The following is a 133668-nucleotide window of genomic DNA, read 5'->3' as shown; positions in this document are numbered from 1 at the left end:
GAATGTTCATTATTGACACATTATTGAATGTGTAGCCAGATGTATTTTTTATTTATTTCATCTCTCCACTACTTTCATGTCATTCTCAGCGACCGCTATAGTCTATCAAAGACGTCTCATCTTTGTCCTCAGCTAAGAGTACAACTCCTCACAACATCAAAGAAAGCTGGAGAGAAGGAGTGCAGGAAGGAGGGGTCTGCCTTGTATCTGGGTTCTGATGAAGACAGCGGAAGAGAGGGGGAGGGGCAAAAGCAATAGAGAGAGAGAGAGAGAGAGAGAAAGGCAGGTATGGAGGAGGGAAACAAGAGGATGAGAGAGGAATGAAGCCAACCAACCAGCTGAAAGAGAACGAGCGATTGAGGCTGTTTGAACGTGGCAGGGAGAAAAGGAGGGAGGAGGGAGAGAGAGAGAGAGAGAGAGAGAGGGTGAGATCGATTGTCAGAATCGAGGAAATAGAAGTGTTACTATTGCACGGCCACTGGAGCGGTGTCTGCCCGCTGAGGATATGCATTGGCTCCCAGCGCTCACCGGCTCGCAGGACACACTCTAAAATGTAATTTCCAAAGGCCTAATTGTTGCCACGGTGATTTATTTTCCTCCATTTCATTTTTCTTTCTTTTTTTTGTTGCTTTATCTGCCTTCTCTATCTCCTCTCCTTCGCTTTTTGTCGTTGTTGTATCCCCCCCCCCCCCCTTTCTTTACCAGCTGCTGGATTTTTCCCTTCGTTTATAACTGCTGTCATTCTCTCCATTTACAAAGGAGGGATCTACAAATACAGGCAACCACAGTAAGACAGTAAGTGGGGCTTATTTCTATTCACGCCTGTGCCGGGGTGATGCATGGAACGGGAGACTGGTTAAAATGTGCAGAGGATGAGAGCTGAATGGATCCTGAAGAGGGTTTTAAGAGTAGCCATTCAAAGTTGAACCATTCAGATCTGGAAATATGAGCTTTTGGGAAACAGAGGCGACTTATGCATGTGCTGTATCTGCTGTAGGCAGTGAATGATGGGAGGACATCAAGCTGGGTTGGTGTTGCTCATTATCTGTGTTTTGGCTGCAACGGCGTGCGTTTTCGTATAGGGGAATCTGATTCTCTATTAAAGAGACATATGCTGAGGATTAAAACAGGCGGTGCATCATAATGCATCAGTAGTAAGTTTTTCTATATATATGTGTGTTGGTGTGGGAGAAAGAGCTTGGCACAGAAAGTGATCATCATAATGATAGAATTACAAGTGAATATAAATCAGTTCCTTGTGCAGAGTGTAATATGTTTGTTCTCTGTATTTTAAAGGGAAAGACTGATATGCAGTATGTCACTCCCTGAAACACACCCACCCACATACATTGGCATGCATGCAGACTTACTCACCCAGCAGGGCTAACGGACTGATCTGCAAGCATGGCAGCTCTCATGCCATTGCTGCTCTTAAATGCCACGTTAGTTTTCTTTTCCGTTCACTGCTTTTTGTCGTTCTTTCTTGTAAGCATATGCAATGCATGCAGAATTTGCTATTAAGGGGATAGTTAACCCAAAATGAAATTCCGATAACACTTTACTTAAAGCCTTTATGTATAAAGTATTAAGGTATTCATAATGCATTAAATATTTTCATAAATAATTGAAACCAAAGTTAAGATGTATTATAATGTTTGGAGATTCCTGGTAACATCTATAATTGGTTGTATGTCATGATTTTAAATCATGATGCTTTCTAAAGGTGTAACATATTGTAATCTGTGGTTACATGTGACCATACAACACTTTATAAGTTGCATTACAAAGCATAATTAATACATTAAAATACTTTTATAATGCATTATATAGGCTTTAAGAAATTTCAATAGTCAATTATTCACTATCGTGTCGTTTCATTTTCTTCCTGTCTTTTCATTCTGTGAAGCATAAAAGGTGGAATATTGAATATTATGCCAGGCACTCTTTTCCATGCAGTTACACTGAACTGTAGCTCCAGAAAAGCCCCATAAGATATCATTAATGTGGTCCACACGACTATAACCCATGTCTTATGATATATGAGCCATACAATAGCTTTCTGTGTTAGAACAGACCAACATTTAGATCAGTGTTCACTTTGTTATTCACATTCAGCCAGGGTTTTCTGATGCGCTTCAATGATTCATTAAAACTGATCTGACTCAACTTGTTCATGAATCCACAAACATGGCAAGGAGAGAGCAAATCTTCAGTGAATAACGGCTTACATATCTGTGTTTTCATCGCTAAGAGATAATGGTACAGAATATTGCAGTCACATGGACCACTTCTATGATGCTTTGAAACATTTTTTAAAGCTTAAAAGCTTCTGTGTTTATTACATGTAAGTGCATGAAAATGGAAAACAGGTTATATGGAAAAACCTGTTTGAAACACTGTGAGATTTTGAGTGAACTTTCTTTTTTCTTTTTTTTCATTCATTGTTTGTTTGGTACATGCCATTTATCCAAGATTAATATTTAATATAAAAAGTTGTGAATATACAGTAGTGGTCCAGGTACGTTCAGGCGATTTTCTTAATCACAGTTTCTGCTGTTCTCCGCCCACAGACATAAACTGGTGGTCAGTAGATAGAATGCCCCTCAAGTAGATAGCAAACTCCTCATCTCTCAGGCTAGAAGTGGCACACAAGTAAACATTCGATCCTCTGCACAGATGTGAAGCGATCTTGAGGCAGCAGCAGTGTGTCTACGTGTGTCATTACACATGGAGTGTGTGTGGATTTGGTTTGGGACTCTCCCCTGCCATTATCTGCTGAATCTATTATTAGAAGCTTTTATTTCTTGTGTTTATCCTCCTCTGATACACTGTCTGCACAGAAGAGGGAAATTGTTGCAGGTCTTTGCGGTCACCCGTAATTACATGATGTATGTATTTCTAGTTATTGAGAGAGAGAGAGAGAGAAAGAGAGAGAACATGGGGGAGGGAAAAATAATATGTAATGAAGCCAAAGACAAAAGAACCTGTTTAATTAGCTCTACCAGCTGATAAAAATGAAGAACATGAGTTTAAAGGAAATATTGAGAAAAATTACACCCCCAATTAAAATTAAGTCTTATTCTCCAGTAAAATAATAAAATATTCTTAAACCTAATAAGCCTTGTTTTTTAGAGTGTATTTTAGAGTGATTTATGCTTAAACCTAGAAATCATTTTCCAATGATTTAGAAAAAAATTAAGAGAATTATAAAAAAAATTGCAGTGGAGAAAATGGAGGGGAAATGATGTATCATAAAGACTGCACAGTATTATTTTATTTCCTCACAAATATAATAAATCTCAAAAAATGTTTAATTGATGCGTAACAGCATAAAACAACTATTAATTAGCAAATGGGCTGAGAAACGAAAGCTTTTAAATATGTTTTCCTGGCACAGATATTGGGGCAGAATGGTGTTGCCAACATAGCTTGTAATAAAACATCTCTTCCTCAGTCACACGTTATCACAACTGTCACACGCTCTCTTTTCCCACACACTCTCTCTCTCTCTCTCTCTCTCCGTCTTCCCCAAACACACACGTACACGTACACACAGTCTCTCCGGTGTAGTGTGAGTGTGTTCGCTTCGGGGGGGATATGAGATAGGATGACAGAGTGGATAATCAGACAAAGGCACACAAAGGGAGTTAAAATTAGCCACATTGAACGGGCCATTGATAAATTGGGAAACTAGAACGGCACTGACACCCTTCTGCTCAATGCTCCGGAAAACCCAGCCTCTCCCTTCATCTGCATTGCCCTCTCCATCTCATGCATACACATGAACGTGTCCAGAGAGTATATATATACACACACACATACACACAAAAAAGACAACTCCTATGCTCACCAAGGCTACATTTATTTGATTAACGATACAGTAAAAATTGTAATATTATTACAATTTAAAATAACTATTTTCTGTTTTTAATTTTTTTTTATTGTATTCCCTTCATGGCAAAGCTGAATTTTCAGCATCATTACTCTAGTCTTCAGTGTCACATGATCTTTCAGAAATCTCTCTAATATGGTGATATGCTGCTTAATATTTCAGTGGGAGCTGTGATACTTATTTTACAGGATTCTTTGATGAATAGAGTTTAAACAACATTTATTTAAAGTCACCATGAAATCAAAATCGACATTTCCGTTTTTTATGGAATATTGCAGTATTTATTATAAACGATTTATCCATGCTCATCATTATTTTCGTTTATTCCTGTGCCCTCATAATCTTTCATCAAAATAACTTCCTCTCCTTCTTGCAGAGACATATCTTTTCTTTTCTGATGATATGATGTTTGGCGCGAAAGCAAGCAGGCGCTCACATGAGATCACATCAATAGCAAACCACGATCCAATTAAAAACGCCCTACGTTTTTTCTTGTTCGAGAATCTCACTCAGATGTGCGTCACAATAGGGAAGAAAAGACGGTCGGAAACTTCTATTTCATGCTGACTTTAAAATATAAATGAATTGTAACAGTGTAAAAGTTTTTCTGTCACTTTTGAACAATTTAAATAAAGTATTGTTGAATAAAAGGGATACTACTACTCCGCCGCAAGTATAGTCGACCCTCCTAAATCATCCCTAATGTGTAGAGTGAAAGTATTTATTTCCAATTACTTCATGTTTGTGTGTATTGCCTCGTCTTCATTTAGTGACGTGCTGTAGTGAGAGAACCACCGCTCTCTTTGTAGTTCAAACACTTCTCTCTCATTATGCTTAGCACAAAGATCTCCTGCCATGCATCCTCACACTTTAGACCGTGAATGAGGAGAAATGTTCGCATCTTAACATAGTGGCTGCTAAAACCATTTTAACAGGCTTAGATAAATGATCACACACTCGCATAAAATATACTGAAGGTGTGGACAACCTGACGACAACACAGGACAACTGTGATGAATGTCTGATGGTCTTCTCACGCTGTCCTATAAAATGAGTAGATAAAAACATGCAATCGTTTAATGTCCTTCTAAAAACATCTCCACCCTGTCTAAGCTGATGAGTCTCGGCAGCGGGCGCTACCTTGCCAGCTTGAATCGATACCAAAGGATCAGTTTGAATTAATAGAGACTTGATATGGTGTTTAATGTTTTCTTTCCTGTTTATTTTACAACTACTGTCAGGCTATGTTTGTTCTCGCTTTTCCTGACCTCTCCTCCTCCTAGTCCTCTCTTTGTGCACTTTAATTCTCTGTCCCCTGTACAGTGAGTGAGTTTTTCTTGCCCTTTCGTCCTCTTCTCCCTCCCTGTGGGTTTGCCCATCAGTTGAAGATGGTGAAATATCTCCCTCCTCTAATATTTGCTGTAGGCTCTTAGGGGGAGGGGATAGTTCAAGCTTTCAGGACTTAGCCCAGTCTTTTTACGCACTTCCGCTCACGTTTTTCCTCCCTCTCTCATTCTGCTCGCGGTAAAGGACTGATCTGGGACAGACAGTCTCCCTTGCGCTCTGGCCTACTTCAGCTCTGTCCTTTCTCTCTCACCTGCCCAAACTCTTTCCTCTTTCTTTCTTTCCATCTGTTTCTCCCTCTTTTGCCCTGAGTGTGTCTCTCTTAGGCATACGGGCTGATGACTAGTGTTTTGGGAAGTTACTTGTAAAACTTATTTGCCAATATCACATTGCTCTTAAGTTGTTGCATTATTATACTTTTGTGTAACTTTCTATCACTGACAGCTGACTTAAACTCTTCCTTCACTAAAGTGCTTTACAGATGGTGTGTGTGTGTGTGTGTGTGTGAGTGTGTGTGTGTGTGTGTGTGTGTGTGTGTGTGTGTGTGTGTGTGTGTGTGTGTGTGTGTGTGTGTGTGTGTGTGTGTGTGTGTGTGTGTGTGTGTGTGTGTGTGTGTGTGTGTGTGTGTGTGTGTGTGTGTGTGTGTGTGTCCTGACCATTTTTGCGTCACATACAGGCTATATTGCGAAAAGTGCACACTGATTGACACGAAAAAGGCAAGTTTTTTTGCTGGTCCAACCTGTGGGCTCAAGTACAAGATTTGACTAAAGCACTCAGCTTTATTTTCAAGCAGCGTTTTTAAGTTTTTAAAACAAATCTCACTGTGGACTGAAAGTGTGCACCTTAAATTGATTTACCTTCATGTCATTTTAAACCTCTATGTGTTTTTATTTATTCTGTGTGTTTTTTATATGGGGTCCAATATTGTTTGGAACTTAAAAAAAAAAAAATCATCTTTTGTGTTCTTCAGAATAAAAAAAGCCATACAGTAAGAATTCCACAGGAGGCAAGTTGTAGAAAGAACCCAAGTGCAGTTTATTACGAACAAGATCAAACATGAAACAAAAACATGGCGTGGCATGGCATTGGCAAGACAAAAAAAACGAGGACATAAACATGAACATAAACTCACACAACAGTGGTCACAGGAAACAATACTTGACAAAACACATGGCAAACAAGAGGGCTTAAATATCAACACAATCTCATGAAAGTGCGTATACCACAAATGTTATTTCTCGTACCATTTATACTGAACAATGAAACAATCAACCAATGACAACATGACACAGACAAGGGAACACATGGCAGGATCACATGACTGACAGGGAAATCACATGACAAGACACAGAAACTTGACAATGACATGAAATATGACCAAAACAAGACAAGATGTTACACATACAGGTTTGAAACCACACAAGGGGGAATTTTACATTTTTGTAAACTATACCTTTTAAGTAAAGATGATAAAACGGAAGGTTTTCAATTGTATGTGTGAGTAAATTAAATATTTGCAAAAGTAACACATTTATTTGAAATATAGTAACTCTGTGTTAATTTAAGTATCATGTCTCATATCACTTTACTCTTTACACTACCTGGAAAAGGTGACCTAATTATGCATTTGTTATGGTTCATCAGAATATGATGCTGTTTTGTTATTGTACCCACCAGGCTTTTTGTCTTTTTTTCTTTTTCTTTTTTTCTATCTTAACCAACAAACTTCCTGGGTCAAACATCTTTACCACAGAAAAAAAAAAAAAAACGACCGCTAGTCATTGACCAGCACGACTTGCAGGTAAATAGCATAACAGTTCTGGTCCATCAGCTTATCAGCACCATACCAGGACTATACTGGTCTAAGCGTGCATGGTCTTTTCATTAACGGAGTTTGATTTTGTTCAGATGGTCTAGTTTTATAATTGCTGGAGCATTATATAGAGACAGGTGTCATGCACTCTGGTCTTATCTGGCTATGAACTGGAGTGGTCTGCCAAAGCCCCCTTGCCCTGACAGAGCTGTTCCCCCTTGTGACCCAAACACAAGTCCTGCTGCTGAGATTGGTCTAGCACTTTGGAAACTCGGGCACAGCCAGCATGTGATTGTGTCTGTATCAGTGTGAGCACAGGGCATTGGGGTGTTTCTCGCAGCAGTGGTGAGGCGTGTGTATGCACATAAGTGGAACAGAATCCTTTTGTTGAATCTCAGAGGACAGCATTAATCTCTGTTCCCCTCTCTCTTTCTCTTCCTGACGCTCCCTCTCTGTTCTCCCGTTGCTTCGCTGCAAATGCAAGAGATATATTGTTGCAGCAATGCAGCCGCATGCTGCCGTACCCCTTCCTTCCTTCCCGCTCGCTGCATGAGGATGAGCTCATTCATGCCAATTGATCTGAATGATTGGCCGTAGTCTCCTGCTCTTCTGTGGACCAGATCCCAGTGTATTAGAGCTAATTGCACCATTGAGAGGGAAAGAGGGATGCAGCAAAAGAGGGGGAGTGGGGCATGAATTTTCCCAGCAGTCACCAGTGCATCATCAAAGTACAGCTATTTTTAGACTCACAAGCAGTGGTGGTGAGCCAGTTGGCCCAGAACAGCAGTTTCTGCCGTGGCAGTGCATTACGCCCCATATTGACTTTTCTATGGACGGTTTTGCTGCTTATGCACATTTATCAAGTGTTCAGGTTCGGTAAGATGACTCTTAGGAGTATTTAATGCCCCATTCCAGGAGAATTCAAACTGAGGTCAGCAAGGGGGTTGCTAGGGAATCTAAATTTCAGCGGGGAAAAAAGTGAACCAGGGTTCCCACTGTCATATGATGTAGCCTAATTTTAAAAGTGTCATTTCTAGACTTAGAAAACCCCTGTAAATGAATAAAATCTTAAAACGTAACTTTAAAAAAAATATATAATTACTATACATTTTTCTAGTTGTGACAAGCTCTAAAATATTTTATCAAGCAGAAATTGTGAGTAAAAAATATTTTTAAATAAACCTTATCCCTAATTCTTATCAAGTAAATCATGATCACTGGAAAATTCATTAAAATGAGCCTTGAAATACATTCAGCTGTTAAAACTTTACAGAAACTATGAGTGTTGGGCCTTCTAACATAGCCTAGTTGTGGACAATGGGGAGCCTTGGAGTCAAAAAGGTTGAGAACCACTGCTGAATAAATGTATCATCGCTGACTGACTTTATAATGCAGCATCCCGTACTTTTATTCACACAACTGATGTCAGCAGCCTTCAAAGCTTTAAAGGGTGCAAATATTTTACCAAATGCCCTAACTATTGTGCATAGGCTAATACTATTCAGTCTCATCAGTAAACCATGTCAGGCAAATGGGCAAACATGTTTTTTGTTACCTGCAATGGAGAATGAGCTATGAAAGTGTGTGTGGCTAAGAAGTGCTCATTTTCATTCAGAGGGATTATGCTACTGAGACGTGCCTAATGAAGACAGGAAACAATCCATTACTCATGAATACTTCAGCATAAAATTGCATTGTTGGTAAAATCATACAGTTGCACACAAAACCTGTATTAATCCTCCAACGATTGCTCTTCTTCAGTAGTATAACACAGCTCACACTTCTGATGAGAATACCAGTTAGCTGAAATGGCTATGGCTCACCCATGCAGATCCTCGAGACAGAATGCCATTAAGGCAAATGACGCCAACCGGTTTGTTTATAAAGGGAGCGTGTTTTAGAGTTGCGCTGAACAGATTAACTCGGTGTGTGATCCACTGCATTAGCTTGTTGAAGGCTAGGGATGCATGCCTGCTATCTTCAGTTTCTGCTCATCTACTGCAGGTCTAATGGCCACATACTTCAGCTCACAGCTCTAGATCTCTATCGCAGCAGCTATGCTAAACTTTCTAATGTACCTCTCCATATGCTGACGGGTTTGGCTCAGTTTATCAGTGTCAGCTGCACACAGACCATCAAACAACCTTCAGCTTAGCTGCGCTGGCGGTGTCAGCTCAAGTCAACAACTAGATCAATAGGCTTTTAGAGCCACCCAACTCGTCAGTCATGTCCCTTTCTAGACTAATGTTGAACTGGGTTGACGTGGTTATTGTGGAGTCGCAGGTTATCTTGTGTAATTAGTTACGTTTCTGAATGTTTATCTGTTATTTTAACCTGCATGTGATGTTGTTTTTTGTGCATTTTCTAGCCACTTAAAGTGATAGCTCACTAATTTTGTCACTCATTTTTGTTTTACTCAACCTTACTCATACAGGTATGCAGAACTTTCTCCTGTGGAGCACAAAATAATATATTTTAAACATATAATTACATATTTATAAGTATATATTTATTATACAATATTTTTTATTTTTGTTGGGGATAGTTCACCCAAAAAGAAAGGTATCAAAATATCGTCTTCCATGTTTATCATAAGAAAGAAAGTCATACAGGTTTGGAAAAACATTAGGCTTTGTAAAAGATGACAGAATTTTCATTTTTGGGCGAACTATTCTTTAAAATGTACAACAAATATGCATGTACGTGCTCAGCACTATGTATATTTGTTATCACCATAGCTTAATTAGCCAAGTTTTGGATAAGTGTTTTTCCAGGACAATGGAAACCTTTTTTGTGTGTTTTAAAGCAACGAATACAAGGATAGACTTCTTGTGTTGGCATTTGTGGGGGTTTTGTTTTTGAGAAATGGAAGAGGAGAGAATGACAAAAACAGATTCACAACAGTTCTTCTTTCACCGAAACAGGTGCGTGTTCAAGCCTAAAGCTATTAGCCTGAAGAGATGAGCAATGTGGCAGCATAAATTATAAGAAAACAAGCATCCATCTGTGCACTTGCATCAAGTTTTTAACAATCACTGTTGGTTTGAGTTATATTTTACACATCTTTTTAAGAACAAGTGGCGGTGACCTACCTGTTATCTGCGGATTTATTACATATGGCACAAATGTCAACCATCAGTTGTAATAATGACTATAATAGACGTTGTCTGTCAGGATATGTGTCTCTCTGGAATACTTGATTCTAACTGGTCACAACAAACAGCTGTTAGGTATTTCAAATTATTCACCATATATTCACCGCTCATCCGACTAAAACCAGCTCTACTTTGATGTTTCACACTGTGGACTCGCTCTTTCTCGTTTCATACAAATGCAACCACCGCCATCTTGCATCTCCGTTATCGATTGTAGTGAAAATTACTTCAGTATTAGTAATATTGCTCAGCGTCAGGTTACTGATCACTTTTTACATTTCAAAAGATTCTGAAATTTCAGTGCCTTTAAATTGTTTCGGGTTCAAGATATTTTAAGCAGTCATTTATGTAGTTAGTCATATTTATTTTCACATCATCCTTTGTTTTTGTTGTTCATATTGTTGTCATGAGTTGTGCCTCCATCGAAAACAGAGATTTTAATCTCAAGAGATTAACCAGAAACAAAACGTATTTCACAAAAAGAGGCCAAAAAGATATATTAATGTAATACTCTCTCATAGTGTAGCATTGGGACAGTGTGTCCTCAGGTGTGTCAGAGCAGTTATATTGCCCTCAATATGTGCTCGGTCATCCGTTCATCCCATTTATAAGAGATTATGGTGAATGAGCCAGACCCTTATCCACATCAGGATCCCGGTGTTGATCCTCTTCTAAAGCCTGTGCTGAGCTGAAGGCCTTATTCGGAAAGCTGTGGGTGGGTCAACCAGGCAGTCAGGCATCTGGAGGTGTATTCAGGATAGATTGGTGTGATTGGCTGGAGTGGCTGTGCACATTAATAATGGAGGCACTGCTGGTTGTATTTATAGTAACAGTGGAGGGTGGCGGCGCTGTGAATGTGGAATGATATATGACAGAACCTCCCTAACCCCTCATCCACCCTCCTGCTTGCTTGCGAGGCCGGTTTGGGAGTGGACGCCAATTGCCATGACTAACAGCTGTAGAAATAGCGGGCGATATGGGTACTGGAGACGTGCATGTACACTGGCAGACTTTGATGCACACAAACAAACAAACTTGCTGCTTTCAGTGCTCCATTTACCTGAAAACATACTTTCCTTTCTCTCGTCTAAACCTCTCCAAACAGTTAAAGGAATATTTTGGGGTTCAATACAAGTTCAATTAACAACACTTGGCATAATGTTGATATACCAAATTAATTTAAACTTGAAAATTCTCGGGCCAGCAGCATGTGTCCAAATTTCAATCTTAACCGTTCTATTTCATCAGAAACGATCTGAAAACAGGGCTTTAAGTGTAAAATACCGAACTTGTCCTTTAAGACTTACTTCTGGCTTCCTTTCAGCAGAAGGTCAAGGTTGTTAGCTCTTCATACTCCATCCAGTTGGGTGATCTTATGTCATTCAGGGCGCAGATTCTCCAGAGCTTCGGTAATTATGAAAGAGGACTGCATAATGATGGCTGTAATGATCACATTAACATTTGAATGCAGAAAGCCATCACACTAGACAGGATTGATTTCGTTCACATCCCTCAAAGCATTATTGCCAGATTACTGCTTTATTTTCAAATCAGCCATGGGCCTTTGAATGCTTAATTGATCACAGTCTTAGAGATTAAAGCGAAGAATGAGCATCACTTAAATTGTGTCTCCATCAAAAGAGTTTATTGGAAAGTGATTTTATAGAATCAATAACATGAATTATAAAGTTAGACTAAATATGTTCAAAATAATATTAAGAAGATTATACCGTGTAATTTTTTTTCGTACTGTGCATATGCACCTCCTCAAAATCCCATGCCTGCTCACATCGTAATTTAGTGAAAAATCCTCCCGTTCTTGTGAAATTTGACAAAGAATGCAGATGTTTCTTTAAGCATTACTCTTGATGTAATCAAATACCGCTGTCATGAAATCACTTTATCATTTCAGTCATACACATCGTTTCCTCAAGCATAATGCGCGACTTTGCGTGACTGCCGTATATTTGGAGTCAAGTGGAAGCTGGAGGAATGCTAAGTGTCTTTTCTGTTCTTTTTATTGCTTTGAATAATTTAAAATGCAAACACAATTAGGAGGTGATGCGCGTACATGTATTGTTGAAGCCGAGGGGCCTGGAGGAGAGGGAGGGGGAGAGAAGTGCTGTTTGAAGTGTTGCTATATTGATTGGCCTATATAGAATAGATTAGAACGATATAATCTTCATGTTGGTTTTAACCTTTCATCCACAGTTTGAACGCACAAAGTCAAATTTAATCTTCGGCTTCTTGACGCTCTTCTCTCTGTTTTCCATCTAACTCTCTCCTCTAAAATTAATTACAAAATCAAGGCTTCTGTCGTTAACTATCAGAGGCAGAAGCTTTTAGAGGCAGTAGTAGTGTATGTTAATGAATAATGCAATTAATGCACATAAAACAACATGTAGTTGAGATAAAAGCCACTCTCATCTATCTTTATGTTTTCATAGATGCTAAGCTAATTACTTTGAATGCATGGAGCATTTGTGGAATGAAGGGTTTGAAATACAGTATCTCTTAAAAATAAAGGTTCAAAAGGTCCAGAATGGGGTTTTCACAGTGATGCCATGGATTTTTTCTTAGTGATAAGAACATTCAAAAAAATTTAAGAACCCTTTTTTTTTTAACCATGAATAAACTGTTGTGAAATGCAAAGGTTCAATGGATGTTAAAAGTTCTTCATGGAACCATAAATGCAGATAAAGAAACTTATTTAAGGCCACATTTACACATAGCCGGGTATTTAGAGAAACGAATATTTCCCCCCCTCCGTTTTCAATAATAACATCGTGCACACAACCCGCATAAATACGCCGTCGAGCGCCATCATAACTATGCCAAACCTATGGGCGGCAGTGTAGGGAGAAGGATAAAGCCATGCAAGCCAACCAGAATCCTCAGAATCGACCAGAGATAACCTAAAACCCCGTTTCTCCCAGTTGACACGACAACATATAACCGGCGTTTTCAGAAATCTCCACTTTGGCCAGAGTTTTTAGAAATAATCGTTTTCTGGGATAAAAACGGCGTTTTCGTGTAAATGACAGGCCAAAACGCAGAGAAATATCTGCGTTTTTCCATCGTGTAAACGGAGCCTAAGAGTGTGGAACTTTACAGTCCTTTACTCAGATTATTCAGATTAATAAAATGTTCTTCGCACTAAGAAATGGTTCTTTTTAACAACTGTTCACTAAAAGGTTCTTTGGTGAACCCAAAATGGTTCTTCTATGCCAGTGGTTCCCAAACCTGTCCTGAAGCACCCCCAACACAGCACGTTTTCTTTGTCTCCCTAATCAAACACACCTGATTCAACTCATCAGCTAAATAACCCATGTGATAATGAGCTGATGAGTTGAATCAGGTGTGTTTGATTAGGGAGACAAAGAAAATGTGCAGTGTTGGGGGTGCGTCAGGACAGGTTTGGGAACCACTGTTCTATGCCATCATTGTGAATTTAAAAAAAAGTTTTATTAACTACTAAATGTGCTGACATTCACAGTATATATATAACACAGCGGGAAATCTAACCGTGAGAGCATGCCATCTGTCAGATTATGTTTTTAACGTGCCATTGATGTTTTATGGTGGTCATGTCACTCTAAGGGCTGGCAGGAATATTTATTATTGATTATGTTGAAGGCGGTTAGAGAGCTGCCCACAGAACTGAGCACACTCCATTAAATACCAAGCAACTTCATTTTCTCAGGAAGAGTGCTGTGATATCCGTGACATCAGCACCACGTGTTGCAATAGCCTATTGACATTGCTAAAAGGAGATTTCTAAATGTCAGGCCGCTATCATTTACACAAGTAGGCTAAATTACACTTCTTGCCAGTAGTTTATGCTCAGATGGTGCTAAAAGAAAAGTGACAAATGACAAAATGCACAATATTACAAAATAATATTGAATTGAATAGTAGAAGAACAAGCGTTGGAGGGTGCAATACACTGCACAGAGCACAGCTCATATAATAGCTGACATGTCCTTTCTGTCACTCATATTGTCAGTTTCCGAAATGGGGTGGATTTAAATTGAAGGTTAAGATTTTGATACTGCAACTCAAATCCCAGTGATAAAGCAACACTATCTCACGACCAATTCAAACGAATTCGTACAACCTCACTCTTTTTTGTTTAAACCCATGTGATGGGTAGGTTTAGGGGCGGGGTCAGGGGTAGGTCATTCGTACGAATTCAAACGAATTTGGCAACTCGTAAAATTTGTAGGCCTAAAAAATCTTACAAATTCGTACGAGTGAGGTTGCATGAATTGGTACGAATTGACCGTTCGCAAAACCCCGCCCTCGAACGGTTCTCGTCCAATCCTAGCTCAGCAACTGTAACTAAGGAGAAGGACCTCCGTCAAACATTCCGATTTCAGCAAGATAGTGCAATGATGCGCCTATGGCAGTGAGGTCTGCACGGGCTTAAAACTTGCTGTATTTTATGATTGCTTGCAACTATTATTAAAAAATAGGCTCATGTACAAACACAGTTTCACTACGGCACTGCGGCCCCTCATCAGTCAGCAAACAAGAGAAAAAAAAAAGAGGAAGAGCACAGACTTCCTACTAATTACGAAACTTTGATGAGGTTTAACAGGTGCACAGTCACAAATTCCTCTGGAACTCAAACATTAAACTTCAAAACAAAGTTTGCGCAGTTGCACAACTATTCACACAGATATATCCTTCTCAGTCGGCTACGAGTTATGAATGAAGAGAACAGAGAGTTGATGGTTTCAGCACGTCCATGCAGTGTTGTGACTGAAATAGCGCGCGCGGGAGCACATGCGCAAAACAGTTTTGTAAAATGATATATGATCAAATTAAAATTATTGATATATAATTTTACAAAACTGTTTTGTGCATGTGCTCCCGTGCGCTATTCTGTCTATACTTTCTGTCGTGCCCTGGAGGATATGTCTGCTGCATTACTCCAAAACCAATCACTTAATGTATGGAGCTCAACCCAGCCATGGCTATGTGTCTCAATTGTTTGACAGGCGTAGTAACAATAACTAAGGGGCGTGGCTTTTGCGAACGGTCAATTAGCCACCTTGTAAAATTGTATGAATTGCCGTGAGACTGGGTTGGATAAAGATGATGAAATGGTTGATTTGGAGCCTTTGACTTAAAGCAACAGCTGCTGATGGAACGGCAACGGGCACCGGAAGTAAACCGTTAACTGCTGTAGCCAAAGAACGCAGAAATCGCAGAAGGACTGAGTAATGAATCATTTAATAATTTAACAAAATACAAAAAGAAAATTTAAAACCCAAGAAAAGGGTTGCTTTTTGCATTAAATACAGATACAATTAAAATGCCACATAACCATAAAATATTACATTTACTAATCTAATCTGTCACGTTTTAACGCCTACAGCAAATCAGCTGTTCTCCCGTAGAAGACGGTTTACAAAACGTCACGAGGTAGCAGTTAAAGTCGCGCATGTGCAATAGAACGCCAGAACTCCATTGCCGTTCCATCCACAGCTGATGCTTAGTCACTATTATTAGAAGGGGACAGCAGGTTGTATAGATCTGTTTGATGGATGAACTGCTCAAATCATTACTGTGTGTGTGTGTGTGTGTGTGTGTTGAAGCACTTTCAAAAAACAACGAAATATTGCCCTTTTCAACAAATTTAAAAAAAAGTTCAGTGAAAAGTGTTCTGGCGCAATATGGCTGCCGTTGCATCATCCAAGTGGATGGTGCACATTGGTGGTGGTTGAGGAGATTCCCCCCTTCTATGTGAAGCGCTTGGAGGTCTCAGAAAAAGTGCTATATAAATGTAACTAATTATTACATTTGTAAAACCATCCCCTGGTCTAAAATATAAACACTTATAATAGGCTTAACGTCAATCATGGTAAGACAAAAACACGTTTTGGAACAAGGATTGATGATGTATTGACTCGTTAATTTTGAATTTAAAAAAGTTACATTGTGTACCTTTAAATTATTATTTTAATAATATATGTATTAAATTAAATTAAAATCAGTTAGGCTAATTTAAATCATACAGTGTATGCATTCAACACTACAATTTGTGTAAAATTTGAGAAAATAAAATATTTACATCTCTTACAATCATGCTGTAGAAACGGTTAAAATGTTAAATGTATATAAATTATCGAGTGTCACAATTTTAAGGAATGGGGTTTTTTTATGTGGGAAAATGATGTGCTTACATTGTTGCATGCCAATACTGTGTAATATTATGTATTTGGAAATTAAAATTAATAAATATATATTTTTTACTACAAGGAATGGAATATTAAGTTGATTAATGTCAAAATTATGAAAATATATGATTTGTTGTATTAGTCATCAATTTCATTATTGCAAAGGTGGTACGGGCCAAAATAGTAGTTTAAAACTACTTTTCATCATATTGGACAATAGTTTATCTAACATATCATAGTTCTCACAACAACAAACATGGTTTGTGCACAACTGTTTTAAAAAAAAGTTACCAAACCCCAAAAAGAAGTGTTTTAATGTGAAGTGTCATAATCGTTCCCATTTTCCATGACCGTTTGGCCTATGTTTGTGGAATTGAATTTTGACATCTGTGAATTGCCCTTTTGCGGAGGAAGAGAGAAGCGTGTACTTGTTTGAGTGCGAGCTCCACTGATCCAGCTTCTTCCCGCCCTCCCTCGCAGCCATCTCTCTGAAACACACACAGATTGATTTTAATCCAGTGTTTGCCCATTCAAATCCCTCTGACGGCTGAATCATTGCAAAATATGTCCATCACAAAACGCCAAGTCAGCTTGCTTGCACCTGAGGGGGCCGTGGCAAAACAGCAGTGTGGCCTGTCAGGAAACTCTGTCAAACACCATCAGTTGGAGGAAGCCCTCTCAGGCCACACCGTACTGTCTCAACCAGCTTTATTTGACATGTTAATACAGCTATGATTTACCCAAGAACGTCATCATATTTTTATGGAGGATTAGTTTTTGGCAAAATCTGTTTGGACTCTTGGACATTTATTCGGAATGGTGTGAGTTGCGTTTTCCTTACAAACCAATTGCAGTCATTTTCAGTTTCATTTTTTATACTTTCAAACTCATTTATTTGTAAATTAAATACTCCACCTCCAAGATGAAATAACAAGGGATTTGTTTAAAGAGCTACTGTAGAGGGAGTCAGAAAAATGCACAACCACATCTTCAGCTTATAGTGTTGAAGGGATTTATGGGAAGCACCTTAATATTGCAGCAGCTTTGGTGAGTGAAGGATTTTGGTCTTGATTCCACTTGTTTTTTTGTCTATCCTGAGATTTATCTTCCTCTTGGATTTACTTCAGACTACATTCAATTATCTTTTTTTTCTGTACCTGTCTGAGCTTTAATTTGTAATATCCAAAACTATCCCTTCACTAGAAAACATTTTTCTTCACTTCGCAATGTTGATTTTTTTGTGGGCATATTATGTGTCTGATCCTTTTGTTAGCTTTTATGATAGCTTACACAGGATTTATTAAGTTCTTCCTAGTTGTATTATATAATCCGTGTCCATTAGTTCTGTTTTTAACACAAACCTCAGTGCATTAGCTCAGAAAACCTACACACTGACCACAACGGCTGAGTCAGTGAAGCTTTTGTGGACTGCACAGATCCAAAGCGTCCCGTTCTGTTAAAGTTCACTTGAGGGTGTCTTTTCAGACATGCAGGCAAGGAAAAAGAAAGGCCAGGAGAGTGTATTGGAAAATAAGAAGTGGTAGTTTGATTGCGTAACACAGTCGTGTCATTTAACAAGTAAGCTGTAATACAGTTATTTTGTCTCTGCTTCACAAACCTAATTTATTTATGTATGGCACTCTCCACACATATTTAATTAGATTGGTTGTACTAGAGTGTGTCAACTGTGTGTTCCATACAATAACAATATTGGAACCCATTGACTTTTATTATATATAGTTAATACAGTAATATTTTGAATTAGCTTTTTCATATATTCTAATTTTATTTTGATGTGCTTTTGTCATTTTTCGTTTTTTAAATTCTATAGCTTTAATTTTTGTTAAAATTCCCATCTAATATTTATTTAATTTTATTTCAGATTCATTTTAAATACTGAAAACACTGGAAACTGGAGTTTTAGGCGAACTGTCCCTTAAAGACTTAACTTCTTGACTACATCTACATCTATCTTCTGCAGTATTATAAAAGACCAGACTAAAAGCATGGCATTAATGTCTTCGTACTTCGTAGTGGGATGATCCGTCCTGCATTGATGCCATCATGCATGGTGTCTCCAATCATTTTTAAGCATGAAGCACCCAAGCTTCGAGCCCACACACTCTCTCCCCCTGCAGCGTTTCGCTCTAATGTGTGTAACATCTTTATGTGCTTCCATTCAGGAATGTTTCAGGCAAGCTCTTTTCCCATTGAGATGTCTGTGCTCTTATCAGTCTAGCCAGAAAATGCAGGCTAGCGAGACATTGTTCGGCCTCTCTGAGGTGGTCTGTTTTCTTGTTATGACATTATCACTGTGCCCGTTGAGCCAGGTTTGTGCCCTGGGGAAATACGACGCTGTCATGTGCCCAATGGCTGGCTGATGAACAGGCCATGATGTGACATTACTGTCACAAGCAAGTAAAAGAAAGGTGGAAGTCGCTTGCCATTACTTTTGTTATTTGCAAGACATTGTGACCTCTCCCCTCTCCTTCTATTTCATACTTGCTCGCTTATTCTCTCACTCGGTCTCTTTGAAACATGCTCATAAATACTCTGTATGTGGGCCGCTGCTCTGTGTAAGAATCTCACGCTCGCTCTCCTTATAGAACCACAGGTCACTGGTGATTGATGTTGTGTGAAAAGAATATGAAATCACTCAACTGTAATGTAGGCATGATGCTGAGCTGTTTCAAGAGACTAGTGGCCCTTGAAATGTTTTCTTTTCAAGCTCTTTTTTTCTATCTGCTTGACACGCCGCAATTTCATACGCGAGAATGTTTTTACGGGTGTGAGCTTATTCAAAACTGTGAGCAGATTCTGACTCGGAATAGTGTGCTTACAGTACAGATCAGTACAGCATGCAAATGTCTCGGTTTCAGTTCATAAGTTGGAATTTGAATTGATTTGGATATGAATCACAGGAAGTTGAATTGGAATTTGATTTGGAATGTCCATCCATCCATATTAGAAATGTCAGACGGAGATAGCGATGTTATGGTCGAGCGAGTAATATCCTGAAAATATTTAACAAATCTTGTAATATTTTCTAAACGTCTTTTGAAATTGCAGCCATTTTGGAGAAGCCAGTCTGAGAGAGCGGGATCTGAGATCTTAATTAGCCCCATGGTGGAGAGTTGTCGACTCAGAGGGGGAGTTTGATCGCAGCATCCCCTAAGGTGCGTCTATGTGGAAGTACAGCTGTTTTCAGCTCTCTAATGTGATTTCTGTTATATAACCAGACCAGAATCTGACAGAGTACACAGTAGAGATTTGAGATTTCGGCATCTTTTGCTGTGGGAATATATTTCTGATAGTTTCTATACAAATGTGACCTTGTATGGTGTCTTTTGTTTGCCTGTTTAACGGCGAAGAGATTATTTGATTTAATTACATAATTGGAAATTCCCAAATAGGAGAAAATGTCCTACTTCAAAATAGGAGAAAATGTGCGGGAAAAGAGCATCAGAAGTAGGTCAATGTTATTACCAACGTCATGAAATATGGTGCGGCGGTTATTGTTTTATGAGCTCCTGTGTAAAGATGGCTGATGGAGAGAGGGAATTAAAATGACTTGCTTCCATTTTGCGGAGGAGATTGCAGAATAACTCTCTGAGGACTGAAACTCTCTGAGGGGCCGAGCTTGTGTCTTAGTTGGTTGATTGGTATATGCTCTAGTCTAACACACAAAATCGTGAGGTCGTGAGAGACAATTGAATAATGGTGCGCACACGTCATTTCCTGTATGGTCTCTCACACGAATAGAGCATTACCTATGGAAGGGCGTGTATGTATGTATGTGTGTGTAATGTATGCGTTTGTGTGTATGTATCAGAGAGAAATTGGCCGCTCCAGTTTCATGGTGTAAAAGTGGGGCGGTCTGTTCCTTGGAAGTTTCCCAGTGTAATGTCCTGGGGGCTGAGATACTGAAAATATCTATCTATATAGATGCTTTGTCCTACATTAAAGAGAGGGTGAAAGAGAGAGAGCGTGAGAGAGTGAGGGCAGAACACCTGAGAGTGTTCAGCGATACGCGATAAAAGCCATTTTAGGGATGGCGGAAGGCAGATTTTCCAGCTGAAAACTCACAGGAGGTTTTGACGGTGAGAGATGACCAGTTAGTTGTCCTGTACATCTGAATATTGGAGTTGGTAAATAAAAATAAACTTCAAGAGCTGATGACTGACAGGTGCGTCCAGGGGCGTAACAATCCCTATAAGCTATTTCAAGCCGGTTTAAGCATGGTCTCCCAGCCTGATCAGCTGAAAAGTTCACAAAAGTTCTCCTAAAACAACTCAAACAGACTGAAATCTCTTTATGTTTGGGGAAATAACTGCTATTTCTCAGTCTTAATACTATATATTATATATATATATAAACATGTTGCATTGAAATTTGAAATTAAAATAACAATAATATTACTTACAGTAAATGCAAAATGTCTCATTCAGTCAATACATTTTTATCAAGACAAATATAGATAGCTTGTTCAGCAAATCATCACTTAAAATACTCAAATGAATGGTTTTATATAATTCTTAAAGGGATTGTTCACCTAAAAATGAAAATGATGCCATCATTTACTCACTCTTATGTTGTTTCAAAACTGTATCACTTTCTTTCTTCTGTAGAAAAGAAGATAGTTTGAGAAATATCTCAAAATATGTTTGTTTTTGTCTACAAAATGTAAATTGTAAACAAAACAGCTTGGTTACAAAAAAAAAAAAATATGAAAGAAAGTCATACAGGTTTGAAATGACATCTACTTGCGGGGCAACAATTAGGGGGATATTGTCAATCTATGTAGATTCAAAAGTAATTCACATTTTCTTTGAATCTGTGGTTTAAATATTCCTGTATGCTGATTTTTCCACATGTGTTAATGCATTTCATCATTCACAACTCTGATTTGATCCTATTTGGTGATCAAAACTGAAGAGAAAACAAACAAAAAATAGGAAAGGCAAGATTTGTCTTTGCTACGTCAAACTTTAGAAACAAGGACACTGTGTAAACGCACAACAGGCACCATAACCTTGAAGCCTATTAAAATTGTGCAGAAATACAAAGTGGAAGTTCACTTGGACAGAGTAAATGAGAGAAGGGACCCATGGGAGGAGAACGAAAAAGAAAGATACTGTAGAGGAAGAGATACTGTTATCTTGCACTTGTTATCGCTCTGTACAGTATTTCGTTCTTGCCCCATAGAGGGCATCAATCACTTCCTTTGTCTTCATTTATCTCTCCTCCTTTGCTGATGATTAATTGAGATATGCTCAGTTCATTGTGTGCTCTGACATCTTTCATGTCCTTTCCAACTCTGTCCTTAAAGAAAAAGTTCACTCCAAAATTAGAAATCTATCTGCTTACTCACCTCCATGTCGCTCCAAACTCATGTGTGGCATATTTTATGCAAAGAAGATTAAAGTTGGCATGAAATTAAAATTCAATGTGTGTTATAGATTTTATTGTAAGTGATTCACGCATACGTTTTTTTTTTTTTAACTTGTTTTGACCTCGTAATTTTTTATTTAAAATGTCTTGCTGTGAAATGACAGACTTCAGTCTGGTGACGTGTACCAAACATCTTCCAATCATTTGTTCAACTTAAATCCCATCCATCCACAATCAACTTCACATTAATTTTTGAGTGCAACACCCACATCTCAAAATAAACAGCTGAAATAACCAACATTTTTAATTTCACTCGGCTGTACATCACGATACAGAAGAAATAATCTGTCGTTACTTCAGTTTAATCGAGACCTTACAGGAAAAGTTCTTAAATTTTTTTTTCATTAACAGTTTTTGTTATACTGGTTGAAACACTCTTCACATACTGATAGCAATCAGAAGTGGTCTAAATATATATATTTATAATGTATATAAATATTTTTATAATATATATATATATATATTTTTTTTACATACATCTTCTGTGGAAGTCTCAGGAGGACCAAAAAAATGTTCTTCCAATCATTACATTCGGTCCAAATGCAATAATATGATGTCTATGCCTATGTTTTTCCATACCTTTCCGTACATTTCACCGACATCACACATTAGAGCGTTACATTTGGCTATGCAGAGTTGTAGACAACAGCCTATAGTTCCTCCTGAACCAAAACAACAAGCTTATGCTGCGTTCATGCCGTGTCATATCCGTAGCTATGAGATGACAACCCGTGACGTTCTAATGTGATGTGCCTTGAGGTAATTTATCACCATCTCTTGTGATGATTTGCAGACTCTGCTGTGTGCGTTCACGTGTTTTAAAGGAGGCGTGGCTTTGGATACGCTCTGAAGGGAGGGTGGGATCTAATGCTTTCAAAGCTAGCTTGCTATTGCTAGCCTCTCTGAAATTGCCTACTCTACTTACCTCCATGTTACTACAAACCCATATATGAGGCTGTTGAATGCTTGAATCTGATTGGTTGACGACCGTTCTAAAGTGTGCAATTATTTTCAGGGAAACGCACAGCAAATAGTTCCAGGCAGGTCTTGACAGCATTACAGTTCCATTTTACTTCGCCAAAATGATTTCAATTATTTCAAAGCTCCTTACAATTTACAACAGCAAAAGAACCAAAACCCACACTCTAAAATATGCTGGGTTGTTTCAACCCAATTTTGGGTCAAATATGGACAAACCCAAACGTTGGGTTAAAAATTTAATTAAAAAATTTAACCCAACGGCTGGGTTGGTCCATATTTGACCCAAAATTGGGTTGAAACAACCCAGCATTTTTTAGAGTGCACAACGACACTGAACAAACAAATAAATATGGTAAACAATAGGATATAAAAACTCTGCTTCACGTCTAGGCCGCATTACCACCTCGGGTGTGCTTTATATGCATGGCCCATCGTAAATTATTCCTTACATAACGTTTAGTAACTGGGGTTGTCAAGCACTGAAAAAAAAAAAAATCAAAAATTATAGTATTTATTATGTTTTATTGTGTTTCATTTGAACATGTAATGGAGGGTAAATGCAGGCATGAAAATTATCATTGAATAATTAATTTTGCTCTGTTCTGCCTAGACTCCTTTTGAAGAAAGTCATACAGGTTTGATGGTGACGAGTAAATTATGACAGAATTTAGATTCCTTAAATTTCCATTTAGCTCTTTTATTCCTAATTTCCTCTATTTTAACTCTCTCTCACATACGTCCCTGCATGCCATTATACACCTTTACCCACATGTGAGTTTAGCTCCTCAGTGTTCTGCTTTTTAATCTATCTGTTCAATTCACATTTCTCTCCTCATGCTGTGCCAGTTCCTCTTCCCTGAATCCAAAACCTGCCGAGACTAATCCCTCTCTATCACCATCCTGGCCTTCCACTCTTTCTATCTTTTGTTCAGTTTCTCACCCCAGCTCTCTCCGTCCTTCTCCTTTTGCCCTCTATCTCAGCTCCCTCTCGCTTCCCCTCCCCTCATTTCCAACCCCCCTCATCTGTGATTAGTCGGCAGGAAAAAATATATATACTTTGTTCTTTTGCCATCCCACTCCCCCCACTCTTTCATTTTGTCCTTATCCATATGCTTTTTCAGATTCTGCCAGCTGCTGTATACCTCTGAACGCTACTGTTTTTTATCTTTCTTTTTCCAACCTCTATTTTACTCTCTGTACTGTCATTACTCCCTTTATCATGTTTTTTGGGGGTCTGTTTCATTGCTCTGTTGAACAGGGATTTTCTGGGTGGCCAGTATCATGAATATGGTCAGTGTGTCTGGCCAAATCGCACACCATTTGTGGTTCTGTTTCTTGGTTTTAGGGCACCAGTAATGATAAAGGAGGATTGCACAACGGCACAATTTCACAGAGCTTGCCAAAGGGGCATTAGTTTGATCATTGGTTGTAAATAAGAGGGCTTTGCGTTTCATTTATTGTATTTCTTTCATATTACCCTCTCTTCCCACTCCACTTCTCTCTGCCATTGCCATTTATTTTCTCTGACAGTCGTATTATTTCTTTTACAACCCTTTAATGTTCCCATCCCATATTTTCTGTCAGTATTTTACCCTTTTTCATCCCTCTTGTGCATCCATATCTTCTCCATTATGTATCGCCGTTCCTCCTCTTTCGGTCCCTCACTCATTGTTAGATCAGGTCAGGCCTGTCATAATGCATCAAACATATCCCTTTATTTTAAAATATATTAAAATAGAAAACAGTTATTTTAAATAATAATTCACCGTAAATATGTTCCTTGTTGAGCATAAGAGACATTACAAATCCTAATGATGCCAACCTTTCGCAATGTTCAGCACAGCACAGGCATATTCTTCCATTGAGTTCTATGCAAAAAGCATGTTGAATCGCATTCGCTACGCCAATAGGTGGCGACAAGTAATGCATTTTGACTATTATGAGCGAATCGATTCATTTACTCTATCTATTCAGTTGGGAATCAATCAAACACGTGCGTTGTAATGGAGACCCGCTGCGACTTCCTTTGGATATATTTTCGTTTGTGGAGCAAAAATAGACCAAGTAACTGTCACTATAAAATGTAAGTCATACAATATTTACTTCTTATTTATCATAAAATAATTTCACGAAATCGTGTTATTCGGCTAAATAGTAAACTAACACAGGTGCACTTCCTCTGCCACTTTGCATTGCAAGTAGGCCTAATAGGCTACATAAATAGCATAAAACTCATTCACGCACATAAATTGAATGCTCATACATAAACGCATATGAACCTCTGAGAAAATAAAAGGCAATCTGTGTTGTAATCGCATTAGCCTACCCACGCACACACAATCGACTTCTCTTTTCATAAACATATTCGAGCTTTATCTGATGGTCAACAATCTAAACCGTAGTGTCAGAAGAATATTGCTTTGAACTCGAAGGAAAGTCCTTAGTTGCAACGTGAAAGTATTAAGATACTCCGTCAGGAAGCTTTTCACTGACTGTGGGCACTTCACAACAAATCCACAGGCTCACAGCTGTTATGATTTGTGTGCTTTGTTGCAGATGCAAATTGGGTGTAATTGTATTTGGCATATTGTCATATTTGATAGCGCCGCTCGCTGTAGGCTATCTTTTACATTTTTTTTCTCTCAATTGAATGACTGAAATTCTTCATGCGACTAAGCTGTTCTAAGGCTATTTTCCTTTCTTTTTAAATAGTTTGCTTTGTGCTGAGAATATGGGCATGATGTGAGACAAACAAATTATATTACAGTAGCCTACCTCCTCCAGGTAGGGATGGCTGACGCGAAACTGACGTTCCGAAGCTTTTCGAGATCCCGAAGTGCAGAGGTTTCAAAAACACACATGTCACGTGACTACGGCTAAATGACGCTTCGGAGTGTTTCACCGCTATGTGTTTCACAAGTGTTTCGACAGGTGGCATCGGTCCGCCGAATCAGCGTTTGATTGACAGGGTCGGGAACAGACCACACAATCGCACACCTGTATAAAAGTGAATTCAATCTTGACCTCGTGGGTTTTTGTGAGAGGAGTTTGATTTTGAGATAGCGGATTTTTGGTGATATAGTGACATTTATAGTGCGATTTGTTTAGATATATTTAGGCTTACATTATTTAAGCCTAAATATCTAAACAAATCGCACTATAAATGATTTACTCATTGACTGATAGGCTAGAGACAGACAGAGACAGAGTAGCCTATGCATAATAGTAGTGACACATTAATGACGCATATAAATATTGACAGATAGATTAATAGATATATATATAGATTAATAGATAGATATAGATAGATAGATAGATAGATAGATAGATAGATAGATAGATAGATAGATAGATAGATAGATAGATAGATAGATAAAAAATAACATTATGTACAGTGAGGAGCCTACAGGTAAGCTTCACATATTAGAAAAATACAATAATAAAAAAACAACACATTTCTGAATGGCTGGTTGTCAAGGTTGTTTCAGATCAACACTGTAAGTGACCACTAGGTGTCACCGTTGAGACGGGTGTCGGATTGTTTCGAAGCCTCGACACAATATGGCACATTTGCTTCAACTGTTTCATTGTTTCACGAAGCCTCGATCTGCCCACCACTACCTCCAGGAACAGCTTCTGAATTAAAGGTGAACTATACAGGTTTTTTACCTTAACCAAACAGCTTCGGAGTCATTAGGATTGGTTATATTACCTTTTTCGGGTTGAATGGTGGTGGTAGTTTCGTACCCCCCTATCGCATGTAAGCGGAAAAAACACACTTGCAACTTTGAGCCGGCAGGCCGCCGGGCACAGCATCAGGAAGTATCACGTGATATCAGGTCTCGCCATGTAAAGAACTGCTTTACGGCAAAAAAAAAATCTGCAAAAATTCTATCATTATTGCGCTCCCTCACGCTGTTCGAACCCGAATGAAGACGACGTTGTAAAAAATGTCCCATCTGCTTTGATGACGTTGATCTATAGCCTCTGGTATCTGAGAGTCGACAACAAGTTTTTCGACAGTGTTGTCAAATATCTATTCCGAAGCTGTAGGGGGACCATATAGAGAAACCTGCAAGCAAAAAGTGAGAATAAAGCGAAGAAATTCCCGAATTCGCTTTAAAGCAGGGCTATGCAGTTTCGGGAATTTCTTCGCTGTTTTCTCGCTTTTTGCTCACATTCTTTTTGACATTCTTTTTTTTGCTCGCATTTTAGGACATTCTTTACAACGTTTTCTTCATTCGGGTTCGAACAGTGTGAGGGAGCACAATAATGACATAATTTTAGCAGATTTTTTTTCCCGTAAAACAATTCGTTACAACGCAAGACTTGATATCACGCAATACTTTCTGACGCGGCCCAAAGTTGGTGTTTTTTTCCGCTCACATGCGATAGGGGGATGCGAGATGACAACCATTCAACCTGAAAAAAGTAATATAACCATTCCAATGACTCCGAAGCTGTTTGCTGTCTCCCAGGGAGCGATTGGGGTTCGGTGCCTTGTTCAAAGGCAGCTCAGTCATTTTCTTGCCAGTGTTTAGACTTGAACCCACAACCTTCGGGTTAGCAGTCTGGCTCGCTAACCATTAGGCCACAACTAATGGAAGAGTAAATGGAAGCTTGTATGCGTCTCTGTACTGAATACAGAAGGATCCCAGCGTCAGAAACAAGTAGATTGTTTATTTTTAATGACATCCTTCAGAGAATTTGACAGCAGATTTTGTTGATGAGGGACAGTGTAATGAGTTTGCAAAGAAACTTTTGTTGATAGATTTTTTTTTTTTTGGATAATATTTCAAAACACGCACTCGCGTGCAAAAAAAAAAAGAGAATATATTGTTTTTTTTTGTGTGCTTTAACATTATAAGTGAAAAGAGCATATAAAAATAAAAATCCATGACATGACCCCTGTAATGTGCTAAATGTAATGATTTTGTACTTTTACATTTACATTCTCAAAATTATCAAATTGCTATTGTATTATGCTTTCTGAAGACTGACGTCATAAGATAGTTGCAATTATGTTATTGGAATAGCAATGCTAGTTTTTAAACCGTAAGAAATCCAAAACAAAAATCTGCATATAGTTTTGGGGAAAACAGTTAATTTAAACTTTGTAAAGACTTTAAATAATATCTGGAAAAATGTTTACATTTAATTATGTTTTTAAAAAGTAATTGGGAAATTGGCATATAGTTTTGTGAAAAGAATCAGTAAGCTTTGTAAAAAATATTAAAAGTACGCTATATATTTTTTTTCTAGATAATATTTTAATAAATTGCTTTAGTACAATTATTTACTGTTGTATATTGACTGTTGTTGTCTTTATAATATAATACTTCATATTTTTTCACAGTATAAATACAGCTCCTTACATTATATGATTTACTATTTTTGGAAAGTGCATCATCACATCACATCATATCAGGGATCATCATATTAGAGGGTCATTGGCATCAAAATATTTGAAAACCTTTATTTTATGGATAATAGTGAACAAGACACGTTGTCATATGATATCCTCCTCATCTAAAGTGTGGGTACAGAATCTGAGCCCTTACAGCAGCTGGGTGTGAGTGGCACTACAGAGGAGTATTTTGTTCCCTCAGCTAAACTCAGTAATTCTATTTTGAAGAGGTCTGTTTGAAGGAGAGACACTCTCAGTGCCTGAGAGTCCTGGACTACTGTGGTTTTGTTGCTGATCTGGGACATATGAGGAGTTACAACACTGTGCTGAGTTGTGTGTGTGTGTGTGTGTGGTGTGTGGTGGGTGGGGGGGGGTGGGGGGTGGGGGGGGGGTTTGGAGGCAAGAGTCCCGTCTGTGCTGTAATACGAGAGGTGCAAGAGTGCATGCTTGTAGGGAGACAGAGCCGGTGGAAGCCAAACGTCCTCTCTCTGTTGTAAAACAAGCAGTGCTTGAGTGTCTGTACATGGACAGTTCACTCTCGTCATTGTAAGGAGTGTGTTTGTTTTGCATAAGGGCAAGTGGGACATTAGGGGTTGTGGTCTGTGAATGAGAATTGGCTTCTTGCCGAGGGGCCGTTCCCACGGAGACTGTTCTTGCGTTCATTACCAGCTAGACGACGTTTGATGGAACGGAACAGAATGTAGGTGTATTCAGAATTTGAAATGTTCTTAAAGGTACTGTTCACCAAAAAATACAAAATCTTAAACAAATGTTTTTTTTTTAAACTTAAAACACAAAAGAATATCTGGTTGTTAATTCAATACAATGGCAGTACATCGTGAGTAACTTTAATGCTTAAGGCACCCAAGAACGTCAGCAAACGACCACATGCGGCTCACTGCTCAGTCAGGTAAAAAACAACCCAATATTAAAGTCAAGAAATATTTTACACCAATTTATGGCATGGTAAAAACCTAATAAAAAGTCAAACAAAACAAAATCCAGATAATATTTTAAGAAATCTGCATAACAGAAAGTTACAGCAGTGTTACAGTTTTAATTTTTTTTGAGTACAAGAAAGTTAAAAAAGTTTGGTGTGCAGCTGCACATTTTTTGCCACATACTTGCACTGAATTGTGAAGCTGGTGCACAGGATGATGATGATGACTTAATTTTTGTGAGAATATATGAACAAAGAAAATTTTGGGGAGTAGGCTACAGTTACTTTCAGGGACTGTTCAAACTAGATGCATTCGTGCATCTGCCTGGCTGTTGTTCATTGTTTTTCTTTGTAAACATGCACTAAGCGGACGTCTGTAACCATTGCAATGGATCTCACTCTTTTTTTTAAAGTCCTGCAGTGAGCGCCACGTTTTAAGAAGTTAAAAGAAGTTCGCCTTGATTCTGTTCCATTCCACTGAGTCTCGAAATATAATGCTTGTGGCACAAGACGCTTAAAAAACAGAGACATTGTGACAGTCAAAGATGTCACTCTAGTGCATGTTTTAAAATGCCGAAAAGCAAGAATACGTCTGGCATGAATGGCTTGTTGCAACTTGGTGGGAGCCACTGAGTGATGGAGTGATGTGGGATTGTTTGTTCTTTTATATTCTCTCGAACTCCTACTGTCTGCTCTCTCCTCCTCTCATCATCCACCTCTTGCTTTTTCTCATGCCTGCACTCCTCCTCTCTTTTCACAGTGTGTCTCTGGGGATGATGCCATTGCCGCTGGTGCCACTCTCCCTGTCGCCATGACGATGCCGCTCAGCCCCCTCTCCAGCGACGAGGAGCAGCAAAGGATGCTGGGAAACAGTCAACACCTTTATCCAGGGGCGGAAGAGGAAGAGGAGGAAGAGGAAATGGACGATGACGGCGTGGACGAGGAAGGCGAGGAGGAGAATGGAGAGCTGGAGTTGGATGACGAAGAGGAGGTGGATGAGGAAGATGACATCAGGCGTGGAACAGGGCATTTGAGAGGAGGCAGGGAAGAGGGGCACAGGCAAAAAGGCACAATGGCTGGACGACTCCCAGGAGACAGACCGCTACGACCTGGCAACCCGGGCCATGCGGCCAACCCTTATTCGTCCAACCCTGGACCCACCCACCAAACGCCGGCGAATCAGCAGCCGCAACAGCAGCGGAAGCTACGAGAGCGGAGCTCGAGCAACACACCTGACGACACACACATAGCTATGATGGTCTTTCGGATTGGCATTCCTGATATCAAACAGACGGTTAGTCACACACACACACACACACACACACACACACACACACACACACACACACACACACACACACACACACACACACACACACACACACACACACACACACACACCTACACCTGTTTCCCAATTACCCACTCATACTCTGTGCAATATCCATCTTTTGCAAACCATGCGTGGTTGAGCCCACAGCATACATATTAACCAGGCAGTCAGAGCGCCGCCAAACACTGTTCAAAAAAATCAATTAGGCGAATACCGGGAGTGAAATAAGTATACAAATCTGAAAAAAGGGGCAGGAATAAATTACACAGACTTGGAAAAGCTGTTCTCAAGTGTTCAGTGCCAGTGTGAACATCTGAAACAGTCTGGAGCGTGTGTTCTGCTATGGCAGGTCGGACCTCGCTCTCCCCTCAATAGAGCCAGACGTTTTCTTGGTCAATACACATGACCTCTGCTGCACAAAAGACCTGCTACCTTATACATGTATAAAATGTGAATAGACTTTGAAATGGATCCCAGAGCGCACCAGCTGGTGGGCCACACACTCAACAAACACGTATTTAATGCTGTTTCTATCACCACAAAGCAGAAGTGTCATTAGCACTTTCAATAAGTTTGTTTACATGCACTTTATATGTTGGATTTCTGTCAGACTAAAGCAAATAATTCATCTTTTTTACATGCTTAAACACCATTCCAGATTTCTCAGAAGTCAAAGTAAGAGACCTTGATGTGATTGTAGTTCGGCTTTATAAACACATCAGACTACAGTTGGTCTCAGGATTGTTCACATTCTCCGAAAACAGGGGTTATGTGCAATGTGTATTTAGTCCTTCAAATCATCAATTAAGCATTGTAACTGACAGATATATAGATGAAGACTGCATCTTGACTTTACACAGACCCTCTGCAGCACGATTATAAACTGCATATGTACACGTCAGTTCAAAAGTTTGGGGTTTGTATGAATTTTTTTATTTTTTGGGAAAGAAAGCATTATGAGCATATCATTTTTAAAAAAGCATATAATTTGACAAAAGATTTATGTTTCAAATAAATGCTGTCATTTTGAAGTTTCATAAAAGAATCCTGAAATAATTTATCTAAGTTTCCATAAAATAATTAAGCAAAATTCTGAAAATTCAGCTTTGCCATCACAGGAATAAATGACACTTTAAAACATATTAAAACAAAAACAGTTATTTTACATTGTAGTAAAGTACATTGTAGCGTAGGCAATTTCAGAGAGGCTCGCAATAGCAAGCTAGCTTTGAAAGCATTAGATCCCACCCTCCCTTCAGAGCGTATCCAAAGCCACGCCTCCTTTAAAACACGTGAACGCACACAGCAAAGCGAGAGTCGGCAAAGCGATAAATTACCTCATGTCTTAAAGCACATAACATTACAATAATAATGAATGTAAACAACTTACAGAGCTCTTACTTTGAGCTACTTTGGTGTTGATAGTGTTGCCATAGAAAAGCATAAATCTGTGGATGTGAACAGCTCCTGGTGGAACTTCACAAGGTTGTTATCTCGTAATTACGGTTATGACATGGCATGGACGCAGCATAAGCTCAATTTTTTGGTTCAGGAGGAACTGTTAAAGATGGCTGCTGTCCAAAACTCTGCATAGCCTTGCGTAACACGCTGATGATGTGTTGTATGTGTGAACAGGGTGTGCCGAGGTATGGAAATACATGCGTTGACAGGCAGGTAGGATATCGTATCAGTGATTGGATGAAATTTTTTGGTGCTGAGACTTCCACAGAAGATATAGCAGTATGTAAAAAATGTTTATATTTCGACCACTTCTATTACTGATTGCTATCATGATGTGAAGAGTTTCAACCAACACAAAGTGTTAATAAAAAAATTGCCTACCCTGCCTTTAAAATAAATCAAATAAATGCTGCCTGGGTGAGAGAGACTTCTGTCAAAAACATCTTACCCATCAGCAGAAACTTTTGAACAGCAGTGGCTCACTGATCCAACTGAACTCAGATCAGTTACATTCATCAGAACTCAGTCCACTGGTTCACCACTGACAGTTTGATCAGAACTGGTCACTTTAATTATTCAGGACTCATTAATGTCTGGACGAGTTTCAAATAAATCACTGACTTGTCCAATTACTTTGAACTCTTAAACTATATTATATTTCATACATCTCTTTATATGGTATATGGTTTTACGATATTCTGATAGCTCAGGAATTTATATTTAAATATGGGCTGACGCTGACTGGATCTGCTGAAATTCCCCCCCAGTGTACACTTGTACGGCATGTGTGTGTTGAGTGTGTGTCTGTGAGAGAGTAGATTTTATCCAAACGTGTCCTCCATGCAGAAGTGCAAATGTCAGCAAAATTCTGTTTTTCCCAGATGAGAGAGAGAGGGAGGGAGTGAGGGAGGGAGGGAGTGAGGGAGGGAGGGAGTGAGGGAGGGAGGGAGGGAGGGAGTGAGGGAGGGAGGGAGGGAGGGAGGGAGGGAGGGAGGGAGGGAGGGAGGGAGGGGGGGGGGACAAGGGGAAAAGAACAAGGGAAAGTAGGCAAAGGGACTCTAGTCAAACATCAAATAATAAAAACCCTGCCCAATAAAAATCCTGTTGTGTCTTTCAAACGGAAAGAGACTCAAGGTGACCTCAACTGTTTTAGATGGAGAGAAAGAGAGAGAGGAAAAAGATCTGGGTTTAAAGTATCTCAATGAAAAGGTTCAAGTGAAGCTCTTCTTTTACAAGACTGATTAAGAGGTTCAGTGATTTTAGGAATGATATCACCACTGCTGTAAACCGCTTATTGTATTTTACAAATTGAAGCAGGCACTTTTAATTAAAGTCACTGTGGACCCATTTGCACACGACGACTCTGCTCCCTCCCAGACCAGAAATACATGACAGCATCTAGGATGTGTTTATAGTTGTGCTTCACTTCTTCGAATGCCAATAATGAGGTTTACTGTTCTATCATGCTCCACAGCCCACCCTATAACTGTGGGAAGTTGCAAAAGATTAATGACTCATGAATAATATGATTATGCTTGATAATTTAATTAAAATGGTTGGTAGACCTGGACCCAGAGTGTTCTTTCAATGGAAGTCAAACTGAAGGCAGAACTGCTTTGCCTCTTCACAGCCCAGTCGACCAATGACTCGGATAGCGTTCTTATTACTTGCTATTTGGCACTAATATAATTTGGCACCATAATATAACCAGTGTTATTTTAGAATTATTTATGTACTAACATAGTTTTTATTATTTTGAATGAGATTATTTTTAGTAATTTTGTTATGCACTTTTGCCATTTTATCGTTTTTATTAGATTTTTTTAACGTTTCTATAGTTTTCATTTAGATTTATTTCTTTTTTAGTTTGTTTTATTTCGTGTAGTAATGTTATTACTTCAGCTTAAATTTATTTCAATTGTTTTTTTGTCATTTTATAATTTTTTTATTCGTTTTTGTTTAAAAAAATATATTTCTCTATACAGTAGTTTTAATTAATTTTATATCAGTTTTAATATCTAATGTTTGTTTAATTTTATTTCAGCTTGATTTCAATTAACAAAAATGTTTTTTTTTATAGTTTTAGTTAATGATAACAACACTAATGATGCATCGTAGAATTAATGATTGTGAGCTTTAGACAAAACCAAGCAAATATTTAGAGACTTTATTGGTAGATTAATAATTTAAGTAATGCTTTTTCTAGAAAAATAAAAACAGTCTGGCCAAATTTGTTTGTTTAAATCACTCATTCGGACAGGATTTTAATCTTGCAACTAACTGCCAAACCACAAGCACAGGATTGTGGGATATCTGCATTTAAATATTGACCAGATGGAGGCATTTTAGTAGACTAGATGTTAGATTTGGACGTAAGACGGCATATTTAAGGTTTCTGACAGCCTTTATCTTTCTGTCTTTCCCTTTTTATTTAGTTTTTGGAGCTTTTCTTTTCCCCTCTCTCCTATTGTGGGATTGTAGAATTAATGTAGGTGTGTGTATTTGTGTGTTTGTGAGTGGGAAGTTTGTGTATGTTTGTGTGCAAGTGGAAGAGCGAGACAATGAGTGGTTATCCGAAGCTGCCTATTTAGTCCAACAAGCCACTAGCAAATTGTAGTTAATATAAGATTGGTAGATAGATGAAACAGGATGAGTGAAACACCTGGAGGTGATCTGAGCTGGATCGAAACACTCTACCAAACATGTTTCTTGTGATTTTTAGCCCATCTGCAACACCTGCCTGTGCAGAAATGACGTATGACTCAAATGCTGCAATGTAGAAATCATGCATTCATGATGCTTTAGGTTATAGTATTAAAAACAGCTTTTAACATAATTTAATTTAATGTATAAATTCTCCCTTTCCATTTTCTGTATGCATGTTATTGATGTTATTCTGAACAATTCAGCCATGCATAATGTTTATTTTTTTTATTTTACCTATTAATTATTAATCAAATTGGATCGTCCAGTGGAACGAAAGACTTCTGGCGTATGCCAGACTTCTCCAATAATGTAGTCCTCTTAAACCCTGCCCCTTTCTTACAATCGACCGCAAGCTCGCAATCAGAACTGCCTTCATCCAATCAACAACCAACAATAGAACCAAGTTACCACTCTACTTTTTTATTTTCTTTTTTTTTTATTATTCGTTTCACTCGTATGCGTCACATATGGAAGAAAATATCTGTTGCTACTTCCGTTATTTTGTGACTTTAAATAATTTGTTATTGATTCTCTGTATACATTAAAGAAGGAAATCTTTCAGATTCTGTTTCATGTCTTTCTCTCCTATGTCTTCCTGATTTCTGTTTTGCCTCAAACCATGTTCTTTGAGTCTCTCTCTCTCTCTCTCTCTCTCTCTCTCTCTCTCTCTGTTTCCTCTGTGTGGAGTAATATGTCCGCATAATCCCAGTACATTAGGCCTGCTCTACATACCAGCTAATTCACCCTCAATAAACTGCAATTGCTCGTTAATTGTGGTTTAATGAGTTCAGGGAGAGACAGGAGGTGCACAAACACAACCGAGCAAATGTAGGGCCGCGGGAATGCCCACTCACCCTGTAATGCACTAAACGCTTTTGGACACAGATTTTACATCGGACATCAAAACAGTTTATCGTGCAAAATGTCCTTGAAATCAAATATTGAAATGTATTAATATTACCACAAACTGCACAGGAGCTGCAAGCAAAATGATTAACATGACTGAATAGGAAAGCTGATCATTTTCTAAGTGTATGTGACTTTATTTAGTGGAACAGCTGTGTTGGCAGTGTGGGGCGCTGAACCCTGAGGGGCATCGGGGCAGTAACAGAGCAACCCTGCTGCATCTCACACTCATTAACCACACAGAGTCTGCCTGAAGGTCTGTGAACTAGTGATCGCTGAGAGCTGGGAGCAACAGCAAAGAAACGGAGTTAGCGGGATGGAAAGAGGATAGGACGAGTCAGGAAGGGAAAATATTACTAAACTGCAATATAAATCTTTATCAGTATTTTGTCTGTCATAACATCTTTAAAACAAAATATATCTACTGCACTTGATAACCAAACTTCCATAAAAAAAAAAAACGACTTCACTGCTGTTCCAAAATTTGAGGTCACTCAGATTTCTTGATATTTTTTAAAGAGGTCTCCTATACTGACTATAAGACTGCATTTATAACAGTAAAAATAAAATATATTTTAAAATATAATTTATTCCTTTGATGGCAAAGCTGAATTTTCAGCATCATTACTCCAGTCTACAGTGTCACATGATCCTTCAGAAAACATTAAAATATGATGATTTAATGCTCAATAACATTTCTTATTATTAATGTTCAAAACCGTGATAATTTTTTTTGCCAGGATTCTTTGATGAATAGAAATAGATTTTTTTAAAAAAAAAATCTTACTGACATTATAGGCAATAATGTATATCTTAAATTAAATTTGTTTGTATTACTCCATTGGCTTTACTTTAAAGGGTTAGTTCACCCAAAAAATGTAATTCCTGTCATTAATTTCATCAAAAAATATCTTAATATATGTTCCAAAGATGAATGAATGTCTTAAGGGTTCAGAACGACATGAGGGTGACTAATTTATGACAGAAATTACATTTTGGGGTGAACTAACCCTTTAAGCATAAACCTCATTTAATTTGGTTAGTTATTTAAAAATATATATAATAATAATAATAACAAAAAAAATTTTTTTTATTCCAATGGAAGAGGAAAATGGTGAAATTAAAGTTTGTGGAACTGTGATGACTAGATGTGAGTGGTCATTAAGATGGCAATGAAAGAGAGATAGAGGAGGAGGAGGCGGCAGTGAAGGTTATTTCCCTATAGGTCTCATTAAAGACTACTAATTCCCCCTGCTCTTGCCCTGCAGAAATGGGCTTGAGGGAGCCGACGAAATGAGAGCGAGAGAGAGACACACACACGGAGGGTTACATCAAACAATACCTGACAAACATGAGTAAACACTTTAGTAATAGGGTCATTCCGTGTCAAATCAACCAAACTTCGGAAACTTCACCAGCTCAAATTTTTGATTTTGTTAATATTTTTTCTGTAGAAAGACAAACATAAATAGTGTTGAAAGCCAAAATATGGGTGTATATTTACAGAGTAATCAATTATTTTGTAGAGGGGAGTCAAACTGACAATTTCACCAAATTTGGAGATTGGGAGCCAATTTACAGGGGGGGGGGGGGAATTATTTTATAAACATGGCAGCATCATTCTTTTATTTTTACACAGATTGGTAGGCATATTAGTAAATCTGTTGACTTTAGCATTCTTTCTTTCATTATATGGCAACGGTGACAGTTCAAAAATGTAGCTCAAAAAATATTAAAGATATCTTAATATCCTTTTAGATTCTGGTTCTCAACAAACTTTTATTTTGGTATCTTCATTTTAAAGGCCCTTGATGGTTCAATATCAGAGATATGGAGATCTTAATGCGGCTCCGCAAGTACTTTTTGAGTTGCAGGCAATCAAACTTTGGAAAAACTAATATTTATGGTACTCAAAAAGGTATGTTCTATGATACAAAAAAATCTTTCTTTGATTCAAAAATTCTACAAAATGATTTAAAAAAAGATACATTTCAGGTTTCAACCTTATTTGTTTTTTCAGATATTCCTCTTTAAAAGAAAAAGTATCAGCTGTATGCAAAGTGACCCACATTTGGTTTTTGACCACTGAAAATGTGTACAATTGACCAATTTACTCACAGAGCCACATTAAAATCACATTAAGATTGAACCATCGAGGGCCTTCACATATGCTTTTTGCCATTTTTGAACTATCACTGTTGGCATATAATGAAACAAAGATTGCTAAAGTCAACATATTTTACTAATACCGCTATACCTACCGATCTGTGTTAAAATAAAATTATGATGCTGCCATCTTTCTAAAGTAATTTTTACCCCCCTGTAATTTGGCTCAATCTTAGGTGAAAATTGTCATTTTGATCCCCCTCTACAAAATAGTGGATTTCTCAGAAAATATACATCTGAGACATTTAATATTTTGGCTTTAATCACTATTTATGTTTGTCTTTCTACAGAAAAAATATAAACAAAATCAAAAAATTGAGCCGGGAGCCGATTTGACACGGAATGACCCAATAACATCATGTAACATTTACATACATGAGACCCGTTTTCATGCTAATATTGAAATGGTGGTCTCCATGATTTGCTAAGTTACTCGTATCATAGTTGCAACAACAACAAAAGTCACAAAAATGATAAGTTTCCAATCCATATATCGTTACTGATTGTCATGTAATTATTCGCTGATTTTGAGATGGCTACACAGCCTTTTTTGAGTTTTCAGAAGTTGGTTGTTGCAACAAGACGGCAACCTAAAGCACAGGAGTATATCAACAACAGAATGACTTCAAGAGGCTCAGTCCTGACCTCAACTCAACCGAGATGCTTTGAAATGACGATAGGAGTGTGATTCACTCACGACATACCAAGATTATTGCAGAGCTGAAACACTTTTGTAAAGCAGAATAGTGCAGAATTCCTCTTGACCTCCTGCGAGTCTGATCCGCAATTACAGGAAATGTTCGGTGGAGGTTATTGCTGGCAAAGGATTCAACCGAAATTGTTATTATTAAATCTATTATTACTTTTAGAAATCAGACTCTGAAGCAAAATTGTCCTAACATGAGCATATTCTTGGCTGATTGTTATTTGAAAAAGACTCATTTGTCGCTCTGACAGTCAAAATTGAAAAATGTATGTATATGCACAATTTCTTTCCTCCTGTGCTGGACATACAGTAATGGAGATGCTGTTAAAAAGAGGCATGTTAAAAATAATTGTACAGTATTGTACATGAAATCTCAAAGATTTGTTCCCATTAACTTGGTACATTTAAATGGAATATGAGGACCAGTCTCATAAAGTCATGGGAGCAGAACAGTTTTCTATATTAAACAAACTATTAAGCATTTTTGATATTTTAACTTTTACTGAATGTTGTACCTCTTGAAACCAATTAAGCTTAATAAGATAAAGTATAGATGGAAAGAATAGGAATCAAAGTAATGGATTCAAAACAGAATACTAGTGAAAGAACAGAGAAAAACAAGTATGAAAAAGGCAAAAGAGGGAGAGATGTAAAACTCTTAAACAGAATCTTTATCAACAAACCCTTTAGACCAAGCAAGGACATTTAGGTACATTTTGTTTAATTAAATAATCCATTTAATAATCCATTTATCTATAAATTGTTCCTCAACACAGGATGTGTTACGCTTATTGTCAGTGGAAAAAAAGAGGACAGTATTATAAAGAAGGCTGTGGTTTGGATCTGAAAATAATAGCTCTTAGATTAACGCTAAATTACTATAATTAGATATCATTATAATAAATCATTTTCTGGGTTGATTATCCTCATTTCAACAAAATTATTCATAAGGGTACAAATGAACTCACATCTGCATCTGTGTTGTGTGCCTTTTAAAAACAAATCATATGCATTGTGTGCGTAGTGTTAAAAGGATAGTTTACTCAAAAATTAAAATTCTGTCATTATTTACTAACCCTAATTTTGTTTCATTCATGTACGGCTTTTATTCTTCCATGGAAAACGCAAGATGTTGTGAAGATTGAAGAATGTTCACACTGCTTTTTTCCACTCAGTGAAAGTGGAACTAGGGGGTGTCCAAATAAATAAATCAATCAAGCACCATAAAAAGTAGTCCAAAGGACTTGTGCGCTATATTCTATGTCTGAAGCCATAAGATAGTTTTGCACATGACAATATATAGTAGGTGAAAAACAGTATGTGACAGTACTCACAGTACTCAAAAAAAGAGTGGGCAAAAAGTACCCGGATGACCTACTACTTCCGGCGAGATTCTGAAGTGTGCATTTGATGGACACTTCACTGTCCCATGAGGCTATGGGAGAGGATTTGTGAATGGAAGTGAAGTAACTGACGCTGGTAGGTCACATGATAATGACAACATGGCGAATGTAGTATGTCCAGATTACATTCATACTACACACAATCATACTATATAGAACGCACTTTTTTGTGGTCGCTCGTGAAGTAATTACTTATTTAAAATACGTACCTACTCAAGAGAGTATTCGATTTCGGACGCAGCCATCATCTTTTGCCTTACACAGAAAGAAAGTCGTATGGGTTTCAAAAGGCATGAGGGTGTAGAAATGATAACGACATTTTCATTTTTAGGCAAACTATTCCTTTACGCATATCCTTCATGCAAGATGTTTCACTTGTATGCAATGACATTTAAGTGATCTTGACATGTCTTGATACTCCAAATTGTTTGTGAAGTCATCCACTACACCTATGACCTCTCTCGAGTAGAACCCCCCACCCCAACAGTGCACATACACTCAGATCACACTGAAACATGCACACCATACCATAGCGCACCAAGGGACTGCTGAGATGTTTCCATGGCAACCTGCAGCTTGCTCCACTAATGAACTGGTTGCCATGGTGATGGGGATTGGCTGTGCGCAAAGTGAGAGACTGAATAACAGGGAGGAAGAAATGTCACACTTCTCTGTGCTACTGAATGTACACACACACACAAAACTGACTGTTTCAGACTTAAACCCTAAACACATGCATGGACCAATCACAGCAACTCCTCAAGGTCAGAGGATGGGATTTGATTCAAGCACCCCGCTGCAGGGCTGTTCCATTTTCACAGTTCCTGGAACAGTGCTGCTGTCCTAAAATCCAGCCTGAGCAGCTTGAAGCTAACATGTCCCTTAGCCTGGAGCTAGTGCTCAAGCTAGGAGGCTGCAAGGAGTTTTAGGCAATGCCATAGCAAGAACCATGCGGAATTCCTGACGTTCCTAATAATCAGCTATTACGGCACCTGAGCCGGCTGTGAATTATAGCTATTACTTCAGGCGAATTAATCAATTAGCATTGCTATTTAGCACTACCAGTGTGACCAAAGGCTCAATTGAGATGTTAATGAAGCTGATGGCCAGTTGCTGGTCAGGGGTCGTCTAATCCGACAAGCAGTGATGTTTCATCTGAGTGAATCACAATGTCTCCCTCTAGTGCACACTGGACATAACTCTTTTTCCCCCTCTTTAGGGTCAATAGGGATAAATAGGGTCCAATTTTTGTAGTATTATTAATAAATTGTAAAATAAGTATATTTATTAATATGTAATAAAATGTGAAATATATCAAAATAAAAACGTAATTATAATTTAAAAAACACAATACATTTGTTCAAATGTTTGGTGTCATTTTTTGAAAGAAATTAAAATTTGTATTGTTAAAGGATGCATTAAATTGACCAAAAGTGACAGTAAAGATATTAGTAAAGTTACAAAATATTTCACATAAATGCTGTTCTTTTGAACTTTGTTCATAAAGGATTTTCTGTATTTTCATGGTTTCAACAAAAATATTAAGCAGCACAACTGTTTTCAAGAAAGATAATAATTAGAATTTTTTTCTTAAACAGCAAATCATCAATATTGGAATGATTTCTGAAGGATCACGCGACACTGAAGTCTGAATGCTGAAAATTCAGCTTTGACATCACAGGAACAAATGTAATTTTAAAATATATTACAATAGTAAACCGTTAAATTGTAAATAATCAAATAATCATAGAGACATCTGTCAAAAACAATAAAAAATTTGAATCAACCCCAAATCTTTGAACGGTAGTGTCTATATATATTACAGTCTAACAGTTTTTTTTCCCCGTCTGTCTCTGTAGAAGTGTCTGAGGTTCAACCCTGATGCAACCGTATGGAAGGCGAAGCAGCAGGTGTTGTGTAGTCTAACCGAATCCCTGAGGGATGTTTTAAACTATGGCCTTTTCCAACCTGCTACTGATGGGCACGATGCCAAGTTCCTGGAGGAAGAGAGGCTGCTCCGCGAGTACCCACAATCCTTTGAGAAAGGAGTACCCTACCTGGAGGTACCCTTCCTTTTATTCTCCACTTCATTTTAGGCATTTTTTGTTTACTTTAATTTTTATTTTTACTTTCGTTCCATAATTGAATGTTAATGTTGGTGCTAGGAAACTGCTGCTTCAAATTGTTTGTTGCCTAGGTGATGATAATTCTTTAAGCGGCTTCTCTGGTAACTGTGAATCCTAATAACCCTGATATGGTTTACTGGAGATTTGTCTTGCAATGAAACAGATTACAAATAAAATATATATATATATATATATTAGAGCACAGGGTAATTACTATTATACAACAATAGTCAACTCAAAGTCTAATTAATTCACAAGAAGCCAAGCCCTTTTCATTTGGATTTGATATTTTCTTTTCAATCAATCTGATACCAAATGCTACTACCAGGGCCTATAAATAATGACACCTCTTCAATAAATCTATTTAAAAGCCATACTTTTTAACAGTTACTATGGAAAATGTATAGCAAATTAATGCTTCAGTTTTTTTCATTTATTAACAACAATTCATTACAGAATATGATTAACAACTTAATCTCGTTTTTTCAACGTTTCTGCTTGTTCAGTTGCAATGCTTGATACTTTTGATACCTTGAGGTTGATGCAAAATAAGTTATTTTTGTTTTATTTATTGTTACGATTATGGATTCATATTTTGATATTCTGTTCTGTTTCCTTCAGTTCCTGTTTCCCTACTTTAGTTTCGGTTTCCTTGGTTTCTGATCATGTCCCTGTTTGTTTCTGTGATTAATTATCATCAGCTGTAGTTCCTGATTATCCCCTGCATATGTACTCTCTGTTCAGTTTAGTCCTTTGTTGATTATTTGTTGAGTGTTTGTGTTTAACTCTTTCCCCGCCATTGGACATTTCTGACTTGTTCAGAATGTTTGTTCCATGTTTTCACTGTTATAAGGTAGGGTGTGCTATTATGCATCTTCTGAAAGAGGGCTGAATCTGCAGATCAAAAGACATGTAAAGAAGAAGAAGAAAAAAGTGATAGCATATGTTAGCAGATGCCTATGTAAAATAATGTGATCATCAACATTAAATGGCATATAATCAAAACGTTACTAAATGAAATATCGATCCAGGACGAGCTATAGGACTGTGAAGCTTTTGGGGTGTTGATGGACTCGATCTACTCCATCTATATTTTGATTATCGTACCCATCTGCTCAGCTGTGAGCCAGAGCCAGCTATCGAGTCCGTTCCCTGAGCCAGAGCCGGCTAGTCCTGGAGTCCTGGAGTCTATGCGCGCTACTCATTTCATCCCAGAGCCAGGAGCGGACCTCTGTCTTACAGATCTGTAGTCCTCGGATCCAGTTTCCTCCTGAGTCCCCACCCTCAAATTTGCGCCTTCTCTGCCGGTCCAGTCCGGGTATCTGGATGCTCCGGACCTGTCCAGAAATATTCCTCCTCTGATGTTCCCGCCCGTCTTCCTGGTCCCATCTCCTCCGCTGGTTACGTCCCCTGGATCCGTCGGCTCCACTCGTGTTGTCCTGCTCCTCTACTCCTAACTCTGTGCAGCTCATCGGATTCAGCTCGGGCTTCCCGATCACCAGCTCGGCAAGAGGATGCGGATTCCCTGGCTTCTCCTCATGCCTCCAGGACCATGTCTCCACCTCGGCCTGTCAGCCCATCGGCTTCGCCACGGCTCTGCGCTCCCTAGACTCCACTGTAATCCATCAGCCCAAAGACTCCTCCGGGTTCCCTCATTCCTCCGGCTCAGCCTCAGTCACTTGTCGCTCTGCCTCCACCACGGAATTCCGGGTCTCTGGCTGCGCCTCGACCCTCCACCCCTTTGGCTCCACCAGGCTTCTCCTTCCCTCTGTCTCTGCCTCCACCTTGGGCTTCCGGTCTGTGGATGTCGCCCTGGTCCGTCGGTTTCTCCATGCACCCTGGCTCCACCTCAAGCCGTCAGTCTCAGGGTTCCGCCTGGGGATTCAGCCAAAGCTCCACCCTGGCTCCTCCTGCCGTCAGCTCCACCGTGGTATTTGTCGCTTCCTCCTGCTCCTCATCCCTGTCCACCACCAGCTCCACACCCTCCTCCAAAGCCCCCTCCCTCCACACTTAAACTATCAGTTACAGCATGAGGACGCACCTTCCAGGAGGGGGGAGTACTGTCACGATTATGGACTGTTTCCCTACTCTGTTTAGTTTTTGGTTTCCTTGGTTTCTGATTATGCCCCTGTTTGTTTCTGTGATAAACTGTCATAAGCGTTATCTTATTCAATTCCCAATTATCTCCTGCATATATACTCTCTGTTTAGTTTATGATTTTTTTTTCATCAAAGATTGATCTAGTTCTAGTCTTCACAGTATTTTTTTTAATTAGCTTTTATTTTTTTATTTTCAGTTTTAATTTTTGTTTTAGTAACATTTGTTTAAATTAGTTGCCAAGGCAACATTTATAGATGTACAGTTTTTACAAAAGTTTTTCATGTAATACTGTATTTATATTTTATTTCAGCTTTATTTCAATCACCTACAACTTTTTTTTAATAGGTTTAGTTAAAGTTACTGTTATCTGATATACACAACCATACTACAGTATGAAAGGTAGTGTCCATAAATTAATTGTGTCATTTTCTGAAAAATTTGTAAAAAAAAAAAAAGGAAAACTGCTTTTTAACCCTCCTTATTATACATTACTATAAACATGTAACTGATGAAAGGCATTGACGTTTTTTTGATTGTGAAGTTGATTTTGATTTACTTTCACACAGTTCCGCTACAAGACCAGGGTGTACAAACAGACAAATCTAGATGAGAAACAGCTGGCCAAACTACACACTAAGGTAGGCATCGCCACAGAAATCATCTTATTCTTGGTTGATACAGAAATATTAGGCTGTGAAACGGTTAATCGCATCCAAAATAAAAGTTTGTGTTTACATAATAAATGTGCGTGTACTGTGTATAATTATTTTGTATATATAAATACACACACGTGCATGTATGTATTTAAGAAAAATTTGTTATTTATTTATACAATATTTATATTTATATAAATTATATATCAATTTATATACAGTATATACATGCAAATATTTCTTAAATATATACAAGCATGTGTGTGTATTTATATATACAAAATAATGAGTTGTGAGCCATGAGTTGTATGTGTCTCCCTCTACAGGCCAGTCTGAAGAAGTTAATGGACTACATACAGACCGGCGCTGCGGATAAGGTAGCCAAACTTATAGACAAAGGACTTGACCCCAACTACCACGACCCTGATACAGGAGGTGAGGTGTCAGGCACTGCGCTGTTACTTCCTGTGAGAGTTAATGAACTTCCCATTAGTGCAGCTGCCTGAATAATCAATTACTGCCAACAGAACTGGCCCACACATGCTATATGCTTATGGAAATAGGGCTGCATGAATATTCAATGAGTGTTTACAGGAATGGACATTTGCATCTTCTCAAGCGATCCATGCAGTTTCTAACAAAAGTCATCTGGAGTTTGAATTATGCAGCAAAAGCGTAAGGTTAACGTTAGACTCGGTGGCTTCTTCCTAAACAAACAAACAAACAAAAACACAATTACTGCTCTTGCGCTGTTTAATGAGATGAGACTATTACTGCAGCTCAGTGGTTCAGTTCAATGCGTGTCAACAAAGGAAAACCACTGATTCATTTGAATGTAACAGGGCAGCATATTTTATGGCATATACAAGTTTTTAGCGCTTTGGTGAGACGTGGCCAGACATGCCGTGAAAGTAATTTTATGGACCAAATGACAATGCAGAGTTTAGTGTCCTTTTGCAGCAGAGTGTGACTTGTCAGACGGCTACCTTGATTGTTGTTCACAGTTTGTGTCGTCTGCGCTGTCACAGAGTTGATGTTGTGCTTGCCAGGCTGACAGTCACTTCTCAAAGCAGACCCTGCTAACGTGGAGTGAGAACTGATGCACTCTTTGCAACCACTAGGGGGCTGATCTGGAAAACTATGATATTCTGTTGCAAATTAAAATCAGTTTACCCAAAAATGTTTACCCAAAATAATGTTGTTCATGTTGTTCCAAACCTAACTTTATTTTTTTCTGTAGAACACAAAAGGAGATATTTTAAATAATGTACAGAAAATATAAATATTTTATAATATCATAAATCACTGCAAACGAATCATTGAGTTGAACTAGAGATCTGGATCAGTTTGAATGATTCTTTGTGAACTGGATTCAACTGCTTTATTAAATAGATCCGACTGAAAATAACAGTTTGTCTATGTTCAATCTGACATTACAGCTTCTCACATAAATATATAAATATATACGAATGACGTACTTCCACATTACTTGTAATTATGCATTTGCCTGATAGATACTAATTGATAATTGGTGTGTGTGTGTACTTAAATGTATTTGGGGACAAATTTGTACCCATAAGAAAGGTAAACATGACAAAACCTAATTTGTAAGAAGAGTATACAAATAAATAAATAAATCAATAAATGTTTTCGTTTAGGGTGTGGGTTAGCTGTATATAAAATCAACAGAAGTCTATGTAATGTCCTCATTTAGGCAGATAAATAAAGTCAAGTAAACGTGTGTGTGTGTGTGTGTGTGTGTGTGTGGCAGAGACCCCACTCACTCTGGCCGTGCAGACTGAGTCGGGCGGAGGGGAGAACATCAGGGTGCTGGTGATGGGTGGATCTCACATTGACTTTAGGGCAAAGGATGGCTTGACTTCCCTCCACAAGGCTGTCAGAGCACATGGACACACTGCCCTACTGGTAACACGTATACAAAACCACAACAGAACCTCAGACTCATGATTTTGATAAAATGATGCTCATAATTAAATATTCATATTTAAATCTAATCATCTGGTTTCTTTTTTTAGACGCTGTTGTCTTTGGGGGCATCTCCTGATTATAAGGACCGCCGTGGGCTCACACCTCTTTACCACACTGTCCTGATAGGGGGCGACACCTCCTGCTGCGAGACCCTCCTGTACCACAGAGCCAAACTGGGGCTCCGTGATGAGAATGGCTGGGACGAGACCCATCAGGTATAAAGAAATGCTGAGAAGAAGACTGTGTGTGACATGTACAGGAAACACGTTCCATTGCATAATTGTCAGTGAGTGTTATTTTAAACATACAATTTGTATATTTTCTTAAATTCAGATTTTCAGTGATTCTTATGCTGATAACAATTTTATACTTCTTTCAAAAATACTTTTATACTTCTTCCTCCCCCAACTTCGCTTGTAAGACTCAAGTACTGTTTCACGGAGAATAACCAGAAACATGTTCCTTTTGACTCATATTATATTAGATTTAATTTAGCATTTTAAGTTTTAATGTTATTATGGGTATTATTACAATGATTGACTTTTAAACTACTGTAATACAGCAGTACTGTGGGTCAATACAGTGGGTGAAAAACAGACTCACCAAGTTTCTGCTCCCTTTAAAAAGTCACCTAAGCTTTTTTTCCCCATTCAAGTTCAGGGGAAAATCATTCAGAAACTTTCCCAGAGAAAGTCCTTATGGGGTATTTGAATGAAATCCAGATTAAATATTTAACAAAAGTAAAGTCATTTGCAATCTTCAAATTCAACAATCATCAAAGCTAAAAAAGTAATAATACAAACATAGGTATAGGCAACAGACAATTTAAAATTTCTTTCAAGTACCACTGGTTTAGAATCTCTGCTTAGTCGTTGTCCTCTCTTTGTGCATGTGTGCATTTCCATATCTATTTTGATTCTTCCTCTCACTCACACATTCACTGCGGTGTTAATTAGCAAAGGTGTCTGTTCTGACAATGTATAAGATCTATTCTTCTATCCCTCCTCTTCCTTCATGTCAAATGACTGTTTCTGCTTCTTCCTATCCACTTCTCTTTTTTCTTTCCTCCTCTCTGAACGATCCTGCGGATCCTTTGCTGTTTTTTATTCATCCTATCTCCTCTCTCTCTCTCTCTCTCTCTCTCTCTCTCTCTCTCTCTCTCTCTCTCTCTCTCTCTCTCTCTCTCTCTCTCTCTCTCTCTCTCTCTCTCTCTCCTCTCCCCACAGGCTTGTCAAAATGGGAACTCTCAACACTTGGAGCACCTACTTTTTTATGGTGCGGATTCCATGTCCCAGAATGCCTCAGGAAACACTGCCCTGCACATATGTGCGTTATATAACAAGGTATAACTGCCGGTCAAAAATCAAGACAAATATTACAATCTAAAAAATGTCCATCTTACACCAGCCGTAATTTTCAGGCTGGTTTATGCTTGTTACTGCTGGTTTGGTGCCAGGCTCTTCATTCTCAAAATTAAAGCCATGCTTTTCACCAACTGGTAAAGCTGGCAACATGTTTTTCTAGTGATGCTTTGAAGATATAATTATTTTGTGTACAAGTGGTATATTTACTGCGGTGGTAAACTTTTATGAATAGTGCTTATTATATTTTATGGCCTGCATCAGATGTCTTCAATGTTTTGTGGCTGTTATTGTCTAATAATTCTACTTTTAGGAGAGCTGTGTCCGAATTCTCTTGTATCGAGGAGCCAATAAGGACACAAAGAATAACAGTGGGCAGACCCCCTTCCAGGTAATTAAGAGATAGCACTTGCACGTTTTTGTTAGGGTTTGTTTTTAAACGCTCTGCATATTATTAACAGCTTAAACCAAGTAATTAAAGAAAACCTCCAACAAACACTCTTCCAGCCTGATACTGTTTATATACTTCAAGTTGAATGTGACGAATGTATTTTTTTGTATATTAAATACATCCTTCTGTTCCAGTTAAATTTGCAGAGATGACTCTACGTTAGTATAATAATAATACTTATAATGTGCAAGATGATGTAAATGTCATAATTCTGTCGGCTTATTTGGTGCACGTGTCTGTTTGATGGCAAAACTGGAGAAAAAAAACGATTTTTTTGACTCTTTATGATCAAGGTTAAAAAATTTGATGTTTTGTTGTGCTTGTAAACACATTTTTTATTTTTGCTAGTGGCACAGAATTGACACATTTCACTTGCTGTTTTGTAGTTTGTAGAGTGTTATCGTGAAGCATTTTTGTATGCGTTGCGAGTCCCAGGTGGAGTGAAGCTGCAGCGAGCCAAAATAGTTTTACTTAACCTCAGCCATCTCCACAGACCCAGCTGTGACTGTGATCATGCGTTTGTGTTTAATATGGAGGAAAGTGGATGCGTGTGTGTGTTTGTTTAATATCATGTTATTCCCAAGCCTTGCGTCACTGTGCGTCATTCACAGATGCAAATATTAAGCGTGTGTGAACTTCTTTTCTAGGTGGCTGTGATGTCTGGCCATTTTGAGCTGGGAGAAATCATTAAAAACCATAGAGAATCAGACGTAGGTAAGGAGCAGAGATTTATTTTGGTTGTGCCTGTATTTTTATTCTGTGTTATATAATTTATTTGCCCTGAAAACTGTGTGACATTTGGAGCTTGATACTTTTGTCTCTCTTTAGCTGTGTAGCGATTCACACAGTCCCTAAGCAGTGTTCACTGCTCCAATACACTCAGCAGGGGAAATGTTGAAGTTCACTTCATTTGTAATGCTTTGTAACGTCATCAAACACAGACGACACGTCTATTTCGCAGGACCGTATTGGGGCAATTGGAGTGTACTTCTCTCTTTTTGCATCTCTTCTCTCTCTGTATTACTATTTCTCTCCTAATTTGATGTCAGTTCCCTTTTTGGAGTCTCCGAAGTATGCCCCCCAGAGGAGGGAGAGTTCACGCACTCTTGGATTGCCCCATCCTCACCCCTTCTTGCGGGCCAACAGTGACAACAGCATGAACGTACCAGACTGGATCGCCTATCCCAATGCTGCTGGTTCAAGCATTGTATCTGTGCAGGTAGTTTGTGTGTGTGCGTGTGTGTGTGTTTCCCCTTCCAAAATGTATGTACACTACAATTCAACTTTCGAAAGGTAGTATATAATTAGTAATATAAAGTATTTTTTAAAATAAATATTAAAAATGTGTAAAAATTTGAAAATTATACATTTAAATTCATTAAAGCTATTCATTAGCATTCCTGCCCATCTCAATGGGAGTTCACGGACTAACTGGGCCATACTAACCAGCCAAACCTTGAGCCTTTGGTTTGACACAGTGTGTACACTATTGTTTTAGTGTACACACTGTTGTTTTGCACAAAATACTTACCCATAGATTTGATCAGAAACTTGCATTGTTACTCTACTTCTCATTGTATTTATGTGTATCTTTCAGGGTCTAAAGCATGGCGGCACCTTGCGTAGCTCCAGCAGTCCCCGTGGAGCACGAACCCGTTCTCCATCCCGTGGGCGAACAGGTGACAGAGACGATCGGAGCCGGCAAACGCGTGGAAGACAAGGGTAAAAAAAAAAAGAGTAAAAAAAGGACAAGGGTTATAGCTTGTCATTCAGTGAACTCTATGCCTAAATCGTCATATCATCAATATTCACGTCTTCATTTCTATATAAAGATGGACACCTGACTGAGTAGAGCCGGTAATAATAAATGTGCATAAAAAGAATGTTAACCCTGTTAATTCGTTAATTCTGATATGTGTGCCTTTGTACAGGGCGGGCTCCATCAGTAGTCAGGGCACAGCAAGCGGGCAGCGGCGGCGTCTCTACAGTGCCGTGCCTGGCCGTGTGTTTGTGGCCACCCGCTCGCACTCGGCCCAGGGGGACCGAGAGATCAGCTTCAACAAGGGAGACAAAGTCAAAGGTGAATGTGTGTGTGTGACTCTTTTTGGACAGGAGCAATGATATACTGTCTGTCGTCTAGAGTGCCATTAAATGTGTGTTTGTTTCTGTATGTTTTTCACAGGTGTGGATAAACGTTGTCTGTGTATGTATTCTGGTGATATGTGTTGGTATGTCAGTATATGTCTGTTTGTGAGAAATGTCAACGTGCATGCAAGTTTGTGTGTGTGTGCGCGTGTGTGTGTGTCGTGTTTAGATATGTCACCATAGCTTGCATATATGCATGTCACATCAGAAATTAGTAAACTCTTAAGTGATGGTGACTTTGCATGTGATTTAATGTGTGAGTGTTTATCAGGGGCGTCATGCACCTATGTATTACTGTTTCTACTGTATTTTTGATCAAATAAATTAAGCCTTGGTGAGCATAAGATACTTCTTAAAAAAAAAAAAAAAAGATTTACTACCCCAAGATTTTGAACAGTAGTATAAAAAGGAATGTAAATCTATGGATATAAATTTCTCTGGCTCAGAAAGCCAAATCCATCATTGAGCTAGAATTAAATCTCTGATCATTTTAGACGCATACATATAATTGTTTAAATATACTAAAGGGTTAGTTCACCCAAATAAGGGACAATTCTGTCACTAATTACTCATCCTCATGTTGTTCCAAACCTATAAGATTTTAATTCTTCAGAACACATATTAACACATATCTTCAGAACACAAATGAAGATCTTTTTGATAAAATCAGATATATTCCTGTCCCTCTGTTGACAGCTATGCAACTAATACTTTGATGCTTCAAAAAGTTCATAAAAAGGTTGTAAAGAGAAAAGTTTTTTTAATAAATGGTTTAATCCAAATTTTCTGAAAAGACGCGATCGATTTTATATGATGAACAGATTGAATTTAGGCTTTTACTCACATATAAACATTGATCTGTGAACATAAACAGAAGCTGAACTGAACCTGCTTTTGACGCACAAGAACAAACTTCTTGCTGAAGCTCAAACGTGCTGCGTAACACGAGAATGAACCTCATTGGTTATCGCATGTCAGGTGAACATGCTTGAGCTTCTGTTTACCACAACTGATGTGTGAGTTGATGAGTTGATATGTGAATTAAACCCTAAATTAAATATGTTTATCATATAAAGCGATCAAGTCTCTTCAGACATTTTGTACTAAACCACTCAATTCATATGGATTAGTTTTACAATCTCTTTATGAACTTTTTGAAGTATCAAAGTGTCAGTTGTGTAGCTGTAGCTGTCCACCAAAGAGGGACAGAAAGCTCTCAGATTTGATCAAAAAAGATCTTCATTTGTGTTGCGAAGATGAACGAAAGTCTTACTGGTTTGGAATTACATGAGGGTGAGTAATTATTGACAGAATTTTAATTTTTGGTTGAACTAATTTCAAAAACGGTGTCTGACAAAAATAGAAATTCTGCACAGCAATGACCAAAGTCATGGAAACTAATGGTCAAAAGGATGTGAACCATGCTTACAGCTATGTATGAAAAAATGAAAAAGCCATAAAGTTTAAAGTAAATAATCGGTGGAAACTCAATTGGACAGGACAAACGTAGACTCTTAAATTAGTGATTTCTGTCACAGCATTTTAGATAGAAGCTTTTTGCCTACAATAATCGTGAAACTTTTCTATGAAAGATTTTCAAAATCCACTCAATGTTTCTTGGTCATGACGCTTCTGGTCTATATACTGTATATTTGTGGCTGTACACTGTTCATATGTTAACTGCTCACACACACACACACACACACTGTTGTTTCTCTTTTGATTCTGTCAGTGCTGAGTGTGGGTGAAGGAGGCTACTGGGAGGGGACGGTTCGAGGGCGCACAGGCTGGTTCCCTTCTGACTGTGTGGAAGAGGTGGCTCAACGCAGCCTGGAGTCTCGTTCAGGTGAGACTTCTCTACATTTACATTTATTCATTTAGCAGACGCTTTTATCCAAAGCGACTTACAAATGAGAACAATAGAAGCAATTAAACTAGCAGTAGGACAACAGTATGTAAGTGCTATGACCCTTCGCAGTTCAATCTAACGCATACATTAAGGTACAAGGGAGCAGTGCCAGTGGTTGTTTTGTAGGCAAACGTCAGTGACTTGATTTTGATGCCAGCGGCAACCGGCAACCAGTGCAATTTTGTGAGGAGAGGAGTGACGTGTGCTCTCTTAGGCTCGTTGAAGACCACTCTAGCTGCAGCATTCTGGATCAGTTGCAGAGGTTTGACAGTGCAAGCTGGGAGACCAGCCAGGAGATTATTACAATAGTCTAGTCTGGATAGAACAATCGCCTGAACAAGGAGTTGTGTAGCATGCTCTGACAGGAAGGGCCTGATCCTTCTGATGTTGGACAAGGCAAATCTGCATGATCGGGCAGTGCTAGCAATGTGGTCTGTGAAGTTCAATTGGTCATCAATTACAACTCCAAGGTTCCTGGCTGATCTTGATGGAGTTATGGATGACAAGCCTAGCTGGATGGTGAAGTTGTGATTAAGTGCTGGGTTAGCCGGGATTACAAGTAGCTCTGTCTTCGCAAGGTTTAGTTGAAGGTTGTGGTCCTTCATCCAGCCAGAAATGTCTGTCAGGCAGGCTGAGATGCGAGCGGCTACCGTCAGATCATCAGGCTGGAATGAGAGGTAGAGTTGTGTGTCATCAGCGTAGCAGTGATAGAGAAAGCCATGTTTCTGAATCACAGATCCTAGTGATGTCATGTAGATGGAGAAGAGAAGTGGTCCAACCACTGAGCCCTGAGGTACACCAGTAGCTAGATGTTGGGTCTTAGACACCTCACCCCTCCACGACACCCTAAAGGACCTACCCGAGAGATAAGACTTGAACCACTGGAGTGCAGTTCCCGAGATGCCCTTCATCTTTAGGATTGACAGGAGGATCTGGTGGTTAACTATGTCAAAGGGAGCAGACAGATCCAGTAGGATGAGAACTGAGGACTTGGAAGCTGCTCTTGCCAGTCTCAGAGCTTCAATTACTGAGAGCAGTTGAGTGTCCGCTTTTGAAGCCAGACTGATTGTTGTCCAAGAGGTTGTTCTGCGTAAGAAAGGAGGAGATCTGGTTGAAAACAACTCGTTCAAGTGTTTTTGCGATGAATGGAAGAAGGGATACCGGTCTGTAATTCTCTAGATGTGCTGGATTTACAGTGGGGTTACCAGAGCCTGCTTGAATGCTGTGGGAAATGTACCAGTGTGAAGAGATGTGCTTATGATGTGTGTGAGTGCAGGTATAACAGTGGAAGAAATAGCTTGAAGTAGGTTAGTGGGAATAGGATCAAGCGGACAGGTAGTAGGGCGATTGGAAAGGAGTTTTGAGACTTCTGTCTCTGAAAGCAAGGAGAAGGAGGGTAGAATGTGTGTGTTAGCTGGTAAAATGGGAATGTTAGTTTGGGGATTGGTAAATTGTCCGCTGATGGTGGTAGTTTTATTTATGAAGAATGTGGCAAAATTATCAGCTGTTTGGGTTGATGAAGGAGGAGGAGGAGGAGGGTTAAGAAGAGAGGAGAAGGTTTTGAAAAGCATGCGAGAGTCAGAAGAATTGTTCATTTAGTTGTGATAGTAAGTAATTTTAGCAGTAGATATGTTAGGAGGGATTGATAAAGACCAAGGTCAGTATGATCTTTGGACTTCTCTCTCAAGCACACACATTACACGCACAATATAAGTATCAAAAACATCCATGCTACACTCGGAGCTGTCATTTTGATGGTCCCAGATGTAGTTGTAGGACAATCGGACTGCCACAGCTTCTCTGTGAAGTTGTGATGTCAGACTCGTGAGGGAGAGCAGCTATGATGACTATTAATAGTTTACAGCACTACTGGAGTGTGAGAGAGACCGATTGTGCCATTTCACGCTGGCTAAACTTGCCGTGGTTTGGGCCACCACGCTCTGTCAGAGCGGGAAACTTCAAGTCGGACATATATTTTCTTGTCATGCTGTAGTTAGACCCTCACACACAAACTCGTGATGATGTGGATGCGGTTGTGTTTGCGTCTTTCAGAGAGCCGCAGTGAGAGAGCCAAGCGACTCTTCCGACATTACACCGTTGGATCCTACGACAGCTTTGACGCGCCCAGGTAAGAACAATGTTACACTTTTTATGTTGGTGCTTTGCTGATGTTGTAATGAAGGACTTTCTGGTGAAAAGACCAGTTTAGAGGTGGTTTATCCTGGTTTAGCAAGTGGTCTAGCATAAAATACTCACTAAAGCATAACATACAGTATGAAATACAAAAATTGGTGGTCAAAATAAATCTAGCTGTTTAAGGTAGTTATGAAATGTTCAAACCTAGAGATTCTTTTCTCTCAACTGTTAACAATCTAAAGAGATGTGCATTCTTTATCATTTACACGCATGACTCATGAATGAGTTTCATTTGTGCACGTGGAGAGTTTTCTGTCGGTTCTTCTTAACTGCTGCCGTTGGCATCGACTCACCTGAGGCCTCGGCGCCTTTTCTCGCACCGCTGTGAGTGTGAGTGAGTGATAGACTGACAAGCATGGAGATGGAGATGCCAGCATGTGATTCATGCATCGCAATGTTTGCGGTCTGTGAAGCTTGTTTTGGAAATTAGATGTGAGTCTGTTATGTTAAATTAATTTCAGAATTAAATAGCTGAGGTCACATTGAAGAATGGGATATGTCACTTCAGTGGTTTAAGTACAGGATTATTCATGAAGTATATTTTGTGTAAAGCGATACATGCATTGATTGTAATTCTTGAATAAATCTGAATTACAGGTTACAGATTGTTGAGATATTCGATAAAATATATTCTAGTTGTTGTGCTGTAGTCATTGAAGTGGTTAAAGTGTGACATAGCACAACTCATTCTCCTAGTATGAAGGCTGTAATCTGTTAATACGAGATGAGTGTATGTAATATGTGAATCCAGCGTTACTCTTGCTGAGGGTGATGACTGAAAGTGGTTTGACCAATAGTGTGCAGGCATTGTACATAATTGAACAATTGTGGCGTGCGAAAACTTGAGATCTTCAGAGAACGGTCAAAGCAATGTAGACACGTCCATAGAATGTATGAGGGCTGTAGAGAGCATGTCAATATCAAAACAAAGCCAAATCCTGGCCAGATAGACATTTCCAGGAAAAAGAGGACATGCAGTATGTGCACAGTACCTTATTTTGTTACAAACTTTAACTTTCTTTCTTCTGCGGAACACCAACAAATATTTTTTGAACAATGTTAGGTACCAAACAGTTTTGGTGAACATTGACTTCCATTGTATGGAAATAAACACTGAGGCATTTCTCAAAATATATTTCCAAAAATAAGATTTATGTACTTTTATGTTACTATCCATTTAAGTTTACTTTAATTTACAGAGCCCCTAAAGAGACTGGAAAATGTGATGGAAAAAGTATGAGATGGGAGTAAAAAATGCTTTGCATCTTTGCATTGGCTCGCAAAATTTCTGCAAGGGAATGCAAAGGTATTGAGTGCAAATGCAAAGTTTCTTTGGAGAACGCAACATTTTGCAAAAGAACACAAAAGCATTGAAATACATTTTGTCCTCCATTTTGTCCTCCAAATATGAGATATTTTTTCCACCACCATGTCAAGTCACCTTTATTTATATAGCGTTTTTTTTTACAATACAGATTGTTTCAAAGCAGCTTTACAGGAAAATAGGAAATAATGCAACAAAGTTTGTTTCGGTTGTACGCAGATCTAGAAGAAAATATTGTCATAGTCCAGTTCAATGATGGTTCATTTTTGTTGTAAAAAAGTTATTAATTATTAATTTAGTTAATTTACATACGTATAGCCGCTCTGGAGAAAACAGTGATGCCATCGTCCAGCTCAGTTCAGTTCTCATATAATGGTGTCAATGCAGGCAGATCAATAATATTGTTGAATATTAAGTGTCCCCAACTAAGCAAGCCAAAAGCCAAAGGCAACAGTGGCAAGGAACCAAAACTCCATCAGGTGACAGAATGGAGGGGAAAAGCCTTGGGAGAAACCACTCTCTAGGTCCTCCATATTACTTCTTTTTTTTTACACTAAATATATATATATATATTTAAAGAATTCTAAATATATCTAAAGTTTTTGACCTGGAAAATATAAATGTCCACTTAATGAATTTTGACCATTGCGCTTGCCATCTTTCACAGCGTTTAACGATGCAGCGCAAGTTAAAAGAAGTTCAGCTTTTAAAATCGTGTCTAGACTTTTTTTCATTCCACTTCACAAAAACAGTTCTGTGTGAATAGCCCCCAAGTCAGCAAGAATCAGTAATCTACTTTTGTAGCATGGTTTACATAAAATGTGTCATCTACTCAGGGCCATCTTCAGGGGCTTGGGAAAACGAGGGGAGTCACTGACGTCCTCTATGTTGTAGTCTGGGGGAGTAGGGTGGGTCTAAAAAATATTGTCCCAGCCCCTTTGAATTTAAATGACAGCCCCATGAAACTGAAGACTGTAATATCTGTTTTTGATGACCATATCGTCATCTCATTCTCTCTCTCAGTCTGTCTAGCTGTCTGTGAGTCGCGTGCTGGTAAATTAACACCACTGAGCTCTTTTCATTAGCGCCTCACAGTAAACAAATCTGCTTCATGTGATGTCATTCTGTCCCAGTCTTGGGAGAGCTCACACTCCCCTCATCCCAGCAGCCTGTAATACAACACAATACAAGCACAGCACATTATTTACACATACAAATATACACATTATAAGTCACATTATTATTTATTCTCTGAATCTCACCGGTCACACGCACTTGCTCCCATTCGTTGATACTCTTCACTCTGTTTTCTGTTTCTAAGTATTTTTTCACCCCTCTATTTTTGGCTTCCTCACTCCCTTCATCCCGCTTTCACTCTCCCTTGCGCTCCCTCTCTCTCTTTTAATTCCTCCCATTTTACTCACCCCCTGCACTCTTTCATTTTCTCTCCATCACCCTCCCACCCCTGTGGTGACTCCATCTGGAGGTCAGACTATGAAGGGCACTAAAGAGGAAGAGAGAGGGAGAGAGAGAAATATATGGATGAATGAATGGATGCAGAAGCATCTTGCAACTATTGACAACTATCAACTTTTTGGCACCTTAGTAAGTCTTTTTAACATGCAAGGTGACCCTAAGTGTATACTTTTACAGCATTTATTAATCTAGATTAATGTTTCTACATATTTTACAAAATGTCTACGTATACATTTTAAGGTTAATATTAGTTCATGGATTATCAATGAACATCAAATAACACTGAGTACATTTTATATTGGTAAATGAATATGAACCTACTCTGCCTCGTCCTTCTCTGCTCCTTGTCTTCCTTCGGTCCGTGCACGCTCATTTGTGTCATAATTCCAGCGCCCCTGTCCCTGAGCGCCCTGCAGCACTCTCTTTTTCCCTTTCCAACGCACGTGATCTCTTTATAGGACAGTGATCTGTGAAATAGGGTCAAGGACATACATTATAATTTTAGGTAAAAGTTCACCAAATGATTCCTGTGCGGTCTTCACTGAAAATGTGCCAGCAAGTTTTCTGGCATTAAGAACACGTGTACAAATACATACTGTACTGTACAGACACACATACGCCTTCTGCCACTATCCACACTTCCTTACCCCTTCTATTCCTGCTGCTTCTCCCTCTCTTTTGCTCTCTTTTGCTCACTCTCACTCTCGCTCTTTCTCTCCTCCCTATCTCTCTCTCTCTCTCTCTCTCTCTCTCTCTCTCTCTCTCTCTCTCTTCATCACACACATGCTCTGAATGAACAGCGGTCTAGTGTAGTACCATGTACCATGCTGGAGGATAGAAAGAGTGAGAGTTGTAGAAAGAGGAAGAATAAGGCAGTACATTGTGGATCCAGCAATGCCGTAGAGAGCGAAGGAGGCAGAGGGAGACGGAGGGGGAGGGCAAAGAGGACCAACATCGACATCCAACGAAAGAGGCTTTGACCGAGATGATGTGAGTTTTTGCTTTCTCTCCCCTTTTGCTTACTCTTTCTCTTCTTATTCATGTCTCTCTCTTCCCGGTTCTCTCATCCCTGACCGTTTTCCTCCTGAGCGATGGAGATGCGTGGCTGTGTTTCCCTCTTTTTAGATTCCCTCGCTCCCTCTCCTCCTGCATTCATAGGTTCCGCTTTGTTTACAGACATTGTTAAAGGAGGGGGAGGTGACAAGGGTAGGGGGAGGGGTCTTTCTCTACCTTCTTGGTTTGCGTTGTCCGGTGGGTACATTGTGTGTTTGGTTTTAAATAGATAGTTCACACTAAAATTATGATTCTGTCATTATGTACTAACCATAATATTGTTTAGAAACCCTATGAGAAGTTTAGCAAAATGTCTGAGCTGCTCGCTTCCATATACATTTGGAAGTGAATGGGGACTCTACACTGTAAAAAGTGGTAACCTAAAATTGTTATGTTAAAGATATATTGCTTCCTGATTTAATCCCAAAACTGTTTTTTTAGGTATGTATTTTGGTTGATTCTGCGTTATTTATTAATGTTTTTGACTTGGATAAAACCAGTTAATTTAGATGTTACGTTTTGTTTTCAGTGTAGGGCAGTGGTTCTCAATTATGAAGGCAGTACATTAGCTAACCTTTAAAGGGGCCTCAATTTGACTTGAAATAATTTTAAATAAGACAAAACATGCCCTCCATAAATGTGCACTACTTATAAGTCATCTGATGCCATATAAGATTTCTGTCTTGACAACTCTCAAATGTTTGGCATGGTGATGGATGGCATGGTAAGGCTGAGCGAACACTACTATAGTAGGCTACTTCAGAAATGCCTTTAAAGGTATGTGAATTAAACGTGGCACAATGGCCTTCTTCATCACAGTATGCTAATGCCTGTTTAGTGCAAGGGCTCCATCAATGTGCTGGTTGTTGAGGACTGTTGGGAGTGGGACACTCATTGGGTCGATTACACCTCAATGACACATCTGTACCATTTGCTTCAGGACACGTGCTTTCTACTACTATTTATCGCTACTACTGTTTTCTAACGTATAACTATGTCTTGTTTGGTCTCATCTGACAGCTTATAAACTGAACTGAAAGGTGGTGAACGTAATAGAGATATTAGAGTATCCTAATGTACAATCTAGGCACTATTGCATAAACATGCATTAAGGAGAATGTTAATGTTCTTCTCCCCCTCTTGATCTCCAATCATTTGCCATATCTTTTGGTTTGTCAGTTGGCTTTGGTGTTGGTATTCCACTCATGTTTAACAATGCTTTGTTCAGGGTATAAGAAGGAAAGATATCTGTTGATCGAGGAGAAAGGCTTTAACCCTGCCATTCCTGCACACCAGTGCGTAACCTCAAACTACAAGCAGTGCGTTATTTGTTACAGCTATGTTTTTTTATACAGGATTTTGTTCCATTCTACTGTCTATTTAAACATGTTACATAATAAATAACTTCGCCTGCTTTAAATGCTTTAAGAATCTTTCATTTTACACTGATAATCTTTTACACGGATAATGTTGAAAGCTAAAGTGATCGTGTTGATCGTGTTGAAGTTGTTTTATCAGTTCTAAGACCTTTACCTTTAAAGAATAAGAGGTTAAAGAATAACAACAACTTAAATGGAGTCAGATTATTTATATTGGAGTCGGATAAATAACTGAATTATGCACGTCATCCTTTAACTGCTTTTTGTTTGGATTATTGGTTCAAAATAGCAGTGTAAGCTTCTAGCCTTACATGGATATGACAATGTTGAAATGCTGCTGTTGGCTATTGCTGCTGCTTCTGCAGAGCAAGTACGGGACTTGCTACTGTCATTACACACACAACATGCTGCTGTGAGCAAGTAAGACATGCTGCTGCTGTGCAACATAGCATAGGCCTACATGTATTTGCCATAGCAGATCTATACAGGCGGAGCTGGGGAAGGTGGAGGGTTTCTGAAAGCGTGCTGCAATGCTACAGCAAATGCTGACCAAGTATTTGAATGTTGAGCTGCAAGCTCATTGGCTACTGATACAGCAGGAACCAATCAGCGGTGCCCTATAGAGAATGATGTGATTGCAATCAGGTTGAGTCAAGGACCTGCGCCATTTAGAGTTTCATGACAGAACTTTGTATTTGTGTGAAAAGCAGATTTAATTTCAAAGTCATGATTCACTGAAAATCTGGCCTGATAACCACGTCAACATTCACTTTCATTGTATGGAAAAAGAGCAGCTTGGACATCTTTATCAGTGTTCCATAGAGGAAAACATTATGACAAAATTGTCGTTTTGGGGGTAAACTATCCCTTTAAAGGAAAGAGAGCATGATTTTAAGGGTTTTTAGCGCCCACTCAAGGTCATTGCAGAAATAAGGAGCGGTGTTGGTGTAGAACTATGATAATAAGAGAAGACGAGGGGAAAGAAAGGGCAGAAAGGGACAGAGTGTGATAGGTGTGGGAGGACAAGCATAGGAAGAGGAAGGAACAAAGGTCAGATGGACAGAAGGCAGAAGAGGAAGCAGATGGGTGTGGAAGTGTGTACATCTGCCACGGTGCCGGGACAGGAACAGAGCAACAAGTTTAGAGAAGGACGAAAAATACACTTTGAGTTAGTAAATAAAGTGTGAAGTAAACAGATCCACTTGGCTCTGTCCAGTGAGATTATTATTAATCTCTCTTACTCTTATTGCTTGTGTGACAGTGATTACTCAACTGTGTACCAATGGTAGCATGCGTGGCTAATGTCGCTGACCCATGGACTTCTTATTAGCCTGATTAACATGTAGAGACTCTCGGACCATTACAAACATTGAGCTCATTAACACGCCAATGACTTTTTGACAGTTAATTAATTTGATGTAATTATGTGAATTATTTCATTCAATTATTATTATAAATCAGTCATGCTTAACTCTGCACAACATACATTTTGTGTTCTTTTATACATTTAAAGGTTAATGTCTTAATTAGACAATGCCTTTCATTCTTGAAGGTTTTACAGTAACTTATTTTAATAATGCTTTTAGAAGACATTTTGGAATGTAACTTCAGTCCTATTACTCAGTTATTTATTGCAGTTTTGAATTTTGTGGCTTTTAGTCAATTGGAAAATAATATGTTTATAAACAAAAGTATTTTTGTATTGTTAATGTTTTGCCAAAACATATGATCTTAATCTCTTTGAAATGAAAATGTTATGTAAATAGAAAGGTATTTTTTAAGACTTGGTTTCAAAACAAGAGACAAGACAATTACTAGTACAAAGCATACTTGCAGGTGATATTTTTGACAAATATAATGAAGATACTGTTACATAAAAAATTTGGGGTCAGTAAGAATTTTTAAGAAGAAATTCATACTTTAATTCAGCAAGGATGCATTAAATTGATCAAAAGTGAAAGTAAAAATATTTATAATGTTACAAAAGATTTCTTTATAATGTTACAAAAGATTATTCAACATTGACAGTAATAAGTACTGTTTCTTGAGCACCGAATCATCATATTAGAATGATTTCTGAAGGATCATGTGACACTGAAGACTGGAGTAATGATGCTGAAAATTCATGTAAATATATTACATTTGAAAATATAACTAGAAAACAGACTGCTGTATTACATGTCAATCAGTGCACAATAAATCTGATAATTGTGAATCAGGTGTGGCCATAAGCAATGGAAAAATCCACCTGTGTGTAGAAATAAAAAAAACAAATGTTAATTCAGAAGCTTGTGCTATTGATGATATAACAAGCGGATGTTGGTTCAGAGCTGTAGTGCTCTACGGCTACCCGACAAGAGCACTAGAGAGTGCTCTGTCTCTCTTTTTCTCTCTTGTTCGTTTCCTGTCTCTCTCTACCTCTCAAACGCTGCTGCCAGTTTTATGAATGGGAAAACGGTGACTAGTGGAGGCAGTGATAGAAACATCGCTCTGTTCAACTCACACGGGTGCTGAAGAAGAGAGGAAGAGGCAGATGTGTACATGAGAAGGAGTAGAAGAGAGACAGATGTGTGTGTGTGTGTGTGACAGGTGAAACTAAAAACTGGTGCATTTCAATTGAACCTTCCCAACAGTTTGACCCTCCTATACTGCAGCTGGTGTGCGTATGCACTCATTAGGCATGTGCTGTTTTTTTCCCTACATTAGCAGGATGCTTTTGACCGTTACATGCCTGCTTTTTTCAGCATCTCTCGCCCTGAGTGTTGTTTGCGTTTTTGAGGTGCAATAACGAAAAATGCTGCGCGAGGCACCTGCGTTTCATTCCAAGCTTTATTAAAATGCACAAATGTGTCCTGTGTGAATGGCCCCTTAGCATCCTTTACATTCAATGCATGCATTAGCTAATCAGCAAACAAACTCAGTCACCTCAAGCTCCCCTCTCTCTCTCTCTCTCTCTCTCTCTCTCTCTCTCTCTCTCTCTCTGTCCCTTCATCAAATTACATCATTTCTGTCCTCTTTCATGCTAAACCATTTCTTCCAAGCACACATTCTCTCTCTGTCCCTCTATCTCGCCCTCCCTCCCTCTCTTTCTCCTTGCCTCGCTCACTCTCCCTCCTCCTCTGTCGCAGTCACAGTGAACCATCGCTCTCTCTCTCTCTCTCTCTTGCTCTCTCTCTCCGTCTTAAGTATGAAAGGGTTGGGAGAGCTAGGCCCTCGTTCTCACTCTCTCCGTCTCTCTCTCCTCCTCTCCTCCCCTCGCGCGGCTCTCGCTCGCTGTTCTCTGGCTGGAAGAGGAGCAGCAGTAGGAGGAGGTGGAGGAGGAGGAGGAGGAGGAGGGGGGGGAAATGGCGATGGGAGGATGCGGAGAGGAGGATCTCTCTCTCTCCCTCTCCCTCTCGTCGTCCTGGCCGTCGCTAGGCCCTATGAATCGCAGCGTCTGGTTCATTTACAGGTACTGGCTGTTTTCATGTTTTTCTCACGGCTGGGAGGGAGGGAGGTGGGCTTGAGAGAGCGCCGCATGTGTGCAAGGAATGAGCCGGAGTGATGGAGTGGATCGACAGGCAGGGATGTGTTGCAATGCGTGCGTGTGTGCGCACGTTCGGACGTGTGCGTGTCTATGTGCGGAAGAGCGAGCGCATTAACCAGCGTAACGCATCTCCACTGCTGCATGCATGCTTGCGCGTGTGTGTGTGAATCGCAGCTTCTGTCTCTCTGTTAACGGCCGCAGAAAACAATGTCTGCCTCCAGCTAGATAGACCGTTGCTCTGATGGACAGAATGCTAAACCGGTGTGTGTTTCTGTGCACGCGTGTGTGTGTGTGTGTGGGATGGAGAGAGAATGTGCTGGGCTCTATTAGCTGCTGATTTAGAGGAGTTCCAGCTTCACTGGAAGGGATTGATGCTGTTGGGTTTTCTACTGTGTGTGTGATCATGCACACTGTGTGTGTGTGATTTGCATGTGTACATTCGAGGAATTAAGAATGATTGTTCACTTGGGGACTTTTGCGCTGGTTTCTCGTAACCCCTGCTGCGTGTGTTTAGTTTGATGTGGTGCTGATGATCTTGTACAGTGTCCGTTCTGCATTTTTTTGTGCTGTTCAGTGATGTTATCATGTGGTGGCTCTTATTAGACCTGTCTTTGGTTAAAACTCCCAAAGTTCAACAAAGACAACCGTTCTTCATCATGTGGTGTTGCAAGTGTTGTTTTGTCACCATAAGGATTGTGTGACGTCTTAATAGTTGTACATTGAGATTGTGTAGGCTTCAGTAGTTACAGATGCGGCCACTTTATTAGCTGTGTCTGTATCACTTCATAGGAGAACTTAATGCCCAAAGAGGAGAGAGAGATGATGGCGAGATGTGTGTGGCAGAGAGGTTCAGTGGGTTGTGAGGTGTCTATAACTTTAAAAAGGGTGTGCCAACTTGAAGCGAGACCATCACTTTCTGCACATCAATTCATTCCTGGCTTGTTTTCGATCTGGGCAGGGATGAGTGGGTGATATGGAGAATGGCCACCATTGGCATCCCTCTATGCAGGCGCGATGGAAGATATGTGAGGAGGAGTGCGGACGGACTATTGGAGAGAAGAGAGGACTGAGATAGAAAGCAGGGTAGGAGGTGACACACAGAGGAGTAACTGAAAGAGTTCACAGGGAGATATGAGCGACCCCTGGCCTCGGGTTTGTGTTATTTAAGAGGTTCACTGAAAGCTTTTACATTTGGCTTTTAGATGGAGACTGGAGTTCAGAAGCATTCAAGGAGAGAGAGAGAGGAGAGAGAGCGAGAGGAGAGAGAGCGAGAAATGAACAGATGGAGTGGGTTGAGGGCTGAGCCTGTGTACAGTGTGACTATCAGCATGTGGGTACAGTATGGTACAGTTGAAACAATATTTCTGCAGCACCTGATTGGCACTGGACATACACGCTCGTGTCACACAGGCTTGCATTGCAAGCAAACATGCAAGACAGATAATCTGTCTGGAAAGTGGCACGTTTACTTGATACTACAGTATTTAAAGTCAGCAAAAAAGAAACATCCCTTCAGGATACTGTATTTTAAATAACATCTTTCCAAATAATCCAATAAATAATAAAATCCAAATAAGCTTTACAGATCTTTATTGGAAAGGGTTTAAACAATGTTTTTCATGCTTGTTCGATGAACCATAAACAATTATAGCTCATGTACCTGTGGAACAGACACTAAAGCCTGGTTTTACAGACAGGGTTTAGATTAAACCAGGATTTTAGGTCTTAGTTAAATTAGGGCACTTAAGTAGTTTTTAAACGTGCCTTAGAAAAAAAAACACTGATGTGCATCTTGAGACTAAACAATGGCACTGACATATTTTAAGATATATCAGTGCAAGTTGCTTTCAGTTAAAACAGCACAAATATGCGTTATGGGACTAGCTTAAGCCTTATCTGTGAAAGCGACCATATCAGTTTACATGCAGTAGTAGACAATTGAGGTTACAATAAGTTACACAGTTGCAGGGGACTAGAGAGACCTTTCTACTGTCTCAGAGAAACACCATGAGAAAGATACCCAGGGTATCCCTGATATGAACATGCTATAGACATGCTGCAAGAGGCATGAGGACTGCAGATGTGCAGTAAACTGAGCAATAACCTGCAATGTCCGTAATGTAAGACTGCTACAGGGAGACAGGAAGGACAGCTGATCGTCCTTGCAGTGCCAAACCACGTGTAACCATGTGTTGCCCCAGACGTGTGAACTTGCAAATATGCTGCAGTCCATGAGGATGAGATGCACTAAGCAGCTGCTGGTCACACCACAGACCGACTGCTACTTTTGATATTGCGCCCCCCTGTTCACAGACTCATTATTCCATTCATGTCAAAAGTCTGTAAAACCTGTTCAGTTTATGCCTCAGTTGTTGAATCTTTTTATTTTCATACTAATATTTACATGCTGAGACATTTGCTGAAAAAAGTTTAAAGTTAACGGCATTAACTTTTGTGCTTTTAGCACTGCCTTTATACTAGAACATTTTTGTGGCAAACCTTTACAGACCCGAAGAGTTTTCAACCACCCATTAGGCAGTGTAGTGGCTAGGGTCAGTTTTGCCTTGTTTTTTTTTACCAGCCATGTTGCAAACTGAGCAGTCTCAACAGAAGTTTGTGGGAAAAAACATGAAAAAGCAGCGTTTGTGGGCTCAGTGTGTCAAACTCAACATAGTTTAAAATAACATGCGTTATTTGATTTGTTCATCTGTGTGTATTAATTTGCTAATTTTCTCCTTTGTTTTACAGCAAATAAATCTATGCAGAAATGTATTGCACTGTAAATGTGGAACTTGCAGAATTAAAGTGTCCCTGTCATGGTTTTTTGAATATTCCCTTTCATGCAGTGTATAAAATAGTTGTTTGTGAATGTAAACGTTCTGGAAAGTTGTAAAGTCGAAAGTTCACGATAAATACAATTATTGTCTCCCAAAAGAAAGAATCGACTCTGAAGTGCCTTTGAGTTAGCCTGGCAAGCCAGACTTACATCAAGATGTTTAGTCTGGCAACTCTCCATAGACTCCCTTAATCCGAGGGGCGGGATCAGTCAGAGCGGCAAAGATCCGGTCCAGCAAAACTCCGAACACTTCTTCCTTTTTTAAGAATGACTTAAGTGCCGTTCTTTGCTCTTTTCTTAAAGAAAAACGTAACTCCAAGTCCTCCAGAGTCGCGGCCAAAGCCGATTCGCAAGGCCGCTGTTCTCCATCAGATCGTCCACGAGGAGGCGAGTTTCGTGACATCATCACGTACAATAGAAGTCATTGGCTGTGCGCTAGCCAATAAAACGGCACCTTTAAACACCCCCGGCCCCCCCTTCTCTCGCGCCGCCACTGAGCTGCAAGTGCACAAGTCAGTTTTGCACCTCATATATCGCGAAAAGAGTAGCAAAAGTCAAGGCGCGAAATTTGAACTTCTTGTGACAGATTTGAGGAGTTGCAAGTGCCTATTTGAGGTTGTACTGGGAATATGAATGTAAGAAGAAGTGCAAATATATATTACACGTTTGTGTCTGTCATTGTATTTTTGTGAATGGCATTTTACACATCTATGACTACTTGTCTGCAGCTTCAAATTCAGAATACAGGTTTGTGACTATTGTCTGCAAGTACAAATTTCAACATTCAACTTCAGATTTTTATTTTGCAGGTTTTCACATCAGAGCTGTGAGTGTAAATTTTAGCATACAAGTACAAATATTTATATTAAGTTCTCAAATTCACATCTACGTGCTCTCGAGTTTTGCTACTCTTTTACTTTCATAGAGAAACTCCTTGCGATGGAGGTTCGGGTTCAATAACTAGTTCTTCTTCCAATGTATTATCATTGGACTCGCGCTCAGATTGATATTGTAAAATCGACGTCATCATTACTGTCATTATTGTCACAACAGACTGAGCCATCTGGCCAATCAGAGCAGAGCAGGCTCGCGGAACGGAGGGATTTAGAGAGACTTTAGAGATTAATCCACAAGTTGAATAATGTGGTGATGTGCAATGTTTATTATGAGAAGAAAAAAAAAAAATATATATATATATTTTTTTTTTAACTTTTGATGCATGTAAACCTGTTGTAGGAGACCTCCTAAACAAAATTAGGAACCTTTAAAATATGAACTTCCGTTGTTTTCAACCCAGGTCAGCTAAGGGCATTCTAGGAGAGTGAGTTAAATACGCTCACATGTCCAGTGTATTTACCATATGTGCCTGTAGTGTACATGATAATATATGTGCACACCTGCAGCGAGTTTGGAGCTGTATAGCATGAAGGAAGTATTTCTGATGCCATTTATCAGAGCTGCTGCACATGATTCATGAAATCACTGGCCATATGACTCATGGACAGAGACACTGTTGGACAAACAACCATACTGACTCACTAACACAATAACTGACTCATCTAACTCACTGAAACCTATACCATCAGCATAACTGACTACTGACTTCACACATTCACATATATATCAGACCAGTGACTGAATGACAGTGAGGTATATAATGACAAAAGAAAATGTAAATCATTTCGACCGCTCATGAATCATTCTGGAATACTCAGAATCTTAATTCACTCATTAAGGAGGATAAACACATCTATCTTGCTTTCCAAAATTAAAATGGCTGTTTATTGTTTTACTTGCACATATACCTGTTTTTTTATATATATATATATATATATATATATATATACATCTATTTGTTGTAGATTGTTTGTCTTGTGAAAAGATCATAATGTAAACACACACATATACATATATGTGTGTGTGTGTGTGTATGTGTGCAAATATCTGCAAACCTTTTACCATTCAGAGCAAACAACCTTTGTCTAAATATAGATGTGATCTCAGACATAACAACCAGGCATTTGGCATTTTTTATATATATATTCTTGCTGTGACCAGTTATGTTCTTGGCCCAGCATAATCTGGTTTGCTTTTGAAAACATTATGCTTGGGTGTGTTGCTGAGATCCCATCTAGGTGAACATTGGTATGACTAATTCTGTTCAATATGGCTGCCAAGTGTGTGTACTGTATCACTCACTGTGCATGTCTACTGTACATATTAGTCTGGCTAGTTCCTATATCTAGTTCTGTCCGTCGCTTAGGCAACTGCCAACATCTTACTTGCAGTGCCCATTGCACACGCAAGCATCACATAGAAGATCTGCAGCCTCTTTCCCAACTACACAACAGTAAGATTGTGTTATTGATGTGAGTGGACTTGTCCTGCCCCATCCACTGCTGTGTGACGTTTGATCTACATTCAAGATTGGCACAATGTTGTGAAGGTTTGTCCAATGGATGAACTTCAGACAGCCTTCAAATCAAGCCTTGTTGACTGGTTTCCCGCCAAATTTTTCTTGTTATGCTGTTTAGAGAAGGAGAATCGCCATGTGTGGTCTGACCTGCTGTTGTGTTGTGTTTTGCATTGACTTGGTCTGTCCCCCTGGTCCCTCTCCTCTGGTCCTCGGGCAATGAGAGAATACTGTTGGATAAGTCTCCTAAACACAGAGCTAACGGATGGGATATTGTGTTCTGAACTGCTGTGCACTTGTTGACTCAAGAACACGGATGCCAGAGTATTGTAAACAAAGCTGTGGAGTCAGTCAGAGGGGCTCTGCTGTAAAAGGAAGCCACTAGTGGGACAGAACTATCAGTATTACATGAGCAGGAAGTGTACTGCTACCAAACTTGTTTATACTCTATGTATTATATTTAGTTCTGTCAGGACCACTATCGTCAAATATGATTGACAATTAGCATACAGTTTGGATTGGCGGTGTGGTTCCGTTCTGGGCGAGAACTTCCTGCGCATTCATGCAGCCTAGCATGGAGAGAGCAGCATTAACCCCCCTTGGGGTAAACAGAAACGAACCAATATGAATGTATGCAAATATAATTAATTCAAGATTTTTAAGTACAACATAATTCAAGAATTTATTCTGATTCAAGGCGAATCAGAATGCCAAATCCTGACTGGGCGACAGGAGGAGCTGGGGATGGAGGAGGGTAATTCGCTCCTGAGAAACGCGATAGCTGCTGATAATACTGAAGGAGCTTATATATGTATACAGTGATGGGCGTCGTATTCCTATAGGTAGATGTGGATCAGCTGAGAGTCAGCTGATGCAAGCTTTACTAACGTGACCTGCCAGAACTACCGCTACTCTTAATAGCCCTAGTGTCGGAATCGACTCCAGGAAAGGAATCGACTACCAGTATCGATTCTGTATTATTATTTTTTTAAGACGTGAGATGTGTTCATGTTATTTTTTTACAGTCTTTTGATTCGACATCGGCTGTGGCTGGATGTAACCGATCGGCGAGAGTTGCCGTGCACAGGACCTAAAAACTGACAAATGATGCCGGACACTTTGTGCTTCTTGTAATGACACTCACGCTGTGTACTATGACAGCTGAAGTGAAATAAATGCAATATTTGTCAAATACACAGACATTTCATTTTCTATTTAATACTTTAATACTGCTTAATACAGCGTCTGTTTGTACAAGAAAAAAGTTCAACATAATTCTATACTAGTATCAATGAAGTGGAGTCTAGGTTTGTTTTTGTTTTTTTGATAAACATGACACAATATAACATCGCAGATTTGTTGAACAGAATGTCCCATCCAGAACTGGAGTGGGAAATAAGTCAGTCACCAGAGCCAGCGGCTTTTTCTTGGAAATGCATATTTGACAGTAAAAGCACTGAGCTTGAGTTGAGATGCAGATAAAATTAACTTTTATTAACAACAGTAACATGCAAAAACCAAATTTTTACAAAGAAAATTTTTATATTTGGTCATCACATTAAAAATAACATTTACATCGGATAATATTATTTAGAGCTTTGAAGTACTGGAAAAAGTGTGAAGCACTTCAAAGTCCATGAAAAGTGCTTGAATTTCACCTTCAAAAGGTTGTATGAACCCTGAAATGAATACTGGTTATGTAAAAACATTTGCCATAATACCATGGTTACAGTTAGCGTTACTGTTACTACATTAAATCCATGGTGAATGTTGGTGATTTGTGTACTGAAAAGCCTTTAACTTGTTCGTTCAGCGGACAATGTTTCTCCTGGTTTCCACGTCATCGCTATTTGATCTTATATCTATGGTTTATAACAGAATTCTGCTGCAAATTGAAATGCTTCTCACTAGGTTTATCTGCAGTTATTATTACTCCAAAAAATACATATGTTGTGTGAAGTCTGATGTTGGAGAAAATATGAGGGGTCTCTAACTCTGTCAATTCTTTGACTGTTTTACTTTTTTTTTTTTACTGAAATGTGTCCTATGGTGTGACAGCAATAATTAAGAATGAAGGGGTGTCGCACCAAAGAACAAACAAAACTGAACACTTTTATAGTGATTCCAAAAAAAGTAAAATATTTGAACAAAACTTACCATGTGCACATATCATGTGCTTCACAGGGCTGGGGGCTTCAGTAACATGACCTTGAATGGGGTCCTTCAATTAATGAAACTTGTCAGTGGAATTGCCTGATTATAATCAGGATATGGTGTCACACCGGAGGGCATGGTTTTCAGTGTCAAAATGTATCAAGTACCTATACGTATACGCTTTTAGAAATATATGGATGAAAAAATGATTGCCATTAACTAAAATAGACACTTGTAAAATTTGTATGCTTTTTTAATTTATAAAAGTTGTAATTTATTGAACCATCACCATTTTTGGGGGATTTGGCTCCAAAAAATGTAAAATCTTATAACAAAGCAAAATCAACAGGTCCATGTAAGACAGAGAAATGTTTAACTATTTACTGCATTTTAAATGATGACAATACTAATTACATTCATTTTTATCTTGTGTGACAGTGAAAATGCCATGCCACGCCTACAAACCTATTATACATATTTTAAATATTTTTCCACTGATATTTGACATATATATATATATATATATATATATATATATATATATGAGATATATATGCACTTCGCCTTTAAAGAGTCAGTACAGGCTGTCTTGTAATGTATTCGTTCATAGTTGTATAAAACACTTTTTTACAGTCTATGGTTCATAGACTGTACTCTGCTTTACTTTAGCCTCTGACTCTCCCCCCGCCAACTCCTCCTCTTGTTCAGGAATTAAGTGTTTTCCTGATGCAGTGGAGATATTTACCATCTCTTCTCTCTTCTTTTATCTGCCTCTTCTATCGCAATCTCTCTATCCTTTCTTTCTTTCTTTCTTTCTTTCTTTCTTTCTTTCTTTCTTTCTTTCTTTCTTTCTTTCTTTCTTTCTTTCTTTCTTTCTTTCTTTCTTTCTTTCTTTCTTTCTTTCTTTCTTTCTTTCTTTCAGTGACTACATAATCAAGGAGAAGACAGTCCTCCTGCAGAAAAAAGACAATGAGGGTTTTGGCTTTGTCCTGAGAGGAGCCAAGGGTAAGAGCAGAGGGCCAATGTAGTAGGGGTTTTTACAGGGTTCCATGAACCCTCCAGAGAAAGTCAAAATCAGGTTGGGGGATTTAAAAGCATATACTTTTTTTAAGCCTCAAAACTTAGTCATTGTGCACTAAATATTTACTCATTAACAGGATCATCACAATATATCAAACATACATCAAAAAACTCCTGTTTTCATTTAAAACATCTTTTAAACCATATTTTAATATTATTCAAGTTGATGGGTTGTGGCAAAACATAATTGGGTTGTGTGTGACATTAACTGACTGTGTCCCAAAAACTACTCAAGAAGTTAACCCCCCTGAAAGTCATTGAATAATTCACACACTGCATAAGAGAGGGTACATTCACTTTTGTTCTTTCGCTCTCTCACGCACGCACGCACGCACGCACGCACGCACGCACGCACGCACGCACGCACGCACGCACGCACGCACGCACGCACGCACGCACTCACACACACACACACACACACACACACACACACACACACACACACACACACACAGTTATGCCGTTGCCATTTGACAAAAACATCTTTCATCATTAATCAGTGTTACTTGCTTATAATTGTCCATGTATTGTAAACCTCAATAAAAATGTTTGGATAAGCAGTAAGCACGCTAGACTGATTGTATAAATGTCTTCTCTTTTTTTAGCTCAGACCCCTATAGAAGAGTTCACTCCCACCCCAGCCTTTCCAGCACTGCAGTACCTTGAGTCTGTCGACGAGGGCGGCGTGGCTTGGAGAGCTGGTCTGCGAATGGGAGACTTCCTTATCGAGGTGTCCGCAGATCTGCATCATGGAACTTGTATTCTGTTCTTCCCTCTGTATCATTACTTGATGTTTCTCTAGAATTTTCCTTATTACTTAAGGTCTCTCTCTCTCTCTCTCTCTCTCTCTCTCTCTCTCTCTCTCTCTCTCTCTCTCTCTCTCTCTCTCTCTCTCTCTCTCTCTCTCTCTCTCTCTCTCTCTCTCTCTCTCTCTCTCTCTCTCTCTCTCTCTCTCTCTCTCTCTCTATGTATATTGTTTCTTTCTCTTTTCTAGGTGAATGGTCAGAATGTGGTTAAGGTGGGACACAGGCAGGTGGTCAATATGATCAGACAAGGTGGCAACAGTCTCATGGTCAAGGTTGTCATGGTTACCCGGAACCCTGATATGGAGGAAGGGGTCAGAAAGAAAAGTAAGAGATACAAATTCACACAGCAAAGACATCAGTGAAGCATAATGATGGTGGTGATGATCATGACACTGGTGACTCTCTCTCTTCACACAGTCCCCCAGCAGAGTAAAAGACTGAGCACACCAGCTATCGCACTGCGCTCCAAATCCATGACATCAGAACTGGAAGAGATGGGTAAGGCTTGTGAAATGCACGGATAGAAAAAATGAAGGGATAAAAAAAGCTAGAGCAGTGTTTCCCAACCTTTTTTGGCCCCTACAGCCCCTCAGTATGACTGAAGTACCCCTTCATCAACACAAACCACGAATGGTTTAATGAAGTGACACCGAAATCTATAACATACACTACTGTTTAAAATATACTTTTTCATTTAAAAAAAAGTCACTTTATGTTCACCAAGGCTGCATTAATTTGATCAAAATACAGTAAACAGTAATATTGTGAAATATTATAACGGTTTTATTATATTGATTTTTCAAATGTAATTTATTATCAATGTTGAAAACAGTTGTGCTGTTTAGTATTGTTGTAGAAATTAATAATACAAAAATATCAGGATACTTTGATGAATAGAAAGAACAGCAGTTATTTGAAATATTTCATAACATTATAAATGTCTTTACTGTAATTTGTATGCATGTAATGCATCCTTGCTGAATAAAAGTATAGGTGTCTCTTTCCACACATTTTGTATGTATGCAAAATGTATAATATCTAAGGTACACATTTCTAGTAATTTTGCAGTTAAATATCATATTGTATTTCATATTGTGAAATATCATATTGTATAATTTAAAAAAATGTGGAATATTTTTCCTCTCCCCAAATTTGTTACTACCGAAACACAATAATAAATAATTTTATAAGATGGCTGATAATGACCTATTCATATTTTGTTTACATCTACATCTACATCTATTTTTTTTACTAATCATACTGATTTCAAAGTTAAGGATTCGTTAGTTTAAATATACATTGAACCAAACACTATAATATCATCTTAGTTGATAATTCAGTATACTTTATTTTAGACAAAACATCCATGTGATGGTACCTATCTACAATGAAAGAGAGGCTACCCAAGAATATTTCCTGATCAAAAATGTAGGGGTGTGGTTAAAATCAGTCTCAGCCAATGGACTAAAACACACATTGTTTTGGTAGTGACATGAAAAGCAAAACATTTTTAAGCACTCCCTGCTCATGTAATCCTTGGCGTTTGCCTACCCTTGGTTGGGAATCACTGCACTAGAGGACAGAACAAGAAGGCTTAGAGAGAGAGAGAGAAAGAGAGAGGACAGTGAAGAGAGGAATTCAAGAGAGGATGAAAGAGCCAAATGGAATAGTTTGAATGGTCAGAAGGGGGAGGGATGGGAGTGAATCGAAGAGTAAACTATCACAGTGATACACTAAAAGGAACTACAATATGATGGAGGGAAGTGTATGAACAGGATGGCATAGATATAGAGAGCAAAATAAATAGAGAGAGAGAGAGAGACAGACAGCATTAAGAATGTTCTTTCACTGTTCTTTCAGAAGTTCCACACTGTCACTACCAGCACCCCCACTACAGGTAACCCCCCAAAAAACTGTCCCCTCCTAACCCTTATATCTCCCCTGCCTTCCACCTTATCCCTCAATCCTCCACCTGCAACTACTCTTAGCTTTAACCCTAAACCTCGATCTAAAACACCTCCCTTAAGGCTGTCAGGGAAACGGGTTCCTGAGCACTGTGCGGGTCACTATTAACACAGCGGGTGATGGGCATTGTTAGAGAGGCGCAGTATGTACTGGCTCAAGGTGTCACCATCACTTACAGTCATCTAGTTTACCAATCAGGCTTCTATAACATCAATGGAATCAGACTAGATCATTTCATTTCAATGGTCCACCTACAAATCGATGTGTACACCGACCTTCCTCTATTAACTTTTCAAACCAAAATCAAGACCAATAGGGTACATTGCCTTTGTAGTGCATTTACGCATAGTTTACCCTTCTCACTTCTCTTCAGAACCAGCAATATTCTCAGAGCTTAGAGCCCTTGTGGCACTGTCTACTGTAGATGCTCAACGCTCTCCTCAGCCCAGTTCCCATAATTCAGTAGTCAGGGTTAGTGTGAGGGTAATGCCATTCAGTAATAGTGAGTGCTGATTAAAGCACTCAATCAGATTGGCTGGCTTCTATGCAGGAAATCTGGATGTACAGGTTTTAATCAGTCCGTCAGGAAACATAGTCAGGTTTTCAACTAACACTTCTAAGCAGGAACTAGATGTTGCCTGCCAGTTTGCCTAGTTAATGGTTTTGAATCTTCACATGGTATTCAGAGTTTTGTTCTAGGTACTTACCGTAGTAATATTTACACAAATGTATATTTAGTGGAGACGGACACATCAATATCACATCAATACCAGTCCAATAATTAAAATAGCCCAATATATCTGCAATACTGTTCAAAAGTTTGCTGTCAGTAAGATTTTTTATTTATTCAGCAAGGATATGCTATTGATCAAAAAGTTATCAAAATGCACCAGACTTTATACTTTATATTTCAAATAAATGCATTGTAAATGCAAAACTTTAATGCAAAAAATTAAGCAGCACAACTGTTTGCAACATTGATGATGATAATAATAATAAATGTTTCTTGGGCTCCAAATCAGCATATTATTATGTTCCCTTTCGTCCTGGGAACTCCGACGTGTCCTCGGGGGAGTTCCCTGACGAATTGGGATCACGCTAGGGAGCCAATTGCCTTCGAGAGAATTAAAAAACGAGCCAATTGGCATGCAAGATTTGTATTCCGCGACCTGCCTACCAGCGCGGGTATAAAAGGCGGAAGTAAACATTGCATCAGTGCTTTTTGCTTCGGAGCTATCCGGTGTGTCTCTCTGTGAGCTGCTGTTCTTTGCCTCTGGTTAAAAAATAAATAAATCAACGAGTCCTCTTTCTGGGAAGAAGATCCTCTGGTGCTGGTGTGACGGCGCTTCAGCGACCATCGCTTGCCGCTGAGGGCTTACGGGCCCTCTCTGCCGTCTGCCCCTCGGTGGAAGCAGGTTGGTGTCAAGTTCCAGACCCCGCTCTTGGTCGCTACAACGCCTCCAGAGCCGGGTCCTTGCCTGCCACCTCGCTGCCCCTCTGCGGGTACGCCGGTGGTTCGGGTGGACTCGTTGGGACTGTTTCTAGAAGCCTGGTTAGGGCTTCCGGGTCCGCCCCGATGGCTCATCCGCGCCATACGGTTCGGCTATGCAATTCAGTTTGCACGCCGGCCTCCCAAGTTCAGGGGCCGCCACTTCACCCGTGTGGTCAGTGGACGCCCCTGTCTTGCGGAAAGAGATCATCGTTCTACTGGCGAAGGACGCGATCGAGCCGGTCCCTGAGATGAGGTCCGGGTTTTACAGCCCCTACTTCATTGTACCCAAGAAAGGCGGTGGGTTACGGCCAATCCTGGACCTGCAAGTTTTAAATCGGGCCCTGCACAAACTCCCGTTCAAAATGCTCACGCAGAAGCGCATTTTCGAATGTATCCGTCCCCAGGATTGGTTTGCGGCGATCGACCTGAAGGACGCATACTTTCACGTCTTGATTCTTCCTCGACACAGACCGTTTCTACGGTTTGCTTTCGAGGGTCGAGCCTATCAGTACAAGGTCCTACCCTTCGGGCTGGCCCTGTCGCCCCCTGTCTTCACGAAAGTCGCGGAGGCGGCCATCGTTCCCTTGAGAGAACAAGGCGTTCGCATCTTCAACTATCTCGACGACTGGCTCATTCTAGCCCACTCGCGAGATGTGTGATGCTTCGGCACCTCAGCCGGTTGCAAACTCTGCCCCGTACAGAGGATCTCTTATCTCGGTATGGAACTGGACTCGGTCACCCAGACTGCGTGCCTCACGGAGGAACGCGTCCAGTCAGTGCTTACCTGCCTCAGGTCCTTTCGAGGCAGGACAGAGGTTCCACTGAAACAAATTCAGAGGCTCCTGGGGCATATGGCAGCCACAGTAACGCCGCTCGGCCTGTTACATATGAGACCGCTTCAGCGCTGGCTTCACGATCGAGTCCCGAGGTGGGTGTGGCTGAGCGGCACGTTCCAGGTCAAAGTGACCCCGCACTGTCACCAAACCTTCCCCCCTTGGTCGGACCCTGCGTTTTTTCGGGCTGGAGTGCCCTTAGTCCAGGTTTCCAGGCATGCTGTGGCCCTCCAGGACTTGGTTTACGAAACTCATGCTCCTCGCGACAGCCCCTACTTGGCCGATTCCTCTGAGGAAGGACCTTCTTTCGGGGCACTCTATGGCACCCACGTCCAGACCTCTGGAAACTCCATGTCTGGTCCCTGGACGGGACGCGGAGGTTCTAGGTGGCCTGCCACAGGCAGTGGTAGACACCATCACTTCCGCTAGAGCCCCCTCTACGAGGCGCCTCTATGCGTTGAAGTGGAACCTGTTTGTCGAAGTGTGTTCTTCCCACTGGGAAGACCCCGAACTTGCCCGATCAGAATCGTGCTTTCCTTCCTGCAAGATGGGTTGGAGCGAAGGCTGTCTGCCTCCACCCTTAAAGTGTATGTTGCCGCTATAGCCGCACATCACGATGCAGTAGAGGGTAAGTCGTTGGGAAAGCACGACCTGATCATCAGATTCCTCAAGGGTGCTAGGAGGTTAAACCCACCTCGTGTTTTGCACCCTGCACCCCCTTAGGACTTAGCTCTGGTACTTAGAGCTCTTCAAAGTCCTCCCATTGTCAACGGTGGAGCTTAATATCCTCTCCATTAAGACAGCGCTCCTGTTGGCCTTGGCCTCTTTTAAGAGGGTAGGGGATCTGCAGGCTTTTTCGGTTGAAGAATCGTGCCTAGAGTTCGGGCCGGGCCTTTCTCACGTTGTATTGAGCCCCCGACTCGGATATGTGCCCAAGGTTCCTACCACTCTCTTCGCGGATCAGGTAGTGAACCTGCACGCACTGCCCCAGGAGGAGGCAGACCCAGCCCTAGCTTTTCTCTGTCCCGTCCGCACACTGCGGGTTTATTTTGACAGAACGCAAAGCTTCAGGACCTCAGACCAGCTCTTCGTCTGTTACGGAGGCCAGCAGAAGGGGAAGGCTGTCTCCTAGCAGAGGTAAGCCCACCAGAGTTAGGTTGTCAGACAGAGTTAGGCTGTCTCCAAGCTGAGGTTAGCATCCACACTGCTAGTGGATGCTATCACCCGAGTGTATGTGTCTCTGGGTGAGCCTTGTCCCACCGGGTTGCGTGCTCACTCTACCAGAGGTGTTGCCGCTTCACTGGGCTTTGGCTCAAGGCGCCTCGCTGACAGACAGCTGCGGGCTGGGCTACATCTAACACGTTCGCTAGGTTCTATAGCCTACGTGTGGAACCTGTTTCCTCCCGAATACTCGCTACGGCCAGTGGTGCGAGGGATTAGGTTGTGTCGGCTTGCTACGCCACTCCGCCTCTCAGCCAGATACGTGCGTCCTTGCTCCGTTGGCGCCCTACGTCGGGCAACCTCGTGAGTTCCTCCATCACCCCTTCTGACGCCTGGCGGTAGTCAGGTCTGCTACCTCTAGTAAGGAGTTGCTAGTAGACTGGGTTTTTCAGTGGTCTCTACGGTGACCCATGTTGCCACGTGCAGTTCAGCCGTGTCTTCCCCTTGACGGACTCGTTCTGTCGTCCCTGTTGAGTTTCCTGCCACTTCCCTTGGGTTGGGACTACCTCAGGGACTGCCCTTTTTTTCCAAGCCTTCTTCAGGCAGGTTGGGCTTCCGCAGCATTCCCCCCTCCTCGTCGGGTTGGGGCATGCTTACCAGTGTTATCCAATGTCCACTGAGTGGGTCTTGCGGAACAGCAGTGTGATTCCTAGCTAGCTCCCGCAACTTATCCAAGAAACTGCTGCAGGGTAGCTTAGCTGGGCGCTGGAAGGGGCCAGCACCATGGGACAGCACCTTCTTGGTTACGTGTGTAACCCTCGTTCCCTGATTACAGGGAACGGAGACGTATCGTCCCTTCGCCATGTTGCTGTACCTTCGCGGGCGTCTGGACACTGTTCGGCTCCTCAGCGAAAAGCACTGATGCAATGTTTACTTCCGCCATTTATACCCGCGCTGGTAGGCGGGTCACAGAATGCAAATCTTGCATGCCAATGTCCATTGGCTCGTTTTTAATTCTCTCGAAGGCAATTGGCTCCCTAGCGTGATCCCACTTTGTCAGGGAACTCCCCTGACGACACGTCTCCGTTCCCTGTACTCATACGTAACCGAGACGATTTCTGATGTTACACTGAAGACTGGAGTAATGATGCTGAAAATTCAGATTTGCTAGCTTGGTGAGCATGAGAGACTTCTCTCAAAAACATTAAAAAAATATTACTGACCCCAAACTTTTGAATGGAAGTATAAGTCAGTAAATTATAGGCAAATGGTCTTGGTTTGTTATTCTTCTTAATTATATTTATGAAAGTTATATTTTCCATTTAGCTTTTATTAAAGAATGTTAGCCATGGGTATGTATAATTTCTTTATTTCCAGTGCTTAATAGCTCTTCATTTATATATCTTATATTGGCTAATATATCAGTTATAAAGATCAAAATATATGTAATTATCAGTAATTGTTATGAACCAAAATTTCCATATCTGTACATCTCTAATATTCAGCTTATTCAACGAACTACCACTTTGTTGCATACCAGTTTATTATTGTGGTGTCACATGAAAATCAATGTGTGGTTTGTGTGCTATGTAGATCCAGACGTTAATGTCAGAAGCCTTGAGACTAATGTAGGGCATATAATAGCGATGCATGTGTGCTTTTACATTTAACACTGTTTAAGTTAATACTCCGTTATAATAATGTGATCAGAGTGGTTTTGATGTATTACTGATGTTTCTTCTAAGAGTAGAAGAACATTTCCAGGTGTCTCAGGTATTTAATGTGTGCAGATATAATGTAATCTATACCATTATATATACCATGTGCCTAATCAGATGCAGCAATTTAATGTGAGTGAAGAGCCCTTACCTTTTTTACGCACTCACCCCGTCACCTGGTGCAGTCAAGTCACCTTCATTTATATAGCGCTTTTAACAATATTGATTGTTTCAAATCAGCTTTACAGTGATAATAGGAAATTAAAGTAACAGCAATTGTTTGGCTTTACAGCAGCTCTAGAATAAAGTTATTGTCCTGCTAAAGTTAGTTTTGATTGATTCACCTCTGTTGCAAAGATCATTAGTTATTAGCTTAGGGGCTGCTAACACGACACCGTTCTAACAGAAAACCCGTAATGTGCTCCGGCCTGCTCATTCGCACAACAACATCAGTGCCTGGTGGCTCGAGAACGCAAACCTTGAAATAGGGTCCAAGATGCAAGCCTTAATTAAAAAAAAAAAAAACAGAAAACAGAAATGTGGGTGCTGTCCTAATGAGACACTTGACCTAATGGGTCTGCAAATATTTATTATAAGATGAAACTTCTCCCTTTGTTACAGAGTAAGAATTTTCACAAGCTACAAGTCAAGGACACGATAGTGAGAGGCAGTTCTCTTGGCCAATGAACGAACAGTGTATGATTATGATTCAGGCAGCATTATAGGTCAGATTGGATTGGAACAATCAGACTATTATCCAGTTCCATTTAGTTGAAGATCAATCACGCCAGTATGGAGACGGGTTTGTTGAGGATCAGCGGCGATGGCTATCGTGTCGATGAGGCATTTACAGGGGAAAGTCTAGTTGACACAATCTCTACTGACACTTCAGGGATGCGTTGTGGTCGTGTCTAGGTGCAGGTCCTCAATCTGATCTGGATATGGCCTGGATCTGGCTGACTACATCATGCGCTGTGGTTGTGTCAAGGCGCAGGTACACCATCTGATCTGGATACGGCCTGGATCCAGCTGATTACAGTAAACCTCGGAATAAGCAGAAAGACTAACATTAGCGTAGATGCCGTTCTTCTTATGATGTAAGATGATTTGAATAATAGGAATGTATAATTTTCTATGTGTATGCCAGATTAAAGAGATGTGTTTTTAGTCTATATTTAAACTGACAGAGTGTGTCTGCTTCCCGGACAATGGTAGGAAGACTGTTCCAAAGTTTTGGTGCTAAATAGGAAAAGGATCTACCGCCAGCAGTCGATTTTGATATTCTAGGTATTATCAACTGGCCAGAGTTTTGAGATCGCAATAGAGGTGAAGGACTATAATACGTTAAGAGTTCGCTCAAGTACTGGGGAGCTAAACCATTTAGTACTTTGTAAGTAATTAGCAATATTTAAAAATGTATATGCTGTTTAATAGGGAGCCAATGCAGTGTTGACAGAACTGGGCTAATATGTTCATACTTCCTGGTTCTAGTAAGAACTCTAGCTGCTGCGTTTTGGACCAGCTTTATTTTGTTTATTATGCGTGGCAGGACAACCACCCACAAGAGCATTACAATAATCTAGTCTTGAGGGCTTGTTATGCCTGACTGAAACTAACTGTTTCGCATTTTTCATTGAAAGCATATATCGTAATGTATATATATTTTTAAGATGGAAGAATGCGGTTTTACAGATGCTAGAAACGTGGCTTTCAAATGAAAGATTGGTATCAAAGAGCACACCCAGGTTCCTAACCGACGACGAAGACTTGACAGAGCAGCCATTAATTGTTAGACAGTATTATAGGTTAGTATGTGCAGAGGTTTTTGGTCCAATCATTAGAAACTCTGTTTTTTTCAAAATTAAGTAATAGGAAATTACTAATCATCCAAATTTTTATATCAGCTATGCATTCCGTTAATTTCTTGAATTGGCAAGTTTTGTCGGGGCCCGAAGAGATATAGAGCTGAGTATCATCAGAATAACAGTGAAAACTAATTCCATGCTTCCTAATGATATCTCCCAAGGGTAGCATGTACAGAGTGAACAGCAACAGTCCTAGTACTGAGCCTTGTGGTACTCCATACTTAACTTGTGATCGATAAGACATTTCTTCATTTACTGCTACAAACTGATAACGGTTAGATAAGTATGATTTAAATCATGCTAATGCAATTCCACTAATGCCAACATAATTTTCTACTCTATTTAAAAAAATATGTTGGTCAATGGTATCAAATGCAGCACTAGGATCAAGTAACACTAATAGAGAGATACAACCACAATCGGATTTCAACGGCATTAACATTGATTCCATGTGACAATATTAGATCTAAAGTCAAGTCACCCTCATTTATATAGTGCTTTTAACATTATAGATTGTTTCAAAGCAGCTTTACAATGATAATAGGAAATTAAAGTAACAGCGATTGTTTTTGCTTTACAGCAGCTCTAGAATAAAGTTATTGTCCAGCTAAAGTTAGTTTTGATTGATTCACTTCCTCGCAACGATCATTAGTTATTAACTTAGGGGCTAACGCGACACCGTTCTAACAGAAAACCCCTATTGCGATCCGGCCGCTCATTTGCACAAAACAGTGCCTGGTGGCTCGAGAACGCAAACCATGAAATAGGTTCCAAGGTACAAGCCTTGAAAAATGTATTATACAGAATTGTTTATCGCTTCCGCATAGCCACGTGAACCGGATTTATGAAAGTATGATCCGGTTGTATGATTATGACAATGAGTGGGTCCTGACACATGTTGTCTAACTCCAATAGAGTTCAGAATGTCTCTAAATGCCAATCCCAATATATATTAAAATCACCATGTATATTAAAATCACCAACAATAAGGACTTTATCTGCAGCCAGTACTAACTCCGATAAAAAAATCAGCAAATTCTTTGAAAAAGTCTGTATGGTGCTCTGGTGGCCTGTATACAGGAGCTAGCACAAATGTCAAGCGCGATTTATCATTTACACTAGATAATAACAATAATAATATTAATTTGTTACATTTATATAGCGCTTTTTCTGGGACCTCAAAGCGCTTCACATATGGAAGGGGGAATCTCCTCAACCACCACCAATGTGCAGCATCCACCTGGATGATGCGACGGCAGCCATATTGCGCCAGAACGCCCACCACACACCAGCTTGTGGAGAGGAGACAGTGATGAAGCCAATCTGTATATGGGGATGATTAGGAGGCCATGATTGACAGAGGCCAATGGGCAAATTTGGCCAGGATGCTGGGGTTAAACCCCTACTCTTTTTCAAAGGACATCCTGGGATTTTTAATGACCACAGAGAGTCAGGACCTTGGTTTAACGTCTCATCCAAAGGATGGTGCTCTTTGACAGTATAGTGTGCCCGTCACTATACTGGGGCGTTAGGACCCACACAGACCACAGGGTGAGTTCCCCCTGCTAGCCTCACTAACACCTCTTCCAGCAGCAACCTGGTTTTCCCAGGAGTCTCCCATCCAGGTACTAACCAGGCTCAGCCCTGCTTAGCTTCAGTGGGCAACCAGTCTTGGGCTACAGGGTGATATGGCTGCAGAATAGATAGTGTTACATTAAGCACCAACACTTCAAAATAATTACTTCTCAGTAATTCTGAAGATATTACTATAGATTACAGAACACAACCCCCTTTTCCTTTCAGATGTGGCTCATTTTTATAACAGTAATCTTGGGGGGTGGACTCATTTAAAGTAATGTAATTAGACAACACGTCTAGGTTATAATCTGTAATTATATCATTAACAATAAGTGCTTTTGAAGTAAGGGATCGCATATTCATCAACCCGAGCTTTATCATTTGTTCATCTGTATTATATCTATTTTTTATTAGTTGAATATCGATTACATTTTTACCCTCAGGCCGTGTGTCCACCAAAGCGTTTTTAGCCAGCTGAAAACGCCTAGCAGTGGGCGCCTGAGAGCGCTTTGGTAGCGCAGCGTTGTTTTTTCAGTTGAGACACTTTGCTTGTTATGATACGGAATATTCGCGAAAGTGTTACTATCTCATTTCACACATATTTTGTTTCTGTGTTGATTCTATATTAAAATGACGATACAATGTAACTTATTTTCTCTGGCTATTGTTTTCAATTATTTTGTTCCGTTAATATGCTTGTTGTCATCTGTTGACGTTGTACAAGCAGAATGTGGTGGTTGGTCAGTGTCGTTTTAGTCCCGCCCCTCCTCCACTGTGATTGGACGGTTGGTCAAAAACAGTGATGAGCGCTGCGTTTTACCCAAAGTTGAACATTCTTCGACTCTCGTCGACCGGTAAAAAATGCTGAGCGCTCACAGCGCTTCAGCGTAAAAAAAACGCTCAGCGCCTCGTTACGCTCATGTGACAATGGTTGCTGGTGTCTCTATTTTCACGTTACGTGTAATAGAATCACCAATATCCAGGGCATATTCAGCAGGATTCTCAGTGGGTGTTTCACTGAGTGGGGAGAACCTGTTTAATGTTGTAATCAGAACTGAAGAGCGGTGTTTTGTCCCGCGACTACAGCGTCTCACGGTCACCCAGTTGCCCTACTGCATGGGCTCTACAGCCGGAATCGAACAATGTACAGAGTTCACTTTGCTAGTTGCATCCAAAGCAGTATCTAAAGCCCTTGCATTCTTACTATCCTCGATTAAAGTTTGGATGTGTAGTTCTAGATGTCTAGTTCTGAAATCTTCTCCGTCAGCCTGACTATCTCCCTGCATTTATCACATGTGTAGTCCTCACTGCTGACAGAGAAGGCTATACTATACATGTGACACGAAGTGCAAGTGACAATAACAGGAGAAGACATTACACACACATATACACTCCCTACAAACTCACCTGTGGCTTTTTGAACCTTTCCTTCACACTTGTCGCACAGGTAGTTTTTTTTAGTGATTGAAGCCCTAACTAATCTGTCTTATAACCTCCTTAATCTTTTTGTCTGTCCCGGCATTCCATACACAGTGGACAGAGGTAAGGCGCACTTATGTTTCTATTTTTTTCCTAAGGTTGCATTTGTACAAATTTAGGAGTGCATTTTGTGTTAATAAAATGTAAAAAAGTCTTTCACCTACTTGTTAGTTGAAGGGAATGTGATTGCATCATTAACAGCTCATAGAGTATTACTACAGGCTGATGGTTTTCCACCTTAAATTGACTCTTTGTTTGCTTGATCACAGCCTCTGCCCCATGGAAAAAAAAATCAGGTAAAGCCCTTTTTCCACTCTCTGTTTTGTATGAGACACTTGACCTAATGGGTCTGCAAATAATTCTTATAAGATTAAACTTGTCCCTCTGTTACAGAGTTCGAATCTTCACAAGCTACAGAGAAGAAGAGGACAGTTTATCAGATGGCTTTGAGTAAGAGTGTCAATAGTTGTATGTAAAGTAAAGAAATAAAGTTTCACACAAAAAATGAAATAAAACTATTCACCCAAACCTATATGACTGAGCACCAAACAGAAGTTAAGCAGAATGTCTGAGCTGCTGTCTTACAATAAAAATGGATAGAGACCAGGGCAAAAAAAGCACTGTGAAGCATCATAACTATACTCCAAGTTTTGTAAACTATATTCCAAGTTTTCTAAAGCCAAATTATAGTTTTGTGTGGGGTATAGCAGGGGCACCTCCAGGATTTTATCTAAGGGTACGCACAGAAAGGGGGAGTTGGGGGTTCAATTAAACTTTTTAAGAAGCATTTTTTCATTTTCTTGAGAATATGAATTCCAGTACATTCATCCAATCATGTAACTATTGGCTAATGCACATCTAGAGACCCTTCGACAAAACAATAAATGAACGCAACACCTGAGCAGAACGAAAATATGTTTTTGACAGCACACGTTTTAAATGTTTTAAAACACATAAACAACAAAACGTGGCACAGTGGTAAAAAATATACATCTAGTGCGTGCATGTTTACAATTTAAAACAGCGCGGGTGTAAACCTTTTCCTTGCGAACAGTCACTTATTCAGTTAGCAGCACTAGTTGAGGGTTTCTCAAAGTTACCTCAACCTTTTGTTTCAATTGATTGTTGGTATGAACATCCACTTCATCCATCATCATTCTTTTTTTTCTTTGTGTTCTTGCATACTGACAGAGAAACTGCTCCAAATTATTCAGCGAAGTGATACAAATTTATGTAACAGAATTGCTAATAAATTCAGACCGGTTTGGCCAACTAGAAGCAACTCAAAATAATAATTATTTTACAAATGATTAATTGACAAAGACACGGGAAACATTATAATTTATAAAATATTCTCAGGCAAATTTTGTCTCGGGTCATTCATGGTATGCACAGAGCTCACAGTTGCAGGCACCACTGTGGTATAGTATACTTTAAACCTGAATTTAGGAGAAAGATTTAGGTCATCCTTTCCATCAAATATTTTAAGTTAAGAAATTCAAAGTTTAAGTAAGCAGAACTGACAGATTTTTAATTGCTCTTATCTTTAAATATTTGAGTAAGCTAATTCATAAACTTGACACTTAATTTTAGCATTTACTCTCCCTTTCGAGTGTCTTGGCAAAGCATGCTGGGAAATAGAAATCCCTGCCCAGTTTCAGTTAAATTGAAGTTTGTCTAAATTAAAAAAACAAGTTCATAAAACTCAAAACAATGAAACAGTTAAGATTAGTTATAATGTGTCAGTTTTATGGACTCGAAAGAAAAATGTATTTCTAAATACTCATAAAAGTTCATTTATCTTACTTAAACCAATAGTTTTTTTTAGCATAAGGGTTTACAGTGTAGGCTGACATTTAGTCTATAATTCATTGACAAACTTGCTTGACAGCTGTGACCACAATTTACTTTTGTTGTATGGAAAAGAGCAGCTTGGGTATTTTGCTAAAAATAACTTTTTTGTTCAATGGAAGGGTACCAAAAAGGATTTCAAAAGAAATATGAGTTGGAAAATCACAAAAAATATATTAAATTTTTTGAGTGAACAATTCCTTTAATTCAAGCTAAGAATAAATTGTTTGTAAGTTAATGAATTACATTTTTTTCTCTCTCTCTATTATTCTGTCAGATAAATTGGATGAGATTTTAGCAGCAGCACAGCAGTCCATCAGTACCAATGAAGCTCCAGGACCCCGGGCTCAGGGGGTAAAAAGAGAACGGGGCAGAGGTTTTTATAATGAGGTGTGTGTGTGTGTGTGTGTGTGTAGATTACTATCACAAAGATCATGATGATTATGAAAAGAGGTATTGATGCTTAGGGTTTACTGAGCTATGTTTTGAAGAATTATTTTAGCAAATTTGCAGACTTTTAAAAATTGGTCCATAATGTTCAATGAAAATCATCTACTTTCTCCCCATGTCTTTTGGCAGCCAAATTTCGACCAATCGGGAATGGGGATGACATCATCTGGGGCAGGGCTAGGCTACGACCGTGGTCAATTTGTGTCTGGCCATGGCCCTCCGCACGGTATGCTGCGACAGAAGTCTATCGGTGAGGCTGTCTGTTAGTCCATCTGTCTGTCTGCCCACCTGTCTGTCTGTTTAGCCTTACTGCTATACGTCTATGGTACTGTATGTGCGTTTAGAGCACTCAAAAGAGTGCAACTGTGGGTTTGCTTTAATACTTATAATCTGTAATGCTTTATTGCTCTAGAATAGGGACTGTTCATTTCAGTTTGTTGAAACGGTCCATAAGAATCTTGTCAGGAGTTTGACTGGGTTACAGAAGAGATAAATTGTCATAACAAAGGTGAATATTATTTCTTTCATCTGGCGCTCAACATAAAGGCCCTGATATACTCTCAATTAAATAATTTTTTGTTCTTCGCCTAGGGAACAAAGTTTGAAAAACTTGAGCAGCGATATATACTGTTAGAGAACATCTGATGCCACTCACGCTGCTGAGAACGGCATTTAGATGAATATGTATATATTTGCTGCGCGCTTTCCTCTCAATAACAAAATAAACGCACAACAAAATTGAGAAAACGCATTTTTTAATAAAGCATAAGAAAAGAATCTGAACATAGCAACGTGGAAGTGTTTGCCTGAAGTCACGTCACGTTTATTTATATAGCACTTTATACAATAGATTGCTTAAAATCAAGCAGCTTTACTGTATTAAATATAAACCTTGTCAGTGTCTCATCTCATCAGAAGTGTTCATTAATTTTCTAATGTACTGACACTTGCGCCCCCGGAAATCCGATAAAATTCAACCAATCAGATGACGACTTCGACATTCCTGAAGTGTTTCCAGTTAAGTGTACCATATGCATCAGACGTTTAGCCAACGTTCCGTGGGCGTGATGTCTGAGGCGGAGACTACCCTAACCCTAACTAGTAAAGATTTCAGCATGAAAGGCAGAGCCTCCGTGCACACCTACTTATTACTTAATCGCCACAGACCAATGGTAGTACAAAGGTGTTTAACAACCATAGTGAAATTTTTCTGGAAAGTTTGCTTTGGTAAGCTTTTTCGAACTCCCAAAAGGTACTCCAAACAAAATTTGTTTTCGCCTGATTTTGTTCTAAATTATGTCACTTAAGTTCGTTCTTCGATTTCGCTGGAAGTATATTGGGTCATTTAGTGTTCATTTTTGGTTGGTCTATAAAATGTACTGCCCATTTATAACCCCCAAGATTATTAGCACACTCTCTGTATGATGAGAAACACTTTCTGTCCCATGCCGTGGATGGTGTAAGCTGGCAATGCTAAATTGTGTTTAAAAGTTCAATATGAAAATTTCACCTTTCTTGGCTTAGTGATCTTTTAAAATGAAGGTAATTTGTTTATTATGCTTGCCTTTAGCTATAGCTATTGTGTATTTGTGTCATTTCTTGTGTCATCAGGTAGACATTGTGTGTCTGTGTGTATAGCATTTGTCCTTCTATAACATACTGTAACTAATACTTTAACTAAAGTCTGCACTGACACAAAACAGCATTGCAAAAGTAGAGAGGTGAATGGCTTTTACATGTTCATGCTGGAAGATCAGTTAAGGTAACAAACACACAAGCAGACAGACAGACAGACAGACATACTACAAGATGGTCTCAATTCTGTATCCTGTTTTGTTTTCCCTCTGGTCATTTTTAGGAAATTAAGATATTTCTTCTTTTTCATCTTTTCTCACTTCCAGCTGTCGAACATTTTCCTTCACTCTCAAGCATACTTTTGTTTTGTAACACGCTATCCTTTCTATTAATTTTCCCTTAATTCCCTTTCCTTGAAAATGTATTCAAACTCTCTCCTCTTTTTTATCTTTTTCTGCAGGGGTTCCTGAGGAGGAGAAGCAGTTCCTTCATCCTCCAACCATGAAGTTTGCCCGTAGTCTTTCAGTACCTGGCCCAGATGACATACCTCCTCCTCCTACAACAGCTCCCCCTGAGCCCCCTTTCTCCTCAGCTCCTCCTCTTGGCTTTAGGGGCAAGACATCCCAACAACCATCTGTTTCTGTGTCCCAATCCACTTCCTCTTCTGCACATTATCAGCTCTACTCACAGTCAGTACATGTCACTCATGGACCCCGAGACAGGTCCCCTGGACCACCTACTGGGTCCGGAGCCGGGGACCTTGCTTATTCCCATGCTCAAGCCCATCCCTCCGTGCCAAGCAGGACTGCCTCCAGGAAGGTGATTGGGTACACAGGGGACCTTGCAGGGGCTGGAGGAGCAGCAGGGGCCAAGACTACAGCGTTGAGAAGGGGCTACAGCAACGCAGTCCCACCAACCAGTGTCGCTACTGTGATTCCCCAACAGCAGCAGACTACACAGGGCCAACCTTCCAGGATGGACCGCTGTGTGATAGGGACAGGAGCAGGGGCAGGTGGTGTACCAAAAGGTGGTGCCCGGAGAGGGAAGGGACCCTTGGTGAAGCAGTCAAAGGTGGAGGATCTGCGTCAGGGCCAGGGCACACTGGAAGGGAAGGGGTCCGTGGAGAAGAGCTCCATTCCTATCCCAACCATCATTGTTAAAGCCCCTTCCACCAGCAGCAGTGGTCGCAGTAGCCAAGGCAGCAGCGTGGAAGCCGAACCACCTCCTCCAGGAGAGAGTGACAGTTCTAAACCCCAACCTGTTGTTCCCCCACCTGCACCCACTGTACCACCGCCAGCCCCTCCATCTATACCTGCTCCTCCACCCCCATCACTTCGTACCCAAGAGAGTTTGGACTTCACCAGCCAGTTTGGTGCTGCTATAGTAGGGGCAGCTCGCAGGGATCGAGAGCGATTCCATGAAGCACGACGAAAGAGTGCCTCCTTTTTTCTTTCTGCTGAGGAAGAGTTGGGTGGAACAGGAGGAGCAGGAGGACGGACCCAGACTTCCCAACAGCAGCTGAGTTCCCAGCCTTCACCACGCCTGCGACCATCCAAATCTATAGATGAAGGCATGTTCTCAGGTGATACCTTTATCCACCACACTCGCAGTATGCCTCCTGCCTTTGGCCTGCCTGAGTACTCCTCACCTGCTCCTCCTGGGGATTACCAGCCTAAGTCTGTACCTGCTGACTTCTATGGGGCAGAAGGCCGACAACAACAACAGCAGCAAGCCTCCACTACAACGTTCATTCACCCATTAACGGGGAAAGTCCTGGATCCTTCATCCCCACTAGGCTTGGCATTGGCTGCACGGGAACGTGCCTTGAAGGATGATGGTCGCATACGTAGGGAAAGGACTACTGAACACCATTTTAGTCGTCAATTGTCCAGCATTGGGGTCTTTCCCTCATCCACTGCACAATCAACATCAAACAATTCTTACTCAATGGCCTCTTCTTCCCCTGCAACCTCCTCTGCTGCTCAGTCCTCGAGCTCCTCCTCATACCTTGTTACCTCCTCATCACTAGCTGCCACCACCACATCCACTCGCCCTCCATCTCCTAGGATCCTGCGTGGAGCAGGGAGCAGTTGGGGTGAGGAAGCAGGGGTAGGAGAGCGTGCAGATAGGGAGGCTGCTAGCACCTCTGCTCCCAGAGAAGGCCTAAGGGTTCGTTTCTCTGAGGACAAAACTGTCCACACGCACCACTATCAGTCTCCTCACTATCAGCCAACATACAAAGAGCGGGAAAGAGAGCGTCAGAGAGAGAGGTCACGAGAAAGAGAGAGAGAAAGAGAAATAGAAAAAGCTCAGACCCAGTTACTGCAACAGTCTACACAGCCAACTACACAGCAGCCTCGACGCCCCTCGTTCTTGAGGATGGAGAGTGAGGCTGGGGCGTACATCCTTTCATTAACACCACCATCTCCTCCTTCAACAGCAGCCCCTACACGTCCTTCAGTAGGAGCCACAGGTGAAGGTGGAAGTGGCACAGGTCTGATGGTTCTTCCTCCCCCAGCTCCCTCGGTAGATGTAGATGATGAGTTTGTTTTTGTCGATCCTCTCCCTCCACCTCTGGAGTTTGCCAATAGTTTTGATCGTGGTTTGAGCTACTCTGCAATGATGTCTCACAATGTGACAGCCCGTCAGCAGCTTCATCCTCCACCACCACCTCCCCCACCACCTCCTCCCCCTACAAAAGACTCCTTTATGGCTGGGTTCCCACTTCACACACCACTGCCTTCACCCCAGGCAGGAGATTCCACAACTTCCAGTCTTACTTCCTATGACAGTGAGGTTGCCAACTTAACCCAGTCAGCCCCGTCTCCTTCTCCATCTTCCCCCAACCCTTTACCGCCTCCCTCCCCCTCTACCTTGCAGCCCTCTGGGCCACCTCCGCCTCCCTCTGTATCACCTCCGCCACCACCCACCTCCTACCATAGACCGTTTGGCCTATCTCAGTCGCAACACTTATACAACAGTACACACTCTACTGGGCGCTCCTCTTCTCCCACACCACCTCCTCTCTCTATTCCAGCTCCACCTGCATACCGGGGCCCCCCAGCAACATCCACCCCTGCAACTTCTGTTTCTCTCAGAGGCGCCTCAACTGTGACCGCAAGCTGTTCCACAACTGCTTTTACAACTGTTGCCTCTTCTTTTTCTACTACTACTTCTGCTGCCGCTGTCACACCCCACACACGCATGGCAACTGTCTCCACAGTAGCTACAGGGGGTAGCAGGCGGCCTAGTGCAGAGCATCGTCCACCACCCTGTGCATCTGCAGCCAAGAGCGGTGAGTCCCAGGAGACAGTGGTGGATTCTGGGATTGAGGAGCTGGACAGCCGAAGCAGCAGTGACCATCACTTAGACAACATCCTTGCACTCAGTGGTAGTGGGGTCAGAGAGAGGTTAGAGAGAGCAGGGATAGGTAGCATAGGAGGAGTTGGAGAGAGAGGTGGGTCAACCGAGGCTGACAGAACAAGTGGGGCAGACTTTTTAGAGTCTTACATGAGCTACCTTGATGGACAGACTTTTGAAATGCACAATGCCAAAGCCGCCAGCACTGCATCCACCTACCCAAAAACACAGAGGTACAGAGAAGGCAGCCGGCCTGGAGATCTTCGACGCCAAACCGGCACGGCACCCCCTGCCTACCAACGTCGTAGGGAGGAGGAAGAGGAGGAGGATGAGGCAGAAGATGGAGAGGAGGAAGATTTTAATGCCCGTGATGGCTATGTGATGAGGGAAGGGCCAGGGATCGCTCGCTCCTCTGTAATGTACTTTGACCGTCCCCGCACTCCAGAAATAAAACCTCTGTGGGGTGATGGGTCGGCTGCGACCATGGGGGAGGGAGGGGGCCAGACTGTGGGGACATATGTGGAGGCACGTAAACTGCATCCTCCCGTGTCCGGTATGAAGGCAAGCATCATCAACGAACTAAGCACCAAATTACAGCAGAGGAGCAAAGGAACAGAGAATTGGGGGGCTCAGAGATCACTGAGCAGGCATAGGTATTTGTGTGTTATCAGTATAGGTATATGTGCATGGCTATATGTTAATGTCTGCATGGTGGCCTTGAAAGGAGGCATGTGGCATGAGAGTTTCTCAGCTGCATGAGCATTGTGTGATTTGGGATGCCATAAGTCATAGAAATCTGAGCCATTTAGTTAAAGGACTCCTTGGGTATTTAGACTAACAGTTAATTTACGACAATGCTCTAAAATAGTTTCGTAACTGCCATTTTTATTAACAATGTCTCAAACACCAAGAACTCTGTGTGTGTATTGTGTAATTGTGTCTGTTTAAACTGTTCCTCTCTTTTTGTGATTTCTGCTTTTTATTGCACTGTCCATGTCCGTCTGTCTGTCCCACATCAGACACAGGTAACTGCTTTACTATACCTCCTTGCTCTCTCTTTCTCATTACTATCAAACTTTTTTCCTTTTTCTCTCTTTTTGTCCAATCTTTTATTCTTTTGCCTTAATTCGTGTTGTGTTTTCTCTTATTTCAGGTTCTCAGAGGACTCCACAGGTGCACTGAGTCCTCCCTCTGTCCGCTCTAGCTCCCCATCTCCTGTTCATCTCTCTCAGCCTGCCTTGTCTCCCTCCCCGACCCCTTCCTCCCAGCCACTCTTCCCAAACTGGGCTCGATCTCCTTCCCCTCAGCCCCCTGCTGCCTCATCCCAGCCTCCTCCCCGGTCCCAGTCACCTGTTTCTCCCTCTTCGTATTCACCATACCCCACCTCGCCCAAACACCGGCCCGTTTATCGCACCAAAGCCCTGGAGTTCCAATTTATCCCCAGCCGAGAGTCTCGTAAGGCAGAGTCACATCACGCCCAGCGCAGACGAGCACCCAGCCCGTTAATTTCTCCATCTGACCGACCCAAGCTCTGCCCTCCCCGCCCCTCTTCTCTTCCTATTCTCCCCACCACGCCCCTCTATAGCAGCCTATATGACCTCCGTGGTTCTATTACTCCACCCTCACCTGCCAATCCCCTTGGGGACCCCTATTTCTCCCCCTCTCCCCCTCTCTTTGCCCCCTCGGGTGCTCCCCCACCTCCGAATTCCTCTCTGATGGTCTCTCGCTCCCTGTCCCCCACCCACTTCCTGTCAGGGACTTCATCCCCACCTCTTCACCCCATTCCTCCACCCACTTGCCTGAGTTACCCCCACCTCCCACCTCCTTCACCCACCAAACCCTTTGCCTCCAAACCACTCCCATACTGGACCAAGTATGACGTTGCGGATTGGCTGGGCTACTTAAACCTGGGTGAGCACAGGGAGCGTTTCCTAGACAACGAGATCGATGGCACGCACCTGCCCTCTCTTACTAAGGACGACTACCTGGACCTGGGCGTGACCAGGGTTGGCCATCGTATGAACATAGAGAGGGCGCTCAGGAGAGTGATGGACAGGTGAGAGGAGAGAAAGAAAGGGAGGCAGAGAGACGCAAGGGAGGACAGCGATGGAGAGGGATTAGGGTGAGAAAGGGTTAGTGCATGAGAAATAAAGCTAGTACAGATGAGGTGAAACATTGATATGCTATTGATTGCTAACTTCTGGGAACATTTGGAGTGGGCTGCTGCATGGGGTCCAGGATGGCTTAGGGAAAGAGATGGAGAACAGAAAGTGGGGGATGAACAGAACAAAATGTACTTCCTTATAAAGACTTTCCACCTTCCCCCCTATCATCAGGCTGTCTTCTAGCACTTTCCCCATTTCCGCTCTCTCCCCTCGAGATGAACGGAGAGACAGAAGAAGAGATGAGGCCAACCGGAGTTGAGAGAACAAGAAAGATGAGGTGACAACTGCTGCCATCAGAGATTATTCCCTGAATGAAGAAAAACGCAAGAAGAGGTGACTTCGATATCAAACTGCCGGCTTGCAGATGAAGCGATACTGGAGAAAGAGAGAGTTAAAGGCCTGTCGAACTGTGAACGCCTGCACTTACATGTGTGATTCAGGCAACGAAAACATGAACACCCACATACACATCCGTACATATCAACATTTAAACGAACACATAGTTTGAGCGTGCAGGCACTCACAAGGTGATCAAAATGGAAATAATTGAATGAATCAACTAGGGAAATCTAACTCCATGAAGAACAACATGAGAAGGTAACACTACATATCTGAGCCAAATCATTTGAGGGAAACAATCACAATGCTCTTTAGCTTTGTTGTTTTTCTGTAGTTCTTTAGAAAGAGATAGGGAGAAAGAGAGATATTGAAACGTCCTTTGCTGTCTTTTCTCTTTTTCTCAGATTTTGAGCCGAGTCTCTATCATCAACAAATATTTACTAACGGTCTCGTTTTTAGAGCAGATTCAATGGAGACCAATGCAGGGAGGGGAGGGCAAGTACTGACAAACCTCCTGTCTGGCATGACTAGGGAAGCCCTTAAAATAGAGGTCAGTTTAACAGCAAGCACTTATTTGGGGTGTGTGTGTGTGTGTGTGTGTGTGTGCTGTGTGCGTGTACGCGTGTGTGTACGTGTGTGTGTGTGTACATGATAATGTGAAAGGTTATCAATAGAGGCATGACCGTGTCTTTGTGTTTTTACCTCACCAATGGAGGGATTCTATTTTGCCGAAGCCAGATTGGGGCTTGTGCTTATCTTTTATTTTACTAGAACTACTTTACCTTCTCATGTCTTATAATGAAATATGTATATATATATATATATATATATATATATATATATATATATATATATATATATGCATACATACATATACAGACTGGTCACTGTATTACAAACCCGTAGCAAAAATAAGTGCCCAGACCAACAGAATAGACACACAAGCATTCTACCACACACACATGCAAAGACATTACATCCTCAGACTACTGATAGCAACATACTTTTATTAATATAACATAATGGGACACAGTAAAATATCAATGTATGGATACAAGATGAAGATCATGTTAAAACGAGCAAAAAATCTTTTAAAGAAGAAAGATCATACAACATTGTACAAAGAAAAGTATATATACTGAAAATTTATCAACATTTTTACCAGACTCTCAAAATATAGAGGTGACTACGACTTCAGCAAACCTATTGACGATATCAAGGCTCCATTTTAAAAGAGGAGACAACATGGAGAAGAGGGAGAGGAAAAACCAAACTGCCTGTATTTCTCTCTTTCCAAGTCACTCTCCCTCTCTCCTTCCAAAAAACACTCTTTCTATGGAGCAAAGGCAAGACGAACATGCACTCTGACATGGGTGAGGGATATGTGCTAATATCTGTTTTAATACAATGATTGTTCCTATAACAATTTTTAAACTCTACATGGGTCTGGAATTCTGTTGTTGATTTAACAAGAGATAATGTTATTTATTGCAGTCACTGTTCTCATCGTCCTTGCTGTTATCGCTATTCTGCAGTGTTTCTTGTTTGTTTCTGAGCGCAAATGCTGGACGGGTGTTTATTCTTGACATTTTTGTGTGTGTGTGACAACATGCAATGTGTTCAGATCTTTGGTACCTCTAAGACTTAAATTAGAGCCGAGACTTTCATATCTTACAATGTTCCTTACCCTCCTGTCCCTTCCAACACAAAATTAATGTGACCACTTTGTATGCAAGGACTATCAAGGAGTTTATTGTCTTTGGCAGTATATAAACCCTTTACATTCTTATTCCCTCACTTCCTAAACTAATAAGTAAATCTAGTGACCTCCAGCCTTCATCTCCCACATCACAAATAGTTGCTCAATCAATTAAAAGGGCTCCTCATCATCACATTGCACTTCCTTTCTCCTCTTTTCTCTTCATTTCATCTGCTGTCACCTTGAGTCCAAACCAGACACCTTCACCTTTATGTTACTTACCTGTCTGTGTCTCTTTCAGGACCATCAGTAAAGATCTCGCCCCCTCCATCTCCCTCTGCCCATCTTGCATCTGTTCGTCTTTTCAGAACGAGTGTGGGATTTATGCATCATTCATCATCACAGCTCTCGCTTTAGCATAATCACCAATATTGGATAAAAAGATTGAAGAACTTATTGTATTTTTGATGTTTAAGACTGGTAAGTATAGTGATGTTGATAACAGTAAGGACAATGAAATAAATTATCATTCTGAGATGGAAAAAAAGTATTCCAAGTTTTAAAGAATCTCTGTCTTCCAAATGTTTAACATGAGTTTAACGTGTAATCGAATCATGCTTTCTACACATCCTGTGTTCTCTGTTGTTTCATCTTTTCACAGCCAAATTCATAGAACTGATTTGCTTCAAGAACAGCTGTTGTACCCTGATGAATGGTAATTCTCACGTTCTTGTATTGTCCACTAGGTGGAGTAAAAGTCACATGGTTCTCTCTTCCCAGACAGTTTAAATATTACAACTTCTAACAACAGAACAGTGTGCAGACAGCTTTTAAGCTGCAGAATTATCCATGATCATGCTGAGGATCCATGCACATTGAAGATCACATAGCCATTAAAGGGTCTGGACAATGTGACCCAGGAAGAGGTCACTGATCACACACAGGAGCAATTGATGCAGTAGCTGTCCAGGGTGTGCAGAAAGCATCTTTTTTTCTTTTAAATTGAAGAAAACTAACTATGAACAGATAAGAGGCTATTTACAAAATATATATGTGTATGCGATTATACATATTCATATACACATGTTTAAGAAATGAATAAAGGCTATTAGAATTATAATAAATGATGCAGGAATTACTTAAAGTGACTTGTTTTTTTTTTTACTAGTTATTTATTTGGCCTATTGACATTGATTTGAAACCTTATATGCACATTATCTTATAAATGTCCCCCTGGCAGAATCTGCTAATGTTTATTATTGGAAAAAAAGGAAATCACAATTAGTACGTAATACTAATTTATGTAGATTAAGATTAGTATGTAGTACTGCCCTGAATAAACTATCACAGAGGTTTACACTTAGACCACAAGCCAATATAATAGCACAATGTACACAAACTTTTTTTTATGGTATGTAGCTTATTCTGATCTTTTGTGATAATGGTTCCAGTTTGTCCTGAGTAATGAAGCTAAATATCCTACACAATCCTTGGCTTTCCAGCATCTTCTGCACATTTCCCCAAAGGAATGGGATATAATTGTTTAACTCTTCACACTTAAAACTATGGGACACGATTACAAAAACATGCAAATGTTCAGATGCTCAAGGTAGCAACACTACATGAAACACCAGAGATGTAAACTCTTAAAAAGGTTAATCTGCTTAAATTGTTTTGTCTACTCAAATATATAGCTTATGACTGTAATTTCTTTACAATCTTATGTGACTGTCAGGAAGATAGGCTCTTCGTTTTCTAATCTAAAACACATTGGCATTTTTTCCCATGCTAGTCACTTTGTTATGTGCTTATTGATCGTTTTCACACTTTTTTATTTTGACAAACGAAGCAATATTGAATTATGAAAAGTACTATACAAATACTCATTAGAAACAGGCTTGCTCCTGGAGGGACAAAATCCTGCAGATATTGTCATGACTGCTTAGCACTATTTTAGTCAGTTCATGACTAAATTACCTTTACTTTTCCCCAGTCTGGAAACCATTTGAAGTGATATTAATCAATGACTGTGGGAACCCTGGTATAACTTAAGCATCTCATAAGAACAGCATTTTAGATCATGCAATTTGAAAACAGTGCAGAGTTTGAGTGGTTTTAAAACCTCATTTAATGGTTGTCAAAATAAATAAACATTGAAGGGGAAAAAAACACCAAACAATCAGTGCTATAAACATTAAGCATTTGTATTGTGAAGAAAAAAAGAAAGCATCTTTAAAAAAAAAAAAAATTAGAAAAGCAGGAACTCGTCACCAGGCCACACACTTCTCACCAGATTCCACCCTGTAAGAAAAGACCAGTTTTATTATGAATCTCGCATTTAATCCCTTCTTTGATTGCATTTCAGTTCAACACTTCTCAGCCTCTGCCATGTCAGGAGCAGAACTGCACTTTTGTCAACACATAAGCTCAGAGCCCAGTGCTAAAACATCATAGAAGCCTTTTACAAATACAACAAATGTATACTCATTTTAAAGTGAAGCAGCTTGATCTCACCTCAAGGAAACTGATGGTTTCTGATTTACTCGTCTTCTGCAAAAGGAAGCAAATGATTTAGTACTGGCCTGAACAACTCGCATAACATCCGTTTACAATTAATCCAATAGCCAAAATAGCATAATGTGCACAAATTAGCTAGTTTTTTTTTGGCATCTAGCTTTTTTTTTTTTTTTTTTTGATAGTTCCTGCTTTGTCCCGAGTAATGAAGCTAAAAATCCAACACATTCCTTTGCTTTCCAGCATCTTCTGCACATTTTCCCAATAGGTGCGTGATATGATTGATATAACTCTTCGAACATAGAACTGTGGGACTCGTACACAATAACAAAATATGCTTATGTTAAGATGCTCAAGGGGGCAACACTCCATTAAATGCCAAAAGGAATGCAAACTTTTATGCTGGATGATCAAATTATGTTGTCTTTAATTTCAGTTCAACACTTCTCAGCCTCTGCCATGTCAGGAGCAGAATTGCACTTTTGTCTACACATAAGCTCAGAGCCCAGTGCTAAAACATCATAGAAGCGTTTAACAAACCTACAACACAAATGTATACGCGATGAAGCTTGATCTCACCTCAAGGAAGAAGAAGTGATAGGCCTGATTTACTCGGTCTCCTGCAAAATAAAGCAAATGATGGCCACAGGTAAGGCTAACGTTAACATTAATACGAGTTTTGTCTAAGAAACAAATCCATTGAATAACTTAAAGTGCAAACGCACCGTGAACCATTTGACAGGCAACAGCGCATTTTATCAAAGTAAATCCGCATACTGTCCGCTAACTTACATGATCTAACGTAACTTACACGTGGTGAAGGTAGCCAGTTGATTAAGTTAGTCAGCACTAATCAACTTAACGTTACCTAGAAAATTATGGTATGAACTTAGCCTCTACTAGTAATATTTTTTCATAATTAAAGAAACCTCTGACAAAAAGCTAATATACATTTAATAGTTAAACGATTAAAAAAAGAAGAAACAAAAACAGCACTTACCAGCACACGTTGCACCAACTTCTTTCAATGCTGACCGAGAGCTCTACGCTGGCAGCGTGGCGGTTTATATATCCTGAGTAGGACCTTTAGGTTACCATTAATATCGCCTTTCCAAATGTAAGATTCTAGTTTTAAAGTGATCTGTATATTTCTAGAAGTTTGTTTGTATTATCAATTTAAATAATTAAAAAAAATTTGTACCAACTTGTTCACTAAATATTAGTCTTAGAAAACGACGTTTATCTGAAAAGTGTTTTAACCATAGACAGTATAAAAGGTTTTAACTGTCCCGGCTCTCCCTCTACTTTATACTAATTCCCTGCGTCCAATGTGCATACTATCCATCCTCCTAAATAGTGTGTTAGATTACAATAAGTGTGCCCCAAAGTAATAAATACATATAATATACAATACGTCAACGGCGCCGCCATATTTCTCCGGGCAACTTGTCGTAACGCTCATAAGTGGACTGGAAAAAAAGGTGCCTCACTATTTTGAGGTTTTACAAACCGTCGCACGATCCAACCCCAACCCAGATCTCGGGGAATTACCTTTCACTTGTAAGTCTGAACAGTTGTTTTTGGTTGTATTTGGTCATTATAACATTATGTTGACACCACCAAAGTCAGACTATTGCGGTATTTAGTTATAAAAAAATTGACTTTATAAGATATTATAAAGTTCACATGATTCTTATGAAGAATATTATTTATAATAATAATATGCTATAGAATAAAACTGCCATGCTGTAGCTACTGTATAGGCTATTGAACAATTACATCTGACCTTATGTTATGCTTAGGCAATATTTCAAGCAATTTATACTGTACTGTACCTAGTTGTACTATTTTTTAACTGGATCCATAAAGACTACCATAATTAGTGGTCCAAGCTGTGATATAATGTTGCCCTTTAGAGGAACCCACAGGATACGAAATATTGTAAGCCCAATCCTTTTCTATAGGTTTCCATCCATTTGAATGGAAATAAATGCATTTAGTTCATTTGTATAACTATGGTCTACTGACAGTAAAAATCAGTGAAACGCTTATAGATAATTAAATGTACAGGCCGGAGATACAGGGCTATGCAAAACACACATGAACAGACAGAAATAGCTTCTTTCCAAGAGCTGTGACCTCCATTACAATCTCTGCACATACAGGCACACCTTGCAGCTAGTGACATAATTTCACTTTATTTTGCAGTAATTGCTGCTGTTTTTAGCCGTTTATTGTTGTTTGTTTTAAGTTTTGTTTGTTTTGAGATTCAACAGACAGAATTTCGTTGTACTGTGTACAATGACAATAAAGTCTAAAGCTTAATTTTTTAGACAACAATAAAACACATTTTCAAGTTGCCAGACACATTAAATATAACGCTGTTTATTTAAAATGACAATTTTATTTATTTCACTATATTATAACATTTCTACAAAGACGTATTGTTGTGCAATACTTAAAAAAACTTGCAGCAAAAGGTTTGGAGGCAAACTATATATAGAAATAAATTACATAAATGAAAAGAGCCTTATAAGATAAATGCTTCAGATACATAAGGTTGAGGTGCAAATTATCTTCACATCCTATGACATGTGATTCAAGAGAGAAAGAAAGCTCATATTACGTTATTTAAGACAGAAAAAGCCATTTCCACAATGAAATACGCACGCTATGAATATTTCATGTAGCCTACATTAAATTATACAATTATTAACCCAGAATAACAAACCAAATCTATACTTGACACGCATGAGTTTCACAATTCCTAATAACAATGAAAGTTTCAAGCTCTAACTAGCGAGATTCTTAATAATTGGAGACAGAAACTTTTTCGTACTCCATGCAGATTATAAACCATTAAAACCGGTTAAGAAATATAAACATTATTGTGTTTTTTGTCCAGAAAGCTGCAGCTCCCCGTTTTCTTGCATTTGTTTATAGAGTGGTCTTGCCCGGATCAATATGGCGGACTCGTTGACGTATTGCAGCAGCGGTCCAAAGCAGCCAATGGGCCATCTATGTATTTATTATGTACCGGTATATTGATCCTTGCAAGCTATAACAGCTAATATTGCCCACAACACATTGAGCTTTGGAGGACGATTCGGCTCAGAACTACATACAGTACACAAATAAAAAAGTGTTAAATAAACTCCATTAAGGGGTTTGAGTGACTACCGTTAATATATAATCAACATTTCACCTGATTTAAAAAAATTATAATAATTAACTTGATCCATGTTAGGCTATATATCGTCTGCAACAACAAAACTTTTATAAAGATTCATTTATTGCATCATTTGCAATAAATACAATTGCAATTGCATTTGCAATTGCATCATTACACATTAGGAGAGTTCTCTGCATGAAAGACCCTATGGCAGATAAACGTGCTACTTCTTTTTTATCCAATAGCTACAGTAGGAAATTAAATTAAATGAAATGTGGAGGATTTTAACTGTGACAATATGACTGACAGGCCAGTTTACATTGGCTGCATGCAAAATCGCATAGTGGTACTTATTTTGAATCACGACTGCAAAAAAGTAAGTTCTAAATTAGTATGAATGTGTGTGAATGTAATCTGGACATACTACAGTACATTTGCCATGTTGTCATTATCCTGTGACCTACCAGCGTCAGTAGAGTGGTGCATATATGACGTCACTTTGTAGGCCAACCGGCAGTTAGCATCACATTAGTTCCCTTGGATTTAGGATTAATATGATTTTCCCATAGGCTTTTGGATTATCGCTAAAAACAAGCTCTATCATCAACAAAAGTTTATGATACTTGCACATTTTCTCCATGAATATAATTATCACAGATGAACACAACTTTTATGAATTTTGAAGCCTAATTGACTGTTCGCAAAGACCCGTCCCCCCTTAGTTACTGTCGCTATGTCCGACAAGCTACGCCTCTCTCACGCCACACCATGTTCTCTCACGCAGTGAAAAATACATTGCCGATCAGAGAGGAAACACATCTCCTGACTGCTGAAAATGGCGGATGACGAAGTATGATTGGTCAGATCACCTGTCAATCAAGCTCCCTGCAAGGTTCAATTGCAGTTGCCAGAAATAAAAAGCTAAAGGTAGGCTATAAACGAACTACCTGCACTGTACACCACGGTCCCACAAATTCAACGTCATCACCACTAAGCTTCCGACAACATTCCCTGCATGTTTGAGTTAGAATAGTTTGTAAGAGCACAACGATGCTGTAAAAGCAGACTGAGCTTACTTTTTCTGCGTGATGACGTTTAATCTCCTCGGCAGCCTCTGTAGTCCCATTTAGCCACTTGTCAGACACTTAAAAAAATCACGGGTGATATAATATTGATGTATTTTGTGTCGTGGAATAAAACGTGAAAGTGTCATGAGCTTGTGCTCACCACAGACCTTATTTCAGCCATTTAACCAAAACCCCATTTAATAAACCCATTGACTTCGGGACGATGGATCCGGAAGTGCTAAATTGCTAACTCACTTCCGCTTTTTGGCCTACAAAGTCTGTTACAGTACATCGCTTCACTGCCATTCATAAACAGCCTCTCGTGGCCTCAAGTGTCCATCTTATGCACACTTCAGAATCTCGCTAGAAGTAGGTCATCCGGGTACTTTTTGCCTACTCTTTCCTGAGTACTGTGAATTCGGACATTTCTTTTGTCACATACTGTTTTTCGCCTACTATATAATAGGGAACAACTACGATTTCGGATGTAGCCAGTGACAGGACGCATGTAAAACTAACTATGCAATAATAGAGCGTCCATTAAAAGATGCAATTTAATGAGATGATAGTATGTCCCAAAGTTTGTCTACTCTCTTGCTACACACTCAAAAGTATGTACTTTTTATTCACAAAAAGAGTACATACTTTTAGACTTTTAGGGCGTAGCATAAGTAGGCGAATTGGGACGCAGCACTAGTTAGAGAGGTTTGCTTGGTTTAAGAGTGGTATACATTTAAAGCTCCAGCATCGGCATACATATGTAAGTAATTTAATTATTATTATTATTTTGTGTATAACTATATAAATTATGAAGGTTAATTATATGAATTTTCAAAATGCTTTAATAAGAGATTATACATAGATATATTTGGGAAGGGCTCTTGCCAGTGTGTACAACAGCTGCCATATTTTTAATACTGAATCATAGACTCAATTCCCCCCCTTCTTTCCTTAAGAACAACTGGAGGTGCCAGACAGCAGTTGTGTGTGGGACCCCTCAGAGTGACCATGGACATTTCTGAGGTATGTACATTGTGTTCGTTATCAATTTGGCTGTTACAACAGACACAATTCACAATAAAAAAATATTAGTAGGGGTGATAAGTGTGCAAGAGATATGGGTCTCTAAGGTTATTCTTGAATAAAACGCATCCACACTAATTGTCTGGACTGGACCCACTTCATTACTACTTGATACTGTGAGGAGCAGCTCTCTGCTCAAATGAGAGAGAGAGAGACAGGGAGAGGGAGGAGTGTTGTCATGTAGTACGATCCTCAGAGCGAAAAGTCCGCAGCTGCTTCGGAAAGAGGGGGAACTAGAGAGAGAGAGAAGAGGAGAGGAGAGAAAGAAAGTGACAGGAAGCCACATCATTAAACACTGACAGCGGGTCAAAGACAGAGAAGAGGAGAAAGAGGGTGTCTAGAACATACCATAACCATATGGTGGTCTTAAAAGTGGAAAAATCTGTTACATTGGAAAAGAAAAGTGTAAACTAAAAGGAAACTTTCCCTGGAAAAGATAGAGGTGAGTTTGTTGTCTCGTTTTTCTCTGCCCTTCATTTATTCTTGATGTATTTGTGTCAAGTTAGATCACATTGCGTTGATGAGTTCTGCTGCATTCATAGACTATTTCTGTCTGATGTATTCATAAGTTGCTATATATTTCTTCAGTGTGTGGGTGTGTGTTGAGTTATGTGTGACACTCAAAACGGGGACAGGGGGAGGAGAGAGAAAGAGAGCCAGGGTGGGTGAGGGGTATCGGGGTTTGAAGGGCTTTGGAAAGGGGGAGAAAGGAGAAAATAAGAGAGAAGAGGGAGATTCACAGCAACGTCATGATGATCTTTTCAGAGAAATGGGTCATTCCCTTCTCTCAAAAGTTACAGAACCTTTCAAACTATTTTTTATCTTGATTTTGATCAATTTGATTGCACTTTGTCTTCTCTAAAATCCTATTCTTTGTAATCTGCAAATCTAGATTCAAATCTAGATAAGTTTTTTTGGGGGGTCTTTTACAATACCTTAAAACTTCAATCTAATTCCCCCACCCTCCAAGTAGTGATGATTTAATTCAGTCAAGCAGACGTGTTCATCCTTTTATTTACTTACACATACCATTGCATGAGGGTCAAGTGTGACAAACTCTTCTGGAGTCTATTAGGTTAACCTTACACAAAAGGCTGAATGTAAACAGGCAAAAAAGTGAAAAAATTCAACTACTATCACATACTCACCCTCATGTAACTTCAAACACATATGACTTTCTGTCTTCTTTGGAACACAAAAGCAGATGTCTTGATGAATGTAGCTGATTATTTTTTCCCATGTCATTGCAGTGAATGCATTGCAGACTGAAATTATATAAAAGAACACCATAAAATAATTTTTTTAAAATGGCTTGTGCAATTTAGTTCCTATAATACGTTTTGGGTGCAAAACAGACTCCAACTTTTTTTATTTATTTACTGAAATTCTTCCCCTCCAGTGAGCTTTTAATTGACTTCCATAGTATGGGGGGAAATACTATGGAAGTTAATGGGGCCAATCAACTGTTTGGTTAAATTCATCCACTTTTTGAACAACTTGAGGGTGTGTAAGTGATGACAGCATTTTCATTTTTGGATGAACTATCCCTTAAAGTCAGCATGAAATTCAAATTTACCAATACTTTCTAAATGCATTGAATTTATCTTATTGTGAACGATTCATCCATACATATGTTTAACTTTATCTTTATTGAGCTTGTAATTTTTCATCAAAATGTTATAACTGAATCATCTGACTTCAGTCCTCTTAAACCACGCCTCTTTCTTTCAATCAACGCAAGCTTGCATTCAGATCTGTCTCTGTCCAATCAACAACTGATAGATAAAACAAAGTGAAAGTCCCTACCCTGACCCATAATTTCCACCAACTGCGGAACGGCTGCGGATCCGCTCCGGAACGGCGGCGGAGTCAATAGGTTTCCATTAAAGTCAATGTGTGTATTTTCACTGACTGCGGAACGGCTGCGTTCCGACCTCCGGAGCAGATACGCAGAGCTTCTATTTTTGCCGGATGCCGGAGAGCTCCGCAGCACTACAGGGCAGAGTGCGCAGGACAGGAAGTCGAGCAAAAAACAGAACAAACCAAAACAAAATAAAATATCCGTTTAATTTTCAAAATAAAATACACCGTGATCATGGCGGATCATATTTGGCAGAAAATATGATGATCATTGCGGAAAACTGTTCCTGGTTTGGTGGTTCTGTTTATCGAAACTACATATCGCGCGATCACACGTGAATTAGCGAGATCTTGTGGGTCCTCGGCTGCAGCCGCTCCGCAACAAATCCGGACCTGGTGGGTATTGAAGGACAGCGGAGCACGGAGCCGACACGCAGCGGAGCTGATCCGCAGCCGTTCCGCAGTTGGTGGAAATCCGGGGTAAAATTTGTTGTACGGAAGTCACAATACGGAAGAATGGATCAATCTGATTAATGAACGTTCCGTTTAGATCCGTTTTTAACTAAATTAATGGTCTCATTGCAAAGATCCATCCTAATAACAACTTACATTCAGTCTGTTCCTCACACAAAGCTACAGAAAACTTGGAATGTAGTGTATGAATCCTATGGGCCACTTTTATGATCCTTTCATGGTGTTTTTTTGCATGGTGCTTTTTAAAGCTTTAAAGGGGTGGTTGAGTAATTTCACTTTTCTAACTTTAGTTAGTGTGTAATGTTGTTGTTTGAGCATAAACAACATCTGCAAAGTTACAACGCTCAAAGTTCAAAGCAAAGGAAGATATTTGCTTTTAAAGAAAAGGACTACAACAAACGGCTGGTAGGGACTACACGACATTCCTCCCGGGTTAGTGATCATCACCAACCCTAAAATGTACATAAACCCGCCCCCGGGAACACGCAGTCCATGTTGAGAAGAGGAAAAGTTGGTGTAGAAGAGTACATTTGTGAGTCAGCTCAAACTTTAGCATCCATCTTTCTTTTTTTCCTAACTGAAGATAGTTAACTCCACATCAGCAACATAAATTCATCAACTAACCATTCAGACGTCCTGTTGCATTCTACATGTTGTCACTTCTTCTTGAGTCTCTCCATCTTTGTCTGACTCCATTTTAACATTAAAGGCAGAACAGTTTCTGTCATTTTAGTGTGTCTGCGTGAGGGAATCACAGCTGCTAACACACGCGAGCTCTTGAAACCCCGCCCTCTGAAGCAGCTCCTTTGCATTTAAAGGGCCAGGCACAAAACAGTGCGTTTTTGCTAACCCTCAAAAAGTGACAACTTTAGCATGCTATATAAAAATATCTGTGGGGTATTTTGTGCTAAAACTTCGCACACACACTCTGGGGACATCAGAGATTTATTTTACATCTTGTGAAAATGGCATTTTTTTCACCCCGCTCTGTTCAACAAACAACGTTTTTCAAAACATCAAAGAGAGTAAAACAGGTTTGGAATGACATGATGCGAAATTAAAGACTGCATTTTCATTTTTAGGTGAACTACCCCTTTAAGCTTGTGGTCCCTGCTCATTATTCTCTAAGAGCACAAGGCTTTCTGGAGGGAGAGGAACAGAGGGGGAACAGGAAGTGAGGTTAAAGTTCAAATATAGGGTGATTTACTATACCCATGACCCCTGCAGTGGGAAAGGGGGATAGAAAGAGACCATTTAGGATAATAGGGACATAGACCCATGAGAGGGATTGAGAGAGAGAGAGAGAAAGAAGACAGACAAATAACAGTTTGTTCATGCACTTCCCTTCTGTCATCTTGTTCTCACTCCGTGTCTTGTGACAAAATGTGGTTTATTGGATTTACAGAAACAAATGGCCACAGGCATGTTGGGCTGTCAATGGCGTGTGTTTGGGGCAGCTCAAACATGTGCCTGTGTGGGCTTGTCAGCCAGCCACATGTACAAGTGTTTCAGAAGAGAACTAGTGTGTTTGTGTGTGTGTTTGAGTATATGTTGGTGTTGGTGAACTTTCACCCCTGTTTATTTTTGGGATGGCTCAAGTTTCAAATCCCAGAGCTCTGGATCAAGGCAGATAGCAGTGGAGAATATCGAGCACTATCTGTCTCACTACAATCCACAACTCAACCACTCACATCTGCTTTTAGCCATGATTTTTTTAAACACTTTAACTAGTAACATTTTCATCCAGAAAACTCTTTGATCCTCTGTAAATAACCTTATATATTACTATCCTCCTTTCTTCATGTACTTGACTTCAAGGCCATTAAACTTGTTTGTTGGAGCCATGCACTTTCCGACGCAGTTAATAAACTGTAGTTCAAATAAAAGAAAGCTTGTAAAACACAACGCCCTCCCAGCATGCTTTTAGACACAGTATGATATTCAGCTCTGTAACACATATCTTACTATTGTCTGCCTTTTAAAAGACAATCTAGAAATACATTCCAGACTTTTGTCCTTCTGACATGTCAAATTGCGAGTACAAACTAAACTTTTGTATTGATCTCTATTGTTCATAGCTAATTTTGCAACTCACAACAACGAATATATAAAAGATACTAGTAATTTTGATACTTCAGTCGTCTTGGACTTATACTGACACCTAGTGGTGTGGATGCAGATTCACACACACACACACACACACACACACACACACACACACACACACACACACACACACACACACACACACACACACACATACACACACACACACGGTTTTGGTTGTCGACGCCAGGATCAATTTATTCCACAGTTGAAATTGTACAACAACAGGGTGGTTACCAAAGTAAAAAAGTATTCGGCTGGTCATGTGATCTCAAGATGTCATCTTCCATGAGTCGACCCACCCCATATAGAATTTAAAAAAAATCTTAATTTCATGTGAATATAGATGATTTTAAACATTTTTCAAAGGTACTATTAATTTATTTGGTAACACTTTAGTTTAGGGTCCAATTCTCAGTTGCTTTATAACATGTAAATTGCTAGGATATTGGCTCATTAATAGCTGTCTACTATAAAGCACATATTAATACCTTATTCTGCATGACCATATTCTACATCCCTTAATCCTACCCAATACCTAAACTTAACAACTATTAGTAAGCATGCAGAAAATATAAGTTTATTGAGGAAAAAAGTCATAGTTAATAGTTAATGTGAGAATTGTACCCTAATCTAAAGTATGACCATTTATTTTAATGAGGAAAATGAGTGCACCTTCAATGCTTTCAAATGTTGTATCTCTATTCCAGACTCATCATGTCAACCCTCCCGGCAGAGACAGGCCCCGAGGATGCCAACAATCAGAGCTTCTGGATGGTAAGTGAGAGGGGGAGGAAGGACAGCAATGAGTCAGACAGGACTCTCTAAAGAAATACCATCCGCTCCTGTTTTGTTAAGTATGTGTTACCAGAAATGCACGTGGGTGATGTAGCTTGTCTTGGGTTTTAACACCTAAACAGTTTTATTCACAACAACTGACAAGATTTGTTCGGACATTAAGTTAAATGGTTCACAAAGGCTACTGAACACTCTCTATTAGCCAAATTGAGATTGAAATTCAAGTCAAGTGATTTCACCTCTTTGAGAGTATTTCAGCATGGTTTAAGGTTTTTTTTAAACTTTAATCTCCATCTATAGATTTCCTCCATTGTGCCTCCACCCATTTTAATTAGCACAGCTTTTGTCTCTCAGCTTCTTAATTGGTTTACTTCTCTGTTCCCCAATACTGCTGGGATGCAGTAGCTTGCCTTTTACAGTTTTTTCCAACTGCTTACACACGTTTTCAAAACTATGTCACCTTTTTTCAAAACTCAACACACAATTCCCAAAACTGCTCACACAAAATGCAAAATGCCTCACATCTTCTTCAAAATGTAACACTACATTCAAAATGCCATAAACACACGTCACAATGAAGCATTTGCATCAAATGCCAAACACTTCTTTCATAATAGTACATTTCTGGATATACCATGTAAACACTGTTGTTCTATATCTAAAGCTCTTTGGTCTTTCATAGACTTGTATCTACATTTCAATACAATGTTCTACAGTGAAAGTAATCTGCTGAGACATGTACACTGTAAACACCAATGCAATGTAGAAACAGAAAATATGTATTAGGCCAAACATTACTGTTGTATACAGTAGCATACAACAAAACCATAAACATGTAAACCAAAAGTATATTATTTAGAATACAGTAAAGAACACAATTGTGTGTGTGGGGTCTCTGTCCATTGTTGGCATCCATTGTTCAAAACAGTCATCTGACTTTTGACCTATTTATAGGCCTATACTACAGTAAAGCAGTGATTGGTTAGTGATCAGTAAAGCAATTAGTGTTTGCACATGTGAGGAGTGTGTGTGTGACCTGCTGAATACAGTAAGTGTAGCATTTTGATTGGTTTTGTTTAGAAAAGAAAAGCAAGTCACTTCCTGTTAGATTTTTGTGTTTTAGTTAGAGAATTGTGTGTAGTGTTTTGAAAAAAGTGTTTTTTGCAATTGAAAACTGAGTCAAAGGCTGAGAAATAGCTCATGGTTTTGGAGAGTTGGTGTGTAGTTTTGCACTTTGAGTGAGAGGTTGCAAAAATCGTGTGACATGAAAAGATTTTGTGTGTAAGCAGTTGGAAAAACTGTAATCGTTTTATAACCTTTTAAAATTTGTTGTCTAGTTGTTTCACCATTGTGAGAATAGTTCTCAGTAATAGAGTGTTTTTCTACTGTAGAAATTCTGTAGTATTTATAAGATGTTCTGAGGCTTTCTGTCTTAATCTAAAACACATGTGGAAATGTGAGTTCCTACAGTATGTGGATACAAATTAGGCGTGTGTGTGTGTGTGTGTGTGTGTGCGTGTGTGTGTGTGTGTGTGTGTGTGTGTGTGTGTGTGTGTGTGTGTGTGTGTGTGTGTGTGTGTGTAATAAAATACTTTATTAATTATTGCAGAAGTTAAAATATTCCTAATTTCTTGTGACACTGATAATGGTAATAATGTGATGATACTGATAATTATATACAGGCACTGTTAACTGTCATGTTCATTTTCAGACTTATATTTAAAGCAAATAGCAAGCTGTTATTTAGCAGTTGCGTTTATCCAAAAAGTTACTATTTCAGTCCCCTTGGATCAACCTGATGTTAGTTACACACATACACTTGTTCCTCTATCATTCTATTATTGTCTTTGTTTTGAACTAATGATATTTTCTAGCCATAAGCCTCACAGAATCCTTACAAAAACCGTTTTGCAGTTTCAGATTTTTGTTTGACATGACATTATTCAATATTATTAAATTAATATATTAGTTTTATACTTTCTCTTGGTGACTGTTGGCTGGTCCCCAAGCACAAAGTATGTAATGTATAGGTTTTACTATAATTTTTGGGATAAATTAACCAAAAATGATCATTAAAATATCATTTTATTGGTAAAAAAAGTATTTTGCACATAATTTGCATTTAATTTAGCATCTAAGTCATTTTTATTTGAGTAGTATTTATGGAGTTTTCTGTGGTGATTTGTTGTTATTATCAATGCCATGCCATCTACTCGCACTATCACTTTGTATGAAGCTGTTTAAGATTCTCCTCACCTCTCCTCTTAGCCTGAGCACTTTTTGCTGAGTTGCCATCCTATCTGGAGCTTGGCCAGTGGTACAGTTTTCAGTGAAATGCTCCGACCACTGATGTTTAGTAAGTTTACAACAACCACACTGATATCCCCTGCAAGGGTTTTGTTGCATGTCCTACCTTGTAATTGGCTGGCGGCTGACCAGAACTGAGCGCAGTAGGGTTTTTGTGTTCATCCTAGACGCTGTGATTGGTTAACCACAGCATTGGCGGAGGATTGCAGTGATGAAATGCTGAAAGTTTCAGCCAGAGTTGAAAGGGGTTGATTTTTAAATAGGCCTGTCTGTTCAGTGAACCAGCTCTGTTTAAATAATGCAGCTTTGAGTCCAGCTGAATGTTATATTCCGTTTGACAGGAATTGTGTTATTTGTTGGGTTTCTGCAATTCTCTGATTGGTTGGCAGGTGCTGCTCGGCACCGCTCTTGGCCGGAGTTGAAATTCCTCAGCTGTTTTTACTTTTTCTAAGACTGGGGAAAATATGTGGTGCAAACCACAGCTAAGAGAGAGAGGAGAAACAGGAAGAACCGACAAAGAACAGCACAAAAGGAAGATGTAGAAGAGAGAGATGAATTGATAAAATCGTGGGGGAGCCACTAATGGTTGCCAGCAAAATAGTAGAACACGCTCCACAAACAAAACGCCCATTCTGAAATTGTCATTACGTTCACTCTCCTCCCTCATTCTCTCTCATTTATCGTGTTATTGCAGTTAATCAACCCCTTTCACTGCGCTGTATGCTCCACTTACCATGGCCTGAATTCTCTCATCTCGCTGGTCCTCATCTAGTCACAGATGTTTTTTTCGGGGAAATAATGTTTGAAATGTGCTCTGGTTTTCCACACCACATGTTGTCTTCTGCCGTTTATATTAGAAACGAAGCTTACGCTATACTGATAACTTGTCCAATCCATAGCAAACAAACCCAGTGACCCTGCTGGAAAAGAAATTAGGCCAATCGCTCAGATGACAGAGGGACATTTTCCCAGTGTCATAGAGTAAATACCTCATTCTTGACCTTTTAAATAGACTATAAACCTTTAGCGCCAAGAGCCGGTCTTTCGTTTTCTTTTCCCTCTATATTATACTATTAACCTTCCGGTTCTATCCATGTTCTTTCTCAGCCAGGGAACTACCACCGTACAGTGAAGAGGACCGAAGATGCCTTCCAGGCATGTAATGACATAGTGACGTGTTTCCAGGAGAGGGCCAGGGTCGAGAGACAGTACGCGCAGCAACTTAGTGAGTGGAGTACCAAATGGAAACCCCTAGTGGATGCGAGTAAGTACTACAGTTTTATCAAGAACTTGGACACAGTACTATACGTTCAAAGGTTTGGCGTTAGTAAGATTTTTTGTTTTTGAAAGTAGTCTCGTGCTCACCACGGCTGCATTTATTTTTTATAACTGTTAAATTTTAAATAACTGTTTTATATATATTTTTTTTAAATGTAATTTATTTCTGTGATTTTCAGCGTCATTACTCCAGTCTTCAGTCACATCCTTCAGAAATCATTCTAATATGCTGATTTGACACTATTATTCAATATAATAAAAAAAGCTGTGCACTTTAGTATTTTTGTGTAAACTGTGTTAATAGACCTCAAACCTTTAAAAAAGAGAGAGCACATTACTGTACAAAAGTCTATGGTCAGTAGAAATTTATATCATTATTATTAATAATAACTGCTCAACTGTTAACATTGATAATAATAAAAAACATTTTTTTGATGCTCTAAAATTAAACTATCATTAAATCAGCATATTAGAATGATTTCTGAAGGATCATATGACACTGAAGACTGGAGTAAGGATGCTGAAAATTCAGGAATAAACTACCGGTACATAAAAAAAAGCAGCTTTGGTGAACAACAGAGATTTCTTTAAAAAAAATCTTACTGTACCAACAATCTTACCAACCCCAAACCTTTGAACTGTATGTATGAATAGAAAACTAACGTATTGATTACTGTGTACTACTATGCAACATATTCAGCTATAACTATATTCAGCAACAGTAAATAATGTTAAAAGTCATATGCTTGTGTTGTTTTTCAACATTCCAACAATTCTAACTTAATGCTAAATGATTGTCGCATAACCTGACTATGTTATTTAATTCAACAAGTTCAGAAATAATAAAAATTTATATTTAGCTTTTTTAGTCAAATTTTTAATGTGTAGAACACAATACTAGCGTATTTCCTTCTGCGTACTGTGCAGTATGTACTGTAGATTTTATGTCATATTTAAAAATAAGTATGCATATTAGTAAATAATGATAAATGTTATTTATGTTGTTTTATTTATGCATTTCTCTGTTTACTTTAACATTACAATTATGCTAATTGTATGCAAAATGATTGGGACGACTTCACTGTGTTGTCAAGTATTTATAATATTTTGCATTTTCATTCAAATGTTGAATGTTTAGAACACAATACAATCTTATTGCTTACTGTATACTGTGTGCCAATGTAAAATAGTATGCAGTAAGTAACAATAAATGTTTTACTGAGGTTATGTTTACATTCAATTAACGTTACAACTAGTGCTGGGTATCGATTCAAATTTCAAGAATCGATTCGATTCCGATTCTCAAGATCTTGAATCGATTATCATTATTCGATTCGATTCGATTCGATCCGATCTGATCCAATCTTATATTTTTAAAATCAAAAGTTTTTATTGTTCATGAACAATCAAGTTTTTGTATTAAATAACATTCACAAACATACATTAATGTTGTAAAAATGTATTGTTCACTCAATGTATTGATGTTAGATAAGGCATTAATGTTAATGAATGGTATCTTAATGTAGTGTTAGCCTACCAACTAAACAGGAGATAAAACGTGTTTTATTTGACTTGACTGTCCTTTTATTTAATCCAAAACTGCGTTCATATTTAGAAGGCCTTTTAAACTAGATACAACCGCACACGATACCACTTTAGGGGCTGTTCACATATCGCGTTTTATGCGCGTGCAAATTCAGTGAGAAGCACTTCAATGCATCTCAACAGGTCACGTGACAAAAACCAGCGGCCTTTCCGTAACAACATGGAAAGCTCGGCCGAACAGCTGATCACAGCTGTACAGGGCGGCTTTTTATTTCTCATCTCAATGAATATATCTAGTAGTAAAGCTAATGCAAGGGCTAGAAATCAATTAATTATTTGATGATACTTCCTCGTCATCATGGAGAGCGCAGTACTTTGCACCGCTTTCTCCTCTCCACAAGCGCGTGCTTTCCCTTTGCGTCTGTCGTTGCTATGCAACCATGAACAGAGGCGCGCTTAGAAAACGAATTTGCACGCGCAAAAAACGCGCTATGAACGGCTCTTTCCTCCTCTCGTCAACAAGTGGATTCAGAGAAACCGCATTAGCAGCGCCGCCGGTCGCCATGTCTCGGTGTGTTTATGGGGAAAATGTAGGCCTGTTATTAAATCGATCCTCTGAGTTACGGATCGATCTTTAGAAATTAATATGAAAATCGATTCAGAATTGGTGAATCGATTTTTTCAACACAGCACTAGTTACAACTATACAAAATTAAAGCTAGAATATTGTCACATGATCTCATTTTATATGAAATTACATATCAGATTTTGTCTAAAAATAAGTTAAATATGGACAGTATGATCAAATAATAAGTAAATAATGAGAAGAAAAAAGTATTGTTGTATATAGTATTTCCCACACATCCTTGAGTTTGTTGTAAGGAACCTTTAATTTTTCATATTGACAAAATGTAATATTGTATTGATTGTGTAGCCAAATTCATTCTCTTATGATGTCCGTATACCCCCTTTTTTTCTTTTCTCACTGTTAATGTCTGTACCTTTCATTAGCAATAAAAAAGTATTTCCCACATTTTAGTAAGTGCATGCCTTAAAATTAAAAAATGTGCATACTGTTATGTTTACATACTGCATACTGAAAAAATAGTATGAGTAGTGCCATATTTAACATGATATGTAAGAAGTATTTTTTCTGTGACCTGCATTTTACATGAGATGCCCACATCTTTAGTTTAGTATCTGATGAAGAGGTTTCTGTTTGTGTCCCTAAAAGGTCCTCTCATTTATTTCATGAACGTTTGTCTTTGTCCAGGTCCTCTCTACGGCTCTTTGTTACGAGCGTGGCAGTGTTTCCTCTCTTCTGCTGACCGCCTCTCCTCACTGCACTCCTCCATCTGCCGGGATCTGGTGTCAGAGAATGGAGATCGCATCCGGACGTGGCAGAAGGACACTTTCCATAAGAAGATATTTGGAGGTTTCAAGGAGTCCCAGGATTTTGAAACGGGTTTCTCACGTGCTCAGAAGCCCTGGGGCAAGAGATTGAAGAAGGTAGAAAGCAATGCAGGGATTTGGGATAATTCTTTTTTACTAATTTCACTTGTTCTGTCTCCAGATAAGCATGTTTACATATGGTAACTTTGGAATAACTGCGAGTAATGAACTGAATTATTGAAAATTAATGTATACAGTTTGCAATACTGAATTAATCTGACCACTCTGAATGTGTGTTTTTTGTAACAGTTAGAGAAGGCCAGGACAGCGTTTCACAAAGCTTGTCGCAAGGAACACATGGCTCGTGAGCGGGAGGCCCACACCCAAGGCAATCCTGACATTGCCATTGAGAAACAGAGGAAGATCCAGGAAGAGACCGAAAAAGTAAATCTACAGCACTCAACAGAAAAGAGAAAAGAGAGGACAACTCAGGTGCAAAGGAAACAAAACAGACAACTTAAAGGGATAGTTCATCATTTACTCACCCTCAAGTTGTTTCAAACCTGTATTAATCTATTTCTTCTGCTGAACACAAAGAAAGATATTTTGAAGAATGTCAGTAACCAAACAGTAGACTGTACCCTACCCATTGACTTCCATAGTAGGAAAAAAAAGTACTATGGAAGTCAATGGGTACAGACTACTGTTTGGTTACCGACATTCTTCAAAATATCTTTCTTTGTGTTCAGCAGAAGAAATAAATTAATACAGGTTTGAAACAACTTGAGGGTGAGTAAATGATGACAGAATTTAAATTTTAAAGTGAACTATCCCTTTAACACATGTTTAATTGGCATTCAAGGGGACATGGGTTGTAAATTAAATAATGTTATATATATATATATATATATATATATATATATATATATATATATATATATATATATATATATATATATATATATATCCCTCAGACGGTCTTCGTTTCGGAGTCACCTCCTGGGCCTTCCCGGTCAGAAGTGACCGGACACCTAAAAATTAAATTTCCTCCATCCCAGTAAAACCAATGCAATTTATTTTTGTTCTATAATATTTTTTTCTTTTTAATTTTGTATTTTGAGAGAATTTTATTGAATTTAATAATATTTATGCAATATTTATGGTCTATTTTTGCCATTGAAAATAATACAAAAATGTATAATTTTTTTTTTTTTTTTAGTCTAGGCCTTCAAAAAAAATGGTTGAAGCAGATTAGCGCCATCTGGTGAGAGTATAGAGAGAAAGCGTAGAACCATGTTGTAACCACTGGATGGCATAAACAGCACTCTATGGAGAGGCATGTGACTTCCCCAGCTGTTTATGGACACATTTACTTTTTTTTTTTTGGTGGATTTGAATATATATTTAAATAATCTCAAAAACTATTTCTTATCAAGTTTTAGATATATATATTTTTTTAGAAATAGTGATTTAAAGTGTTAGTTTTTGCATTATGATTAGTCAAACCTAAACATTGTGTTAGAAAGCCTAGAAGAATTATCCTAGAGTGGAAATCCACCTAATGTGTTATCATGGCTTTGTGATATAATGATGTTTAATATAAATATATATATTTTGAATATATATATATATTACAAAATATATATAAAAACATTTTTTATAAAAAAAAAAGTAAAAAAATGTTCTCTTGATGTTTTAGAGTGTCACCCCTTTACTGCTGTGTACTTTGTACACAAAGTTTTTAACAAAAAGAAATAAACATGAAATTATTATTTACTTCAATTATATGATTTTCAACCTCTAATATATTTATATTTGAACTGTGAACCATATTGAACTGACATATATGAGTTGCCTTTGACGGTAGCTACAAAGACTGCTATGTTTATTCTAACATCCAAAAAACAAAACACCTCAATCGCTTTAGGAGACATTCTACAGCTGCTCCAGCGTCGAAACAATGGCGGACGGTGTCCAGCTCACTCAGGGCGGGTCTAGGCTCAAACTGCAGTGTCAATCAACAGTCGTGTGCAATTCTACGTCACATTGCATTGATTCTGAGAACAGCTCGTTCTGAGACAGTGCTTATGATTTATGGGGATTTAAAAAAAAAAAACTGGTTGGATTTTTATCATTATAGGGTGGTTGTGTACACACACTGCCAAAACACATTTATGTTCAAACACCATGTAAAAGTGAATTTTGCATAATAGGTGCCCTTTAATGTTTTTGAAAGAAGTATCTTATGCTCACCCTAGGCTGCATTCATTTGATCAAAAATACAGTAAAAACAGTAAAAAAAAATATTATATTATATATAATAGTGTAATGTATCCCTGTGATGGCAAAGCTGAATTTTCAGCATCATTACTCAAGTCTTCAGTGTCACGTGATCCTTTAAAAATCATTATAATATGCTGATCTGGTCCTCAAGGAACATTTCTTATTATTGTCAATTTTGAAAACAGTAGTGCTTAATATTTTTGTGCAAACTGTGATACATTGTTTTGAGGATTCTTTGATGAGAGTCTATTTGAAGGGTTACATAAGCACTGAGCGACACATCTGACTGATTGACTGCAAATTCCTGTGTGCAGGTGCGAGCCCGCTATGAGAAGGTTCTCGAGGAAGTGACGCGTTATGCTCCGCGCTACATGGAGGAAATGGAGTCTATCTTTGACCAATCACAAGAGGAGGAGAGGAAGAGGATAAGTTTCCTCAAACAGGCTTTCCTTTCCATCCACAGACACTTGGATGTCACCAACAATGACAGGTGTGTGAGAAGGGTCGATTTCAGTCAATTTCAGTATTACTCTCAATGAGTGAATTATACAAGTTCTCTCTCTCTCTCTCTCTCTCTCTCTCTCTGTTAGCATAAAAGCCGTGTACAATGAGCTGCATAACACTCTCATGTCCATCAGCGAGCAGGAGGATTTGCGCTGGTGGAAGAATACACATGGGCCGGGAATGCCCACTGACTGGCCTCAATATCAGGTATATTGCAAATATATCTATACTGCCAAACACAGTAACGCTTTACAATAAGGTTCATTTGTTAACATTAGTTAATGTATTGACTAACATGAACTAACCATGAAAAATACATTTGTTACTGTATTTTTTCATTTTTGTTAACTAATGTTAACTAATGAACCTTATTGGCTGTTCCCCAAACACTGACTAAAACTTGAGTAACATGGTGATTGCTTCTTGATTGGGTCTTGTTAGGGTTACCCATGTCACTCATGTGTCTCTGATATCCTGGATTCCCTTTCGTTGTCACTTCGAGTTACGTCGAATGACGACGAATGGGGTTCGCTTAGAAGCCTATCATCTTCGAACAGTAATAAAACGAGCCAATGGCAAGCAAATGCCATGGGTCTGCTGAATTTGCATAGCATAACTCCGCCCCACCTTGTGGGTATAAAGGAAGTGAGCTGGCAACATGCAGATATGTTTTCGCTTTCGGAGCCAAGAGCATTCTTCACTCCACAAGCCATTCTGAGATCATCTCTCTTCACTCTTCGAGACGAGCTACTCTTCAGAAGTGTTGGTGTGACGGCGAATTCCAGCGAGCTTCATATTGCCTGCCGATCTGCGCAGTGGTCTGCCAGTCGTGTGTCTCTCCCTGGGCGCTTCAACACTGCTGTTTGAGTTTTATCTCTCTAAAAGAGCTGCACGCGGCGCGTCTTTTTAAAGACGGTTCGCCCGTGTGTTTCTGGGTGCGATACACAGATTAAATCAGCTGATGGGCACAGACGCTGTCTGATGTGTTTGGGCAAACGCACAGACAGCGTTCGTGGATGCGTCATGTTCTCATTGCGGGGACATGACCATCGCAATGTAACGATCGAGACTCGATGACCTCCTCGAGAGAGAGTCCCCTCATCCACACCCCGATCTATTCTCTCCGCAAGAGGGAATACTTCGGCTGGTGGCCAGGGTGATCAGAGGCTGCTGTGTGGAACCAACCCGACGATCTATCCTCGGTCCACACACTCCTCTTCACATTGCAACCCGTGTGGTATCCGGATGAGATCGCTGACCAGTCCCGGCCAGAGGTCGCGGGCTGGTCCAGCATTTCATTCGATGCCCCAGCAGATGAAATCTTGTCTATCGCCGCATCACAAGGTGGGTGTGAGTACGCTGGAGAAGACTCGGCTGTGCTGCCTCCTCCGGGTGTGCCAGCATTGCCCGAGTCTGAACCAGAACTCTGCCATGCTTCCCCGGGCAGTCGCGAGCATTTGGGCTTGTGTGGAACCCTCCGCCATGTCCCAAGTGCTTAAAGCTGATGATCGGTTTTTGGGGACGCACCGGCACACGTCGGCCCGCCCCCAATTCCTTTCTTCCTGGACGTGCATGAAGAGGTCATGAGATTACTCAGCGGCCTCTTCCGCCTTCTCTGCCCTCGATGAGGTCGCGGCCAGTGGGTACACTGGGGTTCCCCCTATGGAGTGTTCTGTGGCAACACAACTGTGTCCCCACAGCGCCTCCACTGGCGTGGCGGCCCTAAGCACCCACCCACCCCAAAGCATGTAGGTTTTTGTCTACTCCGGTGGCAGAGATCTATAGAGCTGCGGGGCTGGCTGCCACCTCACTGCATGCTATGCCCATCCTTCAGGTCTACCAGGCCAGGGGTGCTCATTGCTAATGCACGAGGGTAGGGCTGGTCCAGGGCTCTTGCAAGAGCTGCGTGCCGCCACCGACCTCGCTCTACGGGCGACGAAGGTGACCACACGCTCCCTGGGTCAGGTGATGTCCACATATGTGGTCCAGAGACAAAAACTGGCTTAGTCTGGTTGATATGGGCGAGGCTGAGCGAAGCCGCTTCCTCAACTCCCCATATCCCAGACTGGCCTCCTCGGCGGCGCAGTCGAGGACTCTGCCCAGAGTTCTCGGCTGCCCAGAGCGGACTGAGGCTCTGATCCCGCGGCCAGCTGCTCAGCCGCCGGCTCAGCTGCCTCATTCCGCTCGCCGCCGAGGGCGCCCTCCTGCGACACTCCCTGCCGGCCCTAGCAGCACCCTTCACCCAGGCCGTGCCATGGAGGTAGTCGCAGGAAGGCGCCCCAGCCCGTACCAGCCCCGCAGCAATGCGGTGCTCCCGTTACGGGCAGCTCAGAGATGGGTTGCAGTTCTTTCTAGGAGGTGGTTGCAGGGCCACTCCTTCCCCCGGTGGAGGGCCGGGGGAAAACCTCTTTTTCCAAAGAACTGTCTCTCCCATCTCTGAGCACACAGAGTTCTCGGACGACAGTGCGCGCCACCCTCGGGTCCCGCCACTCTCGCCCTCCTCTGTCACAGAGTTCTCGGATGACAGTGCGCACGCTCACGGGCCTCGCCACTCTCGTCCCCCTCTGTCGCCAGACCCCTGCCAGAGCACGCCCCTGTGGAACGCTGGTCCTTCCCTGGCCTCCTCTGGCAGGACGCGGCTAATGACCGTGCCCCCACACCGGGCCGCTATGCCACCCACGTCTGGGCCGGTCATTCCGCTTCGCTGCACCCCCGGGGGGACGTCTGTCGTTCGCATGACCCCGCTGGCACAGTCCGTGGGAGCCTGGTTAGAGCTTCCCCCCTGTCCCGCTGGCTTGCGCGAACCATCAGGCTCGGCTATGCGATTCAGTTCGCACGGTCTCCTCCCCGCTTCTGGGGAGTCCGCTTCACTATGGTCGGTGGCTATGCCCCTGTCATGAGAGCGGAGGTCGCCACCCTGCTGGCGAAGGGTGCGATCGAGACTGTCCCTCCAGCCGCAATGAGGTCCGGCTTCTACAGCCCCTACTTCATTGTCCCCAGGAAATCCGGTGGGTTACGGCCAATCCTGGATCTGCGCGTCTTGAACCGTTCCCTTCACAGGCTTCCGTTCAAGAGGCTCATGGCCTAGCGCATTTTCGAATGTGTGCAGCCACAGGATTGGTTTGCAGCGATCGACCTGAAGGACGCCTACTTCATGTCTCCATTTTTTCTCGACACAGTCCGTTCTTGCGGGTTGCTTTCGAGGGGCAGGCATTCCAGTACGCTGTTCTCCCATTCGGGTTGGCCCTGTCTCCTCGCGTCTTCACGAAGGTCGTCGAGGCAGCCCTTATGCCGCTACGGCAGCACGGGGTTCGCATCCTGAATTATCCCGATGACTGGCTAATCCTAGCTCACTCTCGGACCAGGGTTGCGAACACAGGGACCTAGTGCTCCGGCACCTAGCCCGTCTGGGCCTTCGGGTCAACTGGGAGAAGAGCAAACTTTGCCTCGTGCAGAGGATCTCTTTTCTCGGTAGGAAATTCGACTCGGTCGCCATGTGCGCGCAGCTTACGAGCGAGCGCGCGCAGTCACTGCCGACTTGCCTGAGACAATTTGAGGGCAAGAGTGCGGTTCCACTGAAACTTTTTCAGAGGCTCCTGGGGCATATGGCATCTGCAGCCGCGGCAACGCCGCTCGGATTGCTTCATATGAGACCGCTTCAGCACTGGCTTTGCGATCGAGTCCCGAGGTGGGCATGGCGTCAGGGCACGTTCCGAGTACCAGTTACTCCGACCTGCCATCAGACCTTCTCCCCGTGGACGAATCTCAGCTTTCTCGGGCCGGAGTGCCCTTAGAACGAGTTTCCAGGCATGTTGTTGTCTCAACGGATGCCTCCTCCACGGGCTGGGCCGCCATGTGCAATGGACATGCTGCCGCGGGCTCCTGGACAGGTCCCCACCGCCTATGGCATGTCAATTGCCTCGAGTTGCTGGCAGTACGTCTCGCTCTGCACCGCTTCCGGGCGCTGCTCAAGAACCAGCACGTACTAGTCCCATCAGACAATACCGCGACAGTAGCGTACATCAACCGACAAGGTGGTCTACGCTCCCGCCGTATGTCGCAACTCGCCCGCCACCTCCTCATATGGAGTCAGAAGCATCTGAGGTCGCTTCGAGCCATTATATTCCGGGAGACCTGAACTGTGCAGCCGACGAGCTCTCACGGCTTCAGCCTCTTCCGAGAGAATGGAGACTCCATCCCCAGGCGGTCCAGCTGATTGGGATCAGTTCGGGGACGCACAGGTAGACCTGTTTGCCTCCCACGACTCGTCCCACTGCGCCCAGTTTTACTCCCTGACCGAGGGCACGCTCGGCACGGACGCTCTGGCGCACAGCTGGCCCCGGGGCCTCCGCAAGTATGCGTTTCCCCCAGTGAGCCTTCTTGCACAGACCAGTGCAAGATCAGGGAGGACGAGGAGCAGGTCATTTTGGTTGCGCTGCACTGGCCCACCCGAACCTGGTTCTCCGAACTTGTACTCCTCGCGACAGCTCCTCCCTGGCCAATTCCTCTGAGGAAGGACCTCCTTTCTCAGGGACGGGGCACCCCTTGGCACCCTCGTCCCGATCTTTGGAACCTCCACGTGTGGCTCCTGGACGGGACGAGGCAGGTTTGAGTACCCTACCACCAGCGGTGGTGGCTACCATCACTTCCGCTAGAGCGTCGTCCACTAGAAATGCCTACGCGTTGAAGTGGAACCTCTTCGTCTTTGGTGCTCTTCTCACTCAGAAGAAGCCCCAGATCATGCCCGATCAGTGTCGTGCTTTCCTTCCTGCTGGGTTGGAGCGAAGGCTGTCTCCCTCCACCCTGAAAGTATATGTTGCCGCTATCGCCGCACATCACGATGCAGTTGATGGTAAGTCCGTGGGAAGCACGACCTGGTCACCAGGTTCCTGAGAGGAGCGAGGAGACTACAGCCTCCTCGCCCTCCTCTTGTTCCCTCTTGGGACCTCTCGGTGGTACTAAATGCCCTGCAGAGTGCTCCCTTTGAGCCTTTGCAATCAGTGGAGCTTAAGTTCCTGTCAATTAAGACAGCGCTCCTGGTTGCTTTGGCCTCCATCAAGAGGGTGGGGACCTGCACGCATTTTCTGTAGACGAAGTGTGCCTGGAATTCGGGCCGGCCTTTTCTCACGTGTTCCTGAGACCCCGGCCTGGATATGTGCCCAAGGTTCCCACCACTCCCTTCCGGGACCAGGTGGTGAACCTGCAAGCGCTGCCCCTGGAGGAGGCAGACCCAGCCTTGGCATTGCTCTGTCCAGTACGCGCCCTCCGTGCTTACGTAGACAGAACGCAGTGTTCAGGACCTCAGACCAGCTCTTTGTCTGTTATGGTGGGAAGCTGAAGGGAAAGGCTCTCTCCAAGCAAGGGTTGTCTCACTGGATAGTGGACGCCACTGCTTTGGCTTACCAGCAGCAAGGTCGACCGTGCCCCCTTGGTGTGACGGCCCACTCCACCCGGAGTGTGGCCTCCTCTTGGGCTCTAGCGCATGGCGCCTCGCTAACAGACATCTGCGGAGCTGCAGGCTGGGCGACACCCAACACATTCGCCAGATTCTATAATCTCCGAGTGGAGCCAGTGTCCTCCTGTGTACTCGCTTCAACCAGCCGGTCCTAGGACCCGCTCAGGTGTCTTCGCTTGCTCGCCATTCCACTCCACGGACTGGATACGTGCGATATTCCTCAGGTGAGCCTGATAAGCCCTGAGTTCCTCCAGCGCTGTTGACGTCAACGCCAGAGTTATGCCTCCGGCAGCTTTCGCGTTGGCTAGGTGCCACCATGTGCATGGTTCCCCCTCTGGGCGACCCCCACGTGTGTATTCCACTGTAAGCCTCTCTCGAGCATGTGTCTTTCCCTTGGCAAGCCAGTCTGCCACCCCTGGGGTTGAAATACTCCACCCTACGGGCTGGACACCCCAGTGTTTCCGTATGCACCCCCCTCCGGGTCATATGTTATTCTTAAGTCCCCCCTTCGGGCGGGCACTGATTGCATATTCCACTGAGATATGCTCCCAGTGTACCTTGGTATTCCTGTGTTAAGTAGGAGTCCTTCATCCGTGCTAGCACGACAGGGAGCTCAGACTTACGCAGGGCACTGGAAGACAGCCGAGGTGGCGTGATTGGACTGGTAACCCCATTCGTCGTCATTCGACGTAACTCGAAGTGACAACGAAAGGGAACGTCTCGGTTACGGATGTAACCCTCGTTCCCTGAGTAGGGAACGGAGACGTTACGTCTTCCTGCCACTTCCGCTGTACCGCTGGAACAGCCGAGTTCAGCCTTGGCTCCTTCAGCGAAGAAACATATCTGCATGTTGCCAGCTCACTTCCTTTATACCCACAAGGTGGGGCGGAGTTATGCTATGCAAATTCAGCAGACCCATGGCATTTGCTTGCCATTGGCTCGTTTTATTACTGTTCGAAGATGATAGGCTTCTAAGCGAACCCCATTCGTCGTCATTCGACGTAACGTCTCCGTTCCCTACTCAGGGAACGAGGGTTACATCCGTAACCGAGACGTTCTCATTCACTATAAGTCTATGGGATTTTTCCTTATTTGTGACCCTGGACCACAAAACCAGTCCAAGTCGCACGGGTATATTTGTGGCAAAAGCCAACAATACATTGTATCGGTCAAAATGATAGATTTATCTTTTCTGCCAAAAATCATTAGGATATTAAGGAAAGATCACGTTCCATGAAGATATTTTGTAAATTTCCTACTGTAAATATATAAAACATTTATTTTTGTGAGTACAATCGTGAACATAAATGGACAACTCTAAAGGCGATTTTTGCAATGTTTCGATATTTTGGCACCCTCAGATTCCAGATGTTCAAATAGTATCCCGGCCAAAAATTGCCCTATAATCCTAACAAACCACACATCAATGGAACACTTATTTATTCAGCTTTCATATTATGTAGAAATCTCAATTTCAAAATTGTGACCCATGTGACAATTGTGACCTCATCCGCAATGAGAAATGTGCAATAAGTGGCATTCATATCACTCATGTCCAGAGTAAAGAAAAACTGTAATAGGGTTTGTTTTAAAGTATTGTTTTGAGGTTAATGCATTACTGAGGGTGTCAGAGTTAGAGTGTTAAGAGTTAATTTCTGCTGTTATCTGTGACATTTAATTATGTATCTAACAGAGGCACATCTTCAAATAGACTGCGTTCTGTTGTGCCAAAACCCACATTTACTCCTTCTCTCACTGTCTTTCGCTCTCTTTCTATTTCAGGAGTGGACTCCAGACAAGAAGCATAAAAAGGGAAAGAAGGAGGTGGAGCAGAAAGCAGTAATGATGGAGAGAAGGTCAGTTTACTACATTGATATTTGCTGTGGGGCTCTTACAGCACAGGGCTGCCCGACTGTTATACGCTACAAACCTGACTTGGACTGGCCTTGTTGTTGTTTGCTGCTGTGTATTGACCCTTTGCTAAGCTCAGCCGCCTTGGTTACAGTTGCACAGACAAGCTTCACAGGACATGAATTGGGGTTCGAACAGTGTGATTTTCAGTAAAATACAGTTGCAAACTTTGAGTGGTTATTACATACAATACTTAAAGGAAGTGTGAAAACATTGCAAACATCTTTGTACTTTACAAAAATCACAAATATATACAGTATTGTGAGGAAATCTGTGGAGTCTACGAATCGCAATTGAGGCAAATGCTGATCACAGTCGACTTAAAAGAGAAAAAACTAATTTGAAAGATATTACAAGTGATACCATTAGTGTAAGTGAACAACAGAACTGTTCCTAATGTTTCTACAACACATTCACTTCAGTTACTATCGACAATATAGTTCAATGAACTGAATCGATATGATAATAAAAAGATGTTAAGTTAGTAAATCATGTGTCATGATTATACGCAAGTGCTCTAGCAACGTTTAGAGTATCGGATAAATTCAGTTTAAACCTGTCCAAGGATGGTAATAGTCCGAAATGTTATAGTATGTGACATTCTTTCGGTTTGGTCAGGTGTGGAAAGAATCGACCCTAAAGTTGTCTTATCCTCATTATCTTCCTTTGTTATCCTTCTTTTGTCTAGTGTCTTACTTTTTTGGTTTGGTTTTTTGAGTTATATGGTACTTAGAAGTTTTATATAAGAAATAAAGAAAAAGATGATCATGTTTTTCTGATGTACAGTATTACTATGGAAACCTGTTTCTGTCAGAAAAAAAGAATACATTGGTAAATCATAATTATGACATAAAAAATTATGAGATACTAAGTCATAATTATGAAATAAAATATCAAAAATCGACATACTGAGTCATAAATATGAGATAGAAAGTCATAATAGATAATTATGAAAAAGTCAATATTTTTGTAATAACTGACAAAATTTGTCATGATTTCATAATATCATCTTTTTGTCATAATTATAACTTTTTTTTATCTTTGAATTTCAACTTTTTGTACTAATTTTGTACTAACAACTTTACAACTAATTATGTTTTTGTCCATTTCGAGTTTTATAACTTTTTGGCCTGGGTTCACAGACAGGGTTTAGATTAAACCAGGATTTTAGGTATTGGTTCAATTAGGACATTTAAGTAGCTTGTATAAACGTGCTTTAGAAAAAAAAACTTGCATATGATATATTTTAAGATATATCAGTGAAAGTTGCTTACTTGCTCAAACATGCATTTTAGTTTGAGACCAATCTCATAATTTCATATAATTTAATATGCTATAATTATGACTTTTTGTCTCATAACATTTTGCCATTATGTATGTTTCAACTTTTTGTCAGTTATTTTTGTCATAATTTAGACTTTTTAACTTAATGTCATCATTTTACCTTTTATGTAACGTAGCAGGCTTCCATAATTATCGAACAAAAGACAAAAAAAATGATTAAAACGATCCAAACTCAAGATTTGCATTAGAAAAGAGCAAACGCTTGTCTGCTGATATGGTGGATATGTAGGAGGTATAATAAGGTCGGAGTGGTCAGCAACATTTTGAATGCAGGGCTTAGTTTATTGACTGTGTCTGTTTTCCCTCCTCGTCTCAGTGTAATGATTGGAGGAGTGAGAGTCAGAGCTCTTTATGACTATGTTGGACAGGAGACAGATGAACTCTCCTTCAAAGCAGGTCAGCTGTCTCTGTGTTTGTATATTCATATTCTGTGTCTATATGATGTGTGTGTACCACCTCTGATGCTTTCTGTTTGTGTGTGTGTTCAGGTGAGGAGTTTCGGAAGATCGAGGATGAGGATGATCAGGGTTGGTGCAGAGGCATGATGGATGGAGGGAAAGAGGGTCTTTACCCTGCTAACTACGTGGAGGTGGTGTAGATCCACAGGACGACACAGAGCTCCCGCTCTGGGGTACATAAATGCCTACAGGCACCCAGGTTTAAGCCAGTTTCACAGCCATGTTTATTGAAGTTTGCTTTGTTTTCTCTGAGCGGATGACAGATGGTGCAGGTACGGGTTTAGAGCTGAAGTTGGGATCTGAACAAGAAAATGCATCCAAAGTGCGTTCATTACGATCTTACTTGAGAACATTTGTAATGTAGGCCTGGTTTCACAGACAGGGCTTAGATTAAGCCAGGATTAGGCTTTAGTAGCTTTTATAAATGGGTCTTGGGGGAAAAAAAACATTACTGGTGTGCATCTTGAGGCAAAACAATGGCACTGACGTAATTTAAGATACATCAGTGCAAGTTGCTTTCAGTTAAAACAGTTAAAACTTACATTTTAGTCTGGGACTAGCTTAAGCCTTCTCTGTGAAACTGGGCATATATGTTATATTGTGCATCACATTGTGGCTTTAAATCGAAATATGCAGATATTTTCATACAATTATGATATGAATAGGTACAGAGATCCTCTAATATATAGAGAATATGAACTGCATTGTCTTGATGTATGCATGAACCTACAGAGTATTTTGAGGACAATGTCTCACACCAAAGACTTCAGTGCATATTTACATTTTATCAATGACATACTTCTTCTGATGAGAATTGTTATATCTGATGCCTGTATAAAAAGGGCCAGATGGGTATGATGTCATTCACAGCTGCGGATTACATGCAATGTTTTAATAGATATGGTAATATGCTATATTTTACCCGCTTAGATCTTGTTATTAAATGTCACTTGCTCACATTTAATCATTTTAGTTACACAAAGGCAGTATTAATCAACACCATTTTAAAGTGATATCCGTGGGACCCATTACGGTCTCTTCTTGTGTATTTCTGTTGTGTTTTAAGATGTCATTCTAACCAAAGAAAAAGTACATATGCAAATAAGCCCAATGTTTATTTGTGCAGTAGTGGGGGTACATCGGATCAGGGCCGTAGTTTATGCATCATCACTAATCAAATGCAAATACTACCAGTATTAAAAAGGATACAGATTACTGGGAGTCTTGTTCTTATTAATCATCTTGGAAAAACTTTCATTATGCACATACACATTTTTATACATAATATACATTGTATTATTCCTGTTCATATTTCATTCTGTGCTTGTCCCCAGGCCACATGCCAGTGCAAATATATGGGGCTTTAAATAAATGGTTTTAGGGATAAAGTTATAATTAGGTTAAGGGTAAGAGTTTAGGTTAGACACTCAGTTGTGATGGGTTAGGATAACTGCATTGTGTCAAAAAGTCTCCTCATCGTGTGTGTGTGTGTGTGTGTGTGTGTGTGTGTGTGTGTGTGTGTGTGTGTGTGTGTGTGTGTGTGTGTGTGTGTGTGTGTGTGTGTGTGTGTGTGTGTGTGTGTGTGTGTGTGTGTGTGTGTGTGTGTGTGTGCGTGCGTGCGTGCGTGCGCAGACTAGTCAGCCTGCTCACGTATCTCAGGATTTCAGCTCCACTGGACCCCACAGGCAGCACATCTTTTAATAGTGTCAGATCATTCAGTGTGTTGCCCTGAGTGGTTGTCACACACATTCTCAGTCACATACATGCTTATCGTGCATCATGACGAGTGCATGAGTCAGAAATGTTCCCACTCTGGGCTTGATTTTCCTAGGGTCAATTCCTTTCCCACAGTTTTGAGCAACATTAACCTTTCACATTTGCAAAAATAAGCACAGCCCAAAAATGTGCTGATTACTGCTCTCTGTCTGCATAAAATACCTTACAGGGAAAATAATAACACTCGGGCTAAGTAAAGCTGGCACAAGCTATGAGTAGGTCAATGATGTAACCCAAAAATGTGCTTTTATTTCACAGGTTTTAAAACTCTCACAGAAACACTGTTTACCAAGCAATATTTTTTTTTTATTGTTTTACTCTTTCCGTCTGCATGTATGACAGTAACTATAGCCAAACATACCGTAGAACAGTATTAGGCGTAGAGAAGAGGCCTAATAGCGAAAAAGTGTCCCATGCTTTGTACAGTTTATCCATCATTCTTAAATCCCAGATGCCAGGACAATTGCCTCCCTCCCTACTGACTGTCCATGCGTTGCGCCTCCGCCACTGTGGTCTCTGCGGTCAGTGCTGGCAGCACTTTTGCTACTTGGGTGGGTATACCTTCCCCAAACAGGACACTGCATGATTTTAAACTTCTCCACTAGCAGATTCTGGGATATTTTGTACAAAAAGGCTTCTATATTGATGGTAAATAAAGGCTTTAAAAAAAATAATCTGCTGGTAGGCACATTTCTGTGAGCACATTTCAATTTTCTGCTCATAAAACCTATCTCCCAACTCCACCACAACAGGACTTTACGAAGGCATCATGTACACTTTGTGGATTCTCCAAATCAACAATGCTTGAGGTCATATTATTTTTGTACTCCATTAGTTTTACAGTTACAGAGCACAGCGATTTTTTAAAATGGTAGGCTACACACACATATATTTTTTTTTTTGCATAAATATATATAATTTTATATAAATATGCATACAATTCTCTCACATTTCATGAAGTTAATTAATATGCAGATAAATATTAATTCAGTGAGAACTGAACATCTCACACTCAAAATGGAAAATATGGTAATAATAGACTAAGCAAATAGAATGTATATATTTATATGTGCTGTGAACGCTGTGTTCTACTGAACATTACTGTCTGTCAGAAAGAACGTTGTATTCCAAACTCATCCATTCTGGATGCTTTTATAGATCGATATTTTCAACGTAGCCTACACCAAGTGCCTCTCAAATTTCAGAATATGCCTTGCCCGGATGTTCTCATAAGCTGATTATCTTACAATACTGATGTGCTCTATTTATCATTTCAAGTGGGTAATTGTTATGTAACTTCTATAGAAATAAATGGCAAGGCCTACGTTGTCCTGTCGTGTAAGAGATGACGATGGTCTCAGTCAGCAGAGGGCGCAGTTGATTCATGAAGCAATTAGCTTTGATAACTGATGATGGTGTTACAGCTAACCCCCCGCTGACGTCGAACATAACTGGCTCTGGCTTCAAGACCTATTTTATTTTGGACATCAAGTGGCAACTTTTTTTTGTAAAAAGGTAAGAAAACATGTCTTTAAAACAAACACTTAATTACACCCAAAACGTGCAAAAAAAATATTAGCTTGACATAAAAGGAAAACGAAAATCGCCTCATTTGTAGGTAAAAACAAAACAAAAAAAAACAGTAATTTTAGGCCTAGCACATAATAACAAACCCTAGGCCAAATATTGTTAGCTTGCTGCATTTCTGATTGATTAAATTTGCTCCAGTATGATTGGACCCACAGCATGAGAACTAGGTTGATTTTGCTATCCTATTTTCACTCACACCAACAGACAATTAAAAAGCGAGTCATTATATTTTAAGTAGGATTTGCGCGCGCGTGCAGAAAGCCTGATGATTATGGAGGTATATATTTATGTTTATTTGAACCTCAAAATCATCAAGTCTACTAATGCTTTATGCAAACAATGCGTGGATGTATGTTGAGGATTTTTATTCCATGGTCTCTGATAAATGCACACTGTGCGGAAGGTGACTCACGCTCTTCCAGCAAGGTACATAGCATATGAGCAGTTCAGCAATCTGTCATAGGCTCCCCCTCACTGTCGTGTGTGTGTGTGTGTGTGTGTGTGTGTGTGTGTGTGAGAGAATTGTGAAAATAGAACGAGAAAGATCAAGTGAAACAGTCACAGTGATACATGGAGATTATATCCGTATTTGAGTAGGTCTGTTTAAGTTAATATTTTCCCTTGAAAGAAAAATATATCTTACATTTTATTGTTAGTCTCTATGCTAAATTTTATACAGCTATCCTAAATACATTGCACACATACTGTAATGCTGTTAAACATGATTATTAGAAAAATAACTTCAAACTGATTGCTTCAACAAAAGCACATGGCTACCATTGATTAACAACCCCTGATTTCACAACAGGTCTGTCTTTAAAGATTTGTAAGTTATCGTTTAAAAATCAATTTCCCCATGTGGAGAAAATGAAAGAAGTTTGTACTTCAGGGACCCAGCAGTGCCCAGCAATTTTCCTTAGTGGAAGCTTTAAGATAAGCAGTAAGATTATAAAATAATTTAAACTCTGCTCAAACTTTCACATGTTTATTTATTTTGTGAGAAGCCAAATGGGATAATGTACAGCAGCAGCCAGTCATTATCACAAAATAAACCCCCTCAGGTGATACCAGGTCACCCTGTCTGGGTTTATTTTGCGATAATGATCGGCTAACTGTAACACCTCCTTACAACATATGCTCGCAACCCCATTGTGGAAAAAAACAGTGACTAATCAATGCATAAACGACCATAAGAAAGCTTCAAAAACTGAAAGAAAAGCTTCACTTTAGAGCAAGACATCAGTCTTCACTGGTGTGCAACAAAGGGGGTGCCTGACCCCCTACCTGCTACCATTATTTGAAAAATACAAAAGATTTTTGGCTGAAATTGGCATCCAAAGAAAATTTCCACCAAGAATAAAGTCCATCAGTCACCCTGACCCTGGAGCTGTGCTGAAAAAGCAGAGTTATAAGATGGCTAGTTGCTTCATCCAATCACAGATGTATGTCACACTTGCAGCCTAATTCCATTTGCCCAGTTAGGGTGCTAACAAACGGTGTTGCAGAGGTTGAGGTCAGCAGAGACATGAGGACACATTTTGGTTGCTTGCTTCTTTCTTAACATTTTTAGAGCACAGACTAATGGCAGGGAAAATACCATTTAAAGAGTTGGCTCACCCAAAAATCCTGTGAACCATCATCACATCACTTGGAATATAGTGGGCTTTTATGTTTTTGTTTTTATGACTATTCCCTTTTGTTGTATGGAGAAGTTTGAATATTCTGCTAAATAAACTTTTTCATGTCCCACTGAACAGCAAACAACAACAACAAAAAACAATCCAGTTTTGAATGACATGAAAGAAAATGACAACAAATTTGTAAAAATTTTGCACCATGTATCCGTAACACGCCCCTTCGCCCGCTCCGCGACACTAGCAGTTTCAGGGGTCTACTCTCCCCCCCCCCCACCCCCACCCCCCCACCCCCTGATAAAAATCTTAGGGGGAAAACTCCATGGTGTTGAAAAGGAACTGTTAGACTACATAAGAAAGAGTAAGAGTAAGAAAAAACTTTATTTGTCCCACAATGGGGAAATTTCGGATGCATCAACACCATCAGATATTTTAAATATACAGATGTTTAAACATGAATTGAGCAAGGTTCAGTATAGGACACTCATCTTCGTTGTTTCGTTTTCCCCCATATGGAGTCCATTAACTCCATGTGTTAAGGAGCTTATTGTGTCACATCATATAAAACCTCTGACAGAAAGTAGTGGAGCTTCAAGTCATCCTTCACACTAACAGCATGAGTGGGAGAGACAGCAAGAAAATGTGTGTGTGTACTGGGTCAGTTAAGTGAACAGACTTGTGCTGGCTTTATTTGTCTGCTCAATTCTTTAACTAAACAAAATTATGAGTAATCAGGAAATGGTTATTCTAGCTTCTTAATT

General features: G+C 40.2%; 3 protein-coding genes and 1 long non-coding RNA gene across 23 annotated transcripts in view; 3 read left to right on the top strand and 1 right to left on the bottom strand.

The window, feature by feature from the left end:
- The first annotated feature begins 24787 nt into the window (after nucleotides 1–24787).
- Nucleotides 24788–97491, top strand: shank1 (SH3 and multiple ankyrin repeat domains 1). 17 transcript variants are annotated; one of them, XR_013797602.1, is made up of 28 exons: nucleotides 24788–24904; nucleotides 29929–30462; nucleotides 41709–41912; nucleotides 44642–44713; nucleotides 45055–45163; nucleotides 46500–46654; nucleotides 46765–46932; nucleotides 47944–48060; nucleotides 48392–48469; nucleotides 49177–49243; nucleotides 49579–49748; nucleotides 50127–50251; nucleotides 50461–50609; nucleotides 52407–52520; nucleotides 54636–54711; nucleotides 71863–71945; nucleotides 72626–72750; nucleotides 73015–73150; nucleotides 73244–73324; nucleotides 85187–85213; nucleotides 85311–85367; nucleotides 87046–87158; nucleotides 87348–87468; nucleotides 89254–92806; nucleotides 93307–94209; nucleotides 95117–95207; nucleotides 95823–96030; nucleotides 96658–97491. XR_013797602.1 is itself a non-coding variant. In XM_079612768.1 (27 exons), the coding sequence occupies exons 2-27, from the start codon at nucleotides 29980–29982 to the stop codon at nucleotides 95835–95837; spliced, it is 7368 nt and encodes a 2455-aa protein (XP_079468894.1). In that variant the 5' UTR covers nucleotides 24788–24904; nucleotides 29929–29979; the 3' UTR covers nucleotides 95838–97491. The 17 variants fall into 17 exon arrangements, 3 of the variants coding, with proteins under 3 accessions (XP_079468894.1, XP_079468895.1, XP_079468893.1); XR_013797604.1 differs by lacking the exon at nucleotides 95823–96030 and adding an exon at nucleotides 94490–94651; XR_013797605.1 differs by adding an exon at nucleotides 94490–94651 and having other exon boundaries at nucleotides 95823–97491.
- Nucleotides 97492–98398: 907 nt separating this feature from the next.
- Nucleotides 98399–100233, bottom strand: LOC306998652. Its single transcript, XR_013797631.1, has 4 exons — nucleotides 99871–100233; nucleotides 99450–99490; nucleotides 98871–98906; nucleotides 98399–98657 (listed from the first exon to the last, which is right to left on the bottom strand). It is a non-coding gene; the product is annotated as an uncharacterized lncRNA (long non-coding RNA).
- A 71-nt stretch (nucleotides 100234–100304) lies between these two features.
- On the top strand, nucleotides 100305–129122 carry LOC306998630 (protein kinase C and casein kinase II substrate protein 3). Of its 4 annotated transcripts, none has more exons than XM_079612848.1 (11): nucleotides 100305–100430; nucleotides 104066–104132; nucleotides 109343–109409; nucleotides 112845–113001; nucleotides 115834–116069; nucleotides 116262–116396; nucleotides 118550–118725; nucleotides 118826–118946; nucleotides 125977–126050; nucleotides 127766–127845; nucleotides 127938–129122. In XM_079612848.1, the coding sequence occupies exons 3-11, from the start codon at nucleotides 109350–109352 to the stop codon at nucleotides 128045–128047; spliced, it is 1149 nt and encodes a 382-aa protein (XP_079468974.1). In that variant the 5' UTR covers nucleotides 100305–100430; nucleotides 104066–104132; nucleotides 109343–109349; the 3' UTR covers nucleotides 128048–129122. The 4 variants fall into 4 exon arrangements, with proteins under 4 accessions (XP_079468974.1, XP_079468975.1, XP_079468973.1 ...); XM_079612849.1 differs by lacking the exon at nucleotides 100305–100430 and adding an exon at nucleotides 102869–102969; XM_079612847.1 differs by lacking the exons at nucleotides 100305–100430; nucleotides 104066–104132 and adding an exon at nucleotides 104374–104634 and having other exon boundaries at nucleotides 127938–128080; nucleotides 128171–129122.
- Nucleotides 129123–131107: 1985 nt separating this feature from the next.
- The window catches only part of syt3 (synaptotagmin III), a 56397-nt gene continuing 53836 nt past the window's right edge, over nucleotides 131108–133668 (top strand). Inside the window, exon 1 of the mRNA XM_079626073.1 lies at nucleotides 131108–131198. The gene's annotated coding sequence lies outside the window, so the exon portion shown is untranslated. The remainder of the gene's footprint in view (nucleotides 131199–133668) is intronic.

This window comes from Phoxinus phoxinus (genome assembly GCF_949152265.1).
Source record: "Phoxinus phoxinus genome assembly, chromosome: 1".
Taxonomy (NCBI): Eukaryota; Metazoa; Chordata; class Actinopteri; order Cypriniformes; family Leuciscidae; genus Phoxinus; species Phoxinus phoxinus.
The sequence above is the reverse complement of the archived record's forward strand: the minus strand, read 5'-3'. Positions and strand labels throughout refer to the sequence as shown.

What these genes read in the sequence shown, in the direction of transcription:
- shank1 (XM_079612767.1), top strand. Translation starts at nt 29,980, where the DNA reads ATGACGATGCCGCTCAGCCCCCTCTCCAGCGACGAGGAGCAGCAAAGG. An exon ending in CCATAGAGAATCAGACGTAG is followed by an intron (nt 49,244 to 49,578) that starts GTAAGGAGCAGA and finishes ATTTGATGTCAG; the next exon opens with TTCCCTTTTTGGAGTCTCCG. An exon ending in AGTTTATCAGATGGCTTTGA is followed by an intron (nt 85,368 to 87,045) that starts GTAAGAGTGTCA and finishes TTATTCTGTCAG; the next exon opens with ATAAATTGGATGAGATTTTA.
- LOC306998630 (XM_079612848.1), top strand. Translation starts at nt 109,350, where the DNA reads ATGTCAACCCTCCCGGCAGAGACAGGCCCCGAGGATGCCAACAATCAG. An exon ending in ACAATCAGAGCTTCTGGATG is followed by an intron (nt 109,410 to 112,844) that starts GTAAGTGAGAGG and finishes GTTCTTTCTCAG; the next exon opens with CCAGGGAACTACCACCGTAC. An exon ending in GAAACCCCTAGTGGATGCGA is followed by an intron (nt 113,002 to 115,833) that starts GTAAGTACTACA and finishes GTCTTTGTCCAG; the next exon opens with GTCCTCTCTACGGCTCTTTG.